General features: G+C 45.8%; 1 protein-coding gene across 1 annotated transcript; it reads right to left on the reverse strand.

Moving 5' to 3' along the window:
• Positions 1-6,724: 6,724 nt before the first annotated feature.
• LOC122932817 (cell surface glycoprotein CD200 receptor 1-A-like) lies at positions 6,725-102,918 on the reverse strand. Its single transcript, XM_044287445.1, has 6 exons — positions 102,795-102,918; positions 88,438-88,734; positions 61,816-62,070; positions 59,770-59,863; positions 32,896-32,956; positions 6,725-7,113 (listed from the first exon to the last, which is right to left on the reverse strand). Exons 1-6 carry the CDS (start codon positions 102,844-102,846, stop codon positions 7,012-7,014), a joined length of 861 nt encoding a protein of 286 aa, XP_044143380.1. The 5' UTR covers positions 102,847-102,918; the 3' UTR covers positions 6,725-7,011.
• Between the last annotated feature and the right edge of the window lie 41,261 nt (positions 102,919-144,179).

Genomic DNA, 144,179 nt, shown 5'->3' on the forward strand with positions numbered 1-144,179 from the left:
TCAGCTTTAGCCTAGGGCTACACAACGACTTGTGTCGCGCAACAATAAGTCGCACGACACATAGGGCACAACTACATGTGTCGGGCGACATTGATGTCGCATTAATGTTGCGCTGCAATTTTTATAATGATAGTCTATGGTGTTGCACTGCGACATGTGACATGCTGCGACTGCGACGCAAAAGTCACAGAAAAACCTATCTGGATGGATTTTTGCAACTGTCGTGTCTCAGTCGCAGCATGTCACATGTCGCAGTGCCACACCATAGCCTATCATTATAAAAATTGTTGAGACAAAGTGTTGCGCGATACATATCATCGTGTAGACCTAGCATTGAAGGGGCAAGGCGCTGTGGAGGTCATTGTTAAAGGGGCAGGCACTGTGGAGGTCACTGTTAAAGAGGCGTTCAATGTGGATGGTACTGTTAAGGGGGCAGACTGCTGTGGAGGTCACTGTTAAAGGGGAGGACACTGTGGAGGTCACTGTTTTTTTTTCAATTAATGGTTTTTATTTTCATAAAAAACACACATGTATAAAAAACACGTGACATGTAACATGTAACAGTACAGGTACATATATCTCATTGTACAAAATATTTTTAAAGAGAACACAGTGAAGTAAGGACGTTATTATCAGCATATTACACCAGAAGTGCTGTTAGACCAGATATTGAGGATACATCTCAATATATATGAATCAGGTAACTTAGTAGTCAAGAGGGGGGGGGAGAGGGAAAAAGGGAAGGGGAGGGAGGGAAGGTAAGGAAAGTAGACAAGGGGTCGGGGGTATGTAATTCCCTGTCATGATGTACATATGTTCAAATGGAAGACATCATGAGAAATGCCTGAATTCTTTCCACGGGTTCCAGATTTTTAGAAAAACTGATCTTGTTCTCAGTTCCCAGTGGGAGATTTCCTCCATTCTATATATTTGGTCTATCTTACTATACCAGCACTCGAGGCTGGGGGTATCTCGAGTAAGCCATAGCTTCGGGAGAAGTAGTCTAGCTGCGCTTAGCATAAGTAAGAAGAGAGAAGCAGTGTGTTTAGGGATTTTCTGAACTCCTAGGGAGAGAAGGGTTATTTCCGGGGTACAGGAGATATTAGTCTGGCATATTTTGTTGATGGTCTTCAGTATCTCCTCCCACCACCCCCTGATCACACTACAAGTCCACTATACGTGAAAATAAGAACCCTTCTCTGTTTGACATCTCCAACAGAGATCTGAAGCGTCTCTGCTGTACAGGCAGGTTTTGTCTGGGGTTTTATACCAGCGGGATAGGATCTTATAACTATTTTCTTGCACTCGGGTGCATCTAGAGATTTTATGTGGGGAGATCAGTATAGAAGAAATCTCAGCCTCTGATAGGGAGCGTTGTAGATCTCTTTCCCATAAGCCCACCATAGCCGGTTTGGGGTCAGAAACTGAGCTTTTTAGGTTCCTATATGTTGTGGAGATAGTCTTGGAGGGGTATAGCTTAGCGTTTAAGAGCTTTTCAAACCAGGAGAGTTCAGTATGAGTCGGGGTGCTTTTGAGTAAAGAAAGGGCTTCTTTTTTCAGAAAGCTTAATGTGATAGGGTTATCAGGTTTGATTTTAAAAAGGTCACATAGCTTTTGGTCGGGTAGCAAGGTCCCCTCTGTGTCAACCAGTGTCTCTACAGGGGAGTCAGAGGTGTGCAGGGCGGGGGGAAAGCTATCTCTAAGCTTTTTCGGAGCCAGGGAGATTATATCCTTAATTAGTAGCAGAGGGGAGGGGAGGGATATGGAGCCTTTATTAGCTACAAACCAGTTCCAAGTCTTTAAAGTATTCCTAATCACTGTATTAGGAATAGAGCGTAGACTAGGGAGAGGTTTTCCTGATAACAAAAGGGCCCTTAGAGGAGCGTTTAAAAATGAATTTTCCAATACAACCCATGGTTTGGAGGGGGGGGGGGGGGGGAATCTAATCCAATCTATAATCCTAGATAGGAGAATAGATCTCATGTATATTTCAGGGTCAGGTAATCCTATCCCTCCAGTTTTTTTTGGTTTAGAAAGAGTGGAGAAGGAGATACGAGGGGCCTTGCCTTGCCATATAAATTTACGTATATGTTTGTTCAAGAGAATAAAGAAAGTCTTGGGTAATTCTATGGGGAGAGTCTGCATTAAATATGTAAGCCTAGGCATAACAAGGGACATAAGGAGGTTTTTTCTCCCAAATCAGGATAGGAATGGAAAGTCAATTGAGTCTAGTTGGGCAATAATGAATGATAATAAGGGTTTAAAGTTTAAAGCATAAAGGTCATTTAAAGAGGGGGTAAGTTTGACACCTAAGTATGTTAATTGCTGGGTATCCCAGTTAAAAGGGGTGGAGGCTCTGAGGGAGGAGAGAGTCGCTCGGGACAAACCCATGTGTATCACCTGGGATTTAGTGGGGTTGACTTTAAAGTTGGATATAGACCCAAATCTGCTCAGAAGTGAGAGAATTATGGGCATGGACTTCAGGGGGTTAGTTGTAATAATCAGGAGGTCGTCTGCAAAGGCAGCTAACTTAAATTCCAGTCCCCCTACATGAAGGCCTCGGATGTCTCTCTCCTGCCTCAAAGCCTGTAAAAGTGTCTCCATAATAAGGACAAAGATAAGAGGGGAAAGAGGGCATCCCTGTCTAGTCCCGTTACTAATTGGGAAGTTAGATGAAAGGATTCCGTTGACGGACACAGACGCCGAGGAGTGAGTGTACATCGAGAAGACTGAATTGATAAAAGAGTCTGGTAGTTGAAATTTTTGCAGTGTGAGACGGATATAAGACCAGTCTACCCTATCAAAAGCCTTCTCGGCGTCTGTGCCGATCAAGATTAAGGGTGAGGATTTGTAAGAGGCATAAAAAAGGGAGTTCAAGACTTTGGCAGTGTTATCCTTTCCTTCTCGGCCCTTAACAAAACCCACCTGGTCCGGGTGGATCAGTAAAGGAAGGAACTTATTCAGCCGAAGGGCGAGCATTTTGGCCATGAGCTTTAAATCTACATTGAGTAGAGAAATGGGACGGTAGTTGGAACAGGCGGAGGGATCCTTCCCACCTTTAGGGATTATAGTAATGGTGGCCCTAGTCATGTCGGGAGAAAATGGCTTTCCCTCCAAAGAGGGAGGAGGTCAGTGTTGGGAGAGTGAGGGATTCCAGAAAGAGATTGATACAGGGTATTTTCTCTTCAGGGGAGTATTTTAGCTCTTGGGAGGGAAGATTATATAGGGACTCATAGAAGAGTCTAAATTGGGCAGCGATTTCCTCAGATTTAAACAAGGACGAGCCCTGGGGGGTTTTAATGCATTGGACAAATCGGGACTCCCTTCTCTGTTTAATTCTCCTCATCATGTATTTAGAAGCTTTGTCGCCGTGAGCGTAAAACTTCTGTTGAGAAGATAAAAAGTACTTAGCAGAGCGCTCATTCAGGAGGTTCTTAAGTTCAGTCCTTAGAGAAAGGAGTTCCGACAGGTGCAAGGCTAGGTGAGATTGTTTGTGTTTCTTCTCTATTGCGTGAATCTGTGACAAAAGAAGATTCCGTTTTTTCTCTGCTTCCTTTTTGAGGAATGAGCAGAGACTTATAAGCTTGCCCCGGATATAGGGCTTGTGGTCATCCCATAACGTTTGGGGGGATATATCTGGGGTATTATTAATAGAGAAATACTCCTCAAGGTGAGAGGTTATCTGTTTTTGTGGGCAGTGTTATTTAGTAGTGATTCATTGAATCGCCAGTTTGGGGTTCTAGGGGGGGAGGATAAAAGGTGCAGTTCGCAGGAGATTGGGTGTGATCTGATAGTGTAATATCGCCAATCTTAGCTAATTTGCATAATTGTATTTTTTCTTTAGGTAAGAAAATATAATCAATCCTGGTATATGTGTCATTTGCTGCAGAGTAAAAGGAGAAATCTAACTCGTCTGGGTGTAAACACCTCCAAACGTCTACCAGGCCCAAATTAAATAATTTAACTTGGAGGGATCTGAGGTTTTTATGAGAGATTGAGGACTTTTTTGAGGAGGAGTCCAGAAGCGGATTTAGGGTGAGATTAAAGTCCCCTCCTAGGATTAGGGAGCCTTCCACGTGGGCCTCTATTAAGTTAAGGAGGGAAAGGAGCCAATCCACTTGACCTGAGTTTGGGCCGTAGACATTCACTAGAGTGAAGGTTTGCTGGCCAATTGTGCCCTTCAGAATAAGGTATCTGCCTTCTGGGTCTAAGGTTTGTGAAAGGAGGGTGAAAGGGAAGTTTTTGCTGAATCCTATGCTCACACCCCTTGAGGCGGCACCGCTGGTCCCACAGTGGAACCAAGTGGGATATTTGGCGTAAGAGAGATTGGGATAATGGCCATGTTTAAAATGGGTCTCTTGGAGGAAAACTATAGAGCCCTTAGCTTTTTTCAATAGAGAGAATATTCTACACCTCTTAGCGGGAGATCTTAGCCCCTTAACATTATAGGAAATCAGGTGGACGTCAGTCATCATCTTACATATGGTATGGTAGGGGAGAGATTAGATGACGCCGACCTGATCTCCCCCAATGCTTGTGCTGTCTGCCAGGGCGAGAGATAAAGGACAAGCAAGTAAAACAAAAAGACCTGTTTGTGAAGGGAAGGAGACCGTGAGCATGTAAAAGTAACCTGGCATCTTGCATCTATAGAGCAGCACTGGGTTATCTTGTAGTTGAAGAAGGAGTACCTGTCACAAGAAAAAACAATAAGAACAAATAACAAAAAACGAAACAAGAGCTTGAGACCAAGCTCAAACCCGAGATTACTGTTAGAGCATGATGGAGCAATATACAGTAATTTTAACAATGACATTGACGTCAGGGGGGGAATTAGACTGAACGTCTTGTAATATTGTAGATAATACCCTTAAAGGGCCAATACTACTGGAGAGCCAGATAATAGGGAAAAAGCAGGTAATCATTTATCTGGGAGAGAGAGTCTTTTAGGGGTAGAGGCGAGGTAACCTTTCTTGGCCTTCTGCGATCTAGGGGTGCGCAGGGTCTCCCAGGATGATATCGCAGGTAGGGATGTTAATGGTGGAAGGCTCTGGACCATCTCCCAGTTTTCTATGTCCAGAGGAGGAATTTTCAAGTGGGTGTAGACTTTTTCTAAGTCCCCATAGGAGGAGATGTTGACACGCCGTCCTTCATATGTAAAAGACAGACTGAACGGGAAAGTCCATCTGTACATGATGTTATGCTGACGGAGCCATTCCGTTAGTGGCTTCAGGGATCAACGTTTCTTCAGGGTGGTCTGCGATAGGTCCTGAAAAACTGCTATAGGGTTGTTCTCCCATCTCAGGGGATCTGTTTGCCTGGCACCAGACAAGATAGCTTCCTTGACAGGAAAGTGCAAAAATTTGCATATAACGTCCCGAGGAGGCTCTGAGGCTTGTGGCTTAGGACGCAGGGCTCTGTGAGCTCTTTCTATTATTACTTCATGGACCGAGTCCGGTCCCAGGATTTGCAGGCAAATTTGAATGACAGCGTGAGGAACATCCACTGGGGACACGGACTCGGGTATTCCACGGAAACGCAGGTTGTTCCTCCTCCCTCTGTTCTCCTGCTCTTCAACAGCCGCATACAAGGAGTTAAGGTGATTTTGGCACATCATGAGGCTATTAGCTGCCTCCGATTGATGGCTGATGATGATCACTTGATTATCTTCTAGGCCCTCCACTCTCCTGCCTATGTGGCGGACATCTTCCTTGATGGAGGCTAAATCTAGGCTGATGGGGCCCAGGGCGTCTAATAAAGCTTCTTTAAGGTAGGAGCGGGATATGGGGAGGGTATCAGGGTCAGGAGAAACATCTCTTACCCCTTCTGATTCGTCCGCTTCTCTAGCTGATCTGCTAGTGCCGCTCCTAGGAGTGCCGGGCGCCATCTTGGGATCTTTGTTCACAGCAGCAGCCGCTGCCTTTCTGATGAATCGATCCATATCGCCGGGCTGGCTGGCTGAACGGGCTTGACCTGCTTGGTCAGAAGGCTTCTGGCCACCTATCTTCACCATTTTGGCAACCAGTGGAGCAGTAAATCCAGGCTTTTAAGGGTGTATCTGCAGGAGAGCAGCGCTTCACATGTCCGCTCTGTCTCGGCGCTAGCTCCGCCCCCGTGGAGGTCACTGTTAAGGGGCAGGGGCCACTATTAAAGGGGAAACTGCTGTGGATGTCACTGTTAAAGGGGCGGACACTGTGGAGGTCACTGTTAAGGGGCAGGGGCCACTATTAAAGGGGAAACTGCTGTGGAGGTCACTGTTAAGGCAGCAGGGTACTGTGATATCACTGTTAAGGGAGCGGGGTACTGTTGAGGTCACAGTTAAGGGGGAAGGGTCACTGTCAGGGGAGTGAGGTGCTGTGAAGGTCAAATTTAAGGGGACAGGCTGCTGTGGAGATCCTATTTTAAAGTTGCGGGGCACTGTGGGGGGTCAGTGTTAAGAGGTGGGGGACTGTGGAGTTCACTGTTAAAGGGGCGGGGTGCTGTAGAGGTCACTGTTATGGTGGATACTGTCGACATCTTTTAACAACACACACAAACATTAAGCAAAATAGATGAAATACACCCGTGCTAGTCATTAATAAAATGAGTAGTATTAAAAATTTGCACCAAAAATGAAAAAAGTTGATTTTTTTTAAATACATAATTTTTATTAATAAAATATATAAACAGTAAAAAAATGCATATATATATATACACACAATAAAACAAAGTAAAAAAAATGGGAGAATTGCTTTACTATCATTCACTATGCTGTAAAAATCATATATTTTTTTAAATGTATCCCAAAACAATGTAAAAATATGTATGTTGCCTGAACTCATGAGGCCAAAATTCTCTGCTCTTAGAGGTTTAATAAACATTTTATATGAAGAAACAAACAAACAGCGCTGAAATCTGTAGACATGGTCAAATATACCTTTTTTTTTTACAAAATTCAAATGTGGGAAACTATGAAAACCTAAAAAAAGTCATATTTTAATGTCTGGCCTTGTAATTATATCTCTCGTCAGGTTCTTAGCCTACAGCTTGATCAATGTCAATGAATTTTGTTGCTACACAATAAATAACGTTGTCCTGCTGGGTGTAGGTAGCATAAGGTTCAAGTTCTTGCTTGTCCTGTGAAAGGAAAAAATGGGGCAATATTAGCATACTTATCGATAAAATCATCATAATTCATTAGCTGGCTATAGATGTATTAGGTAAAGTCAGAAATGTTGTGTGTAACTTGCAGATTTTACATCTTTTTTTCGTTCTGTATTATGGTTTGCGAAAATATGTGACTCCTCCTTACATGCTCCAGGAGTGGTCATGCTCTTCCAGTGCTTACCAGATCCATGCTGGTGTCCACCTCCCACAAGAAAAGCTTGGAGATTCCTACTCAGTCAATCACTGCCTAAGGGCTCGTTCACACGACCGTGACGTTTTTGCGATCCGCAAAACACGGAGGCCAATTATAGAGATGCCTATTGTTGTCCGCAAAACGGACAAGAATAGGACATGTCTCATCATTTTTACGGGGTCACGGAACGGAGCAATGGATGCTGACAGCACATGAAGCGCTGTCCGCATCTTTTGCAGATCCATTGAAATGAATGGTTCCGTATACGGACCGTATACTGAGTGTAAAAAACAGCCCGTATAGGGAACGCAAAAAAGGTTTGTGTGAATGAGCCCTAAGGCAGGTCACTGCTGCAGCCGGTGATAGGCTGAGCCGGTGATAGGTTGAGCAGGCATTTCCTGATATTCCCTGTTATATTCAACTTGAATGGGTCCGTGATCCGTCCGCAACGTAAAAAAAATAGAACAAGTTATATTTTTTCGTGCTGCGGAGGCACAGACAGAAATGAGTGGGGAGAACACGGCTGGTGCTCACATATTGCAGACCTGCTGTTTGCATGAGGCCTTATATATAAGATTTCATTCCCCCTAGGGAACCTGTCACCGGGATTTTGTGTATAGAGCTGAAGACATGGGCTGCTAGATGGCCGCTAGCACATCCGCAATACCCAGTCCCCATAGCTCTGTGCGCTTTTATTGTGTCAAAAAAACGATTTGATACATATGCAAATTAACCTGACATGAGTCCTGTCCCTGATTCATCTCACATACAGGACTCATCTCAGGTTAAATTGCATATGTATCAAATCGTTTTTTGACACAATAAAAGCGCACAGAGCTATGGGGACTGGGTATTGCGGATGTGCTAGCGGCCATCTAGCAGCCCATGTCCTCAGCTCTATGCACAAAATCCCGGTGACAGGTTTCCTTTAACACCAAAGTAAATTCGACCAAAATCGAAAGTGTTCAGATTGCCCTGAAAAGTCACGTATGACTCTCTGGGGTAGGAGGACTATATGCAAGCTCACCATTTCCAAGACAGCATTTGTAATCTTAAAGTGACAGGACCATATATACACTGTAGCTGTGGGTAAATGTATGGTTGGCAGTGATAACAAACAGCTGGTTTAACCCTTAGAGGACCCTGCAATTTTCCATTTTTGCGTTTTTGTTTTTCACTCCCTGCCTTCCGATAGTACATACTTTTTTATTTTTATGTTCACATAGCCTTATCAGTGCTTATTTTTTGCGGGACAAGTTGTACTTTCTAATGGCGCCATTTACAGTTGCATACCATGTAGTGGGAAGTGGAAAAAAATTCTAAATGATGTAGAATTGTGAAAAAACGCTAAACGCAAAAGGTTTTCATTTTTTTTTTTTTTTACACTGTACACTGTGTGGTAAAATTTACCTGTTCATTCTCCAGGTCAGTACGGTTACAATAATACCACACTGGTATAATTTTTCTAGCGTTTTAATACTGAAATAAAAGAAAACCTTTGAGAAAAAAAAGTTATCACCATATTCTGACCCCTATAAATTTTTGGTAGTTATGTGTACGAGGCTGTGTGAGGGCTCATTTTTTGCAGGGCGATCTGTACTTTTCAGTGATACCAATTTGAAGTGTGTGCAACTTTATGATCACTTTTTATAAAAAAAAATATTGAAGTGAGAAAAAATGGTGAATTGGCTGTTTTTATTTTTTTCCCGTTACGCCATTTGCCATTAATATTGCTATATTTTAATTGTATGGGCATTTTCGCATGTGGCGATGCCCATGATGTTTATTTTTTTATTAAATATTTTTATTTTAAGGAAAGGGGGGTGATTTGAACTTTAGCTTGAGGCTTCGGTCTATTAGCATACGGTAACAGGTTCCCCGATCTCAGCCAGAGAATGCTGTTACCGAAGCGGAAGCGTGCGGCTTCCGCTTCCGGACGCCCTGACACCGTGGTCACATTTCACCATGGCATCTGAAGGGGAAAATGTATGCAATCCGCCTTATAGCTGATCGCATACGTGTGCTGCGGGTCTCTGCTATTTTAAATAGCAGAAACCCGGTGGCTATGGCACCTGCTGCACGTGCGGGTGGGCGCCATGTTTTAATACCCAAAGGGATTAATAAAGCACTGCATTATTTGATTTGTTATGCCCCAACTCCATCCTCAGAAGCATCAACCTCCACCACAAAAGGCCGCTTTTGGTCAGGTTGAACTAATACTGGGGCATTAACGAAACACCTCTTGAGTGTTTCAAAAGCTTTTATGGCCTTGGCTAACCACGTCACTAGATCAGATCCCTTCTTTGTTAGATCCGTGAGAAGCTTGGTAATAATAGAAAAGTTCTTAATAAATTTTCGATAACAATTTGCGAAACCCAAGAAGCGTTGTAACGCTTTAAGAGAGGAAGGTCTCACCCACTTCAAAATGGCCTGTACCTTTCCTGGATCCACCTTGAAAGAGTGGGGTGTAAGACTATATCCTAAAAACAAAGTTTCCTGTACTCAAAAAATACACTTCTCAACCTTCACGAACAGTCAGTTCTCCCGAAGAACCTCCAGTACCTGTCTAGTGTGAATAACGTGAGAATCCTATTCAGGCGAATAAATCGGGGTGTCATCTAAATAAACAATTACGAATTTTCCACTAAATTGTCTAAAAATGTAATTGACAAAATTTGGGAAAACCGCCAGAGCATTACTTAACCCAAACGGCATCACTATACCCCTCCTTAATTTGGATAAGATTATAGGCCCCCCTGAGATCAAGTTTAGTGAGCCAGTGAGCTCCAAGAATTAGATTAAACAGGTCTGGAATCAATGGCAATGGGTACAGATTTTTAACAGTGATCTTATTCAACTCTCTATAATAAATACACATTCTCAATCCACAGTCCTTCATAGCAACAAAGAAAAATCCCGCCCCCATAGGAGACACTGAGGGTCTAATATGTCCTTTTGTAGATTCTCCCTCAAGTAGTCCCTCAGAATTCTGTTCCGGACCTGACAAATTATAAATAATAGGACCCCTAGGCTACTTAGATCCCGGAACAAGGGCTATGGCACAGTCATAAGGTCTATGAGGGGGAAGAAAATCAGCCTTGGACATAGAAAAAACATCAGAAAAGTCACTAATGTATGTGGGAAGAGAGTTTGACTCCACAGAGACTGCAGCCTGAATAACAGGTAGACAAGATGAATCACATTTCAAACCCCATTTCTCTAATTCACCCGTGGACCAGTTGATGACTGGATTATGAACCTGGAGCCAAGGTATACCCAGAACTACCTCCACAGGTAAATTTTTTAGAATCAAAAAAGAAGTACACTCCGTATGACAGACCTCCACAGTCAAGGTTACTTCCGGAGTATAATATTCTACTGTCCCGCCCACCAACATCGTGGGATCAATACCAATGATATGAATAGGGTTAGTAAGTGACAACATGGGCACACCAAGGGAAAGAGCAAAGTTATGGTCAACAAATGCCCTCCCAGAGCCCTTACTGGTGCCAAAAGAAACAACCACCTTTCTTTTTAACCACCTTGGGAAGTACCTTATCCTTCTTGGCGTCAGGATGTGGAGATCTCCCGGAAAGAGGAACTTTAGGACATTGCCGTACCCAGTGATCCGGTTCTCTGCAGTAGAAGCAGAAACTCTTTTGATGTCTCAGATCCCTCCTGGTCATTCCGAGCTGCATGAGCTCTTCTGGAGGATTCTCCAATTGAACTCTTGAGAGTGAGGGATCGGATGTAAGCACCAGCAGTGGAGACGTCCGTTTTTCTCTTTGTCTTTCCCTAATTTGTCAGTCCAGTCTAACAGCTAGAGTCATAGTCTGTTCTAGTGTCAGGGAGGGGGTAACTGACCAACATATCTTTCAAGTCTTCTGAGAGCCCCAACCGAAACTGACATCTAAGCGCTGGATCATTCCAACCAGAGGAAATGCACCATTTCCGGAATTTGGTGGAATATTCCTCCACGGGTCTGTCTCCCTGACTAAGAGATCTTAATTGACTTATCAGGTTCATCGTACAATACACTTAAAGGGAACCTGTCACTGGGATTTTGTGTATAGAGCTTAGGACATGGGTTGCTAGATGGCCGCTAGCACATCCACAATACCCAGTCCCCATAGCTCTGTGTGCTTTTATTGTGTAAAAAAACCGATTTGATACATATGCAAATTAACCTGAGATGAGTCCTGTCCCTGACTCATCTCACGTACAGGACTCATCTCAGGTTAATTTGCATATGTATCAAATCGTTTTTTTTACACAATAAAAGCACACAGAGCTATGGGGACTGGGTATTGCGGATGTGCTAGCGGCCATCTAGCAGCCCATGTTCTCAGCTCTATACACAAAATCCCAGTGACAGGTTCCCTTTAAGGCCTGAAAAAACGATTCAACATTAGCTAGACAAGGGGAATCCGTCGGGAGAGAGTAAGCCCATTCTTGCGGGTCTCCCTGCAACAAATAGATAACAATGATTCAAGGGAAATGTCGCACCAAGATGAGAAGGGGATCCAATGAGAGGTGCACCCACTAACAGACAGCACCCAGTCTGATAGAGATAAGTAGATACAAAAGTAGAAGTGGGGCACTCACTAAAAGTATAGGGATCTTGTGTTTATTAAGGTAATAACAATAACAATAGCGCAATAAAATATCATATGTCGGTATTACATTGAAGTATCAGAATAATCATAAAAGTGGAGCAAATAAAATATGGTACTATCGACAATAAGTAATAAAATGTAACTGTAATAAAATGCAGTGGAAAAAGGGTTAAATACAGTACTAAAATATATAAATTAGTATGGATCCCGATAAATATGGTTAAAGGTTGTGAGTTCATATGTCAGCCATAGGGACATTCACTGATTAAATCCTGAGGAATAGTTCCATGTAAGGTGATCCGTTCCAACAACCAGTCTTTCAAGGGTGCTCTCAAGCAAGTAAGGTCAGAGTCCCAAGCGTATGCAGCTAAAGAGGTTTTACTGTATGTCAGTTTGGCTGCTATACGCACAGCGGCGTCCCGCTGTAAATGCGATCGCTTGTAAGTGGGGTATACAAGTGCTTACCCGAGGCTTCTGGATAACGATTCCTCGACACGGTGCGTTGGTGTACGGCTCCGGTCTCAAGGATAGATGTCCTGTTTCAGAATTGGCGCCAGTTGAGATGTTTGTTGCACGCGGTATGGGTAACCTGCGTAGTACAACACCGATGGTTCCGGTAATGGCTCTGGCGCACAGGTGATGACTTCCAGGCTTCTCGGACTTGTAGACCCACTTGTCCTGGTGGGGGGGGGATACCAGACGCGTTTCGGGGATTTACAAGGCAGACCCCTTCTTCAGTGGTTCGGAGTCTACAAGTTCGGGGTCTACAACCCCTTCTTCAGTGGTTCGGGGTGAAGAAGGGGTCTGTCTTGTAAATCCCCGAAACGCGTCTGGTATCCCCCCCCCACCAGGACAAGTGGGTCTACAAGTCCGAGAAGCCTGGAAGTCATCACCTGTGCGCCAGAGCCATTACCGGAACCATCGGTGTTGTACTACGCAGGTTACCCATACCGCGTGCAACAAACATCTCAACTGGCGCCAATTCTGAAACAGGACATCTATCCTTGAGACCGGAGCCGTACACCAACGCACCGTGTCGAGGAATCGTTATCCAGAAGCCTCGGGTAAGCACTTGTATACCCCACTTACAAGCGATCGCATTTACAGCGGGACGCCGCTGTGCGTATTAGCAGCCAAACTGACATACAGTAAAACCTCTTTAGCTGCATACGCTTGGGACTCTGACCTTACTTGCTTGAGAGCACCCTTGAAAGACTGGTTGTTGGAACGGATCACCTTACATGGAACTATTCCTCAGGATTTAATCAGTGAATGTCCCTATGGCTGACATATGAACTCACAACCTTTAACCATATTTATCAGGATCCATACTAATTCATATACTTTAGTACTGTATTTAACCCTTTTTCCACTGCATTTTATTACAGTTACATTTTATTACTTATTGTCGATAGTACCATATTTTATTTGCTCCACTTTTATGATTACTCGGATACTTTCAATGTAATACCGACATATGATATTTTATTGCGCTATTGTTATTGTTATTACCTTAATAAACACAAGATCCCTATACTTTTAGTGAGTGCCCCACTTCTACTTTTGTATCTAAATAGATAACAATGCCTACCCTTTGTTGTTCAGAGCCCAAAGAATGTGGATGTAAATTAAAATAAAGCTTGCAGTTTCTTTAAATGTCAGGAAATTCTTCTTATCCCCTGAAAAATGGTCAGGCAGTTTTACATGAGGTTCAAGATTTTGAGCGGAAGAGGCCGCTACAGGAGGGGTTTGATGCACTTCTTGCTGCTGTAGCCTCACTGCCAAATCCTGCACCATTTGAACAAGACTACGTACCTGATCCATAAAGACTCGCATAGGGTCCTTGGTTTTAGGTAAGGCCTGTGATTCTGTCACGTAGGGTTGGGCAGGGCCGGTGCTACCATAAGGCAGACCAAGCGGTCGCCTTAGGGCGCACCCTGGGGGAGGGCGGAAAAATGTGACATGGAGGGGGAGAAATGTGACATGGGGGTCTGATGGCTGACATTGGGGGCTGATGGCTGGGGGATGATGTCTGACATGGGGTTCTGATCTGAAGTCTGATTAACATTGGGGGTCTGATTGCTGGTCTGACCTGAGGTGTAATGGAAAATATTTTTTTCTTATTATCCTCCTCTAAAACCTAGGTGTGTCTTAGAGGGCAAAAAATATGGTCCTTAAACCAGCCATTGTCTGAAGCAGAGAGAAGATACCAGGACCAAAGAGAGGTGAAGCGTGGGGGGGGGGGGGGGGGGGGGCGCCAAAATGTAGCTTCGCTTGAGTTGGCAAAAATCCTTGCACCGGCCCTGGGGTTGGGAAGAGTGCAGCCCTGATCTCCACCTGCACCTCTGTCCCTACCTACTTGCACGGCCCGTCCTAACTGACGCCGTACAACTTGGCAGCGGTCCCTAGAATAGATACGTGCAGGGGCCTAAAGAGTACTAGAGTAACACGTAACAGAGTCAGGGAAGCAAAGGTCAAAGCCAGGAGGTCACACAGGTACACAAGGGAAAACACAATAGCAAGGTCAACAAAAAGAGAAGTCAGAAGCCGGGGGGTCACATCAATTCCAAGGAGGTAACAAGGTCAAGGTCAGAAACAAAGCTGAGGTCCAAACACAATAGCAAGATAACAATAGGAACGCTGGTGAAAGTAGAAAGACCAATCACAGGTAACCTGTGGCCAGCAGGCTGCCTGTTCAAATAGCCCAGACTGGTGAGTCACATGACATGACCAGCGTCACATGACTCGCATAACACAGCCCAACATAGCCGAGCGCTGATCATCATTATTGGCGCTCAGCTCTCCTGCTGCTTGTTGTTTAGGGGACAGAGGACGCCGGCCACACAGAGGAGGCATGCGCGGCTGGATCCTCCCTGCCCCCTGGTCCCCATGGAGATGAGGACGCCGCCCACGTCCTCCATCCGTTATGCGTGTGGATTGCTGGCGGCGCTGTGAAGAGAGAGTGCGCCACCGGCTCCCTGTGACAGCAGGAGATGTGTGGCTGTGTAGGGGTAGTAATAGTGGCAATAGTAGCAGCAGCAGCTGCAGCACAGTGTGGGACCTAATTATATCAATTTGTCTTTATTAAAAAGTTTCAGCAGTTTTTGAGATGCAGGACTAAAAATCGGACTACTTGCAGACTATCACTTCTGAGTCCTGTCAGCTGATGGCTCATGTGAAGCCTTATCTCTGATCTTTTGACTTCATGAGTACTGATTTAAGGTTTCATTCACATATCCGGCATGCCGGCAGGCAGTTCCAGCATAAATGCCAGCTGTCAACAAGCAGCGGTATTTGACTGGCTGATACCCATTCATACCAGAAAATTATCTGGGTCACAGCCTGATCCCATTATAGTCAATAGGTGTCCGGTGGTTGTGTCTATGGTGAGCACCGGTAGGATCTTCTCTCGGATCAGGATACTGTATTCCCAATGCTACTGTGAACATAACCCAAGCGGTAATCTTATTATTTTGATAAGAGTTCAGCTATAATGAGTGTTTGTGAGGTCAGGTGATAAGAGATAAGGCTTCACAAGAGACTTTAGTTCACGGGACCCAGGCGTGGTATCTGCAAACAGGCTGATTTCTTATCCCTGTATCTCAAAAACTGCTGACAATTATTACTACAAAATTTTTGTAGCCCAAAATGAGTAAATTGCAAAAAAGGTGTCCATAGCCTTTAACATTGATTAATAAATAAGAATGAATAAGTAGTCCTGTTCCCTTTGCAGGAATCTGCAACCTGTGCCGGCTGCAGGGCCTCTTCCTGTCTCCCACAGGGTGCATGCGAAGTTCCCAGCTCTTAAAGGGCCAGCACACAATCACTCCAATCTCTGCTAGTCAGTGGCTAGACCTGTGCCTCCATCAAGGGAGAGGTGACTAACCTTTAGGTATTTAAGTTTGCTAGTCCTAATGGAGGTGGGCTTTTCTGTCTGCCTGTTTACTGACTCTGACCCTCCGCTGCCTGCTATAACTCCTGCCTGTTTGCCGTATTCACCCTCAGCTGCTCCTGTACTTGGACTTATTTTACAGAAACACATGAACTCTGACTACGAGTATTGCCTGTTCCCATGGTGCCATGCACACTGGAACTATTCCAATTGGTAGCGGCTTGGTGGCTCCCCTAAAGTGAAGACCAGATACCTGTATAGGGGTGAAATGGTGAACACCAGGGTACCTTAGATAGTTCACCCTCTCCTGTGCTAACCATTGTGATATGTAGTTTGGTGGAGGCAATTTTGAGCAATTCGCCCAATTCGAATCACAAAAACTTTGGCTTTGTTTTGGAAGTAGAATTTTTGGAAAATTCTAAAATATTTCTATTAGTTTACTATTAATTTGCTAGCCATCCCATTTATTTAAACAAAGCTTTCAGAAAATGCCATTCAGATAAAAGAAACCGACTATCAGGCATAAAACTTTCTGCATCAAATCTGCCAAGTGTTAAAACTTCCCTTGCGTTTTAGATTCTCTTGTCCTTAAAGCGGTTATCCGACACCTATAATGGTTCCCAAAATGCTCGGGCACCTCATACAGGTTATACTTACCCCGCTCGCCGGCACCTGCGTCGCTCCTGAGGCCCACACATCAGGTGCGGGTTGGGGGGTGGGTATGGTTCTTGCAGCCAATAGCAGGCCGCAATGGGGACAAGCCTCCCTAGCGTCACCAGTGATTCTAGGGAGGCTCGTCCCTATCGCAGCCTGCTATTGGCTGACACCCAACCCCGCCCCCTGTCGCCAGGTTACCCCTTTAAAGGATTTGTTCCAGGATAGAGTAGCATCACTATCCCTCTCCATTGCAGTAATTTGGATGTTTGGAAACAGCAAATTAAGTGGGTTTAGTTATTACCAGCATCCCAAATCACCATTATGGAGAGGGATATACTATGCTTGTCTTGCTTCCTGGCCAAACAATATGACGTAGGACCTTTTGTTCCTGAAACTCCTGCAATATATATACATGTATAGAGATGGCCTTGCACCATAATCTTTTTCATTGCGCCGAACTTTGACAGGACAGACAATTGAGATGTTTCCGCACATGGACACACCCCCACCCTATAACAGAACCCCGATCTGGCAGCCATTTTATATTTTGTGTTTTGCCAGTGTAGGGAGAGGTTGTTTTGTGGAGCATGGACAGACTGTTAGGGACACCAAACGCTAGCTAGTAGGGCCACAAAAGTACTTTTAAAGGACTGGTATAGGTGTGCTATCGATAGGTGTGATATACTGAGGGGTGTGATATACTTATGATATACTTTGTAACATGGAAAGTATATTATAGTGCATTTGTATTGTGCAGCAGTTGTTTGCGGTTCTGTTGCGATACCGCAGCTATTTAGAGGGACAAACGCTATTGGAATAACTAATTGCAACTGGTGTGATATACGGTACCTGTTGCCCCCCAAAAAACTGATTAAGGGGTGCGATATACCTATAATATACTTTCTAACATAGAAAGTATATAGTGTATTTGTATTGTGCAGCAGTTGTGTGTGTCTCTGCTGCGATACTGCAGGTATATAGAGGGACAAGCGCTATTGGAACAACTATTTGCAACTGTTGTGATATACCTGCTGCCTCAAAAAAAAAAATGATTGAGGGGTGCAATATACCTGCTTACACAAAATACTAATTGAGGGGTTTGATATACCTGCTTTCACAAAATACTGATTGAGGGGTGCGATATACCTGCTTCCACAAAATACTGATTATGGGGTGCGATATACCTGCTTCCACCAAATATTGATTATGGGGTGCGATATACCTGCTTCCACAAAATACTGATTAGGTTTTTTTTATATACCTGCTTCCACTAAATACTGATTGAGGGGTGCAATATACCTGCTTCCACAAAATATTGATTAAGGAGTTCTATATACCCGTTTCCACAAAATACTCATTGAGGGCTGCGATATACCAGCTTCAACAAAATACTGATTAAGTGGTTTGATATACCTGCTTCCACAAAATACAGATTGAGGGGTGAGATATACCTGCTTCCACCAAATATTGATTAAGGGGTTCTATATACCCGCTTCCACAAAATACTGATTGAAGGGTGCGATATATCTGCTTCCACAAAATACTGATTAAGGGGTTTGATATACCTGCTTCCACAAAATACTGATTAAGGGGTTTGATATACCTGCTTCCGCAAAATACAGATTGAGGGTTGCGATATACCTGCTTCCACTAAAAATTAAGGGGTTCTATATACCTGCTTCCACAAAATACTGATTAAGGGGATTGATATACCTGCTTTCACCAAATATTTATTGAGGCCTGTGATACACCTGCTTTCACAAAATACTGATTGAGGGGTGCGATATACCTGCTTCCACAAAATACTGATTAAGGGGTTTTTATATACCTGCTTCCACAAAATACTGATTGAGGGGTGGAATATACCTACTTCCACAAAATATTGATGAAGGGGTTCCATATACCTGTACATGTTTCCACAAAATACTGTTTGAGGGGTGCAATATACCTGCTTCCACAAAATATTGATTAAGGAGTTCTATATACCTGCTTCCACAAAATACTGATTGAGGGGTGCGATATACCTGCTCCCACAAAATACTGATTATGGGGTTTTATATACCTGCTTCCACAAAATACTGATTGAGGGGTGCGATATACCTACTTCCACAAAATATTGATTAAGGGGTTCCATATACCTGTTTCCACAAAATACTGATTGAGGGGTGTGATATACCTGCTCCCACAAAATACTGATTAAGGGTTTTTTATATACCTGCTTCCACAAAATACTGATTGAGGGGTGCGATATACCTGCTTCCACCAAATATTGATTGAGGCCTGTGATACACCTGCTTCCACAAAATACTGATTGAGGGGTGCGATATACCTGCTTCCACTAAATATTGATTGAGGCCTGCGATACACCTGCTTCCTCAAAATACTGTTGATGGGAATTTTATATACCTGCTGTCACGGCCATGGTCATGGTCGTGACTCCTGAACCGCACGCTGTTGCCTGCGGTTTGGTATTGGGTGTTCAACCACAGGTGAGGGCCGCTAGTGTGCTGCCTCACTTGTGGTTGCCGTGGGCAACAAGTTGTTTTGTATTGTCGCAGTATAGCAGCCTGAGCTGGAGCTAGGCAGCTTGCTGCAATGTGCATGCGGTTGCACTTGGCAACCTCTCTGTTAGGTGTGTGTGTATGTTATGCACTTTGTATGTCTGGTGTGCGCTAGGTGTTATGTTAGGTGTGCACTGTGACACTTCCCTTCACTGTGGCTGCCCGTGGCAATGTTTGGTATAGTGTACATGTGGTGGCAGTGTCTCGGTCTTCTGGCTGACTCTCAGGACATGGTTGCCACCCATGTCGTTGCCTGCGGTAACAGCTACAGTGTGATCTTTATTTGGACACTTCCCCTTTAAGTGGTTTCACTCCCTGTTTAGTGTTGGAAGGGTTAATTCCCTCTCCTGTGTGTGTCTGTGTGGGTGTGGCCACTTTGCTTTGCTGGAGACACCCTCCTGGTAATTCCATCTGCCGGTGGGGGCCACCCTTGTGGTCATAAACAAATTGTTATATATTGTTATACACGATGTTATGAGGATGTGTTTGTGTGTCATGTCTATTTATTGCAGTATATGGTTTCCTGGTGTCCTGTGTGGTGTGTGTGCTCTGTCTATTGTGTTTGTGGACAGCAGCACTGATACTTGGGTCCCAGGCTCTGTGTCTGTGGCAGGTGGGTGTTAGTACTAGTTGCACTTACCTGCCATTGCCATATGACTGGTCCTGTTCCCCTTTCTTTATAGTTTGGCCATCTTTAGACTCCTATTTCTCCATGTCCAGGAGGAACAGGTAGTCTACCCAGCTCCTAGCTTAGGGACCTGCGGAGGGCTAGTAGGGACCCGAGGTTCCAGAGCACCTTCAAGGTCGGCTCATGTCGCTAGGAGTTAGGGTCAGATTAGGGAAGCAATAGGAGGTGACCTGCTCCCTAATTCTGTCTTCCAGGCCGAGTCGTGACTACCATCCTCTGTTATCGCACGGCTGAGGGTGTTCCCCATCCTCAGCCGTGACACCTGCTTCCACAAAATACTGATTGAGGGGTGCGATATACCTGCTTCCACCAAATATTGATTGTGGCCTGCGATATACAGTCATGTGAAAAAATTAGGACACCCTTTGAAAGCATGTGGTTTTTTGTAACATTTTTAATAAAAGGTTATTTCATCTCCGTTTCAACAATACAGAGAGATTAAAGTAATCCGACTAAACAAAGAAAACTGAAGAAAAGTCTTTTCAAGATCTTCTGTAAATGTCATTCTACAAAAATGCCTATTCTAACTGAGGAAAAAGATAGGACACCCTTGCCCCTAATAGCGAGTGTTACCTCCTTTGGCTGAAATAACTGCAGTGAGACGGTTCTTGTAGCCATCTACCAGTCTTCGACATCGGTCTGAGGAAATTTTACCCCACTCCTCAATGCAGAACTTTTTCAGCTGTGAGATGTTTGAGGGGTTTCTTGCACGTACAGCCCTTTTCAAGTCACCCCACAGCATCTCAATGGGATTCAAATCTGGACTTTGACTTGGCCATTCCAGGACTCTCCATTTCTTCTTTTTCAGCCAATCTTTGGTTGATTTACTAGTATGTTTTGGGTCATTGTCATGTTGCATGGTCCAGTTCCGCTTCAGCTTTAATTTTCTAACTGATGGTCTCACATGTTCTTCAAGCACCTTCTGATACACAGTAGAATTCATCGTGGATTCTATGATGGTGAGCTGACCAGGTCCTGCTGCAGCAAAGCAGCCCCAAACCATGACACTTCCACCTCCATGCTTCACAGTTGGTATGAGGTTCTTTTCTTGGAATGCTGTGTTTGGTTTACGCCAAACATGTCCTCTGCTGTTGTGTCCAAATAATTCAATTTTGGACTCATCTGTCCAAAGAACATTATTCCAGAAGTCCTGGTCTTTGTCAACTTTATGTCTGGCAAATGTCAGACTGGCCTCGATGTTTCTCTTGGAAAGCAAAGGTTTCCTCCTTGCACACCTCCCATGCAAGTTAAACTTGTACAGTCTCTTTCTGATTGTAGAGGCATGTACTTCTACATCAACAGTAGCCAGAGCCTGCTGTAGTTCTCGAGATGACACTTTAGGGTTTTTGGAGACCTCTTTTAGCATCTTGCGGTCTGCTCTTGGGGTGAACTTGCTGGGGCGACCAGTCCTGGGCATGTTGGCAGTTGTTTTGAAAGCCCTCCACTTGTAGACTATCTTCCGGACAGTGGAATGGCTGATTTCAAAATCTTTTGAGATCTTTTTAAATCCCTTCCCAGACTCATAGGCTGCTACAATCTTTTTTCTGAAGTCCTCTGACAGCTCTTTTGCTCTCACCATGGTGCTCACTCTCACTTCAACAGTCAGGAGCACACCAAACTAAATGTCTGAGGTTTAAATAGGGCAAGCCTCATTCAACATGCAGAGTAACGATCTACTAATTATGTGCACCTGGTGTGATATACCTGTGTGAGATCTGAGCCAATTTAAGAGGGAATACATGTGAGGGTGTCCTATCTTTTTCCTCAGTTAGAATAGGCATTTTTGTAGAATGACATTTACAGAAGATCTTGAAAAGACTTTTCTTCAGTTTTCTTTGTTTAGTTGGATTACTTTAATCTCTCTGTATTGTTGAAACGGAGATGAAATAACCTTTTATTAAAAATGTTACAAAAAACCACATGCTTTCAAAGGGTGTCCTAATTTTTTCACATGACTGTACCTGCTTCTATAAATACTGATCTTCTCTAGGGACTTTGGCACAGGGTCATATTTAAAATGACAGGCAGAGTAAGAGGCAGGCTGATCCACAGGGGTGGTAGGGGTCAGGCAGGTGCACTAGGCTGGAGCCTAAGTGGAAAGTTGGAGACGGTGCGTGGGATTAGGTCAAAGGACGCCCCAGAGTTGGTTGAGTGGCTCACTCAGCCTTCTGCTTCTGCACCCTCCTTACCAATGCGCAGCCATTCTTGGCATCGGATGAGGAAGAGGAGGTAGCAACTGCCGCCACCCAGCCGTCTGACGACAGTATCCAGATCAGCCCAAGGAGGGTGGTCCCCGCTGTTGCTGCCTACTCCGAGATCTCTCATGTCAGTGGTGGTGAAGGTGACGATGATGACATGTCAATGGATTTCACGTGGGTGCCTACAAGAGAGGAAGAGGAGGAGAGTTCAGAGGGAGAGACGGAGCAGCAGATAGGGAGGAAAAGGAGGAGAAGCAGGCAGAACTCGCAGTGCACAGGAGGCAAAAAGCAGACTGCAAATGTATGTCCCCGGAAGGAAATATTTCTCCCAGAACAGCATCCCAGAGCTATATGACCACGTTCAGCGGCAAGTGAATATATCTCTGTCACACAGTGTCGGTGCCAAGATACATATGACCACAGACATGTGGTCTAGAAAACACAGGCAGGGAAGATACATAACTTTTACTGCCCACTGGGTGAACCTTCTGACGGCTGTCAAGCATGTACCCCGTGGCACCCGTGTGGATTTGGTGTTACCGCCATGGATTGCATGCAGGCCTGCCTCTTCTTCTCCTCCTTCTACTCCATCCTTCGTCTCCTCCTCGGCTGACTCCTCCTTTTCCACTGTAACCGCCTCTTCCGCTGCACCCCCAAGCTCCATAGAACCTATTTGGCGTGCCAGGTGAGATGTTGCCATGCTGTGCTGCGGCTGTTGTGACTGGAAGCCAAGAGCCACACCGGTCCTGTACTGCTTTCAGCTCTGCAGTCACAGGCCGATCAGTGGCTAACCCCGCTCAATTTGACAGTTGGTAAAGTGGTGTGTGACAACGGTGCCAATCTGCTGAGTGCGCTGAAACAGGGCAGAATGACACACGTGCATGGCACACGTCCTGAACTTAGTCGTGCAACGATTCGTTGCCAAATACCCCGGGTTCCAGGACGTCTTGTGGCAGGTCAGGAAAATTTCTGGCCATTTTAGAAGATCTTACACAGCCATGGCTTGCCTTGCTGATGTTCAGCAGCGACACCACTTGCCCGTCAGACGTCTGATTTGTGACTGCCTGACGTGCTCGAACTCCACCTTGTATATGCTTGATAGGCTGCTCCACCAGGAACATGCAGTTAACAACTACCTGTACGAACTCTGCAGCAGGACAGGTTCTGGGGAGCTTGATTTATTTTCACCGCGCCAGTAGCTGCTCATGCGCGACGCGATCACCAAACTGGTCAGTCGCAGCCAGGGCGCCATCAGTGACATTGTACCTTACACCTTCTTTCTGGAGCGTGCATTGCGTTGTGTCATTGATCAAGCTGTCGAGGAACAGGAACTGGAAGATGAGAAAGTCGCAATGCTGAATGAATTCCCAGGGGGAGCTACTTCATCTGAGACAAGTCATCAGGAGTCTGAAGATGAGTCAGAGGATGATAGTGGCTGGGGGAGGAGGAGGAAGAAGAGCAGGCTTTGAGGGGGATTTAAAACTTTTCGGGGATCCCTGGTGTTGCCGTGGCTGGGGGAAGGAGACCGAGGACGACATTCTCCTGGGTGATGAGCAGGAGCCAGGGAGCTCCACCGCTTCCAATTTAGTGTAAATGGGGGCAATTATGCTCCAGTGTTTGAAGAGGGACCCCCGTATAAAAAGCATAAAAGGCAAGGACCAATACTGGGTGGCAACGTACTTAGACCCTCGGTACAAACACAAAATGGCGGACATGTTAACAGTGTCACAGAGGGTTGTCAGAATGCAGCATTCCCAGGCCTTGCTGTAAGAGATGCTGAATTCTGCTGTTGCGAGCACTGGCAGAGGAATTTCCACCCGCAGCAAAACAGGTGCGGGTACCAATCCTAACGCGCCTGCAAGAAGAGTGCGGTTTGAAGATGTGTTGGTCACTTCGGATATGAGATCATTCTTGCAGCCAACGCATCTACAGCCGCCGTTCGGATCCAGCCTCAGGGAACGCCTAGACCGACAGGTGTCCGACTACATCGGGTTAACGGCCGATGTGGACACTCTGGGAAGCGAGAAACCCCTGGACTACTGGGTGTGCAGGCTTGTCTGTGGCCAGAGCTGGCACAATTTGCCATGGAACTCTTGGTTTGCCCCTCGTCAATTGTCATGTCCAAAAGGACGTTCATCGCAGCAGGAGGGATTGTGACCGATAAGCACACTTGCCTTATGTACCCTCAGCCACATAATCACTTGTTCTTTTTTGTCAGGAGAATGCCTAATTTTGGGCGCCTGTACTCCCGTGGTCTAAAATAAAAACTTTATAGGCTCCAGCAGGGCACATTTTTGACAGTTTCCCTTTAAGACGCATAAAAATGGCCCCTGATTCAAATCCATATTTTTTGTGGGAATTTTTGCCATTGATCCCCCTCTGGTATGTCATTGTCCATATTGTGGGATGGCTTGTGCACTTCTAGTAAGTATTTGGTGGCTGCAAATATGACCTGAAGATTTTTCAGGTTCGCCTGCCATTAAAGTGAATGGGGCCTGCCGCGAACTTGCGAAAATTTGGCCGATGTCTCGGCCGATGTTCATCCATCACTATACATGTGAGGTTAACTATTTACTTTCTATGATTGAAAGCACTGCCACCTAGAGCCGAACCGCCCAACAATCCTAGGCCCAATGGGACAGACCCTGGAACGGCTGCCACATGTCCCGAAGCGCATACAGATGAAAAAAATTGTGGGAGCCACCAGATGCCTGCTCCACCATTCACCTGCTGATAGTGGACCGGTACAGGTGGGATGCAGTGATGTCATCCAATCATAGACAGCTCAGACCAGAGATCACTACGGTCCCACACTGCTTCATTTGGCGTGGGGAGGTGGCATAGTTGAGTACACAAATTGGAGGTTATAAAGGGACATCACTTTGTATAGGGGCATAGGGACACTAATGAAGGCATCATATTGTATGTGAGGCACTTAAGGGGCATTAATCTGTATTAGGGCACTTAATGGGGCCTTATTCTTACAAAGACATCATACTGTATGGGGGCCCTTATGGGAGCATTCTACTGTAAGTGAGGCACTTAGGGGACATTCTATTGTGTTGGGCCACTTAAGGACATCATGCTTCATGGGAAGGCAGTAAGGGGGCATCATACTGTGCAGGGACATTAAAAGTGCACCATTACTGTCTGAGGGGCTGTAAATGGGCATTCTTACTATGTGTGGGCCGGGGAATTATTACTGCGTGGGGGCACAGACAAGACTGGGTTAGGCATGTATAAAGAGGCGTTGGCATGGTCACAGGCATGGCTTAGTAATAAAAAAAAAATGCTATGTATGCCAGTGATGTTGTTCCTCTGCGGGTTTTTCATAATTTGGGATGTATACCTAGAGAAGTGAGAATGTTTAGTACAAAAATCCTTAGGGAAAAATTATTCAAATATTTTCTTTTTATTTGCACATAACTCCTTGTCTAAGTGTATTTACTATATTTATGCTTAGTCCATAATCGTTTGCATCATTTTGATGGCAGATGTGTCTCTGTGCTGGTGTTATATGTTCGCTGGTGCTCTAGTGTTTGAATGCAGCGCCACCTGCTGTGAGGTTACATATTTGCATTGTATTTGACGTCATTTGTCATTTTGGTCCTGTATTGGTATTTACTAGAGATGAGCGAATTGAAGTTGACGAAGTGGAATTCGTTCAGAATTTTAGGTGGTAATGAATCATGTTTATTTCCTAAAATGGCTGCTGCACGTGTTAGGACATGGAGAAAGGAACTCTGGGAACGAGGGATCACCCACAATGCCATGCATGCAGCCAATCAGTAGCCAGCCAGCCCTGTTATGTCACATCCCTATATATAGCCTCACCCATCTTGGATCAGCCATTTTCCAGTGTAATTAGTGCAGGGGTAGACGTTAGCAGGCGCTAGGGACAGTGCTAGGAAAGACTTGAAAAATGATATTTTGCTCAATAGAAGTTCAGGGAAAGAGCATTAGAAGTGTAGGGAAAGGATAGGGAGGAATTATTACACAGTATTGATGTAGAACAGGGTTCAGTAGGGGAGGTTACAGCCTGGGTAATAGGAACAATCCTATTACACCTTGCTGCACTGACTGCGGATCCAAATTGCCATTATACAGCTCTGTAATTCCAGCAAACCGTTCTTGTTATTGGGGTGAAAGTGCTGTGTGATACAGACATTAACAGGGTTTATTACAAGGAAATATTTATCCTCTTATTTGCTCTTGTGCGGTGCAGTTATATGTTCTAAAGCATTTTGTTGAGTATATAAGTGGAAAAAAGTAAGGGCCTATTTGCCATTCAGCGGTGCAGTTATATGTTCTAAAGCCCTTTTAGGCGTGTATTAGTGGCAAAACAATATATATTTGCTGTTCAGCGGTGCAGTTATATGTTATAAAGCCCTTTATTGCGTGTATTAGTGGCCCAAAAAAAGTATTTGCCGCTAAGTGGTGAAGTGAGAAAATGACAGCCCTTTTTGGCGTGTATTAGTGGCAAAAAAAAGTGTAATAATTGCCATTCAACGGTGAAGCTATATGTTCTAAAGCTTTTTAGGCGTTTATTAGTGGCAAAAAAAAAAGTATTATTTGCCGTTCTGTTGGGAAGTGACAACATTAGCCTTTTCTGGGGTGTGTTAATTTCCTTTTTATTTACTTATTTTATCTAACAGTACAGTATGTCAGACAGAGAAGTGCCAGGCCCTGCACAGGGGAGTGGCAGAGGCCTAAATGTTTCTGGTGCAGGCACAGGTTGCAGCAGAGTAAGCCCTCTTTCACACGCTGTTGCGGAAAAATGTGCGGGTGCGTTGCGGGAACACGCGCGCGCGAGTGCAAAACATTGTAATGCGTTTTGCATGCGCGTGAGAAAAATCGCACATGTTTGGTACCCAAACCCGAACCTCTTCACAGAAGTTCGGGCTTGGGATTGATGTTCTGAAGATTGTATTATTTTTCCTTATAACATGGTTATAAGGAAAAATAATAGCATTCTGAATACAGAATGCATAGTACAATTGCGCTGGAGGGGTTAAAAAAATTAATAAATAATTTAACTCACCTTAATCCACTTGCTCGCGTAGCCGGCATCTCCTTCTGTCTTGATCTTAGCTGTCTGCAGCAGCAAGTGGATTAAGGTGAGTTTAATTATTTATTAATTTTTTTAACCCCTCCAGTGCTATGTTACTATGCATTCTGTATTCAGAATGCTATTATTTTCCCTTAACACCATGCTATAAGGGAAAATAATAATGATAGGGTCTCCATCCCGATCGTCTCCTAGCAACCGTGCGTGAAAATCGCCCCAGCATCCACACTCACTTGCGGATGCTTGCGATTTTCACGCAACCCTATTCATTTCTATGGGGCCTGCATTACATAAAAAAAAGCTGAATATAGAGCATGCTGCGATTTTCACGCAACGCATAAGTGATGCGTGAAAATCACCGCTCATGTGAACAACCCCATAGAAATGAATGGGTCGGGATTCAGTGCGGGTGCAATGCGTTCAAGTCACGCATCGCACCCGCACTCGCCTGTGTAAAAGGAGCCAAAGGGGGTGTGGCAACAGGGGTCACTTACAGAGGCCTGATCTCCCAGTGTCAGCTAGCGGTCGTGTCTTGACCAGCAACCCAGCAGTTCTTGAATGGTTGACTCAGTCATCCACTTCGTCCCAAGTGACATCAGACACCCCCAGCCAAGAGTCGGTGGGTTTGTCAGACACAACCCTTAGTTGGCATGGCCCGGGTTCATGCCCTTTGCCCTCATCTGTCCTCAACCTGCCTCTGTCCTTTTCTGTTCTCTCAGCCAGAGAAATATTATATCCTGTGGGCTCAGCCCCACTATACAGCGAGGACGAGCTACTAAAGAAGAGTCAGCAGCTACTGCTCAGCCAAAATCTGGAGGAGACATCCACTGCTTCCTCCGGTAGATCGTCAAGAATTGATGAGGAGAGTGGCGTGGGAGCTGGTGTTGCGAGCTGTCTGGCTCTTGGCTCAGAGAACGTTTAAGAGGACATCATTGACATGCAGACAGTACTCGATCATAATGTAGCCAGCAAGTTGGTAGCGGTGTAGGGAGTCAACAGGATGGCAGCAGTGGGAAGTCGGGAGCCAAACGTGTCCGGGATAGACCACCCGCTTCGCAGGAGCCTACCTGCCTGGAAAGTAGTGGTGCAAGGGTTCACGGAGGCAGTGGTGGAAGCAGTCAGTCAGTGAAGAGTGTTGGGGTAAAATCACCTACTCGTCGTTGTGGCAGTTTTTTGTTAAGCCGCCAGAGGAGGTAAACATGGCCATTTGCTGAATCTGTGGGCAGAAGGTGAAGCATGGCCAAGGTGCCAATGTTGGTACCACGGCCCTGCGTCAACATATGCAGCGTCACCATAAAGTGGCCTGGGAGAACTGTGGCTCCAATGTGGTGGTCCAGCCTGCTGCATCACCCAGTTGCACATACCCGATTTCAGGCAGTCAAGGCTCCACGACCTCAGCCGAAGGGAGCAGTCTCTTGTTCCCATCATCTAATGCTCCTGCTCCTCGCCCTCCTAATCCTCATCAGTCATTCCGTCAGCAATCGATGACTGAAGCAATTTCCAAGAGACAACAGTATGCGTGCACTCATCCAACGGTGCAGAAGCTGAATGTGCTCCTGGCCAAGTTGCTGGTGCTGCAGTCCCTCCCTTTCCAAGTGGTGGACTCTGCACCTTTCAGAGAACTGATGGCTTGTGCCGAGCCGAGGTGGAGAGTCCCAAGCCGTCATTTCTTTGCGAAAAAGGCAGTACCAGCCCTGCACAACTATGTAGAACAGAAGGTGGGCCAGTCCTTGAGCCTGTCGGTGTCTCCCAATGTGCACGGCAGCACCGACGTGTGTAGCTTTAACTACGGTCAAGGACAATACATGTCCTTTACGGCCCACTGGGTAAATGTGGTTCCTGCCCGGCCAAACCAGCAAATTGGCGGAGTGATGCAGCTTCCTTCCCAAATTCTCATGCCGTTGGAAACTTTGCATGCACTTCAGCCACTCGTACTCAGCAAAGCACACCCTTATAGAGCTGCATCGGCAGAATGGGGTCCCCAACATAGGCTGATATGCAACGTTTCCACCCATTGGAATTCCGCCCTTCATATGTTGGACCGACTATATGAACAGAGAAAGGCCATAAACCATTTCTTGATGATCCAAGCAGACAAAAGCACTCCCCTATGTAACTTTAATGTCATCCAGTGGCAGCTCATGCGTGACACCTGCTGTTTGCTCAGGCCCTTTGAGGATGCCACATTATTTGTCAGTTGCCAGGACTATAAATAAAAAAATGTCATTCCACTGCTTCATATCCTGGAACAGATGCTGGTACAGCTCACTGGTCAAGGGACTGGAGACGTGGCACCTTCATCTGATGCCCACATGAGCCCTGTTTGGACTGAACTGGAGGAGGGGGAGGACATTGGAGCACAAGCAATGTGGAGCAGGAGCAGCCGGAGGGAGATGAGGAAGATGAGGCAGATGACCCAGGCACACTGTGGCAGTATGCAGTGGAGATGGAGACAGGGAGTCCCTCCGAGTCACTTGTGCAAATGGCCTGCTGCATGCTCACTTGCTTGGGTAGTGACAGCCGAATTTTCACCATTTGGCAGAGGGGTGACTTCTGGCTCTCCACCTTGTTGGACCCTCTCTACCAATAAAAAATGGGCCTTTTTTACACCCACTGAGAGGGAGGACAAACTGAACTACTATAGAGACATCCTATGTAGTCAGTCATCCTATCTGCGCCATCGTCCATCCTCTCTCGCAGGTTTGACCGGGGGGGACCTCTGCGCTCATGTTCCTCTCTGCCATGGCTGCTGTGGCAGGATGGGGGTGGGGGGTAGGAGCAGTTTCAGCTCCATCAGCAGCAACTCGAGTCTAGAGTTGCTGATGAGCAGCTTTCTTCACCCGCCTGCAGCAGGACCTGAACCAGGTGGTGGCATACTTGGACAACACCCTGCCACCCTACATTGAAGATCCGCTGGACTACTGGGCAGCCAAACTATATTTGTGGCCGCAACTGTCAGAGTTTGCCCAGGAAAAGCTGTCCTGCCTGGCCAGTAGTATGGCATCAGAGCGGGCGTTTAGTGCGGCAAGGGCCATAGTTACCCCAAGAATTACTCGTCTGTCCAACCAAAATGTGGAGAGACTGAACTTTGTCAAGATGAATCAGGCATGGATCAGCCAGGATTTCCATCCACCAATGCCTGATGCATCAGACTAGATCATCCATGGTGCCACATCAACACTTTGACTAAAGAGACCAGTTTCTTCTGTCTACCTGCCTCATCTACTATTCTGATGCTGCCACCCACCTGATGACACACATCTGATGCCAAGTGCTCCTTCTTACACCCACCATCATCATTAGATACTGTTATTGCCACCCACCTCCCCACTCTGTCACTGGGTCACTCTGTGGTCTCATGACGCTGCTGCCACTTCGCCACTCAGGTCTCCTCATGTTGCTCCTGCCACTTCCCCACTATGTCACCTTGCCACTCTGTGGTCTCCTCATGCTGCTGCTAAATCAACACTATTTCACTGGGCCACTCTGTGGCCTCCTCATGCTGCTGCTGCCACCTCCACACTATGTCACCTTGCCACTCTGTGGTCTCCTCATGCTGCTGATGCCACCTCCACACTATGTTACGTTGCCACTCTGGTCTCCTTATGCTGATGCTAAATCAGCGCTATGTATCTGGGTCACTCTGTGGCCTCCTCATGCTGCTGCTTCTGCCACCTCCACACTATGTCATCTTGCCACTCTGTGGTCTCCTCATGCTACTGCCAATTCACAACTCTGTTTCTGGGCCACTCTGTGGCCTCCTCATGCTGCTGCTGCCACCTCCACACTATGTCACCTTGCCACTCTGTGGTCTCCTCATGCTGCTGATGCCACCTCCACACTATGTTACGTTGCCACTCTGGTCTCCTTATGCTGATGCTAAATCAGCGCTATGTATCTGGGTCACTCTGTGGCCTCCTCATGCTGCTGCTTCTGCCACCTCCACACTATGTCATCTTGCCACTCTGTGGTCTCCTCATGCTACTGCCAATTCACAACTCTGTTTCTGGGCCACTCTGTGGCCTCCTCATGATGCTGCTGCTGCCACATCCACACTATGTCACCTTGACACTCTGTGGTCTACTCATGCTGCTGCCAAATCAACACTATGTCACTGGATGACTCTGTGGCCTCCTCATGCTGCTGCTGCCTCCTCCACACTATGTCACCTTGCCAATCTATGGTCTCCTCATGCTGCTGCTAAATCAACACTATGTCACTGGGTCACTCTGTGGCCTTCTCATGCTGCTGCCACATCCACACTATGTTACCTTGCCACTCTGTGGCCTCCTCATGCTGCTGCCAAATCAACACTATGTCACTGGGCCACTCTGTGGCTTCATCATGCTGCTGCCACCTCAACACTATGTAAATGGACCACTCTGTGGTCTCCTTATGCTGCTGCTGCCACCTCCCCAGTATGCCATTGGGAACTCTGTGGACTTCTCAAGCTCCCACCCTCCTCACTTCATGAATAGGCCACTATTTTGCCTCTTTGGCCTGGTTGACTCCATCATTTATTTAACCCTTCTTCTGATCTGTCAGAAGGAAGGAAAAATGAGACGCACAATGGATCCTGTCTGTGTAGCAGATGTAAGGCCTGTATGGTCCCATCAGAATTGGCTTATGATTTGGTAGCCAAAAACAGGAGTGGGTACAAAACACAGAAGACATGCAAATATTCCTTTCACGTATCATCTCTGTTTTGGATCCACTCCTGTTTTTTGGGGGCTTTAGCAATACTGATGGATTACTGATGAAATGCTGACCGAGGATAGGCGGATGCTCAACAGACATGATCCGTTTTTTGGGGGGTTATTGTTCTGACGGATCAGAGGAAGGGCAAAATAATCAGTGACGTCAACACAAGTTTACTGCTGACACCCTCTCCACTCTGGCTCTACTTGTATAAGCGTTTAATAGAACAGGTTCTGTAGACATCTATGTGGAATCAGCTGATGACGGTGTAAAAGGAGTACACTCTTTCACTCCACAGTAGGATCTTGGGCCTCTGCATGGTTCTATATACCTGGCGTTAACATTGACCTGTAAGGCTGAGCTCACACAAGTTATTTGGTCAGTTTTGTCCCTGTCACTGCCCAAATAAGTGAAGTGTGCAGTTATTCTAAGAGCGACGCCTGTCATCTGCATATCATACTGACTCACAGTATTGTTTCACTACCACAGCAGACTCCCTATGCGTGTTACTACAAGGCACAGTGTTCTACATCATTATACAGGCTCTCTGCAGCCAAGAAATAGCTGTCGCGCGATTCGCCGCAAATACATTCGTAACAAATCAAATCTTTTCGGATAATTCAGCGAACCGGCCGAATCGAATTTTAGCAAAATTCGCTCATCTCTAGTATTCACATTGAAATACATGGAATTAGAGATATAGATAAGCATTCATACCATAAAATGTAAACATAACATTTTTGTCATTTTTGGTAACCCTATAATCAGAACAACCCACACAATAAAGTGTATTTGTTATTTACAGTGCTTGTTAAATAAATTACTTTTTTTTTTCTATTCCACCAAATATAAATGAATATAAATGAATTGCTGGTTTATACTGTATGTACAGTACTCCGAGAAGGTGACAAAAATGCACCTGAATAAATATTATTTTTTATAAAGTTACAAAAAATGTAATAAATAAAAATTAAAGAACAAAGTCATGCTGAGAACGTGATGAGGCGAAAAGTTAAACATTTCTAAAATTTTAAAGGGATTTTATGAAAATGTATCGCTTATTGTTACCACAGGGCAATCAAGGTCTGACCAGTGTGGTCCAACTATAGGGACCTCCTGGGCTCATCAAAGCAGTATCTATATATTTTACATATCTATAAATATCACATAAACTACTGGACCTCTTCATAATGACTGTGTGTCTTCGGGGCTTCCCTGTTCACCACTTGTTTGAAGCAGGTCCTGCAATATAGAAATAGACAAAAATATTTTTTAAGAAGCCAGAAATGTTTGCAAATCCATTAATTAGAGAAAACAACAAGGGAGCTGTTCATATGTTTCCTTATGCAAGTTCCATATGCAATCTATATATATTTGGAGAATATAATACCTCAATCCCATTAGATAGAATGGAGTCATTTTCTCTTCTGGTTTCTTTATACATTTTTCCCTTCACGTTTGCTTATTGGAGTCAGCCCTGTAATGCCTGCTCTGAGCCAATCAGATGTCCCCCCTACTAACCTTCCTCCGAGATAGATATATTAGTTACTTAAGTGGTTTTTGGATATTTACAAAGAGTATATATATATATTTGTGTGAGGCACTTACGGTAGTACAGTGAAGAACCTAGGAAATCAGGGAATAAGCGTAGTCGGTTGTGGTGTGCCGAAACCGAGGATGAGGTAGGCCTGAGAAAGAAGAGGGCCCACCCAAGGAAAGAGATGTGGAAGAAATGAGTTATAAATGAGTGGAGTGGTGGGAGGGTCAAGTTCAGACCTCGGACGGTGCAGGAGCCAGGTAGAGGGGTGCCCTAAATAGGCTGGAGGCGGACCTCAGCCCCTCCCACAAATCCAGGCCAAAGCCTTCACACTTGTGTGAGGCACTTACGGTAGTACAATGAAGAACCTAGGAAATCAGGGAATAAGCGTAGTCGGTTGTGGTGTGCCGAAACCGAGGATGAGGTAGGCCTGAGAAAGAAGAGGGCAAAAATGAAATAAGCAGTTTATTGTATTCGATATACATGAAAGCTCAACCCGACATGTTTTGGAAAGCGTTTCTTAACTCCCGTGTTGGATTGGGGATGTAACGTGCGAAAGCGGATGACTTCCAGCGCCCCAATTTCTTAATGACATGAGCCGGGATGTTGGCACTGGAGGCCGTGGACGCGGCCCCGATCCGAAAGGAGTGCCCAGAGTAGTTGGATGCGTTGAGGCCTAGTTGAGTGAGGGATGACCTGACATAGGTCATAAAGGTGGTGGTGGTGAGTACAGACCCACGCAGTTGAAGTAGTGGCTGAAAGGGTAGGAACTTGTGATGCTGCTTGTATGCGTCCAGAACCCCGACTGGGCACCATCTGTTCTGCGTAGGGTAGTATGGAATGTTCACGGGTGAGAGCTGACTGCTTTTGGAGTGAGGTAAGGTTAGGATATAATGATCCCCGTGTTTCGTCAAGTGGGAGGCTAGCAGACAATGTGTGGTTTGGGTCGCCGAGGTCGTGGTGAATTCCCCGGGCCTCAGGAATCCGTAGAAGGCCAGGTACATCGCTGTTTTGATGATGGAGTTGGTATCAGCTTCAAAAGGTCTGGTGTCTAATAAGTCGGATAATGCCTTAAAAATGTGACTGTCAATGGGCAGTCTCTGTGTCGGCCGTGCGGGTTCTGTCTTCTGAATGCCTTTGAGTATGGTTTTGATCTGGTGCGAGGCCATGAAACTGATGTTGTTAGGGTGTATGATCAGCATGTGATGTTGAATGCCGGTGAGATAGAGTTTGATGGTGTTGTATGACAGTTTGAGCTTGAGGTGGCAAAAGGAAGCAAACCCCAGCAGGGAAGTCATGACAAATGGGTGCGTGATGTTGTGTTCCAACAGGAACTTGTTAAACAGTGCGAATGCTCTGTTGTATGATCTGCGTGTGTTGTCTGATAGTGCAGAATGGGATAATGACTGGCTATGGCGCATGATGACATCTAATCCAGAATGAGCTGGTGAAATGACGGGGTGATGGAGGCCGTGGGTGACGCTGACGGGAGAGCCTGATGAAACGCCTGAAATTGGAAACGAGACAGATTGTCAGCTGCCGTATTGCACCTTCCCGGGACGTGGAAGCAGTGTATGAAGAAATTGTTGCAAGGGGGCGGAGCTAGCACCGGACTGAGATGGCAGCTTAGTTCCCTGCTCTGTGAATGTGACCGTCCCTAGCACTAGCAATCACTAGCCCATTTGAGCGAAAATGGTAAAAATCGGGAATCCCAAGTCTGCTGAATACACTGGGACCCTCAAAAGCCAAACTCCGAGTGGCGACATGGACAAGTTCCTGAAAAAGGCAGCCGCTACAGTCGCGGCCCGGGAACCTAAGATGGCGCCGACCGCATCACCCAAGACTATGAAGCGCACCTCCATGCGACCTAAAGGAGACAGCGACTCAGACGACGATCAGCCCTGCTCTGACCTTCCGCTAACCAGAAGATACCTGGATCAAGAGTTGAGTAGAGTTATGGAGCCTGTCCTTTCCGAGATTGCGGCCTGCAGACAGGAGGTGAGACAAATCGGCGATCGAGTGGAATCACTTGAATCGCACCAGGCCGCTTCCCTTGATCACCACACCGCGGTTGCCACCTCCCTCCACCGCTGCGCAAAATACTTAAATGAGCTGCACGATTCCCTGGAAGACCAGGAAAATAGGGGACGCCGCAACAATTTGAGATTTCGGGGCCTACCAGAATCGATTTTGCCGTGCGACATCCCATCCACCATAGTCTCGATCTGCAGCTCTCTGCTGGGCCCGGACAACCTGCAGGAAATAACTATCGAACGTGCGCATAGGGCATTACGCCCCAAGCCCAAACCGACCGAACCTCCACGTGACGTCATATGCAGGTTCCTTAACTTTCCAGTTAAAGCGGCCATACTGGATGCCGCACGAAATAGGCCTGATTTATCATATGAAGATGCCAAGCTGGAAGTTTACCAAGACCTCGCTCCTTCCACCTTTAAGAAGCGGAGAGCCTTGAAGCACCTGACGGATTGGTTGAGGTCTCACAAGGTGCTTTATCGCTGGTCCTTCCCGTTTGGACTTTAGTTTTCAATATCTGGCAAGCGATACAACATCACCTCATTTGCAGACATCGCGCCCATCCTGGAGAAGCTGGACATTCCTGCCCTGCGAGTCGAAAATTGGGATCTCTATCAAGACCTTGGAGATCTACCTGATCTCCCCAAGATCGTGCCGTTTGAACCCCAGCGCACTCCAAAATCTTCCAGATCCAAGAAAAGAGGACACCATCTCACGCCCAGGAGCCTTTCCCGTGACACATGATGGGCCTAACGTATCTGCTCTTTATATTTTTCCATTTTCCTTTGTTTTTTGTCTCTCCTCAATATGCTCTCAATTATCCCTTCTTTCCTGTGCTATTTCTCTCTCTCTCTCCCCTTTTTACCCTGCATTTAGTTTGAGATAACTGCACTGTACCTTTGCTCATTACCCCCTAGCTTTATTTATGGTGCTATACGGTCACCATACAGGTCGCATGACCTACTACCCCCTCATGCAAATAGTGTACTCATGTATGCTTGTTTTACACCCTTTTGTTCTTTTAAAAGTTAATGGTTTTGTTACCCTTTCCCCCCCACTTTCAAGGTACTCGTCACGCCTGTCAAACTGCCACAAGCTCACTGCTTTTCTACCTCGCATCCGGATCCTGCCTGCTGTTTTTCTTTTGGAATGGGCCGCGTTCTCCTGGAGGAATCATCATTGCTCAAGAGGTACCCCAAACCACATAGCACAATATGGCTGACCTTTACATTGCCTCATATAATGTCAAAGGCTTTCAATCGCCCTCAAAACGCAGCCAAAATTTTCTCTATACTCAGGAAAGCCGGGGCTACTGTGGTGTTCCTCCAGGAGACGCACTTCCGTTTTAACTGCTACCCCAACTTACAATATTCCCACTACTCCCAGTGGTACCACTGCGGGGGAGGCTCCTCGGCATCCTGTGGAGTTAGCATTGGTTTCCAAAGAAAGACCCCCTTCTCATACACTTGTCACCTACAGGATCCGGATGGGAGATACATCCTAGTGAAGGGCACCATTGGCCAGCACACTTATACTTTCGTAAACCTATATGCCCCTAACCTCAATCAGTTTAGCTGGTTTTCAAACATTCTCCCCATAATTGACTCCTTCAAAGAGGGAATAGTGGTCCTGGGGGAGACCTGAATGTAGCCAGCATTAGACACTTCTGCTAAGAAGTCCCAACACTCCCCTAGTTCCCTTAAAAATCTCCGAGATAGTCTCTGGAACCTCCACCTAGTTGATGCTTGGAGACTATTCCATCCTAACACCCTAGATTATTCTTTCTTTTCCCCGGTGCATGGTTCTTATCACCGCCTGGATTATCTCTTTATATCAAAGGAACATATTCAGTTATGCAGTCAGGCGTCCATAGGTTCCATGCACCTCTCTGACCATGCCCCAATTTTTCTTTCTATCCTAGCCCCTAATAGTACACCCTTATGTTTCAATTGGAGGTTGAATGAATCCTTACTGGGTCATCAGCCCACGATTGATCTGGTCTCCAATCATATAAAGGAATACTTTTCAATAAACAAGAGTCCCGACCTTTCTGCTAATTCGCTCTGGGACGCCCATAAACCCTATATCAGGGGCCACTTCATTAGCATTGGCTCTCACCAAAAAAAGATGAGGGAAAAAGCCATAGACCACGCCTTAAAAAATATCCACAAGCTTGAAGCCCATCATAAAAGCAACCCCACTGATGCCCTTCTCCAGGAACTTTCAAAAACAAGAGCTGAGCTCAAGACCCTCCTCCAGGCTAAATCGGCCAAATACTATTTGAACTCACAACATAAATTTTTCGCCCATGGCGACAAGGCCACAAAATTTTTAATGTCCAGGATTAAAAACAGGAGAGCTGCAAATTATATCCACCAACTTAACTCCCCGGAGGGCAAGCCCACTTTCTCGGCTACCCAGATTGCCGACCAATTTCGAACTTTTTATGAGAACCTCTATAATCTTCCTTCTAAGGCTACCCCTGAAACTCAAACCACCCTTATATCTTCCTTCCTTAATTCCTCCAAGGTTCCCACCATAACGCTGGAACAAAAAATGCTCCTAGAAGCCCCGTTTACTCTAGTAGAACTCAATAAAGCTCTAAATCAAATGCCAAAAGGTAAGAGCCCTGGTCCAGACGGCCTGCCTGTACAGTACTATAAGACCTTTAGAGAGACCCTCTTACCATACCTTTTGAGGTTTGTAACCTTGCCCTTAAAGGGGTCCCATTGTCTAGAGACATGACAACTGCTCACATTTCGCTTATACCTAAAGAGGGAAAAGACCCCAAACAGTGCTCTAACTACAGGCCTATCTCCCTCCTGAACATAGACCTCAAACTCCTGGCCAAAATGCTGGCCAACAGACTAGCCGCTCTTCTTCCCTCTATTGTTCATGGGGATCAGGTGGGCTTTATCTGCAACAGGGAGGGTAAGGATAACACTGCCAGAGTGATCAATGCTCTTTGCCATGCCAACCGCTATTCTTCTCCCCTGCTTCTTCTCAGCACAGATGCCGAGAAGGCATTTGACAGGGTTAACTGGTTATATTTAAGACATGCCTTGACCAGATTTGGCCTCCCTGATCCCTTTGTTCAAGCTACCTTCGCCATGTATGATCAAGCATCTGCTCGAGTCATGGTCAATGGGAATCTCTCCCCCTCCTTTGCCATAAAGAACGGGACAAGGCAGGGTTGCCCTCTGTCTCCACTCTTGTTCATATTGGCCCTGGAGCCGCTATTGTCTACCATCAGGCTGGACAGGAGAATTGAGGGTCTGTGTTTGGGAGGCAGAGAACAAAAACTTGCTGCATTTGCAGATGATGTGTTGATGATGACGGTTAACCCCTCAGTCGCCCTCCCTTGTATTCAATCACATCTCAACCTTTATAGCGAGGTCTCTGACTTCAAGATCAATGCCATCAAGTCCCTAGTTCTTTGCTCAGGTATCAGCTCTGCTACTAAACGGCGCCTCGAGGAAAACTCGCCCTTTAATTGGTCCTCTCCCACCATCTCCTATTTAGGGGTGACACTCAGTTCCAATATAAAAGATTTATTCTCTCTCAATTATGTTCCTCTTAGAGCCTCAATCTTCAAATCCATTGATAGTCTAGCTCAATCCAACCCTACTTTGTCCTGGTTCGGCCGAAAAAATTTGCTTTCTTCCTTATTCCTCCCACGCTTAACTTACCTACAACAGGTCCTCCCAATCCCTGTACCGAAACAATATTATACAGCTTTTCATAAAAAGTTTAGAGCCTTTATCTGGAACGGGAGGAAGGCCAGACTTGCTTTCTCCCTTCTCACTAGGTCCAAGAAGATGGGGGTATTGGCTTGCCTAACCCGGAACTATATGGCAAAGCCATCCTTTTGGCTCGTGCAGTAGCATGGCTACATCCAAATGCGCACTCCTCAGTGGTAGAAATGGAGTTGGAGATTCTGGGGAAACCTCCTAGAGCCCTCCTGTTAGGACACCAAAACGTAATAGTTGATCCGCTTTCCCACTACCCTATTGTCAAGGCCACCCTTGAGGCTTGGAAGTGGCTCTCTACATCTCATTGCTCTATCCCCTTCCCCTCACCACTTCTCACAGTTAGGGATATTCTTGGAACAGCCTCCCCAGCTCTGAGATCAACTACCTCTGGCAGGCTGTCATCCTCAAACATAGCCATCTCATCTTTACTGGACTCCGCTGGCAAACCCCTTAGCATGGAAGACATGAAAAGCCTCCTTATCCCTAGCCCTTGTGACATGTTTTCATTACTTTATCTCAGAGCTTACCTAAACCAACACATTCACTTAGGTACCCTCCAACGTCCTATTGTTTGGCTTGAGTCTGTGATCTCCCTTTCCTTTTTCCCCAAGAAACCAGTATCGCAAATTTACAGCAGGCTACGTTCAGCGCCTATGTTGGCTAAACCGGCCTTTGTGAAACAATGGGAAACAGATCTTAACATTACTATCCCTTTCACATCCCTACCCAAACTTCTTGAATCTCCACATAAGACTTCCTGTTGTGTTCGTATCCAAGAAAATGGATACAAGATTCTCACAAGATGGTACCGTACTCCCGATAAAACAGCTCTTTATTCCCCCACCGCCACAAACATTTGTTGGAGGTGCCTACAGGTAAAGGGAGACTTCATCCATGTTTGGTGGTCATGCCCCTCAATATCCAAATGGTGGTCAGAAATATTCTCGGTGGCAAACAACATATGCAACACCTCTATCCAACCCTCTCCCCAACTGGCCTTACTATCAATATATTCGGGAACGAACCCTCCACGACTTCCTTTTGTTTTCTCCCAACTGCTACTGGCCGCTCGCCTTGTTCTTCCATGCTACTGGCTGCAAACCCAGATTCCTTCCATAGATAGGCTGGTTCTTAAAGTAGATCAACTACACAGGTTTGAAGAAATGTCATCATGGGAAGCCCGCACACATACTATATTTCTCAAAAGGTGGCTCCCATGGTCGATTTATAGATCTCCCAATAGGGTCATCCCCTCAAGTCCATCACCTCCGACCTTTGGACAAGTCTCTTCTGGCCATTAAACTACATCCGTACTGACTCTCCTACAGAAACTACTACACCACCATTTTGCTGCCTCTTCCAACTGTAATTTGGACGGTAATTTGGTCCTCTTATTTATACCCCTCCACACTACTTGTTCACTTCATAGTGATTAGTGACTTTCAGTCTAACGTGGGCCATATACCCATCACCCCCTTTTTTCTTAACATATCTTTTACCCATAGGCCGCTACTCTTACCCTCGAAATCCCGGTCTATCTGGCTATCACCACTATTCATGCCTAATAATGCCATGTACTTGTATGCACTTGTACTCTTTCTATGTACTTGCTTGGCCTGCGTGCCTGTACCTGTAACCTTGTTACTCCTTGTTCTTTATTGAAAACTAATAAAAAGTTTAAATAAAAAAAAAAAAAAGAAATTGTTGCAAGCTGCCAACCAAGTAAGCCTGCGCAGGAACCTCATGATTGTGAGGGATTTGGACCGACCCTTGTTAATGATCTGGCAGGTTGCCTGGTTGTCTGAGTAGCATCGGACCGACCTGTTTGCCCATGAATGACCCCACGCCACGGCGGCCGCCACGATGGGGTAGATCTCGAACAGAGCCGAGGTAGTGGAGAATCCTTCCAAACCCTGGACCGCAGGAGGCCAGCTACCCCACAGCCAATCGTTCCCAAAAATGGCCGCGAAACCTGTGGTGGATGCCGCATCTGACCAGATAGATGGGGAAGAGTCCGATAGCTGAGGGAGGAACATGCTCCTGCCGTTCCAGGCGGACAGAAATCTTCTCCACATACCCAGATCTGCAGTGGCGTGGGCATCCAGGGGCAGCCTGTGAGAGTCGTGAAGAAAAAGGGGGAAAAGGCGCAGAAGCCGTGAAATGAACGAGCGACCCTGGGGGATGATGCGCATGGCAAAGTTCAGGGAACCCAATAGGGACTGTAACTCCTTGCGATTGCAGTTGCCGAGTTGAAGGTAATTGTCTATGTGGTTGAGAATAATCTGGATCTTCCCGAGTGGCAAACTGGCTTGCATAGAGGCAGAATCCAACTGAATGCCCAAGAAGGTGATGACTGTGTCCGGCCCCTCTGTTTTCTTGGTGGAGATGGGTACCCCAAGTTCCCCGAACAGCTTGATGGTGGCCCTGAGGCTGGCGGGAGGGGAGAGGTTTTCCTCCACGAGTAGAAAGTCATCGAGGTAATGCAAGACCATCGGGCATCTTGCTACGTTCAAGAGCAACCAGCATAGTGCCTCGGCGAATGTGTCAAAAATGGCCGGGCTACTCTTGGATCCGAAGGTCAACCGGGAGAAAAAATAATAGTTTCCGGACCACTTGATGCCATGAAGGTGCCACAGCGACGGGTGAATTGGTAGCAATTTGAACGCATTGGCGATGTCGGTTTTGCTGAGCCATGCTCCGACCCCTGCTTGCCTGATGGCGGTGATGGTGTGATCTATGGTGGTGTATTGGAGTGAGAATTCTTCCGACGGAATGAGGGAGTTGAGACTGGGGTCGGCTGAACCGTGTGGTGCCGATAAATCGATGATTAGCCTCTGTTTCTGGGAAGATTTCCCGGTGACGATGCCAATGGGATTGGTGCGCCATGTGGTGAATGGGGGTGTCTTGAATGGTCCTAGCACGAAGCCCTCTGCGACTTCCTGGGCTATGAGGGCGTCAATTGCGGTGGGGTTGCCTTGGGCGGATAGGAGATTTGGACATTCCAGGGTACCTGTCGGCATGTGCAGGATGCCCGTGTGGAAGCCTTCTGTCAGCCCCGCCACGAGGAAATCCGTGAGATGTCTGGATGGGTGCTGAGACATAAATGCTGTAAAAACCGGCATATTTATGGTCGACAGATACGGTTTAGAAAACATTTTATTTGGACACATTGATTTGGCATGTGCCCGGAAACAATTGGTACAAATGTGCAACAACCTACACCCGCTATAATTGCAGGATCCCACATTAAAATTGTTGCAAATCTGGGACTTGCCCAGAAACTTGATTGGCCGCCCCAGCTTGTCCCGGCTTGATTTCTCCGTGACCCCGGAGGGGCCGGCCGCTTGAGAGGGGGCTTGTCTGTCCGCCGCGTTCGGGCAGAAATTGGTGGTGTGGGCCGTGGAGGAGCAGTGCACACAGGCTGGCGTCCTCAGGCCTGCGAAGTGTCGGCAAAAAATGACAGTGTCGATTCTTGCCCAGTTGGAGCGGACTCCGTACTGGGAGAAAGCCCCTGCCACCTTTGCCGAAAAAGATCTATGGTAGTCATAGAATGCCGACCCCCCATATTTGTTGCCCAGGTCCACCAGTTTGTGCATGTAGAGGTCGAACTCCTCCCTTCTGTTAGGGTAGACCGTGCAGATGACCTCCCTGTAGATGCCGAAAGCCAACACAAATTCTGGAATAGACAGTTTTCTATTGAGGCGGGCATCCCTAGATTTGACCACAACTGAGACATCGTCGTAGGCATAAGTTTTGTTCTCGACAATATCTTGAGAGGCAATCAGGAGGGAGGCCAGGTTCACATCCTTACCTTCCAGAATGTCCCTTTTCAAGTGCTCCGGTATCATGTGCGCCGGGCTGACTTCTTGGTCATCTGGGTTGATGGATGGCACGCCCACTGGCAAACCGGATGGTGCCGGTGACGCTGCCGGTGGTGGCCCTGCCAAGGAGAGGGATGTGGTGACCGACTCCAGCCTCTCTAACCTGTCGTTGACCCTGGACATGGACGTCATCAAAGAGGCCAGCATGGCGTGTATATCCCCCGTGCTGGACTGGCTGGGTCCTTCCCCTGCCTCCGCGTTACTGGTCGACGTGCGTAGTAGTCGGAAAAGCTCCGCTTTCCTTGCCGTGGCGGGGAAGGGAATCTGCCGTCTCCTCAATTCCGTCGTGATACGCGGAATTGTCCAGGATCTGATGGACGCTGGGCTGGCAAGATCGTCTCCCTGAGCTAAGGTGATGGATCTAGCCGGAGTGCCAGGAAGGGAAAAGTTCTCAATTCCTTCCAGAGACATGCTAAAACAGAATATTTTGTTAGTGTGGGGAAACACAGGATCGTGCTGGCAAGCTAGCTATGCCGGATGGCGAAATAATTAAGCCTAGGATGGTGACAGATGAGGCCCTGCTAATTGCCGAGCGGCTTGAGAGGCTCTATCTATGAGTTGGCGCGAGGGGTTGATGAGGCCACTGACGTGGTGGCAGGAGTGTGAGGCCTCTCGGTGACTTGTAAGACAGGACTAGAGAAAGGGAGTGACAGGTGAGGCCCTCTCTATGCAACAGCGAGGCGGCTTACTAACGAGTGGCGCGATGGGCGGCTGCCTCCGAGCGTGTGAGGCGGGGTGTTGGCCTCGCGGACCACTGACTGATGGCGAAGCCAAGAGGGGGTTAATCTAGTGGGATTCCGAAGCCCCTAATGCCAGCACGCTGACCCTAACGGGATGGACTGAAATGTAGGAAAAAATAACCGATTGAGCAGGTGTACGTACCTGGTAGCACGAAAAAAGTCACTGGATACGTGCAGCGTAAATAAGTCTAAGTTTGACCGCCTAAAAGAGGGGTAGACAGAAAGTGTTATGACGAGAGATTGACTGTGGTCTGAACGTGAGCATGACCTGAGAGGATTGCGCCGTGAGTTGCAACGGTGACCCGGTATGGTGGATGGTATGTGAAATGAGGCCCCGTGCCGTGGCGGAAGGTGTGAACGCGGACCCCCCTTTTTTTTTTTTTTCATATGGCGGGTTTCTTTGGTGATTGTGTGATGCGTTTTGACTGGTGTGGATTTTACTGTGGTGGATTTGTTTAAACATTGATGTTGGCATGGCGGGTGTGTTCCCTGATGCAAGCTCTTGTGATGATGACTTGCGCCCCCCCTGAATGCGCTGCCTGATGGAGGGGAGCGGTAGCTGGATCTGTGGTGCTGGTGCAGGGGTGTGCATGCGGCACCCCTTGGCCCCCCCCACCCCCACACACACACACACAGCGCACGCGCGCGGCACCTGCGGCCGGCCGCCAGGCTACCGCGCGTGCGCCGCCGCGGCCGCGCACGCGCAGCGCCCCCGCCGCGCATGCGCAAACCATCGGCAGCGCGGCAGGAGGACGGAGGCGCGGGCCGGCGCGGCGGTGGGGAGGAGGGGGACCGCGGCACTGGTGTTGGCCTGTGGAGGGGGAGCGTGTGGAGCGGCCGGGATGCGGCGAGCATCTGGTGGAAGTGAGGGGGCGGGCGTGCCGCTGAGCTGGGCGAGGGGTGCGAGGGGAAGGAATGAGTGTGGGATGATTGGTGAGGAGGGGAACGGCGTTGGTGGCTGCCATGGGAACCTGGTACACGTGTTGGCAGCGCTAGGAGTGGGGATGCGGTGTGGTACGCATGCACGCATGACCGGAAAATGGTGGCAAACATGAAAAAACGTGACTTAGTGAAACTGTGACATGGTTGAAAATGGAAATGGTGAAATGAAACGAGCTGGTACAGGGGCAGCCGTGAGGCCCTGTGCTGTACCGTATGAAAGACTCACAGTTTAACGGGCAAACGTGACCCGCAAGGAACCAGGTGAAGCCGGACGGATGGAACCGGAATGCTCCAAATCCTGGACCCGAAAGCAACGAACTTCAGAAAAATACAGCAACTTGTAAGTAACTTCTCAAGCTAACTCCACAAGCGACTCTCTCTCTCTCAAGTTCAGACCTCGGACGGTGCAGGAGCCAGGTAGAGGGGTGCCCTAAATAGGCTGGAGGCGGACCTCAGCCCCTCCCACAAATCCAGGCCAAAGCCTTCACACATATATATTTATATATATATATATGTATATATAAATATTAAATAAAGATGAGTGTGTGTGTGTGTATGTATGTCACCTAAAGGAATCCACACTGTACATCAGTTGTCCGGGAAGGTTTTAGACCGGGGCTCAGCTCTCTAGGAAGTACCGTTCCCGAGATATTCGCTCTCTAGGACGTACCGTTCCTGAGATATTACCAAAACATGCATTAGCCAATAGAAGCCTGATCACATGATCCTTATCAGCCAATAGAAGCTCCCTTAGTCTCCACATACACTCAGGCCACCCTCAAAAGATGGACTTAAAAACACAGCCCCTAGGTCCTATTAAGCCACGCCCCTATCCAATTAGACCACACCCCTCCAACTCCACAGCAAATGGGGATTGAAAAAATGAAGGTAAAAATTGCAGGGGTGGGAGGGAGGGTGAAGCTCATGATCACACAGTACAGTGCTGCTGTCTGAGAGTGAGCTATTCAAAAGAACATCCCTGTGTCTGTCCAGACCCTGCGCTGGACGGAGGAGTCTGAAAGCCGGACTGTCCCCTCTGGCCACCCTAGGGGCAGGCTGCTGTGGAGGTCACAGCTAAGGGGACGGTCTGCTATGGAGGTCACTGTTAAGGGGCAGATTGCTGTAGAGGCCACTGTTAAGGGGACGGGGTGTTGTGGAAATCACTGTTAAGGAGACAGGGTACTGTGGAGGTCACTAATAAAGGGGCGGCTGCTGTGGAGGTCACTGTTAAATGGGTGTGCTGCTGTGGAGGGCACTGTTAAGGGGACGGGATGCTGTCAATGTTATGGTTAAAGGGACGGGCTCTGTGGAAGTCACTGATAAGAGGGCGGGATGCTGTGGAGGTCACTGATAAAGGGGCAGGCGCTGTGGAGATCTCTGTTACGGGGACAGGAAACTGTGGAGGTCACAGTTTAAGGGATGGTCCGTTGTGGAAGTCAGTGTTAAGGGGCGGGTGCTGTAGAGGTCACTGTTAAGGGGGCGGAGTGTTGTGGAGGTCACATTTTAAGGGAACAGAGCTCTGTAGAGTCCACTGTTAAGGGGGCAGGATGTTGTGGAAATCGCTGTTAACAAGACAGGTTACTGTTAAAGGTCACTAATAAAGGGTCAGTGGGGTACACTGAGTTCACTGTTAAGTGAGCGGCGTACTGTGGCAGTCACTGTTAAAGGTGCATTCGCTTTGGAGGTCTCTGTTAAGGGGGCCGGGAATGGTGGAGGTCAGTTAAGGGGACGGTCCGCTATGGAGGTCAGTGTTAAGGGGCAGATTGCTGTAGAGGCCACTGTTAAGGGGGCGGTGTGTTGTGTAATCACTGTTAAGGAGATGGGGTACTGTGGAGGTCACTAATAAAGTGGCGGCCGCTGTGGAGGTCACTGTTAAGGGGGGCGGGGACTATGGAGGCCACTATTAAAGGGGCAGTGGGGTACTGTGAGGTCACTGTTAAGTGAGGGGGGTACTGTGGCAGTCAATGTTAAAGGGGCATTCACTGTGGAGGTCTCTGTTAAAGGGGCTGGGAATGATGGAGATCAGTTAAGGGAACTGTAACCTATGGTCAGTGTTAAGGGGTGGGTGCTGTAGAGGTCACTGTCAAGGGGGTGGGGTGCTGTGGAACTCACTGTTATAAGGGCAGGCTGCTGTAAAAGTCAAAGTTAAGGGGGCATCTGTGGAGGTCGGGGCACTGTGGGGATGGTCAGTGTTAAGGGGTGGGGGCTGTGGAGGTCACTGTTATAGTGGATACTGTCTATATCTTTTAACAACACACACAAAAATTAAATGAAATAGATTAAATATACCCGTGTGAAGCCGGGTCCTTCTGCTAGTATATTATATACAGTATATATATATATATATATGTATGTATGTATGTATGGCTTGAGAAAAGTCCCAGCAAGCGGACCGAAACGTCGCCTGGGTGAATAAAGGTCCCCACTTTCTTTTTCACCATCGGATGTGCTGCGGGGTCTTTATTCATTTTGCAGTATATATATATATTGGCTGAAGGACCCGGCTTCGCTTGGGTATAGTTTGTGTGTGTCGTTAATAGATATCAACACTATCCACTATAACAGTGACATCTACACCACCCCGCCCCCAAAACAGTGACCTTCACAGCCCTCCACCACATAACACTGACCCCCCCCCCCCCACAGTGCCCTGTCCCTTTAAAATTGGACCTCCACAGCAGCCCACCCCCTTAACTTTGACAATTACAGCAGCCTTCCCCTTTAACAGTGACTTTCACAGCATACCACCACATTAACAGCGACCTCCACAGGGGCCCACCCCCTTTACTGGATCAGGGGCGTGTCCTTTTGAAAAGCTGACTCTAAGACAGCAGCACTGTGATGTCTTAGTGTAAGCTGCAGGGAGAAAGTCACCCTCCATCCCACCCCTGCAGCTGACAGAAATTAAATTTTACCTTCATTTTTTCAATCCCCATTGGCTCAGGAGTGGGAGAGGGCGTGGCCTAACAATATCAGGGCGTGGCTTAGCGGGCCTGGGGGCAGGGTTTTAAGTCTTTTGAGGGTGGACACATTGTGGCAGGGGGCATGTCTGGGCTCCTTCTTGCAAGAGTGACACCCCTCTGGGCAACTTACTGGCTCATTTCCATACCAAATAAACTGTATTTTCAGAGGATAAAAACCATCTATTGCTGGAACAAAGGCACATCTGGAAATAAGGTTCTAAATGCTATTAGGCCAGGGCTTTACTGCAATAGCGATTATCCTGGTGACAGATTTCCTTTAAAGCTCTTCTACAGCAGTGAAGAAAAATGGCTGGGTTGTTATGGAAACCTGGAGTAAAACTGTGTATGTAGGGGTTGGAGGACCGGCGAGCTTCTATTGGCTGATAAGGGTCATGTGACCAAGCTTCTATTGGCTAATGCATTTTTTGGTAATATCTCAGGAATGGTATGTCCTAGAGAGCTGAGACCTGGTCTAAAACCTTCCTGGACACCTGATGTACCTGTGTGCCAAATTTCGTGATTTTAAATGCAACGGTGCGGATCCCTTTAGCGAACATACACACACACACACACACACACACACACACACACACATATACACTCAGCTTTATATATTAGAAGATATACTAGATTTATGAACATTTGCATAAGTAGTTTCTTAGGAACTACTAAGCAAGTAGCCAAGAACTCAAGATTAGTAGATAAGGTATGATTTGAAATCGTCAGGTGTATGACCATTAAAAATAATATATTGCTTGTACACTTGCCTAACGCCTTCTTGTTCTTCTCCTATAAGAACCCACCTCACACCCTAAATAAATAGGACATTCCTTTAGTAACATAGTAACATAGTTTATAAGGCCTAAAAAAGACATCTGTCCATCCAGTTCGGCCTGTCATCCTGCAAGTTGATCCAGAGGAAGGCAAAAAAAAAAAAAAACTGTGAGGTAGAAGCCAATTTTCCTCACTTTAGGGGAGTACACAAACCTTGTGTCTCTTGTGTTTTTCCTCCAAGCTGCTCAATTAGGAGCCCTGCTAGATTGCCTGAATAACCCATTTCGCTAACACCCTTGTCTGAACACACATGCACTAATATTAGACATACACATGCATTTTTTATGGGCATCAGGCACTCATTATTTCTTTTCATCCACGTTCCTGTGTACATCTTGTTTCAGGAGGGTTGACATTGTTACTGAATTAACCCCTTGTCTTCTGTATTGGTGTCTACTGGCATAGACTCTGGCTTGTTCTACTCTCCTGCTACTCTTTGGATTCTGATAGGTTTGCTGTGAGCTTGCACCTGCTCTTTACTCCACAGATTTAACCTGGGTTCCTAGCAGCCAAGTCTAACCGTTCTTGTGGCATGCTGTGGTGAACACCTAGGGGTAGCCTTTGATATTCTAACAAGAGTGCTGAAAGAAGGAAGATACAGATGTAGCAAGCACCAAAATCAGAGGGTTAGCGCACCATCCTGACACTTTAACTCAGTATCAATGTTAAGCTTTAGAAGCTTAACATTGATAAGCTAGCGTGATACCATACCGGGTATAGCTTTAATGCTGGCTACATCTGTAGCAGATTTAGAGTTTGCTGGAGGTAGTCCTGAATGGTGACCTTGTATTTCTTTGCCACCACTGTATTCTTACTTCTTCCAAGAAAAATAAACCTGTCTCAGCAGTTCCACCTATTAGAGTTAGCTACGCTATAGTCAAACTACAACCATTTGATAGGCCTTGCCAGGGGCGTCGTTAGGTCAAAACATTCGGGGCTTGAGCCCCGGATGTTTTGTCCAGTGCCCCGAATGTTATGCTGGCCCCACCCCCCTTGTACTTGTTCCGCTACTTGAGGGCTGCGCGGGCATGAGTTCAGTCACTTCAGTGCGCAATCCCGTCCTGCAGCGCGTGATCCCGCAAGACCCGCCGCTGTAGGTCACGGGTCTCGCGGGATTGCGCGCAGCAGGACAGGATTGCGCACCGAAGTGACTAAACTCATGCCCATGTAGCCAGAGGATCAGCGGAACAAGTACAAGGGGGATGAGAGGATGATCTGTGGGGTCGCCCAGACGGCTAGGCCCTTCACAGTAGTTATTAACCCCTTTCAGCAGTCCTCCATTCACTGAAGGGGGGACTGCTGAAAGGGGTTAATAACTACTGTGAAGGGCCTCCCCCCCCCCCCCCAGCGATGGGGGCGTGGCTTCATGGTGTGGGGGTGTGGCGTGATACAGTGGGCTTGTGCCCCGGATGTTTTCAGACCCTAGCAATGCCCCTGGGCCTTGCAACATGACAAAAATAGTAACCAAACCAAGAGACTTTTCCAAAAGCAGTCCCATCTGCAGACAGCTGTTTCAGGAATTTAGGCCCTCATCAGTGCAGATCAGGGTGCTTGGTTGGCAGGGTGGTAGGTAAGAGGCGTTTGATGTAGGACTCAGGTTGTATTGTTTCTCTTTGTTAATACCACCAGAACTGGTGTTTTAAAGCCAGGCAATGCACTCTGGGAAAATGGCTATACAGATTAGCTTTCTTCCAACAGAACGACACTCACCTTGTCGATCCCCTGTTATAAGGTCCTCACTGGTCTCTGCTTCCTGGTCCTGGTTTGACACAGGATATGTCTGGAAATACTTGCTCATCCAATCAATGAGTAGTATTGTACTGGACTTGCCACCATCTCTCTTTTGAGGACAGATGTGTGGGAGGCACCAAATGGGTTAGATCAATGTCTGATGCGGGTAAACACTGAGGCCAGTGACTGGCTGAGAGCTCAGTCCAAGTTATTTCCTGAGTGTTGAGTCTGGGACCCAGAAATGGCAGAAGTGAGGACCAAAGCAACATGGAATCGACGAGGTGAGTGATGATTGTTATTTGTAACCCATTATAACACCATTTTTTAAAAACTATTCCATGGAAGAAATTATTTAATTGTTTCACCTATTACTGCTATAACCACCTTTGCTCCCCTGGAAAAGATTTCTCCATGAATTTTCAAGCCTAAATCACCGTGGATTAGTTGAGTTGAAATTCAATTTGATCATATAGGTCTAAGTTCAGGCTGGTCAAGTTCTTCCATGAAATTGATCATGCATTGTCATGATTAAAGGTTCTTTATACATCCCAACCCCACCCATCAAGTACTTAAAGGGGACACTTATCCCTTATCCACAGGATAAGTGTCTAAACAGCAGGCATCCAATTCCTGGGACTCCCACCAATTACAAGAACAGGAGGCCCATGTTTTCCTGTTTAAGTGTCACTGTCTATGGAACTGCCGAATATACTGTAGCTGAGTACACAACTCGATTAAAGTTACATGAGTGACCTCCACTCCATTTAAATTAGTGAAAACAGGACCTCATTATTGTGACTATTGGGGTTCCCAGTGGTCAGATCTTTCCCTAAATAATCCATATGTTGTACGTGGGAAAATCCCTATAATAATATATTATACTTAGAGATTAGTGAATCGAAGTTGACGAAGTGGAAATCGATCCAAATTTCAGGAAAAATTAGATTCACACCAAATCCGAATTTACTCAAGCTTCGTGGTAACAAATCACATTGTTTCCTAAAATAGCTGCTGCACATGTTAAGACATGGAGCAAGTAACTCTGGGAACAAGGGATCACCCACAAAGCCATGTATGCAGCCAATCGGTAGCCAGCCTGTGATGTCACATCCCTATAAATAGCCTCAGCTATCTTGGATTTAGCCATTTTCCAGTGTACTTAGTGCAGGGAGAGACGTCAGCAGGCGCTAGAGACAGTGCTAGGAAAGACTTTAAAACTGATATTTTGCTCAATAGAAGTTTAGGGAAAGAGCATTAGAAGTGTAGGGAAAGGATAGGGAGGAATTATTGCACAGTATTGAAGCAGAAAAGGGTTCAGTGTAGGAGTTAACAGCCTGGGTAATAGGAACAATCCTATTACACCTTGCTGCACTGACTGGGGATCCAAATTGCCATTATACAGCTCTGTAATTCCAGCAAACCGTTCTTGTGATTGGGGTGCAAGTGCTGTTTGATACAGCCATTAATAGGGTTTATTACAAGGAAATATTTCTACCTCTTATTTGTCCTTGTGCGATGCAGTTATATGTTCTAAAGACTTTTGTTGAGTATATTAGTGGAAAAAAGTAAGGGCCTATTTGCCATTCAGCGGTGCAGTTATGTGTTCTAAAGCCCTTTATTGCGTGTATTAGTGGCACAAAAAAAGTATTTGCTGTAAAGTGGTGATGTGAGAAAATTACAGCCCTTTTTGGCGGGTATTAGTGGCAAAAAAATATATATTTGCCGTTCAGCGGTGCAGTTATATGTTCTGAAGCCTTTTGTGGCAAGTGGAAATAAATAAGGACCTATTTGCAATTAAGTGGTGCAGTTATATGTTCTAAAGCCCTTTTTGGCGTGTATTAGTTAAAAAAAATATTTTTTTTTGCCGTTCAGCGGTGCAGTTATATGTTCTAAAGACCCTTTTTGGCATCTATTAGTGGCACAAAAAAAGTATTTTCCGTTGTGTGGTGAAGTGAGAAAATTACAGCCCTTTTTTGCATCTATTAGTGGCAAAAAAATATATATTTGCCCTTCAGCGGTGCACTTACAGTATATGTTCTAAAGCCCTTTTTGGTGTGTATTGGTGGCAAAAAAATATAGATTATTTGACGTTCAGTGGTGCAGTTATATGTTTTAAAGCCCTTTTTGTCGTGTATTAGTGGTAAAAAAAGGCTTATTAGCTGTTGTGTGCTGAAGTGAGAAAATTACAGACTTTTTTGGGGTGTTTTATTTCCTTTTTATTTATTTATTTGATCAAACAGTATGTCAGACAGACAACTGCCAGGCCCTGCACAGGGGAGTAGCAGAGGCCTAACTGTTTCTGGCGCAGGCACAGGTCGCAGCAGAGTAAGGGGGCGTGAGCTCCTGGGGTCATTGACGGTCGTGTCTTGACCAGCACCCCAGAGGTTCTTGAATGGCTGACTCGGTCATGCACTCCATCCCAAGTGACATCAGACACCCCCAGCCAAGAGTCGGTGGGTTAGTCAGACACAAGCCTTATTTGGCATGGCCCGGGAGCAGGCCCTGTGCCCTCACCTGTCCTCAACCTGCCTCTGTCCTTTTCTGTTCCCTTAGCCAGAGAAGTATTATATGCTGTGGGCTCAGCTCCACTATACAGCGAGGACGGGCTACTAGAGGACAGTCAGCAGCTACTGGCCAACCAAGATGTGGTGGAGACAATCGCCGCTTCCTCTGGTAGACGGGAAAGTAGTAATGAGGAGAGTGGCGTGGTAGCTGGTGTTGCGAGCCGTGAGGCTCCTGACCCAGAGACCGTTGAGGAGGACATCAGTGACGTGCAGACAGTACTCAATGATAATGATGTAGCTGATCGCACTTGAGAGCCAGGTGACAAAGCGGCTTCATCATCGGGAAAAGAGGGTGGCAGCTTGCCCGTGAGGCAGCGGCGGAGCCAGCAAGTCAATAGTGTCGCCGGGAGTCACCGGGTTGACAGCAGTGGGATGTTGGGAGCCAAATGTGCCCGGAGTAGACCACCCGCTTTGCAGGAGCCTACCTGTCCGGAAAGTAGTGGTGCAGGGGTTCACGTAAGCAGGGGCAGTAGTAGTCAGTCAATGCGTAGTTTTGGGGGTAAAATCACCTACTTGGCGGTGTGGCAGTTTTTTGTTAGGCCGCCGGAGGAGGTAAACATGGCCATATGTTGAATTTGTGAGCAGAAGGTGAAGCGTGGCCAGGGTGCCAATGTTGGCACCACGGCCCTGCATCAACATATGCAGCGTCACCATAAAGTGGCCTTGGAGAACCGTGGTGGTCCAGCCTGCTGCAGCAACCGCTACATCACCCAGTGGCATGCACCTGGTTTCAGGCAGTTAAGGCTCCACCACCTCAGCCGAAGGGAGCTGTCTGTCCTTCCCATCATCTGCTGGTCATGATGCTCTTGCTCCTCCTCTTACTCCTCGTCTGTCATTCCATCACCAATCGATCACCAAATCAATTGCCAAGAGACAACAGTATGCGTGAACTCATCCAACGGTGCTGAAGCTGAAAGTGCAGAGCCGAGGTGGAGAGTCCCAAGCCGTCATTTTTTTTTGCCAAAAAGGCAGTACCAGCCATGCACACACATGTAGAACAGATAGTGGGCCAGTCCTTGAGCCTTTTGCTGTCTGCCAAAGTCCACGGCAGTGCCGACGTGTGGAGCTATAACTACGGTCAGGGACAATACATGTCCTTTATGGCCCACTGAGTGAATGTGGATCCTGCACAGCCACACCAGCAACTTGGCCAGTTGACGCCGCTATGGCCTTAACGTTCTCACGCTGTTGGTTCTGCAAAAATGTCAGCCTCTGCCTCCTCATCCTCCACCGTGTCCTCAGCCTCCACTGCAGGGACAATTCACAGTGCCCCTTCAGCATACCACTTGTGCAGGGCACTGTGGTGTCAGGCTGTTCTGCACTTCATTTGCTTGGGCGAACAAGGTGAGAAAGTTGGCAGCAGCATGAGGAGACCACAGAGTGGCAAGGGGACATAGTGTGGAGGTGACAGCAGCATGAGGAGACCACAGAGTGGCAAGGTGACATAGTGTGGAGGTGGCAGCAGCATAAGGAGACCATAGAGTGGCAAGGTGACATAGTGTGGAGGTGGAAGCACCATCAGGAGACCACAGAGTGGCAAGGTGACATAGTGTGGAGGTGGCAGCAGCATGAGGAGAACACAGAGTGGCACAATGACTGGAGGTGGTGGCAGCATCAGGAAGCCACCGAGTAGCACAATGACAGTATGGAGGTGGCAGCAGCATCAAAAGACTATAGTGTGGCAAGGTGACATAGTGTGAAGGTGGCAGCAGCATGAGGAGAGCACAGAGTGGCAATGTGACATAGTGTGGAGGTGGCAGCAGCATGAGGAGACCACAGAGTGGCAAGGTGATATAGTGTGGAGGTGGCAGCAGCATTAGGAGACCACTGAGTGGCAAGGTGACATAGTGGGGAGGTGGCAGTAGCATCAGGAGACCACAGAGTGGCAAGGTGACATAGTGTGGAGGTGGGTGGAAATATCAGTACCCGATGAAGATGGTGGGTGAAAGAAGGAGCACTTGGCATCAGATGTGTGGCATCAGGCAGGTGACAGCATCAGAATAGTAGCTGAGGCAGGTAGCCATAAAAAAAAACAGTCTCTTTTGTCAAAGTATTGGTGTGGCAACATGGATGATCTAGTCTGATGCATCAGGCATTGGTGTGTGAAAATCCTGGCTAATCCACGCCTGATTCATCTTGACAAAGGTCAGTCTCTCCACATTTTGGGTGGACAGGCGAGTTCTTCTTGGGGTAACTATGGCCCTGGCCGCACTAAACGCCCGCTCTGATGCCACACTACTGGCCAGGCAGGACAGCTTTTCCAGGGCAAACTCTGCCAGTTGCGGCCACAAATCCAGTTTGGCTGCCCAGTAGTCCAGTGGATCTTCAATGTGGGGTGGCAGGGTGTTGTCCAAGTATGCCACCACCTGCTGGTTCAGGTCCTGCTGCAGGTCTAGCTGCTGCTGCTAGTAGTAGTTTCTTCACTAGGCGAAGCAAGCTGCTCATCAGCGACTCTAGACTCAAGTTGCTGCTGATGGAGCTGGTACTGCTCCTGCCACCCCACCCCTCCCCAGCAGCCATGGCAGAGGAACGTGAGCGGTCAGGATGGACGATGGCGCAGATAGGCAGCGACCAACTGACTACATAGGATGTCTCTGTAGTAGTTCAGTTTGTCCTCCCTCTCAGCGGGTGTAAAAAAGGCCCCCATTTTGGACCGGTAGCGGGGGTCCAACAAGGTAGAGAGACAGAAGTCATCCCTTTGCCAAATGGTGAAAATTCGGCTGTCACTACGCAAGCAAGTGAGCATTAGTGATGAGCGGCAGGGGCAATATTTGATATTGCGAATATTCGCCAAATATTCGTGATTTCGTAATATTTTCGATTGTACTATTATGCGCGGACGCACATATGCACCATTAGCTACATAAGTGATGAAAATGGTTGACAGCAACTTTTGTGATCGTGAGGAAGAACTCCTGATCACGGTAAGTAATTGTACATTACAGCACTGTTTTAGATTAAAATTCCATGCATGTCATAACAATAGCTTTATATGCAGATAGAGTTTTTCAAAGTATTCGAGATCGTACAAATCGCCACTATTGATTTGAATATTTTAACGCAATACATACAACTTCACCTTTATTCAGGTCTGACAACATAATACTGATTGTTGAACTTAGTATTGTTGGGACATCACAGCACTATTTATGTAGCATGTATGTAAGGACAGCAGAGAAATGTCTCTCACGTGCACATTGCACATTTATTTTCCTGCCACACACTATAACCTATACTATCTAACACTAACGCTAAGGATTATATATTTCAGCTAACTATCTCTATAACCTACACAACACCCTGCACTGGACCTGCTTTTCAGCTACACAATTCCCTGATTCTATCTAACACTAACTATCAGGATTATTTATATGCAATTTGGAATGTAATTTGAAAAAGCACAGCACAGTATTCAAGCTCCGCTCTCTCTCACATGAAACTCCACAAAATGGCTGCTGGGGAGTGTCTTAATTTATATAGTGAAGGGGTAGGCAACTATTCTATTGGTTCCTAGGGATGTTGCTAAGCTGTGAGAAAGCCTTCTCATTGGCCCACAAGCTAGAAGAAGGGAGGGATGATCACCTGATGTGTACGGTGTTAAAAAAAAGAAAAAGAAAGAATATTCATCATTACGAATATATAACACTATATTCTAAATATTCGCAAATTCTCGAAGTGCCGATATTCACGATAAAAATTTGTAATACGAATATTCGCACTCAACACTAGTGAGCATGCAGCAGGCCATTTGTGCAAGTGACTCGGGGGGGGGGACTCCCTGCCTCCATCTCCACTGCATACTGCCACGGTGTGTCTGCGTCCTCTGCCTCATCTTCCTCATCGCCCTGTACTCCTCTGGCTGCTCCTGCTCCTCAAGTTCTGTCACCTGTGTAGAAAAAACACCCATTTCGCTACACATTGCTTGTGCTCCAATGTCCCCCTCCTCCAGTTTAGCCCCCACAGGGCTCATGTGGCCATGAGATCTAGGCGCCACATCTCCAGTCCCCTTACCAGCCAGATTTACTAGCATCTGTTCCAGGACATGAAGCAGTGGAATAACGTTGTTCATCCCGTATTCCTGGCGACTGACAAATAACGTGGCCTCCTCAAATGGCCTGAGCAAAAGGCAGGTGTCACGCATGAACTGCCACTGGCTGACATCGAAGTTACACAGGGGAGTACTCCTGTCCGCTTGGATCATCAAGAAATTGTTGATGGCCTTTCTCTGTTCGTATAGTTGGTCCAACATATGGAGGGTGGAATTCCAACGGGTGGAAACGTTGCATATAAGCCTATGTTGGAGGATGCAGTTCTGCTGCCGCAGCTCAAAGAGGCTGTGCTTTGCGGTGTACGAGTGGCTAAAGTACATGCAAAGTTTCCTGGCCATTATTAGGATGTCTTGCAGATAGGAGGAAGACTTCAAGAACCGCTTGACAACCAGATTGAACATGTGTGCCATGCAGGGCGCATGGCTCAGCCCTCCTTGATGCAGCGCCGATACCATGTTCTTACCGTGGTTGGTCACCCTGGTTCCGATTTTGAGTTGTCACGGAAAAAGACAGGATTCGATTTCATGCTTAAGGACACAGAACAGTTCCTCCCCTGGTGCTGAACAGCGTGACAACGATAAGAGGGGTCGCACATGGATTGCATACACTACATGCCTCCAACTTAATTCTTGGATCTCTACATCAAAATAATGCATTTGCTGTAAATCGCGAGAGGGGTATAGTTGGAGACATTAACTTCACAAGAGATACAGAGCAGCGGAGTTCAGCCATCTCTATTTGCTTCCCGCTGTTTACTGCTCCTGAATTAAAATTGGGGCAACTAGCTTCAGCTTCCTCTGATGTGTATGCCTACAAAGTCCTATTGTTATGGCTTTGCACAGGGAGCAAGAATGTTACGCACAATTCTGATAGAACTCCTGATCTTAAGAAACTGGACTTGGACTTCAAAGCAGAGGCTCTCCTGTCATGTCTTGTGTGCTGTGGAGATTGAATGCAGCGGAGCAGATAAAAACACATGAATATTTTCAACTTACTGAAGCTGCTTGATTTAATTGTGAATAGATAGTAAAGGCAAATTCTACTGGTGTGTTGTCATCAGCGTCTTCATAATGTTTACTGCAGGACCCACAACAATGTAATTCGGTCTACAATCACCCATCATTTTGAAAAAAAAGAGACCTGTTTCTTCTGGCTACCTTCCTCAGCTACTATTCTGATGCTGCCACCCGCCTGATGCCACACATCTGATGCCAAGTGCTCCTTCTTTCACCCACCATCTTCAGGTGGTACTGGTATTGCCACCCACCTCCACACTCTGTCACAGGGTCACTCTGTGGCCTTCTGATGCTGCTGCCACCTCCAAACTATGTCACCTTTCCACTCTGTGGTCTCCTCATGTTACTGCCACCTCCACACTATGTCACCTTGCTACTCTATGGCCTCCTGATGCTGCTGCCACCTCTACACTATGTCACCTTGCCACTCTGTGGTCTCCTGATGCTGTTGCCACCTCTACACTATGTCTCCTTGCCACTTTGTGGTCTCCTGATGCTGCTGCCACCTCAACACTGTCATTGTACCTCTCCGTGGCCTCCTGATGCTGCTGCCACATCAACACTGCTATTGTGCCACTCTATGGGCTCCTGATGCTGCTGCCACCTCCAGACTCTGTCATTCGGCTACTCTGTGGACTCCTCATGCTGCTGCCACCTCCACTCTATATCACCTTGCCACTCTGTGACCTTCTCATGCTGCTGCCACCTCCACACTATCACCTTGCCACTCTGTGGCCTCCTGATGTTGCTTCCACCTCCACACTATGTCACCTTGCCACTCTGTGGTCTCCTCATGCTGCTGCCACCTCCACACTATGTCACCTTGCCACTCTGTGGTCTCCTCATACTGCTGTCATCTCCACACAATGTCACCTTGCCACTCTGTGGTCTCCTCATGCTGCTGCCACCTCCACACTATGTCATCTTGCCGTTCTGTGGCCTTCTCATGCTGCTGCCACCTCCACCCTATGTCACCTTTCTACTCTGTGGCCTCCTGATGCTGCCGCCTCCTTCACACTCTGTCATTGGGCCACTCTGTGGTCTCCTCATGCTGCTTTCACCTCACCACTATGTCATAGGGCCACTCTGTGGACTTCTCATGCTGTTCCCACCCTCCCCACTTCATGACTGGGCCACTATTTTGCCTTTCGGCCTGGCTGACATTATCATTTATTTGACCCTTCTTCTGATCTGTCAGAAGGAAAGAAAAATGAGACTCACAACGGATCCTGCCTGTGTAGCAGCTGTTAGGCCTGTATGGTCCCATCAGAATTGGCTTTTGATTTGGTAGCCAAAAGCAGGAGTGGGTACAAAACACAGAAGGCATGCAAATATTCCATTCACGTAGAAACTCTGTTTTGGATCCACTCCTGCTTTTTTGGCTTTAGCAATACTGATGGATTACTGACCGAATGCTGACCGAGCGAAGGCGGATGCTCCACAGACAGGATCCTTTTTTTGGGGGTTATTGTTCTGACGGATCAGAGGAAGGGCAAAATAATCAGTGACGTCAACACAAACTTACTGCTGATACCCTCTCCACTCTGTCAGGGGGCTCTACTTGTATAAGCTTTTAATAGAACAGGTTCTGTAGACATCTATGTGGAATCAGCTGCCGACGGTGTAAAAGGAGTGCGCTTCTTCTTGATGCTAACATTGACCTGTAAGACTGAGTTCACACTTGGGTTATTTGGTCAGTTTTGACCCCAAAACTGCCCAAATAAGTGAAGTGTGCAGTGATTCTGAGAGTGACGCCTGTCTTCTGCATGTCATACTGACACACAGTATTGTTTCACTACCAAAGCAGACTCCCTATGTGTGTTACTGAAAGGCACAGTGTTCTACACCACTATAAAGGCTCTCTGCAGCCCGGAAATAGCCGTTTTTAATTTAATTTGCCGCAAATAAATTCAGATCTAACCAAATTTAGTTAAAAAAAATTGGTAAACCGGCCCAATTTTTTTTTTAAATTTGCTTATTTCTAATTATATTATTTGATATCAGGACATTACCTGAGATAAAGTCGTTTCCAGATTATGAGACTTGTTAAGACTAAAAGAAAACTGATGACAGATCCCAGTACCAGGTACATGATCCAATTACTGCCTGTATGAAAAGATATTAAATGTTTAGAAATCAAGATGGACATTTCCAAATATAAAACCCTTATAAGAGAAATTATAGGATTTAACCATTTTAACCCCTTAAGGACCACAAAAAAAATGTAAATTCCCAGAATTTGCTGTCCTGTTCTTCACACCAAAGTGCCAGAAGTGGGAGACAAGTAGTGTCCGTACTCCCAGAGCAGTGGTGCTACTAAGACCGGCCGAGGGGCAACATGTTCTAACCTAACAGTACAGTGACTCTCTCCAAGGAATGGGTTTAAGCTGTCTGTCCATGCGTATAGCCAGCAAGGTGCTGCTCAACGTTCACTAGGCACATTTTGGCACATAGGAAGAACATTGTTGGATGCACGCATGGACAGGCATCTTGCCCCCCCATCTCATTGGAGACAATCAGACGTATATAAGTGTGCATAACATGATGTACAGTTGTGTTCAAAATAATAGCAGTGTGTTTAAAAAAATGAACAAAGCTCAAAATCCTTCTAATAGCTTTTATTTCAATACACACAAATGCATTGGGAACATTACACATTCTATTCCAAATAGTGTTTGTATTCTTCTTTACAAACTCAAACATTCACTATATAAACTGAAAAATGTTTGCAGATTTTGCTTTCCTTTGAATCCCTTCACTAATATTCAGTTGTATAACCGCTGTTTCTGAGAACTGCTGTACATCTGTGTTGCTCGGAGTCACCACCTTCGGGCCCCTGTGAACAGGTATTCCAGCCCAGGATGATTGGACTACATTCCACAGTTCTTCTCTATTTCTTGGTTTTGCCTCAGAAACTGCATTTTTTATGTCACCTCACAAGTTTTCTATTGGATTAAGACTCGGGGATTGGGCCGGCCGCTCCATAATGCCAATCTTGTTGGCCTGGAACCAAGATGTTGCCTGTTTACTGGTGTGTTTGGGGTCGTTGTCTTGTTGGAGCACTCATTTCAAGGGCATTTCCTCTTCAGCATAAGGCAGCATGACCTCTTCAAGTATTCTGATGTCCTCAAACTGATCCATGATCCCTGGTATGCGATAAATAGGCCCAACACTGTAGTATGAGACACATCCCCATATCATGATGCTTGGCCACCATGCTTTACTGTCTTCACAGTGTACTGTGGTGTGAATTCAGTGTTTGGGGGTCGTCTGACAAACTGTCTCCGGCCACTAGACCCAAAAAGAACAATCTTACTTTCATCAGTCCACAAAATGGCTCTTTGGGCCGTCCATGTGCTCTTTGGCAAATTGTAACCTCTTCAGCAGATGTGGGACTTTGCGGGGGCTTCTTGCAGATAGCTCGGCTTCACATAGGCGTCTTCTAATTGTAACAGTACTCACAGGTAACTTTAGACCTTCTTTGATCTTCCTGGAGCTGATTGTTGGCTGAGTCCTTTTCTTCTATCCATTCGAATTGTAGTTTTTCGCTTTCTTCCACGTCTTTCAGGTTTTGGTTGCCATTTTAAAGCATTTGCAATAATTTTAGCTGAGCAGCCTATCATTTTCTGCACTTATTTATATGTTTCCCCCTCTTCAATCAACTTTTTAATCAAGGTACGCTGTTCTTCTAAACAATGTCTGGAACGGCCCGTTTTCCTCAGAATTTCAGAGAGAAATGCACTGTAACCAGCAAGTTCAACATTTGCTGCCTTCCTTCCTTAAATAAGGGCAATAATTGCCACCTGTTTTTCAAAGAATGAATGACCTTACTCATTGAACTCCATACTGCTATTATTTTGAACATGCCACTTTCAATTAGTGATTCAATTACACAGAATCAGCAGCATGCTTGTAATGACTGTTGGGTTTCTATTACTCTACTACACCTGCTAGTAAATTATTTGCCATGTAGAAATATAATTTCTACCAAAAACAGTGATTGATCAGGTTAATGATGTCTGATTGCTATTATTTTGAACACAACGGTAAGTACCTACCATTCAGTGATATGATTCCTGTCCATGGAGTCAGAAACGTTGGATGAGATACGACACATGTACCTGATGTCTCATTCAGGCTTTCTGTACGGAGGGTACTGATCACTGTCCTCGTCTGGTCCATCTCTTCCAGTATTGCAGTGATTATATTATTTGAATGTGGGATCCAGGAGATTTCTGCAGGTGGATTCCCACCAACGGCTCCGCACTCTGAAGATCCATCACTGTTTAATTTTAAGTATGTAGACGGCTGAGCTGTGGAGGAGAATTGAGCTGGTTATTCCGATGAGAAGGATTTGTATGCTCTTCATCAGTCTTTTTCCAATAGTCACACACCAGACATGCTTCATTAAATTTTACAGAAACTATAAATACAGTTGACATCTGAAGAACTATCTAAAGAGAACATCTGCCCAGGCTCTTGTACAAGTTAATGGTGGTCATTGACTGATGGTGGGCTCCAGGATGAACAGGCAGACCTCCGGGACGTCATGCAAACAGGACACAGGCAGCAACAGACCAGGGACCAACAGGGCAATTATTACACATGTAAATAAAGAACATGACAGTACAATAAATGCAGGTTAGGCAATAGTGGTAGACCTACCACAAAACCAAGTGCACCAGCAGATCAGAGGCAAAACCCAGAGGGCGGAGAGCCAGTGAGCCCCTGGTGGTGGGGATGAACTGGGCCGAAGGCTCACTGGTTGCACCTCCAGGAAGGTCCTGGTACACTTGGCCCCTACCTGCAAAGAACCATGCTGGTGCAAGCACCAGCAGAACAGACAACAGAACTGGAACCCAAGCAAACCCAGGACATGGATAAGACAACAAGACAAACGGGAACCAGCACAGAAGCAGATGCCTGGACCCCAAGCGGAACGGAAGCATGACGTTTACAGGCAGAGCTGCACACAGACAAGAGATCCTCCCTCCGGAGAACCCAGGGACCCTCTCACGAAGGCAGGACAAACACATGAACAGAAGAAGTAAGGCACTGCAGGACAGACAAGTAACAGACTAGATCAGAAGCAGTTTAGCACTGCCAGGCTATCATACGCAGTTGGAGACAGAGTGGATACAGAAGAACAGGCAAGGCTTGGACAAGGATAACAACCTGAACATCATTCAGGACAGGTACAGAAGATCAGACAAGGACATAACTTTAACAACACCACATACCAGGCGACACCACAAAAAGGGCAGATGGCAAAACCCCCTGGGTCAGCAGGAAGGGGCTACACCCAGCAAGACATAACATAGAACTGACCTACTGGGTGAACAGCAAGGTGCTACACCCAACAAGACATAAGAGACTGACCATAAGCCCCACAGCTCACAGATGCATATAGCTGCATAACCAGGGCACCTGATAAGCCACACCCAGGAACAGACCAGAGAAAGTTAACCCCATCATAACCAGGAGTACCAGGAAGCAAAGAACATACAATCACAAGTGAATCCAAACTTAGTCCCTGTTCACACTCAAGGTCGCAGTCAGCATTAGAGTTGAGCGAACACCTGGATGTTCGGGTTCGAGAAGTTCGGCCGAACATCCCGGAAATGTTCGGGTTCGGGATCCGAACCCGATCCGAACTTCGTCCCGAACCCGAACCCCATTGAAGTCAATGGGGACCCGAACTTTTCGGCACTAAAAAGGCTGTAAAACAGCCCAGGAAAGAGCTAGAGGGCTGCAAAAGGCAGCAACATGTAGGTAAATCCCCTGCAAACAAATGTGGATAGGGAAATGAATTAAAATAAAAATTAAATAAATAAAAATTAACCAAAATCAATTGGAGAGAGGTTCCATAGCAGAGAATCTGGCTTCCCGTCACCCACCACTGGAACAGTCCATTCTCAGATATTTAGGCCCCGGCACCCAGGCAGAGGAGAGAGGTCCCGTAACAGAGGATCTGGCTTCATGTCAGCAGAGAATCAGTCTGCATGTCATAGCAGAGAATCAGGCTTCACGTCAGCCACCACTGCAACAGTCCATTGGCATATATTTAGGCCTAGCACACAGGCAGAGCAGAGAGGTCCCGTAACAGACAATCTGGCTTCATGTCAGCAGAGAATCAGTCTGCATGTCATAGCAGAGAATGAGGCTTCACGTCACCCACCACTGCAACAGTCCATTGGCATATATTTAGGCCTAGCACACAGGCAGAGCAGAGAGGTCCCGTAACAGACAATCTGGCTTCATGACAGCAGAGAATCAGTCTGCATGTCATAGCAGAGAATGAGGCTTCACGTCACCCACCACTGCAACAGTCCATTGGCATATATTTAGGCCTAGCACACAGGCAGAGCAGAGAGGTCCCGTAACAGACAATCTGGCTTCATGTCAGCAGAGAATCAGTCTGCATGTCATAGCAGAGAATGAGGCTTCACGTCACCCACCACTGCAACAGTCCATTGGCATATATTTAGGCCTAGCACACAGGCAGAGCAGAGAGGTCCCGTAACAGACAATCTGGCTTCATGACAGCAGAGAATCAGTCTGCATGTCATAGCAGAGAATGAGGCTTCACGTCACCCACCACTGCAACAGTCCATTGGCATATATTTAGGCCTAGCACACAGGCAGAGCAGAGAGGTCCCGTAACAGACAATCTGGCTTCATGTCAGCAGAGAATCAGTCTGCATGTCATAGCAGAGAATGAGGCTTCACGTCACCCACCACTGCAACAGTCCATTGGCATATATTTAGGCCTAGCACACAGGCAGAGCAGAGAGGTCCCGTAACAGAGGATCTGGCTTCATGTCAGCAGAGAATTAGTCTGCATGTCATAGCAGAGAATCAGGCTTCACGTCAGCCACCACTGCAACAGTCCATTGTCATAAATTTAGGCCCAGCACCCAGGCAGAGGAGAGAGGTCCCGTAACAGACAATCTGGCTTCATGTCAGCAGAGAATTAGTCTGCATGTCATAGCAGAGAATCAGGCTTCATGTCAGCCACCACTGCAACAGTCCATTGGCATATATTTAGGCCTAGCACACAGGCAGAGGAGAGGTTCATTCAACTTTGGGTAGCCTCGCAATATAATGGTAAAATGAAAATAAAAATAGGATTGAATGAGGAAGTGCCCTGGAGTCCAATAATATATGGTTATGGGGAGGTAGTTAATGTCTAATCTGGACAAGGGACGGACAGGTCCTGTGGGATCCATGCCTGGTTCATTTTTATGAACGTCAGCTTGTCCACATTGGCTGTAGACAGGCGGCTGCGTTTGTCTGTAATGACGCCCCCTGCCGTGCTGAATACACGTTCAGACAAAACGCTGGCTGCCGGGCAGGCCAGCACCTCCAAGGCATAAAAGGCTAGCTCTGGCCACGTGGACAATTTAGAGACCCAGAAGTTGAATGGGGCCGAACCATCAGTCAGTACGTGGAGGGGTGTGCACACGTACTGTTCCACCATGTTAGTGAAATGTTGCCTCCTGCTAACACGTTGCGTATCAGGCGGTGGTGCAGTTAGCTGTGGCGTGTTGACAAAAGTTTTCCACATCTCTGCCATGCTAACCCTGCCCTCAGAGGAGCTGGCCGTGACACAGCTGCCTTGGCGACCTCTTGCTCCTCCTCTGCCTTGGCCTTGGGCTTCCACTTGTTCCCCTGTGACATTTGGGAATGCTCTCAGTAGCGCGTCTACCAACGTGCGCTTGTACTCGCGCATCTTCCTATCACGCTCCAGTGCAGGAAGTAAGGTGGGCACATTGTCTTTGTAGCGTGGATCCAGCAGGGTGGCAACCCAGTAGTCCGCACAGGTTAAAATGTGGGCAACTCTGCTGTCGTTGCGCAGGCACTGCAGCATGTAGTCGCTCATGTGTGCCAGGCTGCCCAGGGATAAGGACAAGCTGTCCTCTGTGGGAGGCGTATCGTCATCGTCCTGCCTTTCCCCCCAGCCACGCACCAGTGATGGACCCGAGCTGCGTTGGGTGCCACCCCGCTGTGACCATGCTTCATCCTCATCCTCCTCCACCTCCTCCTCATCCTCGTCCTCCTCGTCCTCCAGTAGTGGGCCCTGGCTGGCCACATTTGTACCTGGCCTCTGCTGTTGCCAAAAACCTCCCTCTGAGTCACTTCGAAGAGACTGGCCTGAAAGTGCTAAAAATGACCCCTCTTCCTCCTCCTCCTCCTCCTCCTCCTGGGCCACCTCCTCTTCCATCATCGCCCTAAGTGTTTTCTCAAGGAGACATAGAAGTGGTATTGTAACGCTGATAACGGTGTCATCGCCACTGGCCATGTTGGTGGAGTACTCGAAACAGCGCAACAGGGCACACAGGTCTCGCATGGAGGCCCAGTCATTGGTGGTGAAGTGGTGCTGTTCTGTAGTGCGACTGACCCGTGCGTGCTGCAGCTGAAACTCCACTATGGCCTGCTGCTGCTCGCACAGTCTGTCCAGCATGTGCAAGGTGGAGTTCCACCTGGTGGGCACGTCGCATATGAGGCGGTGAGCGGGAAGGCCGAAGTTACGCTGTAGCGCAGACAGGCGAGCAGCAGCAGGATGTGAACGCCGGAAGCGCGAACAGACGGCCCGCACTTTATGCAGCAGCTCTGACATGTCGGGGTAGTTGTGAATGAACTTCTGCACCACCAAATTCAGCACATGCGCCAAGCAAGGGATGTGCGTCAAATTGGCTAGTCCCAGAGCTGCAACGAGATTTCGCCCATTATCACACACCACCAGGCCGGGCTTGAGGCTCACCGGCAGCAACCACTCGTCGGTCTGTTGTTCAATACCCCGCCACAACTCCTGTGCGGTGTGGGGCCTGTCCCCCAAACATATGAGTTTCAGAATGGCCTGCTGACGTTTACCCCGGGCTGTGCTGAAGTTGGTGGTGAAGGTGTGTGGCTGACTGGATGAGCAGGTGGAAGAAGAGGAGGAGGAAGCCGAGAAGGAGGAGGTGGCAACAGGAGGCAAAGAATGTTGCCCTGCGATCCTTGGCGGCGGAAGGACGTGCGCCAAACAGCTCTCCGCCTGGGGCCCAGCTGCCACTACATTTACCCAGTGTGCAGTTAGGGAGATATAGCGTCCCTGGCCGTGCTTACTGGTCCACGTATCTGTGGTTAGGTGGACCTTGCTACAGATGGCGTTGCGCAGTGCACACTTGATTTTATGGGATACTTGGTTGTGCAGGGAAGGCACGGCTCTCTTGGAGAAGTAGTGCCGGCTGGGAACAACATACTGTGGGACAGCAAGCGACATGAGCTGTTTGAAGCTGTCTGTGTCCACCAGCCTAAATGACAGCATTTCATAGGCCAGTAGTTTAGAAATGCTGGCATTCAGGGCCAGGGATCGAGGGTGGCTAGGTGGGAATTTACGCTTTCTATCAAATGTTTGTGAGATGGAGAGCTGAACGCTGGCGTGTGACATGGTTGAGACGCTTGGTGACGGAGGTGGTGGTGGTGGTGTTGGTGGTACATCCCCTGTTTGCTGGGCGGCAGGTGCCAACGTTCCTCCAGAGGCGGAGGAAGAGGCCGAGGCGGCAGCAGCAGAATAGGCCGAGGCGGCAGCAGCAGAAGAGGTAGCAGGGGGAGCCTGAGTGACTTCCTTGGTTTTAAGGTGTTTACTCCACTGCAGTTCATGCTTTGCATGCAGGTGCCTGGTCATGCAGGTTGTGCTCAGGTTCAGAACGTTAATGCCTCGCTTCAGGCTCTGATGGCACAGCGTGCAAACCACTCGGGTCTTGTCGTCAGCACATTGTTTGAAGAAGTGCCATGCCAGGGAACTCCTTGAAGCTGCCTTTGGGGTGCTCGGTCCCAGATGGCGGCGGTCAGTAGCAGGCGGAGTCTCTTGGCGGCGGGTGTTCTGCTTTTGCCCACTGCTCCCTCTTTTGCTACGCTGTTGGCTCGGTCTCACCACTGCCTCTTCCTCCGAACTGTGAAAGTCAGTGGCACGACCTTCATTCCATGTGGGGTCTAGGACCTCATCGTCCCCTGCATCGTCTTCCACCCAGTCTTGATCCCTGACCTCCTGTTCAGTCTGCACACTGCAGAAAGACGCAGCAGTTGGCACCTGTGTTTCGTCATCATCAGAGACATGCTGAGGTGGTATTCCCATGTCCTCATCATCAGGAAACATAAGTGGTTGTGCGTCAGTGCATTCTATGTCTTTCACCGCTGGGGAAGGGCTAGGTGGATGCCCTTGGGAAACCCTGCCAGCGGAGTCTTCAAACAGCATAAGAGACTGCTGCATAACTTGAGGCTGAGACAGTTTCCCTGGTATGCATGGGGGTGATGTGACAGACTGATGGGGTTGGTTTTCAGGCGCCATCTGTGCGCTTTCTGCAGAAGACTGGGTGGGAGATAATGTGAACGTGCTGGATCCACTGTCGGCCACCCAATTGACTAATGCCTGTACCTGCTCAGGCCTTACCATCCTTGGAACGGCATTGGGCCCCACCATATATCGCTGTAAATTCTGGCGGCTACTGGGACCTGAGGTAGTTGGTACACTAGGACGTGTGGATGTGGCAGAACGGCCACGTCCTCTCCCAGCACCAGAGGGTCCACTAACACCACCACGACCATGTCCACGTCCGCGTCCCTTACTAGATGTTTTTCTCATTGTTATGGTTCACCACAACAACAAATATATTATTTGGCCCAATGTATTGTATTCAAATTCAGCGGGATATAAATTTGAGGCCTAGTATTTAGGCGCTGGGTGACCGGTATGGATTTAGTGACAGAATTAGACTTGGAAATGCACAGAAGCGTGTGTGTGAAGTTATTCTGAATGACCCTATGTGCACCTTCAATATTATATACCCTTTTAGGGATAGATTTCAAATAGCTCTGATATAGCAGAAACCACTAAATTATGAAATTGCTAAATTGGGAATTGTACTTCAACCCAGAACAAAAAATGTGCTTTGACGGACACTAAATATCTTGCCCAGCAACAACAGTACAGCGGTGGGTAACGAGAGATTTAGAGGGATTAAATTTGAGGCCTAGTATTTAGGCGCTGGGTCACCGGTATGGATTTAGTGACAGAATTAGACTTGGAAATGCACAGAAGCGGTGTGTGTGAAGTTATTCTGAATGACCCTATGTGCACCTTCAATATTATATACCCTTTTAGGGATAGATTTCAAATAGCTCTGATATAGCAGAAACCACTAAATTATGAAATTGCTAAATTGGGAATTGTACTTCAACCCAGAACAAAAAATGTGCTTTGACGGACACTAAATATCTTGCCCAGCAACAACAGTACAGCGGTGGGTAACGAGAGATTTAGAGGGATTTAAATTTGAGGCCTAGTATTTAGGCGCTGGGTCACCGGTATGGATTTAGTGACAGAATTAGACTTGGAAATGCACAGAAGCGTGTGTGTGAAGTTATTCTGAATGACCCTATGTGCACCTTCAATATTATATACCCTTTTAGGGATAGATTTCAAATAGCTCTGATATAGCAGAAACCACTAAATTATGAAATTGCTAAATTGGGAATTGTACTTCAACCCAGAACAAAAAATGTGCTTTGACGGACACTAAATATCTTGCCCAGCAACAACAGTACAGCGGTGGGTAACGAGAGATTTAGAGGGATTTAAATTTGAGGCCTAGTATTTAGGCGCTGGGTCACCGGTATGGATTTAGTGACAGAATTAGACTTGGAAATGCACAGAAGCGTGTGTGTGAAGTTATTCTGAATGACCCTATGTGCACCTTCAATATTATATACCCTTTTAGGGATAGATTTCAAATAGCTCTGATATAGCAGAAACCACTAAATTATGAAATTGCTAAATTGGGAATTGTACTTCAACCCAGAACAAAAAATGTGCTTTGACGGACACTAAATATCTTGCCCAGCAACAACAGTACAGCGGGTAACGAGAGATTTAGAGGGATTTAAATTTGAGGCCTAGTATTTAGGCGCTGGGTGACAGGTATGGGTTTAGTGACAGAATTAGACTTGGAAATACACAGTAGCGGGTGTGTGTGAAGTTATTCTGAATGACCCAATGTGCACCTTCAATATTATATACCCTTTTAGGGATAGATTCCAAATAGCTCTGATATAGCAGGAACCACTAAATTATGAAATTGCTAAATTGGGAATTGTACTTCAACCCAGAACAAAAAATGTGCTTTGACGGACACTAAATATCTTGCCCAGCAACAACAGTACAGCGGTAACGAGAGATTTAGAGGGATTTAAATTTGAGGCCTAGTATTTAGGCGCTGGGTGACAGGTATGGGTTTAGTGACAGAATTAGACTTGGAAATACACAGTAGCGGGTGTGTGTGAAGTTATTCTGAATGACCCAATGTGCACCTTCAATATTATATACCCTTTTAGGGATAGATTCCAAATAGCTCTGATATAGCAGGAACCACTAAATTATGAAATTGCTAAATTGGGAATTGTACTTCAACCCAGAACAAAAAATGTGCTTTGACGGACACTAAATATCTTGCCCAGCAACAACAGTACAGCGGTAACGAGAGATTTAGAGGGATTTAAATTTGAGGCCTAGTATTTAGGCGCTGGGTGACAGGTATGGGTTTAGTGACAGAATTAGACTTGGAAATACACAGTAGCGGGTGTGTGTGAAGTTATTCTGAATGACCCAATGTGCACCTTCAATATTATATACCCTTTTTGGGATAGATTTCAAATAGCTCTGATATAGCAGAAACCACTAAATTATGAAATTGCTAAATTGGGAATTGTATTTCAACCCAGAACAAGAAATGTGCTTGAACGGACACTAAATAACTCGCCCAGCTACAGCACTAGGGACAGATTTAGCTGGATATAAATTTGAGGCCTAGTATTTAGGCGCTGGGTGACCGGTATGGATTTAGTGACAGAATTAGACTGGGATATGGCCAAAAAATAAACAGACTATTGCTGGTTAAATGCACTTGGTGTGACAGCTTCACCCTGATGTAGGCTTTAGCCAAAAAACAACCACACCATTGAGGGTTAAATGCACTTGGTGACAGGCGCAGCTTGCCCCTGATTTTGTATATGGCCAAAAAATGAACAGACTATTGCTGGTTAAATGCACTTGGTGTGACAGCTTCACCCTGATGTAGGCTTTAGCCAAAAAACAACCACACCATTGAGGGTTAAATGCACTTGGTGACAGGCGCAGCTTGCCCCTGATTTTGTATATGGCCAAAAAATGAACAGACTATTGCTGGTTAAATGCACTTGGTGTCACAGCTTCACCCTGATGTAGGCTTTAGCCAAAAAACAACCACACCATTGAGGGTTAAATGCACTTGGTGACAGGCGCAGCTTGCCCCTGATTTTGTATATGGCCAAAAAATGAACAGACTATTGCTGGTTAAATGCACTTGGTGTGACAGCTTCACCCTGATGTAGGCTTTAGCCAAAAAACAACCACACCATTGAGGGTTAAATGCACTTGGTCGCAGCTTGTGCTGGCGCACCACAAGACACAAAATGGCCGCCGATCACCCCAGAAAAATGAGACTGACAAACGGTCTGTGCAGCCTAAAAACAGTGAGCAATTGAGGATCAGCAGCTCAATGATCCACAGCTGCAGATCGATCAGTTAATCAAGTCCTTTGGAGGAGTTAATCTGCCTAATCTCGCCCTACTGTCGCAGCCGCAACCTCTCCCTACGCTAATCAGAGCAGAGTGACGGGCGGCGCTATGTGACTCCAGCTTAAATAGAGGCTGGGTCACATGGTGCTCTGGCCAATCACAGCCATGCCAATAGTAGGCATGGCTGTGATGGCCTCTTGGGGCAAGTAGTATGACGCTTGTTGATTGGCTGCTTTGCAGCCTTTCAAAAAGCGCCAAGAAAGCGTCACAAAAGCGCGAAGAAAGCGACGAACACCGAACCCGAACCCGGACTTTTACGAAAATGTCCGGGTTCGGGTCCGTGTCACGGACACCCCAAAATTCGGTACGAACCCGAACTATACAGTTCGAGTTCGCTCATCCCTAGTCAGCATGCATCGCAGAACCAGCATGCATGGGAACACCCACAGCCAGTACACAAAGCACATGCAGCCAGCCTGCACGGCATCGGAGACAGGAGCCACAGAGATGCAGAAGCCACAAACACAGGCCACAGTTCATACACAACACTGCAGCCAGCACGCAGTCCTAAGCAACCAGCATACACAGGTGTCAGCCTGCAGCCAGTACGCGAGGGAACCTGCAGCCAGCCTAAACGGCAACAGTGGCAAGAACTGCACAGAGATGCAGATGCAGAGAGTACACACATTCATGGGTATAATTCACAGAAGACACCGCCGCCAGCACTCAGCTCCAAGCAACCAGCCTGCACAGGAGGCAGCCTGCATCCAGTACGCTAGAGGACATGCAGCCAGCCTACACAGCCACAACTGTCACAGTGAACCGCACCGTGACACAGTTTAGTCTTCATGCTGTTGGTTCCTTTGACCCTCAGGTCCTAGTTTAGTTGTAAGGCCTACATTTCCCCTGCATAGCTGATCCCTGGATGGTTCCTTTTGAGTTAAAGGGGTTGTCTCACTCCAGTAAATAGCATTTGTTATGTAGAGGAAATGAATACAAGTCACTTACTAATGTATTGTGATTGTCCATATTACTTCCTTTGCTGGCTGGATTCATTTTTCCATCACATTATACACTGCTCGTTTCCATAGTTATGACCACCCTGTAATCCAGAGGTGGCAATAGTTGCACACTATAGGAAAAAGTGCTGTTTCTCTGGTGGCCATGACCGTGGAAGCACACAAAGGCTAGTGGTTTTTCCTACAGTATGCAAGCATGACCACCGCTGCGGGATTACATTGTGGTCGTAACCATGGAAACTTGCAATGTATAACATGATGAAAAAATGAATCCAGCCAACAAAGGAGGCAATCACAATACATTAGTAAGTGCATTGTATTAACTTCCTCTACATGATAAATGCTATTTGGGGAAGTGAGACAACCCCTTTAAGGTTGTCCAGTTGCCTGACATAAAGAAGCCCTGATTGGGTAGAGGGGCTGTCAGTCATTGGCTCCACTATATACTATAGCTTACTATTGTTGTGTAGGGCTCTGTGAAGTTGTTCTGCTGGATGCAGTTGATCAGAGTACTCATCATGAGGAGGAGATGAGCCATTGTTTGCCCCAGATCTCAGAATGTTCTATTGTGTCCTTAAACACTAAGGAGCAGATTTACCAATCCTATTGAATCTGTCCAATTAGGGGGTATTGTATCAAGTGTGCTGTGCCAGAAAAGTGGGGTCATATTACCAAGCTAAGGTTTTGTGCCAAGCTGGGCAGTTTTGTGGGCGCAGCTACATTTTTAGCCAGATGTACCATTGCGACCTTTTGAAAAAAGTGTCAAAAAAGTTGCAAATGTGCTCCAGTACCCTGGTAGAGTAAAAACTGATGGAGCCTTTATGATAAAGAAGATCAGACTTTAGATAGAAATCAACATGTATTATATGCAACAAATTTAACAAACGGCATATTATTAGAGATGAGCGAATCAATTCTTAAAAATCTAAATTTGTTGCAAAAATAGCTTTGAACCAAGCAGACTCTCAAAATAAAAAATAAAGAGTCCATAAAAGTCGCACTTTACCCTCTTAGACAGCCCTAGATCACAAGTGCTTATAATAGATGATTTGGTGCAGGGATAGACACTTTTGTCTAACTCTATTCCAAATTGGTTTTAAAAATGAGAGAACCTTTTGAGATTCAAATGTATTTGCTTATCTCTAGAATGTACCATATTTTTCGCCCCATAAGACGCAGTCCCCCCCCCCCCAAAGTGGGGGGGAAATTTTCCTGCATGTTATGGGGTGAATACTATTGAGCGCTTCTATTATGGAGGACTAGGAAGCGGTGAAGGCTCTGTTCTCACCGCTTCCTGGTCCTCGGCGGTCGGCTGTGCTGTGGCTGCGCACAGCGTGAGGGCGCTCTGTGACCTCACGCTGTGCGTGTCAGGTCACAGCACAGCCGCAGCAGAAAGAAGACAGAGAGCACTGGAGGTGAGGAGCGTCGGAGTCCAGAGCAGGAGAGGTAAGTGTTTATTTTATTTGATCTGTGGCATGGGGGCTCATAAATGGCATGGGGGCTCTTAATGGAGTCTTATAAGTGACACGGGGGCTCATAAATGGCACTGGGGCTTATAGATGACATGGGGGCTCTTAATGGGGGCTGATAAATGGCATGGGGGATCATAATGGGGACTAATAAATGGCATGGGGGCTGATCTGAGGCATGGGGGGCTGATCTGAGGCATGGGAGGCTGATCTGAGGTCTTATTGGGGTCTTATTAACATTGGGGGCCTGATCTGAGGTCTGATTGAGGGTTTTATTAACATTGGGGGTCTGATTGGGGCTGTCAGATGAGATCTTATTAGCATTAGGTGTCTGATTGCTGGCTGATCTGAGGTCCTACACAACCCTAATCCGGGCCCTAACTACATATCAATATGAATATTCATTTATGATGTTCTCAATCTACTGTAGTGTATTCCCATGCACATTTTCCACCACAAGAAAAGAGTATATGGTTGAATCTTGTTTTCTCCTCCTCCTCATCCAGATTGTATATATTCCCTCCATTCTATTTTTTTTTTTTAATAGGGTCAGCTCAACTGCAGGCCCTCAACTCAAATTGTATATAATATAATGTTTTAGAGCGTCAGCTCTACAGCATGCACTCACATATAATGTTTTAGAGCGTCAGTTCACCTGAAGGCAGTCGCAAATAATGTTTTAGAGCGTCAGCTGAACAACATGCACTTGAAAATAATGTTTTAGAGCATCAGCTGTACAGCATGCACTCGCATATAATGTTTTAGAGCGTCATTTGAACAGCATGCACTTGCATATAATGTTTTAGAGCGTCAGCTCATCTGCATAATGTTTTACAGCAGGCATCCTCAAACTGTGACCCTCCAGCTGTTGTAAAATTACAACTCCCAGCATGCCTGTACAGCCTACAGCTATCAGTCTACAGCAGGGCACTGTGGGAGTTGTAGTTTTACAACAGCTGGAGGGCCGCAGTTTGAGGGTGCCTGTTTTACAGCGTCAGCTCATCAGCAGGCACTCGCATATAATGTTTTAGAGCGTCAGCTCACCAGCAGGCCCTCACCCCTAATGTTTTAGATGGTCAGTGTAACGGATCACCTGGCACCCCGACTGAGTTCCTCCGTTGCTGGATGCTCCTAGCGTTTTCCTGAGGTTTCCAAGCACTCTGGCAGACACCACAATCACCGAACCGAAACAGCATATAAATCCTCTTCAAGCATATGAATGCTGTAGACAGTTGAATAGGAAACCATACCAATAGGTTTACACTCCTAGCAGTCAAACTGGGACAGCATGCAATAAATCCTCCCCCAAGAATGAGACGACACTTCACCTTGAGGGTTAAAACAGGAACTGATTTTATTTAGACATAGCACACCTACTTTAAACCCCCCCCCCCCCCCCCCCAACAGCCTCATTTACATACAATAGGGCACATGGAGGTCTATGGTACAAGAAAGGGTGGGGCCCGACAATAGCAAGGGCTGATGGGAGATCGAGGAAGGACAGAGCAGCTGGTTTAAACTGGTTTCCCTGAGACAACACCTTGCTGGGGAAACAATAGGACAGGAAAAGGGGGAGGAGAAGAGGCACAGAACAGCAATGCCTTTAATATCACAGCTAGAACAAGATACACACAGCCCACAATACATCGCTATACAATCCAACCGAACACATAACAACATACACAATATTCAAGACAGCCCGAATGCAATCTGCTACACAGTCTCAAAGGCCATTGTTCCCAAAAGTCACAACATGTCCACGGATGGTCCCCAAAGGGCCAGCAGCAGCAACACAATACACCACATGCCCAAATTGCATTCAAACGTACAAATTCACCAGGGGCCATAGTCAGCAGGTAGGAGGCGGGTAGCCAGTCCTCTCCAATGCCCAGTGGCGAGGCGGGCTCCGCCACAGTCAGATTAGCAGCAGGCCCTCACATATAATGTTTTTCAGGGTCAGCTAAACTGCAGGCACTCGCATATAATGTTTTACAGGGTCAGCTCACCTGCAGACCCTCACATATAATGTTTTACAGGGTCAGCTCACCTGCAGGACCTCGCATATAATGTTTTACAGGGTCAACTCAACTGCAGGCCCTCGCATATAATGTTTTACAGGGTCAGCGCACCTGCAGGCCCTCGCCCCTAATGTTTTAGAGGGTCAGTTCAACTGCAGGCCCTCGCATATAATGTTTTACAGGGTCAGCTCCCCAGCAGGCCCTCGCCCCTAATGTTTTAGAGAGTGAGCTCAGCAGCAGGTCCTCGCATATAATGTTTTACATGGTCAGCTCAACTGCAGGCCCTCGCATATAATGTTTTACAGGGTCAGGTCACCTGCAGGCCCTCACCTAAAATCTTTTACAGGGTCAGATCAACTGCAGGCCCTCACCTACAAACTTTTACAGGGTCAGTTCACCTTCTGATGATGACAGTGAAGTCTTGCCTGTTGGTACTCTGGCACACATGGCTGACTTCATGTTAGACTGCCTTTCCCACGACCCACGCGTTATACGCATTTTAGACAACACGGATTACTGGTTGTTCATACTTCTCGACCCCCGCTACAAAGAGAACTTCTCATCTCTCATTCCTCTGGTGGAGAGGACAAGCAAAACGGTGCTATACCAGAAGGTCCTTGTTGGAAAATTGCTCCAAAGTTGATAGGGAAGAAATCCAAATGGATTGTTACCGTCACGGGGACGTGTGATCGCCTAGAAGTTATCTAGAGTCAACAAAGTGACAGCAGGCCCTCACCTGCAAGTCCAGTCTCAGTAGCCAAGAGTCTGGTCAACACAATCCTCACCATGATGGCACACTGGGTGAACGTTGTGGAGGCTGGGAGCAAGTTGGCTGCTGGCACCAGACTTGCCCTCTAATAGATCCTCGTTAACAGTAGGTGTACTCATTCCAATAACAGGGCCACTTAGGAGTGCTGTATTGTTATTTATCATCACTACCTCCCCGAGTCGGGAGTGGGTAATTGCTGCGCGCCTGCTGCCTTCATTGAAATATTGTGCTTTAATAACTTGATCCACCCTCTCTGGGTGGTTCACAATTAGGAAAAAAAAGTGGCAAAGCAACAACAGCCAATCAGATTTCAGCCATTGACTTCCCTTGGATGTGGTATCCCTTTCTCAGGCTCCCTCTTCGGCATCGAACCCTGATTCCCTGTTACCCGTGATACTTTGGTGCTCGATCATCACTTGTAATCACTTGATGTTTTCTGTTGACCGTCTAATATACCTCCAGCTACATACAGTAATCACTTGAAGTTTTCTGTCCGGTGAATGCCTAATGTTTGGGGCCTGTACCTCACTGGCCTGCAGTAAAATTGATATCCAATGACCGTCTAATATACCTCCAGCCACATAATCACTTGATGTTTTCTGTCCGGTGAATGCCTAATGTTTGGGGCCTGTACTCCAGTGGGCTACATTAAAATTTTTAGCCATTGACCGCATAATGTACCTCAAGCCACATAATCACAATTTCTTTTATAAGGTGAATGGGGCCCGCTGCGAACTTGCGGTTCGCGAACATTTGATTGCTTTTGCGCGATTGCGTTCGCAAATCGTCCCGGTCCATCACTACTAAGGATCCGTCTCACTCTGCCAGATACACACTGCCATCTGCTGGATGTAGTGTCCCACTGGGTAAATGTGGGCACTACACAAGGGTCAATTGGGCCACATTGTTCTCCAACTCCTGTGGAACAGTGGCATTGTATTTTACATTACGTTTTAATGTGTAATGCTATATTTTTATGTTTATTTTCCCTGTTATCTGTGTATCTGGCCTGTTAGGGTGTAGTTCCTCCTCCTAGACAGTAGAGGGCATTAAGGAACCCCTAATATATATAGTCAGGTCCTGTCCAGGGAAAGTAGTCTGTGTGTAGAGTCAGAAGTGAGTGTGGACTTTAGCTAGGCAGCAGCTGAAGTGAGCTTCTGACATGCAGCTAGACAGCCCAGGCTTTTAGTTGTCACCAGGGGAAGAGGCTACCTCCTGAGAAACCTGCAGTTCCTACAAAGTACAGTGCAGAGCAGAAGGTTTTCCAGCTGAACCAGAGAGCTGAAGGGCAGAAGGGTCTACTTAATGCAAGGCTATATATACCTGAGGAAGTTTCTCTAACCAAGGATAAAGCCATCAATAGGGCATACGGGCTTTGGAATAAAGACAGACAGGATTCTGAGGAAAAGTGCAGCCTGGTCTGTAAGGGTTTAACCCTCTGAGTATCTTGCAAGAACATTGTGTCTGCCATTTGTACAAGCCTGCTTGTGACTGCTGCTGTTATGTGGAACTTTGACAAAAGACTGTAAGTAGTTGATTGTTCCAGTAAAAGGAAGTTTTGGTTCACCTTATTACCACTATCAATCGGTGTGCCACCGTTACCGGCACTGGCGTCACAAATCTTAAAGGGATCTTGGCACCGGCACATTAATCCTGCAACACCCAGGGCATCTCACCTATACACCGAAAATGCCCCAGAGGACCCCTGTGCCAGCCTCTCCATCACTGCTGTACGCCTGCCCAGGACCTTCCTATGAACTGTGAGTACCCAGTGCAACCCTCGTTCTGCCTAATAACCGTGACCTACCACTCACCTAACCCTGCAGGGCTGCGTACTGCATGGACAACCAGGCACATTATACGAAATAATCGTTTCAGAGAAATATTATTAATGCACAATGACAAAGGACCCGGAATAAGTACACAGATAACATTGTGGTTAGCAGTTAAAAACAGTAGCAGGGTGAAGAAATGGTAATACCACTCTGGGGTATTAGACATGTGCCTCCTGCTATACACTTTCGGGGACAATTTTTTTATGATTGCATTTTACTCATTTGGGGCTAAAAATCACTTTTTTAAATTGGTCTGTATCAAAATTATCGAGCTGTTCTGTCACAAATGGTTACCATATGTTTCGCCCTATAAGACATACCGGCCCATAAGATGCACCTAGGTTTTAGAGGAGAACAATAAGAAAAAAATATTTTTCATTAGACCTCAGGTCAGACCAGCAGTCAGACCCCCAATGTTAATTAGACCTCAGCTCACAGCCACAATCAGACCACCAATGTTAATAAGACCACAACCATACCTTAGATCAGACCCCAATGTGAATGACCCTCAATAAGACCTCAGATAAGAGCCCCATATGCCTCTCATCAGCCCCCATATGCCTCTCATCAGACCCCATTGCCTCATATCAGACCCCATATGCCTCTTATCAGTCCCCATTGCATCTCATCAGCCCCCATATGAGTCCCCATGCCTCTTACTAGCCCATATGAGCCCCCATGCCTCTTATCAGCCCCCTTATGAGCCCCCATGCCTCTTACTAGCCACATATGAGCCCCCATGCCTCTTATCAGGCCCCATGCCACAGAGAACTTTAAAAAAAAAAAAAAACACCTCTCCTGCTCTGGACGCCGCTTCGCATCTACAGCGCGATCCTCCTAATCCTGCTGCCGGCTGTCCTGTGAACCTGCACGCACAGGGCACTGTCACTCTGTGCGCAGCCACTGCACAGCAGACAGCCGAGGACCAGGAAGTGGTGAGTACAGAGCCTTCACCACCTCCCGGTCCTCCGGTACTAATGAGTAGAGATGGCCTTGTGGTTCGCCCGGTGGATGTTTTGCGGCGAACTTTGCTCATTCACTGTTTACCGAACAAACTGATTGAAGCAGGGGTGCTATATACCAATAATATACTTTCTATACAGTGCATTTAGGTAGCGCAGCATTTGTGAAAAACACTATTTAAAGAAATTATTTCTACCGGTGTGATTAACCAGTTGCCCCCCAAAAAAACTGATTGAGGCAGGGGTGTGATATACCTTCTTCCACAAATACTGCTCTTCTATAGAGACTTTTGTCACAGGGTCATTTTGAAAATGACAGGCAGAGGAAGAGCAGGCCATTCCGTAGGGGTGGTAGAGGTCGGGCAGGTGCACCGGGCTGCAGCCTAAGTGGGAAGTTGCAGAGGGTGCGTGCGATTACGTCAAAGGACGCACCAGACTTGGTTGAGTGGCTCACTCAGCCTTCCGCTTCTGCACCCTCCTCATCCTCTCTATCTGCATCCTCTTCACTCTCTGCTGTGTGAACCCCCAAAGAGACCACCACCACCACTTTATCCCCTCTGACGACAGTACCCAGATCAGCCAAGGAGGGTGGTCCCCGCTGTTGCTGCCTACTCCGAGATCTCTAATGTCAGTGGTGGTGAAGGGGACGAATCCAATGATGACGTGTCAATGGACGTCACGTGGGTGCCCACAAGAGAGGAAGAGGAGGGGAGTTCAGAGGGAGAGACGGAGCAGCAGATAGGGAGGAGAAGCAGGCAGAACTTACAGTGCACAGGAGGCAAAAAGCAGACTGCTAATGTATCTGTAACGAGCCATCCACCATGCACAGTTACATCTGGCGCTCCCAGGACGTCGGCACATGGCTCCGCAGTGTGGGCTTTTTTTAACGCGTCCGCTGATGACAATAGTGTTGCCATCTGCAGCCTGTGCTGTCAACGCATAAGTCGTGGTCGTCACGTTCATGTGGCAAAAGGCAGGCCTCCTTACCCCAAATGTTAGAGCGAAAAAAGATGATGACGCCGGATAACCCTCTTGCCCAACGGCTGACCGCTAGCTTGTCAGAACTGCTAGCCCGCCAACTACTGCCATATAAACAGTGGACTTGGAAGCCTTTTCCAAGTCCACCGATTTTTCCAAGCCTAAATTTGTGGCCATAGGATCACTGCAATGGAAGGTCCCCGGAAGGAAATATTTCTCCCAGAAGGGCATCCCAGAGCTATATGGCCACGTTCAGCGGCAAGTGAATGTATCTCTGGCACACAGTGTCGGTGCCAAGATACATCTGACGACAGACACGTGGTCTAGCAAAAATGGGCAGGGGAGGTACATAACTTTTACTGCCCACGGGGCGAACCTTCTGACGGCCGTCAAGCATGTAACCCGTCGCACCCGTGTAGATTTGGTGTTACCGCCACAGATTGCATGCAGGCCTGCCTCTTCTTCTCCTCCTCCTATTCCATCCTTCGTCTCCTCCTCGGCTGACTCCTCCTTTTCCGCTGCTACCGTCTCTTTTGTAGTGATGAGCGGCAGGGGCAATATTCGAATTCGCGATATTTCGCGAATATTTGGGCGAATATTCGCCATATATTCGAGAATTCACGAATTCATGATCTCCAGGTATTATTTTCTTGATTGCGAAAATTTGCATCAAATTCGCATACAAATTTTCGCATAAAAATTCGCATGAACTGGTATTTTCACAAAAATCGGATATTCGCAATTACGAATATATTTTGTGAAATTCGAAATATTCGCGAATTCTCGAAGTGCCGATATTCGCAATTAAAATTCGCAATTCGAATATTCGTGATCAACACTACTCTTTTGCTGCGCCCCCCAAGCTCCCCAGAACCTATTCGACGTGCCAGGTGAGACGTTGCCATGCTGTGCTGCGGCTGTTGTGCCTGGAAGCCAAAAGCCACACTGGTCCTGCACTCCTTTCAGCTTTGCGGTCACAGGTCGATCAGTGGCTAACCCCGCATAATTTGACAGTTGGTAAAGTGGTGTGCGACAACGGTGCCAATCTGCTGAGCACGTTAAAACAGGGCAAAATGACACATGTGCCATGCATGGCACACGTCCTGAACTTAGTCGTGCAGCGATTCATTGCCAAATACCCCGGGGTCCAGGACATCTTGCGGCAGGCCAAGAAAATCTCTGGCCATTTTAGAAGATCTTACACAGCCATGGCTTGCCTTGCTGACATTCAGCGGCGACACCACCTGCCCATCAGACGTCTGATTTGTGACTGCCCGACTCGATGGAACTCCACCTTGTATATGCTTGATAGGCTGCTCCAGCAGAAACGTGCAGTTAACGACTACCTGTACGAACTCTGCGGCAGGACAGGTTCTGGGGAGATTTTTTCACTGCGCTAGTGGCTGCTCATGCGCGACGCATGCAGACTTCTGCGGCCATTTGATGAGATCACTAAACTGGTCAGTCGCAGCCAGGGCGCCATCAGTGACATCGTACCTTACGCCTTCTTTCTGAAGCGCACATTGCGTCGTGTCATTGATCAAGCCGTCGAGGATCAGGAGCAGGAAGATGAGGAAGTTGCAATGCTGAATGAAATCCCAGGGGGGCTACTCCATCTGAGACAAGTCGACAGGAGTCTGAAGAGGAGTCAGAGGAGGGTAGTGCCGGGGCGGAGGAGGCGCAAGAAGAGCATGCTTTAAACGCATGAGTGTTTGAAGAGGGACCCCTGTATAAAAAGTATAAAGGGCAAGGACCAGTACTGGGTGGCAACGTACTTAGACCCACGGTACAAACACAAAATGGCGGAAATGTTACCACCATCACAGAGGGCTGAATGCAGCACTTCCAGGCCTTGCTTCGGGAAATGCTGCATTCTGCTTTTGAGGGCGCTGGCATAGGAATTTCCACTCACAGAGAAACAGTTGCGGGTACCAATCCAACAGCGCATGCAAGAAGAGGGCGTTTTGAAGATGTGTTGGTGACTTTGCATATGAGATAATTCTTGCAGCAAACCCATCGACAGCTGTCCTACAGATCCAGCCTTAGGGAACGCCTAGACCGACAGGTGTCTGACTATATCGGGTTAACGGCCGATGTGGACGCGCTGAGAAGCGAGGAACCCCTGGACTACTGGGTGTGCAGGATTTGCCTGTGGCCAGAGCTGGCACAATTTGCCATGGAACTGTTGGCTGGCCCCTCGTCCAGTGTCCTGTCCGAAAGGACGTTTAGCGCAGCAGGGGAATCGTGACCGATAAGCACACTCGCGTTGCTCAAGACAGTGTGGACTATCTCACATTTCTAAAAATGAATGAGGCATGGATCTAGGAGGAATTCAACACATGTGACGAGTTGACCATCATGGTCCCTGTACTAGGTAAATACAGCGGCATAAAAGGCCTTTTATGTCCATTGAATGCCACATTTTTGGGGCCTGTACTGGCCGAGAGTTATATATTTATCCTGTGACCGCCTAATGCACCTCCAGCCACAGAATCCAAAATTCTTTGCTGTCAGGTGAATGCCTATTGCCTGATTTTTGGGGCCTTCACCGGCCAACAGTTACATATTTATCCTGTGACCGCCTAAGAGGATAAGAGAATGAATAATAATATTCATTCTCTTATCCTCTTATCTCCAGCTGAATTTTCAACTTTTAACTCTGTTCCATTCTGTCCTAAAAGAAATAGAGATAAAAGGTCCAATGTCGAAATTTATATTGTTCAACACATATGAATTCATAGTTACTAAATTCTTCAATGCATATTTAGTGTTATAATTTTTCAATTTCGACATATGATCACAACTTTCTAATTATGTTCACTGTTTTACTTGTGCTTATTTGTGGTTATTTTCACCTTATATCTATGATCATGTAAAACCCAGTGAGGTTATAGAGATGCGCAATTTTATATTGTAAAACACATGAACTGGGCCTCCTCTGGAAAATAGGGGGTTAATGTGTTTCCCTCCCCCTACATTCTCCGCCCTCCAGGTGGAAGGAGATCTAATGCTTTTTCAAATGATATAAAATCACCAAGGGAGTCACAGTTCATTGTTAAGAATAAGAACTTTTGTTCGAAACGCGTCAAGTTTGCTACACTTGTGGGTGGATGTCCTGTACATTTTGTCTACTGCCTGAATAAAAGACGAAGTTTTAGCTACCAAAATCGTAAGTGCTGGAATTCCTTGTTTTCAAGTATCAACATTATTTTTTTCAATCTGTACAGTTGTTCGCATACTCCTCCCCGAAAAGCATCCCCGTCACCATGGGAACACCTGTGGGTTATAAAATCCCATCGGATCTGAGTGAAAACTCAGATCCAATGGTATATTCTAACCCACAGGCGTTCCCATGGTGACGGGGGACACTTGTCGGGGAGGAGTATGCCAAAGTGAAATAACAGTACAGATTTAAAAAAAAAAAGACGAATATTCTAAATAATAAATATATTCGCCATATTGCTATAACTTAGTTTTTTAGAATATTCGTCATATTCGTCATATTCTAAAACACTAAGTTATAGCAATATAGCAAATATTCGTGAAATACACATATAGACTGCAATTTAGCTAATATAGTGCTACAGTATTTTTTTTTTTTAATAATGTACATTTTTTCCAAATCGGAACTTAGAAGAGACTAAAAAAATTTGACTATAAAAAAAAAGATTATAGCACTATATTAGCTAAATTGCAGTCTATATGTGTATTTTATAAATATTCGCTATATTGCTATAACTTTGTTTTTTAGAATATTCGTAATATTCTAAAACAATAATATATAGCAATATACAGATTGAAAAAAAATAAGAATATTCTAAATAACGAATATATTCCCTATATTGCTATATATTATATATTTTTTAGAATATTTGTCATTTATTTTCCATATGAAAACATGATTCCTTCCTGCTTAAGTTGCTTGTGGGCCAATGACTCATTGACCCACAAGAAAGAAGCAGGGAGGAATCATGTTAAAGACCTTCTAATATCACAGGGTCATGTGACTGTGCCCCCCACCCTGTACTGTGCCCTCTCATACCCTGCACTGTGCCCTCTTACCACACCCTGTGCAGTGCCCCTAGTCATTCCCTGCACTGTGCCCTCTTATACTCTTTTATCCGGTCACGGTATGGCGGTGTCATCCGGTCACTGTACAGAGGTGTTATCCGGTCACTGTACAGAGGTGTTATCCGGTCAATGTATGGCGGTGTATCCAATAACTGGATGGCCATAACTGTATCCCTTTCCCTGCCCACGCCATCCTTTTTTAGACCTGGTTTGATTGCGGTGCTAAGGACCTTTGCGTCACAATCTGTGTCAGAAATACGCCTAACATAGACGTATTTCTATATAATAAATGATCAACTAATTGTACTATTATTCGGGGGTAGGGATAATATCTTTATAGTATATAGATTCTAGTGTATTATACTGTGCCCTGTATTTCCCAGTAGAAAATGGTCCTTGGGAAACACAGTCCTCATCCCTGACCACCAGGACCAGGCAGCGCTCTGTCAGTACATGGCGGCCTCCCCTCTCCGCCACGCTGCTCCGCTGTGTACTGGGGCTTATTCTGACACTAGGGCTGGGTTCACATCTTATTTTTGCCATCCATTTAATGCATACCAAAAATGTATGCGCTAACAGATGCCTCAGACTGATGCCGTACAGTGGCGTCCGCTCACCATACAGTTCCAGGGTAGAAAGAAAAATTACGTTAACGTATGCATTTTGTTAATGGACTCTGCAGGATACAAAAACGTGGAGTACTGCACATTTGTATACATCAAACCGATAGGAAATAAAAAATTTCTAGGCTCCAGCAGGGCACATTTTTAAAAATTTCCCTTTAAGATGCATAAAAATGGCACCTGATTAAAATACATATTTTTTGTGGGAATTTTTGCCAATGATCCCCCTGATGTTATGGGACTATTTGTGTACTTTTTCAGGTATCCTGCCATTAAAGTGAATGTGAATGTTTACATGGTGTGTTCAATAAAAACATGGTAACATTTAATTCTTTGTGTGTTATTAGTTTAAGCAGACTGTGATTGTCTATTGTTGTGATCACATTTTATGACCAATTTGTGCAGAAATCCATATCATTCCAAAGGGTTCACAATACCTTTTCTTGCAACTGTATATATACATATATATATATATATATATATATATATACAGTACAGACAAAAATTTGGACACACCTTCTCATTCAAAGAGTTTTCTTTATTTTCATAACTATGAAAATTGTAGATTCACACTGAAGGCATCAAAACTATGAATTAACACATGTGGAATTATATACATAACAAAAAATGTGAAACAACTGAAAATATGTCATATTCTAGGTTCTTCAAAGTAGCCACCTTTTGCTTTGATTACTGCTTTGCACACTCTTGGCATTCTCTTGATGAGCTTCAAGAGGTAGTCACCTGAAATGGTCTACCAACAGTCTTGAAGGAGTTCCCAGAGATGCTTAGCACTTGTTGGCCCTTTTGCCTTCACTCTGCGGTCCAGCTCACCCCAAACCATCTCGATTGGGTTCAGGTCCGGTGACTGTGGAGGCCAGGTCATTTGGCGCAGCACCCCATCACTCTCCTTCATGGTCAAATAGCCCTTACACAGCCTGGAGGTGTGTTTGGGGTCATTGTCCTGTTGAAAAATAAATGATGGTCCAACTAAACGCAAACCGGATGGAATAGCATGCCGCTGCAAGATGCTGTGGTAGCCATGCTGGTTCAGTATGCCTTCAATTTTGAATAAATCCCCAACAGTGTCACCAGCAAAGCACCCCCACACCATCACACCTCCTCCTCCATGCTTCACGGTGGGAACCAGGCATGTAGAGTCCATCCGTTCACCTTTTCTGCGCCGCACAAAGACACGGTGGTTGGAATCAAAGATCTCAAATTTGGACTCATCAGACCAAAGCACAGATTTCCACTGGTCTAATGTCCATTCCTTGTGTTCTTTAGCCCAAACAAGTCTCTTCTGTTTGTTGCCTGTCCTTAGCAGTGGTTTCCTAGCAGATATTCTACCATGAAGGCCTGATTCACACAGTCTCCTCTTAACAGTTGTTCTAGAGATGTGTCTGCTGCTAGAACTCTGTGTGGCATTGACCTGGTCTCTAATCTGAGCTGCTGTTAACCTGCGATTTCTGAGGCTGGTGACTTGGATAAACTTATCCTCCGCAGCAGAGGTGACTCTTGGTCTTCCTTTCTTGGGGCGGTCCGCATGTGAGCCAGTTTCTTTGTAGCGCTTGATGGTTTTTGTGACTGCACTTGGGGACACTTTCAAAGTTTTCCCAATTTTTCGGACTGACTGACCTTCATTTCTTAAAGTAATGATGGCCACTCGTTTTTCTTTATTTAGCTGCTTTTTTCTTGCCATAATACAAATTCTAACAGTCTATTCAGTAGGACTATTAGCTGTGTATCCACCTGACTTCTCCACAACGCAACTGATGGTCCCAACCCCATTTATAAGGCAAGAAATCCCACTTATTAAACCTGACAGGGCACACCTGTGAAGTGAAAACCATTTCAGGTGACTACCTCTTGAAGCTCATCAAGAGAATGCCAAGAGTGTGCAAAGCAGTAATCAAAGCAAAAGGTGGCTACTTTGAAGAACCTAGAATATGACATATTTTCAGTTGTTTTACACTTTTTTGTTATGTATATAATTCCACATGTGTTAATTCATAGTTTTGATGCCTTCAGTGTGGATCTACAATTTTCATAGTCATGAAAATAAAGAAAACTCTTTGAATGAGAAGGTGGGTCCAAACTTTTGGTCTGTACTTTATATATATATATATATATATATATATATATTTATATATATATATATATATATATATATATATTTATTTTTTTATTTTTTTAGGAATTACACATTTATTTTGTGCCATACATTTTTTACAATTTATATAAAAATATAAAATATCATCTCTATTTCTGAAATGTTTTTTGCCAGGATTCAAACTCCCATCCTTGTACATTAGAGGTAAGGATGTTAACCACTACACTATAGAGCTACATGTTAACCTGTGTTTTTCTGACACAGTTTAGCATTCACCTTTATAGCATTCAGCTTTATTGCCTCTAATGTACAATGTTGGGATTTCCCGGCAGAAACATTTCAGAAATTAGATTTAAATACACTGGGGTGTCCCCAAGCACTGACTCCATATATGGATATAGCTATATTTGGAGTCAGAGCAGGGACTACTAAGCCGAACTAGAGTCCCGACACCCTCCCCTCTTCAGAGCAGGGGGTGCCTGGGGTTGTCCCATTGACTTCCATTGTGCTCGGGTGCTCGGTAGAACACCCGAGCATCGCAAAGTGTTCTACTCGAGCACACGAGCAGTTTGGTGCTAGATCAACACTACTAATAACCCTTATCTCTAAATTACTAAGAGGACATAAACACTTATTTAAGCCACATTCTTATCAGTAAGATAAGAACTGAGCTATGATGAGTGTTTATAAGGTCAGAGTGCAGACATAAGGAGCCCCTCAGATTAGCTGGCTGACGAGCAGAGAGAAAATTCAGATCCTGCTAGTAGGGCATCTCAGCTCTGTACAGAGAAAAGGGCATCATATTTTTAATAAAGACCAATTAAAAAATGTTGATTTTTAGCTCCAAATGAGTAAAATGCACTAATAAAAAAACATTGCCCCCAAAGGTGTACATAGCGTTTAGCTCCTCTGCAGACACATATCACTGGTAGCTTTACTACTTCTCACACTAACTGCTCGCTCCCTGTAGTCTCTGGCTTTATGATCCATGTTAGTGACCCAGCTGATTTAGGGAGTAATAAAAGCCACATGCAAGTTCCACCAAAATAGACTGCGCCCAGAATGAAAGAATGGTGCGGTCCTTTCACTAGTCCTTCCACCAGCGATCACCATTTAGCTACTTCTTCTGATGCTGCTCGACACACCTAACTCAGGATGGTACCGGCTATGTTTTTAACAGACATACAACATAATGAGGTCCTATAAATGATAAACCTTACAACTCACCTAATACTTGTAGTAATTTGTATGTGAATAAAGTGTCATTGGAATTTACAACCTCACAAGTATAATTCCCTTCATCAGATACTTCAGCGTTACTGATACTCAGGGATAATCGGTCACTTCTCATCCTTGTACTGCAGGAGCTGTATGATGTCTTTGTATTGTCTTTCTCTATTTTATATGATATTACACAGGAGGAATTATATAGATGAAGTTTCCAGATAACTGATAGCAATGTGTCTCCAGGATCAGCCTCACACTGAAGGACAACCGGCCGACCTCTTCTCACCCGCACCACATCTGAAAGTCAAAGAAAAAGGTGATTAATAGTAAATTTAGAAACCCATAACACTACTCATTTTATAGTGACTTGGTGGCCAATTTGACCCACAATGTATACATTGATGTGAGACATAGCACGAGGGATTTATTCAAAAGCATCAGATTTTTTCGTTTTTCCTTTGCTGTACCATATCTGTTTGTGTGTTATTAGTTTAGTTGTGTAGCGAGCCCCTGAGGAGCCGGAGCAGAGGATGGGAGTGGTAGTCTGATGATGATGTGTCAAGATGTACTTTTTTAGGCCATCACTCCATGGGTTTGTCGCAGTGAAGGAAGGGCACCCTGATTTGTCTCTAGGCACTTCCTGTAGCTGTGGGTCTAAAAAACCTTTCTCTTCTAACCTGTGGAAGCTAGATTGCTTCAGCAGTACTTACCTCTTTGTTGTGCCACCAATTCGACCATCTCCACTGCACTCATGTGACTGTGCAGCTGAACAGGAAAACTCAGGAGTCCATGCAATCTAGACCCCATCAGAAGATCCCACAGCCAGTCCATGGTCATGTGAGCACAGTGGAATCGGCAGTACAACGGAAGGGTAAGTGCTGCTGAAATGATCTAGAGAGGCCGGACTAGAACGCAAGGTAAGGGGAGGCCGTCATGATAGGTTTCGGTAGGAAGGGCCTGGGAAGGAATTAGTTAACAGTGTTGGGGAGGAGTGGTTAGGGAGATAAGGGGGCGGGGTTCAGGTTTTAAATAGTGGTGACCGGGAGAGAGCCGGCTCCATTTTGTGGGGAAAGAACTCCCTCCCTCCCTAAGGTTTGTATGGTGCAATATAGGTGTATGTTTTTAAGGAGATATGGGGGTGTTTTGCGTGGGGAATGGTGGCGGCCACGGATATCAGAGTTAGGTGGTCTATGGGCAAAAGGTTGCTGGCAGTCGTGGCGGTGGGAGATCATAGAAGCTGGTGGTATATGACGGTATTTGGAAATGGTAGGGCCTCAATGGTGGGGCTGGACACTCATAGTTTCAGGCACTTGGAGAGGCGTCCATCAGTTGGTGTCTCCGAGCTGGTGTTTATGGCTCGAGGCAAGATGGAATTGCCAGGTTGGCTTCTTGTGGATGGTAACAGTTTGGGGCTTCTACGATCTCCCTCGTCGGGGGTTAATGTTATTTTTAATGTTATTGTTATTTATGGATGTATTTATATTATTAATAAAACGGCTTCTGTGGCCGATTTTATCCAAGCAAAGTGTGTGGTGTCTTATTGGGTAGGCATTTTGGTGGGGGGGTAATAAGGGAAAAGTGGGTGGAGGCCCTGAGTAAATAACCAATAACCTATTCATGCTAAAAGCCTGGAGAACCTGATTATTTCAATGCCATTTTAGAAATCTACACACCTAACCTGGATTATGTAAAAACAGCCGAAGGTTCATCCACCAGGGAGACATCAGCATAGAAAATTGTGATAACTAAAACTCCCCGAACTGCGTGGGTTCACTCATACCCACACATGAACTGTTCATAGTCATGAGATGAACTGGCAAATGTTTTGATGCACAGTCATCTAGAGACCAGAGAAAGCCTTTTTGATATCTAGGCTGTCTAGTTCACAACCACCTTCCACCTTCAAGCAGAACCTACAGTTTACAAGAATCACACTTTTTAGTAGCACAGGATGGGTTGTGGTGCATATATGTCAGATTCCCTCCACCGACGCTGTGCATTTAATTCCTATGTGACTGCATTAATAATGTGAATATCGAGTTTTCCATATGACAAAACCGTGATATCGGCGGCAGCATTATCATTTTCATTTACTGTAATTTTGTAATGTGATGAACCTCGGCAAATAAAGGGCGACATTTATCCACTTTAGTTTTATAATTGGATTACAGTAACAGCTTTAGCTTATCTTAAAGGGGTGAGACTGGAAGCACACTGGGGGGCGCTGTATGTCAGGGATGTATTGTAGCATTGGTTATAAGAAGAACTGTCTGGATCTATATGGAAATCTCCACCACCTTGTCCTCGCTATATATTGAACACTCTAAACTTCTTTTTCCAGGATCAGAATTATCTTCAGGATAGGCTATCTGTAGCATAACGGTGGGTAGTCTTAGTCTTGGCATCCCACCGTTCAGCTGTTTGAAGGAGTGCGGAGCTCGTGCAGGTTATTGAAGCTTAATCCTGTTTACTTGAATGGACTGCCACAGCCCTTTCAAAAAGCTGATTGGCAGGGGTGCCAAAGGTGGAAAAACCACCAATCTGATATTGATATGTTAGGGTCCATTCACACATCCGTGGTGTGTTGCGGACCCCCTATAGAAATGCCTATAGAAATGCCTAAAGAATAGGACATGTTCTACCTTTTGCGGAGCTGCGGACTGGAAGTTCGGGGCCGCACTCCGCAGAGGCATAGTGTGGCATAGTGTGCTCTCTGCTTCACATCTGGGCCCATAGAGAATGAATGGGTCCGTACCCGTTCCGCAAAATTGCGGAACAGGTGCAGACCCTTTTGCGGACGTGTGAATGGACCCCTATAAAGGGGATTAGCTACCAATATTCTGAACCTGATAAAAAACCCTTTAACTGCTTATAGTTAACCTCATGACATTACTCTAGACTCCTTTATCAAGACCAATCCTAAACATGCATGACTCCATGCTCCTTCTACTGGACCTGTTCTGTGCCTTCTACTTTATCCTATGCTCCTCCTTCTAGACCTATTGTGTGCCTTCAACATTACTTTTTGCTCCTCTTTCTAGACTGGTGTTCTGCCATCTACATAATTATGTACTTCTTCCTCTTGCCTCTGCCTTCTATAATACTCCATACTAGTGATGGATGAACATCTGCCGGGACGGTTCGCGTTCGCGCAAACGTGATCAAATGTTCGCGAACCGCAAGTTTGCGGCGGGTCCCATTAATTTTAATGGCAGGAGAACCTGAAAAAACTTCAGCTCATATTTGCAGCCAAGAAATTATTACTAGAAGTGCAAAAATAGTCCCACAACATGGACAGTGCCATACCAGATGTGTTATTCGAATTTGCGATCTCCATTCATAATTTTTTCAATGCAAAATATCGGCAATGTAATTTTCACGTACACGCATGCGCAAATGCACTATAAAGAAAGTATATTAGTATATAACACCCCGCTTCAATCAGTTTTTTGGGGGGCGAATGGTATATCACACCAGTAGAAATTATTTGTTTCAATAGCGCTTGTCCCTCTATATACCTGCGGTATCGCAGCAGAACCGCGCACAACTGCCGCACAATACAAATGCACTATAATATACTGTCTAACATAGAAAGGATATTATAACATTGTACAACGAAGGCAATCCATTAGAATATACATGAAGATAAAACGTAACCTTTAATAATGTTACTATGAGGGTCCATTCACACGTCCGTAAGTGTTTTGCGAATCCGCAAAACACGGACACCGGCAATGTGCATTCCGCAATTTGCGGACCGCACATAGCCAGCACTATAATAGAACATGCCTAATCTTGTCTGCAATTGCGGATGCGGATCCGCAAATGCGGTTGCGGACAGCACATTCCGGCCCCATTGAAAATGAATGGGGCTGCACCCATTCCGCAAAATTGCGGAACGGATGCGGACCCATTTTGCGGATGTGTGAATGGAAAAGATATCCCTCAAAATAAAAATAAATTAAATTATTAAAGTTAAGCAAAAAGCATAGATGTGGTCGGCAATAACAAGTGCTCAGCGGCACCAAATCAGAAATCAGAAACCATGTGTCCTACCACAATCCGGGGGGTTCCAGTGCACATCCATGAATCCCGGAGGGAAAGCAAAAAACATCCATCCCTGGGCTAGATGATGATGTAGTATTGAAGGACAGGGTGGGCAAAGAACTGTCCCTGATATTGCCCTACAGGGGGTGCTATTCTGGCCCTGATAGCCTAACCACAGACCACCCGCCCTGATAATAGCAACCATGTCCGGAAGCCCCTAGCCCCTAGGCCCCTGAGTTCCAGGTGATCACTATATAGATCTATGTGTTTTTGACTCATTATAAAAGTATATTATAAGTATATCGCACCCCTCTGTGTATCACACATATCGATAGCACACCTATACTAGTGCTTAAAATGACTTTTGTGGCCCTATTAGCTATCGTTTGGTGGCCCTAACAGCCTGTCCCTGCTTCACACAGCAACCTCTTTCTACACTCGCAAAACACAGAATGTAAAATGGCGGCCAGATCAGGTTTATTTATAAGGTAGGGGGTGTCCATGTGCTGGAACGTCTCAATTGGCTGTCCTGTCCCACCTGATGGATGTGTCATGGGTCAAAGTTCTTCACAATGTAAAAGAATATGGCGGGCGCGAATATCTCTATATGTTGGCACGTTTGGCGAATCAAGAACGTGCAAAGTTCGCCGAGAAATAACCGCCGGGCGAACCACAAGGCCATCTCTACTCCATACACCTCCTTCTAGACTTGTGCTCCTCCTGTAAAGGCGAAAACTGTTAAAGACATAATTGGAAAACATTACATACAGATTTACAAAACATACAGGGTATTACATCCAGTGATGTGTGCTCTGATGTAGATGTTTTCTTTTTTTATCTTCTCCATTCAGACCAGACCGCCATGATGATTTCTTTCAGCCATCTCTTGTTTCTGCACAGTTTGACAACTACTTTTCCATCATCCTGCCCACCTTCTGAACACCCCATGCTGCCACCTCTAATATTGTGCCCACTGTGTTTCCCAATACTATACTGCAGAAACAGATATACTCCCTGAAAATACTATCATCACACAGATAGTTCCCCTTCAATAATTGTTGGCACACAGTGCCCTAAAAATAACTGTGCCCAGCAAATAGTGTCCCTGAAACTTATAGTTCCATAAACTTAGTGTGCTCCAAAAATAATTGTGCTAAGCTGATACTCTGCCAAAGTCCCACCAATAGTAATACTTCTCTGCCAGAGTGCACTATGTGGTAACAGTGCACCCAATAGTAATAATATCCCTCATTTTGCCCCCAGAAGTAATAAAGCCCCTATAGTGCCCCAGTAGTAATACTTCCCCCTATAATTTGTGTCTGTACAAAAATACTCCCTTATATTGTGTGCCAGTAAAATTATTTCCCCTTGCAATGTGTGCCAGTACAAAAATTCTCTGTATAATATTTGGCACTACAAAAATACCCTTTTATGTATGTCAATATATGATGTGTGCCAGTGCAAAAAAAATCTTTTAGTCGTCCCTGTAGAATAAATGTCCCCATAGTGGCTACCTTAGAATGTGTGCCAGTACAAAAATGATCCCTTAAAATGTGCGTTAAGCACAAAAACTCTTCCTCTCAATCATAGCAGGATTACACGGAGGCGACATGGAGACTGACACCGTTTTCTGGAGCCAGTGTTTACAGCATTCCTCCTGCTCCTCCTCCTTGCAGCCCCATAGAAGCCTTTCAGTGCCGTCTTGCATCACTGCCCCCTCCTAGTTGGGTGCCTTCTTGTTTTCCTAAGAAGAGGCAATGAATCCCCACCACACACAATGAAAGATAGCCAAGATAGTTGGTGAGTTGTGTGAGAACAGGCAGCATTTGGACTTCCATGAAGAGGGGTATCTGGGAAAGGTGGTGGACCCCATGTGCAGTAGCAAAGACTTAGTGGTATCTGCAGAGTTTGGGTTTGGGATGTAATGTTTGTACTGTATGTATTTTTTGGCATGCTATGCTTTGATACACCAGTAGATAGTGTATGGGTGGAACTGGGAATGGAGCTAACCACTCCACCCCCCACCTTGATAGGAGTGGGCTGGTCTGACTTGGGGGAGAGTTAGCTTGGCAAGCCTAGATGAGGGAACACATCCATCTGCTCTAGCTCCAAGGGCATTAGAGACAAGAGATCTGGCTCATCTGTGAGTACTATGACTCCAGGGAGACTGCAGGATCTCAGGCCACATAACTTCTGCAAGCTACAGTAATCAGAGTGATCAGCACTACAGCTATACAGACTCCACTTCAGGTGAGGGGAAACATGTTAAGACACCCACCACCTCAGTTCAGAACAAGCACACTCATAAGCCTGGTTTTCACATGTTGACTTATTGCTGATAAAATACATTTTTGTAGGCTATTATATCTCAGAGTGCCATTGTCAGCCACAAATAAGAAGAAAATTCTCCAGATTTCAATGAAAAAAAATATTTTGCATAAAATCATCTGTTTATTGAAAACCCATTAAAATACATGACACATCCCTGGTCAATCTACTCAAATGTTTCGAACCAAGCTGCAATGGTTCTTACTCATAGCCTATTACAAATGCACACAGCTGTCTACTAGCTAGTGTGACTCACATGATCATAGAAGGTGGATCTCTCAGTTAACTATATGAATGCTGTATATATGTACCATAATAAAAAGGATCACTACAAATAATTTAAATCATTTCTATAATTAAGTCCTAATGGAAACCTGGTATTGAGAGACAGTATCCAGAAAGCCTCTCTGTTTCTCAGTTTTGCTTCCCAGTCTCCCCCATGAGGGGGGTTTGGAGACTTTCCCAATAATTATGGCTTTAAAGGTGCCAGTAGACCCATTGTGTGTATGTAGAAAATGTTTCCCTGTACCAGAGAGACTTCTATTAGGTGGATTGATAATACCATATGACCTGAGGGAGTACACTGTGACACAACATCTCATGAGGGCCACTACCACTTCCATCCTCTGTATCGGCTCCCCAGGGACTCGCTGCACATGTATAGCTGTGTTAGTGGTGGTAGTAGCAGCAGCCATAGACACAGTGGTAGCAGTTGTCATTATGATCAGGTGCTTCATCTCCTACTCAGAGTCATCCTCCACCTTATCCTTATCTCTATTGTGAGACATCCTTAACAAAATGTGCGGCCATGAGAATGCAGCGGACCGGACCGCAGGGGCAACATGTGAGGCACAGTGGGCCGATGGGGGTAGTAGTTTATTTACTCCCGATTAGCAGAGCCTCCCTGGGTCAGTGTGCAGTGATGAGGAAGACAGCACTAAATCCTCTGGGGCACTCTCTATTGCAGGGAACACCAGCCAGATGGAAGTTGAGGTGCACTTGATGGTAATGGGTTCCCCTACGGGTGCTTTGGTGGCTGGGCCCCTGTGTTCTTGACGCCAGCACCGTTAGATGTAATTAAGAGATGAAGTGGAATGATGAGAGAGGCAGTAGTTGAACCAAACAGGAACTTTACTTGTAAATTGCAATTAAGCAATATTCAGCGCTTCATTGATTCAGCAACCTAAGGGCGGTCTCCCTCATAGCAGGCAAACTCTCTACTCCATTCTTTGAAAAGGTTGCACAAGATACAACAATTATTCTCTTAATCCCCAGAAGGGATCCCTGGAAGGGGTACTACAGTAAAGGATCAATACGTCCTAGTCTTGAACTACAAAGGTTGCAGTAGTATGATCTTCTGGGCTAGGGCTAGGCCTAGGAGAACAGAGCCAAGTCTGTCTCCTCTCCTCCTAACTCCTCACTCCTAATCTCACACTAACTTCCTGTGGCTGACCTATATAAATGATGTTACAGTGACCTCTAGTGTTGGATGTATGTAATGCATTCACCAGCCTGAAATAGGAATTTAGCAGCTGTGACAAAGGAAATGCATAGAATGGCATGTAATGATATATAACAATTTGGAGTGTTATCATCCACCTGGAGTGGAACACTACAAGAAGATCATAAAATAGCTTCTGTGCAAGCTGAACTCCCACCTGGCCAACTTGCAGCGGTTGTGGTAAATTTGGTGCAGTTTTGTGCCTTCATCAAAATTGAATTCTTCAGCAAAATTGAATATTTAGTCACATTTTTTTTGTAATCCCATCACTGAGACTTCTGGTCAGACATCGTAGTCGTACAGCTTCACCAAAATTGAATTCAGTTGTATGATATATGTACTTCTGCCCAGGTGTCTAATTTTTTTTCTAAAAAAAGTTCTTGTTTTCTAAATGACTGTGACCTTTCCCTGGCACATACTCTGTTCCCTGACCCCATGGAGTTCTGGGGAGGCATATTGGAACTGGCCTAATTTGGTCACTCTGCTCTCTCTTGCCCAGCTTCCAGTGTATTATCGGAGTGGATTTGCAGCACAGCAGGTGGCATTGTGACACCTAAATATGCAAAGATGTCTTCCACCAGTGTACAAAACATCACATTTGTCTAAATGAACAATGCATGGATCTGTGAGGATTTTGACAGTCCTCTGGATGGGGCTGGTAAATAGATCTGCCTTTACTGGTGCCCCATCATGCCACTGCTGCTGTCTGCCAGCCTACCATGATGTTCTGTACCATATGACTGCTGTTGCTGCCACCATAATGCCACTGCCGCTGTCTGCCTTCCTACCATCATGTTCTGTAACGTATGGCTGCTGCAGCTACCACCATTATGTCACTGCTTCTGTCGGCCTGCCTACCATCATGTTCTGTACCGTATGGCTGCTGCTGCAGTCACCACCACAGCTGCTATTCCCTGTTGCTAATCACTTACTGCCACTTCCATTACCGCTACACAGTTGCCACTACTACTACTACTACTACAACTACTATTACTGCACATCTGCATACATCTACTACTACTCTCTCCTATCTACTGCCTTGTATGTTCCATGCTTTGCTGCTACCGCTGCTATTAGGCTACATGCCACTATTACCCTACTATTTGCACATCCACACTGCACTGCTGCTGCTCCCAATTAGAAAGGATACCTTTTCCAGGCTTGTTCAGGATAAGCCAATCTTTCATTTTACAATTATCACTTCTGCATTTTTGTAAATTTGCGTGTATAAATACAGACAGGCATTCATATACCAAAAGGAGAAAAACAGAACTGGATCGCACATCCACATGCTATGCTTTGATCTATAACTGCCTCTAAGCAAAATTAAACTTACTTCTCAGAATACTATTAAGTGTACGGCCCCCTATACTGCATGCTAAACAAGAGGCATTAATGTACATTTTGATCAAAAGGCATGAGCCCACTCACCGCGTTAAGGTTGCCTTTTTGAGTGGGACCTACTCTAAACTCGCGGCACTGCCCCAGCAGGCGGCGGGACCCAGGAGTCAAACAGCAACACTGCTATATGACAATGCCACCCCCAGCACTGAGTCCCACCAGCTCACCAGCACAGCGCCACAAAAACAAAGGCCACCACGCAGTACCGCGCCATCTGAACAGTTATCTAACACAACATGTCCTATGCTAGGGATGCTAAACCTGTGGCCCTCCACCTGTTGCAAAACTACAATAGACTTACTATACCAAAAGGAGAAAACCAGAACTGGATCGCACATCCACATGCTATGCTTTGATCTATAACTGCTTCTCAGCTAAATTAAACTCGCTTCTCAGCGCAATAATTCGTGTACAGCCCCCTATACTGCATGCTATACAGGAGGCATTGGTGTACATTTGATCAAAAGGCATAAGCCCACTCACTCCGTCAAGGTTGCCTCTGATGGCGCAGTACTGCGTGGTGGCCTTTGTTTGTGGCGCTGTGCTGGTGAGCTGGTGGGACCCAGTGCTGGGAGTGGCATTGTCAGAGAGCAGGGTTGCTGTTTGACTCCTGGGTCCCGCCGCCTACTAGGGCAGTGCCGCGTTGTCACGCGTTGTTAGAGTAGGTCCCACTCAAAGAGGCAACCTTGAAACGGTGAGTGGGCTTATGCCTTTTGATCAAAATGTACACTAATGCCTCTGGTACAGCATGCAGTATGGGGGGCTGTACACTTAATAAGCAAGTTTAATTTTGCTGAGAACCAGTTATAGATCAAAGCAAAGCTTGTGGATGTGCGATCCAGTTCTGTTTTTCTCCTTTTGTATAGACAGGCATTCAGCTCCCATTACGACATAATTTTTGGACATTAGTGCAGAAGGAAACATTCTTTCTTCTAAAATTAGCATTTGTGCTTGTCCCCCTCCCATGCATAATTTGTGGACGCTTGGTCCTAACAGGTCACTGTCTTTTTAACACTGTGTGTGTTTAAAAACTATCTGCCCTCAATAAGAAACAATTTTTGGAAATTTTGTAATATGAAAGAGACTAACACATGTGACTGTTTGTTAACACTGTTCATCAAGCACCAAAGTGCTCAGGTAGAACACTACAGAGCACCCAAGCACAATGGAAGAAACCGAGCATTAAACCAGGCACCCCCTGCTCTGAAGAGGAAGGGGTACTAGGTCCCACTATTTCTAAACATTTTCTGCTGGGCTTTGAACTCACAAACTTCTACAGTAGAGGCAAGGACTTTAACCACTTAGCTATAAAGCTGAATGGTAAACTATGTCAGAAAAACCTCATAGTAGTTTGTCATGTAGTAAGTATTCCTATACAGCAGAAGTATCATTTCATATTAGGTACAGGTTAACATGTAGCTGTATAGCATAGTGGTTAAAGTTCTTGGTTCTAATGTAAAAGGTTGTGAGTTCAAATCCTAGCAGAAACTTTTCAGAAATAGAGGTTAAGTTTAAATATTTTATATTTTTTAAGTAATTGTAAAAAATATATGCCACAAAATAAATGTGTAATTACAATTTTTTTTTATATATATATATATATATATATATATATATATATATAAATGTTTAAATAAAATTTTGCCTCTATTAATGAAAAGTTTCTGCAAGGATTTGAACTCACAACCTTCTACATTAGAGCCAGGAACCTTAACCACTACGCTATACAGCTACATGCAGTGAAATAAGAAATGATACTTCTGCTGTATAGGAATACTTACTACATGAGAAACCACTATAATGTTTTTCTGACACAGTTTATAGCTGAGTGGTTAAAGTCCTTACTTCTAATGTAGAAGGTTGTAAGTTCAAATCCCAATAGAAACTTTTCAGAAATAGAGGCTAAATTGGAATCAAATACGCTGACTCGAGAATCACACACGAGGTATTCTGGCATGCTCGCTGAACACTATTAATCATGTGTTTACCCATAGCTATATATGTCAGTGTCACTCTGACATGATCTATTGCTGTCATTGCGTTCAAGAGCTTAGTGAGGAAAGAGAAAACATTGGTAAAAAATTACAAAAGATAACATTTTTAAAGGAGTCTAGAAGGCGTTATATACACATTTTCAGGGCAATAAGAACAACTTCGCTTTGTGACTAATTATTCGGGTACAAATTGAATTTATTTTTTAAATTTGCCAAATCGGATACAAAAATATTTTAATTAAAAAATGTCCTCACCCTTAAGCCCTATCTCTCAGATTATACCATCCAGGCCCTTAACACCTCCTGCCACTTCATCGTCTCTATGATGATAATTAGTCCAAACACTGCTGCTATTCTGAGAACCTACTTATAGAGGAAGCTGCCAACAGGGCAGGTCAGTCTCTGAAAGTAAAACTGGGAACTAGGAGTGTGCGAATCACGCTTCAGATCCAAGATCCAAAGTCAATTAGTCTGTCAACTTCGTTTTAATGCTGTACGGAGACCTTGGTACCGAAGCCAACTTCGGCTTACGGTTTTAAATTTTTTGTAAAATTGTAGAATCAAAGGGCAAAGTTCTTCACCGAAGAATGAAGTTGGGGAACGATTCGACTTTGGATCTTGGATCCAAAGCGCAATTCACTCACCTCTACTGGGAACATTTTGGCAAATGCTGTAGTTTGTGGACCCATAAGTTGTTGGCTTTGATCTTCCCTGCTTTGGGAACAGTCCACGTATTATTACCAATTACAGATTATTAACTGCAGACTAGGATTTTGCAGAAAACTCAATACAAATGAGCGCTCCCATTGCCCTACTTGTCCTTTTCATCTGCTCTGATGTGACTACACACAATGGGACATTGGCTCCATTTTTTTAATTCTGGAAAGCAATTTTTAGTCCTTTATAAACCACAAACAGCAGTCTGCAACAGAAGTATGATTCACGACGAAGAGGCCAACGCTGCCCAGCTACAATGCTGTATGTATGTGCATTATAGTATAAACCCAGAACAATATAAAACCTAAAATTATTCCGTATTTTCTCTCTGTATATTTTTTATAAATGAAATGTGATTAATTCAGCATTCTGAGGCCTCAGTGATTCTGTTTCTGTACAGAATTGTACAATCAATTTTATTTTGCCTAAACATAGCAAGAAACACCCTGCAGTGAAGGGAGCAGAAGTCCCTGCACCTCTCTCCCACACATTATCTGCTCTGTCTGCATAGCCAAAAGGAATGCACTAAAAACCCCAGCATACCCTTACAGCACTGTACTACAAATCCCAGGATATCCTCACAGAACATGTATATAATGTTACTGAACTCCATCCTTTTACATAAACGCAACGTGCACAACAATTCCTAAAAGCGTATCTATCACTGTAAAATGCTGCGCTACTTTTACTTAAAATGAATCTGTCACCTGGCTAATCGCTATTAAACCAAAAGTATGTCCTTACAGCACTTCATACTTTCTTTCCGTATGCGTTTTGTTTTTCCCCTTGGGGCACGCTTTATATCTTCAGAAAATCCTCTTTGATCAATATGTTAATGAGGCATTGAGGTGCCCAGAGGGGTGTTATTTTCATTCAAAGGCGCCCAGGAATGCCCCCATAGAGTGCCCAGGCCCGCCCTTCTGCAGATCCCAAGCAGACATCTCCTCTGCTCATAAACTACGCCCCCAGCAATGCCGTTGGCCCCCCCCCATTATGTCACTAGCATCTAATAACTAGTGATGAGCGGCAGGGGCAATATTCGAATTTGTGATATTTCGGCAATATTTGGGCGAATATTCGCCATATATTCGAGAATTCGCGAATTCGTGATCTCCAGGCATTATTTTCTTGATTGTGAAAATTTGCATAAAAAGTCACATAAACTGATATTTAAAAAAAAAAATGAATATTTGCGATTACAAATATATTTTGCGATATTCTAAATATTCGCAAATTCTCGAAATGCCAAAATTCGCAATTAAATATCGTGATCAACACTACTAATAACTCCGTCCACTCTTTCCCTTCAGCATCACCGATAAATCTTGTGCAGGCAGTGCCGAACACGTATGGGGAGCCCTGCTGTCACAGCCATCTCCACTGACATGCACAATTAGTGTGCAGCTGCAATGACGAACATTTGAATTGCGCTTTTCTCACAGGGACTCAAAGTGTAGGCATAGTTTTGTAACTGGAGCGACTCCCTGGCTGCTATATAAACGTTCGAACCCAATACACGCTAAGGGCAATTTCGGAAGAAGCAAATATTTGAAAATTTTTAGAGTGTGGGAGGAAACCTATACCAACACAAGGAGAACATACAAACTCCCATGCAGATGTTGTCCATGGTTGGATTTAAACCAACCACTGCTAACCACTGAGCCACCGTGCTGCAGAGATGAGTTCCATCTGCCTGTACCTATATATTCAACAGGCATTCTGTAAACAGTTAAAGGGGTTGCTCGGGATTTTTTTTTAAGGGTTAAAAATAAAACAAAAAATGAATTACCTCATCAATCCGCTACTGCCCCCGCTCTATTCCAATAGTGCTCCATTACCGGCTACTTCATACTTCCTAGTGCTGTCCCTCCAAATGGGAAAGGGCTGGAGATACCCTCTCAGCAAACCAGTAGCTGAGGCTAGGATCAGCACTGTGGCCAGTGATTGGCTGGAGTCAGGAAGTATAGAGCAGACGGAATCAGATAAATAACAATCTTTTACTTTTAACTCAGCCTGGCCATTATTTTTCCAAAGAAAAAAGTTATCTCCCCAGACAACCCCTTTAATGTGTCTGCATCGGGCTCCGATGCTCCATGTGTACAGTACCGGGATCTGGAGAAGCAAGGAAAAGGAATCCAAAATATTCCATGCCCGTCGCCTCCTCCCTCATAGTTGCATTGAGGGACGAAGAAGCCCGTCTGAAACATATCCAACTGCTTCTCAGTTTCAAGAAAATCAAGATTGAAATAAAAAAATCACCCATAAAACAGAAACAACGTTTAGGGTTATGTTTAGTCATATTTGTTAGCACACCAATATTCTATATTCTGCATTCACCTCTACGATGCTTTACAAGATAATTGTCTTACCTGCTCTGGAGACTCCGAGAAGAGAGAAGATTAGAAGGAGCGACACGTTCATGGTGTCAGGGTCAGCGCCGCCAACATCTCTCAACCTTCAAGAAGTGAACGTCTTGTAGAGAAGTCCTCGCTCGAGTCACGGTTCCTATTTTAACACTGCAGCCTTTCGCTTCCTGTTTGTAGATGCAGGCTGTCATAATTCAGCTCTGTGATGTTGTGTCTATTACAGTGCAGTTTTGTGTCCACGCTCTCATGTACTTTAACGTTATATCTGTCTCAATATAAACATCTTCTTCTGTATAGTTCTGAACGCTTAAAGTTTGCTGCAAAAATCCAGAGTTAAAAATCTCCCACCGTTTTGTGCGTGCAGCTGCCATGCATATCTATGTGTCTCCATGGGCACAGCTACAGACAGAACCTACAGTCCTGGGTTACCCTTCCCCCTCTTGCCCTTTTTTCATTGTCTGTAGGTTATCAAGAGGAGGGCTGGATGGAGGCAATTAACGGGGTATTCCCATCTGAGACAATGGGGGCATATCACTAGGGACCTGCACCTCTGGGACCTGCATCTACACCAAGAATGGAGTGGGGAAGGCCACCACCAAGCGCTCTCCCCGTAGTAGTGAATGGGAGCGCACCGTGCTTGTGTGGCCACCAAAATGGTTCGGGAACAGCATGCGAAGGATGTCTGGATTCATCTTGGACTCCCAGGTTGCTGCTGGGAACGATGTTGTCCGATTAGTACGCCACTTTTACAGACTGACAATAATACGCACCAAACCGAAGATAAAATTGATTTTAGAGGAATTTTTTTTAGGAAACACTCTTTCCTGTATATTTACTTGTATATAAAGTGCTGGGGCCATGATGAAGAGGTGAAATTCGTCGCTAGAGGTGAAAGACGAACCACAGTAAAAGCATTTGTCAAGATGTTTTCATTAATCAACAACGAAAGTCGGAGGTTCGAAGACAATCAAACAGGCGTTATACCAATGACCCACCGAGCAGCTTCCGGGAAACCAAAGTCTTGGAGTATGGTTGCAAAGCTGAAACTTAAACTAATTGACGGAAGGGCACCACCAGGAGTGGAGCCTGCGGCTTAATTTGACTCAACACGGCAAACCTCACCCGGCCCGGACATGGAAAGGATTATCAGATTGATATATCTTTCTCGATTCTGTGGGTGGTGGTGCATGGCCATTCTGAGTTGGTGGAGCGATTTCTCTGGATAATTCCGATAACGAACGAGACTCCTTCGTGATAATTAGTTATGTGACCCCCGGTGGTGAGGATTGTGTTGACCAGACTCTTATGGGAGAGTGCCTGCTGCTTAGAAGGCAATTGAAAAAATTATGGTTGAGGGCCTGCAGGTGAGCTGACCATCGCAAACATTTATGGGCAAGGGCCTGCTGCCACTTTGTTGACTCTAGATAACTTCTGCCTGATCGCACGTCTCTGTGATGTCGATGATCTATTTGGATGTCTGCCTATCAACTTTAAATGTCCTTTTTGGCGACTACCATGGTGACCACAGGTAACGGGGAATCAGTGTTCGATTCCGGAGAGGGAGCCTGAGAAACAGCTACCACATCCAAGGAAGGCAAGCAGAGGGTGCGCAAATTACCCACTCCCGACTCGGGGAGGTAGTTTTTTGGACGAAGTGTTGAGGCATATCTTCAGGATTTTTGGCCAAAGTCAGAAGTGGATTTTAAAGGAATTAGAAATATACATGAAGGATTTATACTTCTCCTTCCTTGTGGATATACTTCTGGCTTTGGGTGAATGTCCTGTAGAAAGATCTGCCTCAAAACCCTCAAACAGGTACCCTATGCCTCTGCTGAGTGTAACCCCAAAGAGCCTTCAAAGAACCTTGTAAAGAGAAAAACAGGTGAGGAGCAATCCCCTCTTAGACAACTGCAGATGTGGGGTTATTCCACAAATTTCCAACTCTTTTAAACTCACATGTTTGCTTATCTGGAGGACTATCTTCCTTTTCTGTGAGAGGGCAGCAACTCACAAGAGACAATTAGGCACCTGAATCTCCCAGGATGCATTGCGATTAGTTCTTCTTCACCCCTTCCTCTTCTGCATACACAGTAGTCCCTCACATATAGCCCCAGAGATATATATGGTACGTAACACCCCTCCACTACTTAGAGAGAGATACAGCTATGTTCTTCTACAAATTTAGAAGTATGGATGAATGACGGATGTCGGGGTTAGTTCTCTATAAGATCACCACACCAGCACTGAGAGGAGGGGGAGAAGTTACTGAACATGGTAATCCACCACTGGATAATGGAGAAGGTGGATCAGAAGGAGAAACAGCAAGGGGCATCACCAGAGAGAAAATGTACATAAAAAGAACAAAATATTTTTACTGCAATAAGGCCTGTTTCACACTGTTGTTAATGGTTCCGACACGGGAACAGACCATCTGGCCCCCTTCACTTTAATAGTGATGAGCGGCAGGGGTCATATTCGAATTCGCGATATTTCGCGAATATTTTTAGAATATTCGTTGAATATTCGAAAATTCGAAATAATCGCGAATTTTCGAAGTACCTATATTCGCGATAAAAATTCGAAATTCGAATATTCGTGATCAACACTACACTTTAATTGGGACCGACGGAGATCCAACAGCAGCATGACAAATATGCCGAGAGGCGGCAGGACAAATACTACTGCATGCAGAGGTTTTTGTCCAGACGCCTCTCGGCATATTTGCCATGCTGCAGCTGGATCTCCACCGATCCCCATTATAGTGAATAGGTGTGGACGAACATCCGGCAGCGCATGGCTGCACACGGTAGTCCTGAAGGCTATTCACTTGCTGTAACCATTAATGCTAGTGTGAAACAGGCCTAATGCTTCACCATCCACTGTACAATATTATCTTTCATGGGATAACTTTCAAGCCACAACTAAACTCCATAATTTGGGTCTTTGTTAATTTTTGCTCTCACCCTGGTGTGGAGCTGGAGAGCTGCACCGTGTGCACTAACCTCTCACAGCAGAGGTACAGCTCCAACATCCCCCTCCTCCCCCTTCCACCTCTCCTCTTTTTTGGTGACAGAAGAAGTCTGAATATTTGTAGAGTTTGCAGGCCGAGTATGAGGAACTTTGAGCTTTTTTTTCTTATACTGTATATTACAAAGATTAATGTGTTCGCATAGAGGCTTCCGAGCTTTGTTTCTGTATGACATGAAGAAAAAGAAAGACATGTTACAGTCATCTCAGAATTGTAAAGATGATGTGGAAGAAGAACAATACCATGTCTTTAGATGTCTTCAAATGGGTTGTCTCACTTCCACAAATGGCATTTATTATGGAGAGAAAGTTGATATTAGGGACTTACTAATGTATTGTGATTGTACATATTGCCTCCTTTGCTGGCTTCATTCATTTTTCCATCTCATTATACACTGCTCGTTTCCATGGTTATGACCAACCTGAAATTCATCAGGGTGGTCGTAACCACTGGAGATGAGCCGTGTATAATGAGATGGGAAAATGAATCAAGACAGCAAAGTAGGCAATATGGACAATCACAATACATTGGTAAATAGTAGTGTTGATTGAGCACCATAGTGCTCGGGTGCTCTGGCCCGAGTATAATGGAAGTCAATGGGAGATCCCGAGCATTAAACCAGGCACCCCCTGCACTGAAGAGGGGATGGTGTCTGGTTCACAGGAAAATGTCATAAATTTATGGAAACACCACCAAAATGGTTCGGGAACAGCATGCGGAGGATGTCTGGATGCATCTTGGACTCCCAGGTTGCTGCTGGGAACGATGTTGTCCGAGGAGTATGCCATTTTACAGACTGATAATAATACGCACCAAACCGAAGATAAAATTGATTTTAGAGGAAAAATTGTTAGGAAACACTCTTTCCTGTATATTTACTTGTATATAAAGTGCTGGGGCCATGATGAAGAGGGACAGCCGGTAGCATCCGTATTGCGCCGCTAGAGGTGAAATTTGTAGATCAGCGCAAGACAAACCAGAGTAAAAGCATTTGTCAAGAATGTTTTCATTAATCAACAACTAAAAGTCGGAGGTTCGTATCCTTCGTGATAATTAGTTACGTGACCCCCGGCGGTGAGGATTGTGTTGACCAGACTCTTATGGGAGAGGGCCTGCTGCTTAGATGGGCAATGAAAAAATTATGGTTTAGGGCCTGCAGGTGAGCTGACCATCGCAAACATTATGGGCAAGGGCCTGCTGCCGCTTTGTTGACTCTAGATAACTTCTGCCTGATCGCACGTCCCCGTGATGTCGATGATCTATTATGATGTCTGCCTATCAACTTTCAATGTTCTTTTTTGCGCCTACCATGGTGACCATGGGTAACGGGGAATCAGTGTTCGATTCCAGAGGGAGCCTGAGAAACAGCTACCACATCCAAGGAAGGCAAGCAGAGGGTGAGCAAATTACCCACTCCTGACTCGGGGAGGTAGTAACGATAAATAACAATATAGGACTCTTAAGAGGCCCTGTTATTGGCATGAGTAATAAAAATTACAGGGAATGTCACTGGAATTTAGGATGAGGAAACATTATACAGGAGAGGAACCACAGATAATGTCACTGTTCACAGCGTCTACGCAAAAAATACACTGTATGTCACAGATTTGCGAGAGCCTGCAGGTGAGCTGCCCAGCAAAAACATTAATGGTGAGGGCCTGCTGCCGCTTTGCTGACTCTAGATAACTTCTGCCTGATCGCATGTTCCCGTGATGTCAATGATCCATGTGGATGTCTGCCCTATCAACTTTCGATGTTCTTTTATGCGCCTAACATGGTGACCATGGGTAACGGGGAATCAGTGTTCGATTCCGGAGAGGGAGCCTGAGAAATGGCTACCACATTCAAGGAAGGCAAGCGGGGGGCGTGCAAATCACACACTCCCGACTGTCACAAGAGGACACTGTCTATTGAAAAATGTAATTTTATGTCACACAAAAATTTCAGGTCCAGGTCCCTGAAATAACTCCTCCTGTCTCCCGAAAGTTCTTAAGACCATACAGAACCAGATGGGGAAGGATTAAAGGGACTGGTGGATGGAAAAGGGGGAACTACAAATAAGAAGGGCCAAAAACAGTTCTAAGGGAAACTTTGCCTTCCCAGGTCCCTCTACTCCACGATGCCACAGGCAACCCATGGAGTGATGCACCAGACAAAAACTGCTATGTGTGATTTAGTACGTAGCATATGGTATGCCCCAGGGTTCAGCACTGTAACAGTCAGACATACTCAAGGATAAATGATTTGTGCCCAGAACAACGTGGGCAAGGTGGTTAAGGTACCCAAGAAACACGTCTTGCTTTTTGTATCTGTTTCAACGTTTGCAGACTACCTTCAACTACCCAAGGTGGGCATGTATGAGTATGTATTGATATGGGATGACTTGTTTTCAGGATGGCCAAAACCGTACCCAAAGAAGTAAAGAAGATTATGGCCGAAGTTGTGTGCAGGTATGGGGTACCTTAGATCATTGAAAGTGACACAGGTGTTCACTTCACAGGTGAAGTGATGCAGGAGATGATGAAGGTTTTGGGTGTAGGACAGGCATTACATGCTTCGTACCATCCACAAAGCAGCAGTAGAGTAGGGAAAAGGAACTATACGGGACACTAAAGTTAAAGATTCAAAAGCCTTAATAGAGTGACTGCTGGTAGCCCTCTTTTAGTAAGGTATACGCCTAACCGTGAGACAGGCCTTTGTCCTTATAAGGTCCTTTTTGGGTCAGCCCCTAGAATAGGATTTTATTTCCCACAGCAGCTTCAGATGCAACATGGTTGTCTGACAGATTATGTGATCAGTTTTGTACAAGCATTTGACTATAGTACATTTTCAAGTTTTTGCTTCACTTCCAGGTACTTTTGATAAAGTACCAGGAACCCACCCACTTGTGTCTGGAGATTTGGTGGTAGTAAAAGACACGTTAGAAAAGTCCTAAAACCCTGGTTTGATGGTCCATTCCGAGTGTTGTTGACCACAAGCACAGTGAAGCTCAAAGAAAAGCATAATTGGATTGATTTCAAGGAAGTGTTGAGACTGGTTTTCCCTTGTGTGACTGTTGATCAAAGAATATGGAAAAATTGTATGAAAACTTCGATCCAGAAAATCAGGAGCACTGATGACCTCCAGCCCCCCCATATAATGTCAACGCCAGTTAGGGAAAGATCATCTGACTTCCCCTTGCTCAAATCCAGTGTCACAGGAGGCTGTTTGCTAGGAATGGCTTGTCGTGGAAGCTGGTGAAGAGGAGGCGGAGCATTGGGACAGATGTTTAGGTTTAGGGAGAGAATTAAAATTCAAGGGGGGACTGTTAAAGATGTGTGAATTTTATTCTATATTTTGTATCTCTCGGACTGTAATGAGTTAACTTTTTCTTCTTCAAGTGTCTCCCACCCCCCCACCTTTGTTTCAAGACTGGAGAAGAGAGGGGGGGCAAAGAGCTGTGCTGTGAGAAGTGTCTGTTTTCTCATCTTTGTATAGGTGTATAGATTGTGGAGGAATGCATAAGCCAATCATATTACTTGATGATATATATACACTGCCTATAGAGACAGGGGCGTAGCTAGAAATGACTGGGCCCCATAGCAACATTTTTTTATGGGCCCCCCTCTCCCGGATCTCCCACCACCACATACCTCTCAGACCCCCACCCCTTCCAGAGCGCCCACCCAAACACCCTTCCAGGACCTCCCACCCCAACATCCCCACACCCCTCCTAGACCTCCCACCCTAAATCTTCCACCGCCAGTCCCCAGATATAATGGTCCAGACATCAAGTGTCCTGCTCCCCCCTCCTGCCTAAATAATGGTCCAGACCTCCAGGTTCATGCTTCCCCCTACTCCCCATATATAATGGTCCAGACCTACAGGATCCTGCTTCCCCCTACTCCCCATATATAATGGTCTAGACCCCCAGGATCCTGCTTCCCCCTCCTCCCTAAATATAATGGTCCAGACCTCCAGGGTCCTGCTCCCCCTTCTCTTTAAATATAATGGTCCAGACCTCCAGGGTCCTGCTCCACCCTTCTTAAATATAATGGTCCAGACCTCCAGGGTCCTGATTCCCCCCCCCCCTTTCTCCTTAAATATAATGGTCCAGACCTCCAGGATCCTGCTTCCCCCTACTCCCAATATATAATGGTCCAGACCTCCAGGGTCCTGCTCCCCCCCCTAAATAGAATGGTCCAGACCTCCAGTGTCCTGTTCCCCCCTATATAATGGTCCAGACCTCCAAGATCCTGCTCCCCCCTCCTCCCCAGATATAATGGTCCAGACCTCCAGTGTCCTTTCCCCCCCTATATAATGGTCCAGACCTCCAGGGTCCTGCTCCCCCCTTCTCCTTAAATGTACTGGTCCAGACCTCCAGGGTCCTGCTCCCCCCTTCTCATTAAATGTACTGGTCCAGACCTCCAGGGTCCTTCTCCCCCCTCCTCCCAAGATATAATGGTCCAGGACTTCAGAGTAAGTTTTACCAGTCCCAGAGTCAGCCAGCCCTCACCACACAGCCACTTGAACGTCTGCGTGCCCACACTCCAGCAGAGCTGCCAGGCCCAGCAGCACGCAGCTTCGCTGTACCCTCTGCCTCCTCCACTTCCGGCCGGTAGGACTTTCGCCCAGACTGGGAGCGGGACCACTCCATCTCCTCATTGCAGGTATGCCTCTCTGCCTCTGGCTGTGCCCTATCGCACCGCCCACAGCCTACAGGCCCTGCAGATAGCGCTTTCTCTGTCTGTCCTGGAGGGGCCTGCAACCCCTGTAGCTACGCCACATGAATAAAAAATAATAATAATCCTTAGCCATGGCCCGGGCCCCCAGTGGCATTGGGCCCCATAGCCATTGCTATGGCTGCTATGGTGATCCCTACGCCCAGGTATAGATAAGCACCTCCTTGAAGTGTCACATATGACGTATGCAGTATTAGTGTTAGGATAAACGCCATTACAAAATGGCGATGATAACCAGATGTTTACATTAGTTCACATTCCAAAGTAGTGTCCAGTGCGCAGATGCCAGGGTGTTATCTCCTTTCTCTTATCTCTTCTTCCTTTTGAGCCAATGAAATAATGCCTGGGCCTCAGAATGTACTGCCCTTTTCTGAAAATACATATACCACTTATTTTCTGTAATAAATTAGAGATTGCTTTGACCAACTTCTGTGTCAGTGTCCAGTCTCTCAACCACGAGTGGATATTAACCCCTTGGGGGTACATTGATTTGGAGCACCAGAGTGCATCTCAAATGCTCTAATTTAAGGCTACTTTAATACAACATCCCTAGCAACCAATATAAGAAGCTCCCCAGCAGCCATTTTAAGCAGTTTTTTTGCAATTCTGAGAGAGAGAGAGCAGTGACATTGCTGTGCTCTGTGCTTTCACCTGGATCCTATTCCTTATCCAATTCCAATTACATAGTTAGTTAGCTCATATATATAAATGATAGTTAGTGGGAGATAGTCAGTGTAGGTTATATCCTGATATAGTGTAGCTGATAGGTTCCAGTGCAGGGTAATGTGATAGGAATTACTGTTTCTCTGCTGTCCATACATACATGCTACAGACATAGTGCTGTGATGTCACAACAATACTTAGTGCACCAATCAGTAATATCTGCTCAGACCTGATAAAATGTGAAGCTGCATGCATTGCACCAAAAATATGCGCATCCTTAGTGTCGATATATTGGAGCACAGTGCTGTAATGCTAAATTATTTACAGTGATCAGGAGTCATGAAAGTTGCTGCCAACCATTTACTCCAGTCTCAGTAAACTTATAGCAGCTTGAAAAATGTGGCAAAAGTGAGCCACGCCTGTATTGCGCGCGCAATATGTGCGTATAACATTGCCGATTTTCGCAATCAAGAATATAATTACTGTAGATCACCAAAATTTTAGAAATATTGTGAATTCGAATATTGCCCCTGCTGCTCATCACTACTTCTCACGAAGACAACCCCTGTCCATATGTTCTTCTACATATTGGGGGTTCCAGAATGAAGAACAGCTCTATGAAAATCGCTTCTGTCCTGTCAGACTCAACCCATAATCATACCACATGACTGAACATTCATCTTCAGTAACTCTAAGATTTTTGTAATTTTCTGCCTCAACTTTTGCAAGGTTCATGGTGGTAAGTCGGCAGTTGGTATCTGAAGCGGGAAATTTAGATGATGACTGGGGGCTGATACTAGTGACTTACATTCTATGTAGAGCTCTATAGGATGATGCTACAGGAAGAACATATAGAAGTCCATGACCTACAGGACAGGTTGGAACAAAGCACACTTGCCACCTTGTATATTATGTGTATTGTTTTGACCTGTATCAATCCAGTTCCTACAGACATGTCCTTCCTCAATTGTCCTCTTAACTTGAAATATCTCCAGATGAGCAAAATCTATCTGTGTACATATTTTTACCTGATTTTGTACTAATAATGATGGAAACCATAATTGATATCCAAAGGAACCACCATAGTGTTCAATGGAGTCCATTAGGCACCATTGGTGTCTAGCATATTCCTAATCAGGAGATTCCTTTTTTTACAGTTTTTCTCTTTCTGTACCAGATCAGAAAAATTGCTGTAAACCTAGCCTTAGACCTAAGTGTTTCATTTTATTATAATTTCTGGTATAGCTTTATGTCATTACAGCTTTTTTCTTCTGCACTGTGCCCTTTGGATTGACCTTTCACATAAGACAAATCTGCAAGGAACCTTAGTAGCCTAGACAATACAATATCAGATAGAGCAGGACTACATATGGTCACCGACATGTCACCAGTAGGGTCCCCATTAGCAGATTTTGGACCAGAGTTTCCAAAATGCTCAAGATAAACCAAAGGTCTACTGCCAAAAATCGTAAGAGGATGCAAAAGATTGATATTTATGTGGTAAGAAGATTTTTTAAATCTATCAAGTACAACTTGACATTTTAAAAATTGTAAAAAATGTTGGCGTGGTTAAATTTTTTCATTTATTGTTTCTCGTTACACTTTATGAAAGTGTGAAGAATGTAACAGATGCCCTGGTTTATCTGAGAGCTCTGACCAGAAATATTAGATTGATAACCACAGGGCCACTTCCAACCCAGTTCGCCTACACATACAGTATGTGTTACTTATCTCCACAGGAAACAGGAAGCAAGTTGGGTTAAGGGGGGGTACAGTCACGTAAGAGACTTCACAACCTAGCTTACAATGGACATAATATTAGTACAAGTAGTAGACATAATGATGATAGGGTAGTAAAAAACTATAATGATAGTAATGAGTAATAGACACAGTAATTGTATAATAGGAGTAATGATATTATGAGCAGTATTGAGGATGATGATAAAATTATAATAGTAATGATCAGCAATAGTAATTATACAGTAGTAAGACTATTAATAAATTTAGTGCAATGTAGTGGCTATGGACCCACTGTGCCCACTGAATGGACTTGACTTGGGTCTACTCCTTAGGGCGTTGTCAAGGTGGTTCCCTGGTTTTCACCACCATATGGTTATCTGGACTTTGCTGCAGAGGCCACCAGGCCACCACCTTTAGGAGTAGTCTCCATTCAGAGGCTGCTGATCCAAGTGGGTTAAAAGAAAGTGTGTTGCACCAAGTCCACTGGCAGCTGCGTGGTCACTCAGAGGGCAAGCCAAGGTCAGGACAGGCAGAATTTGTTCAATACTGTAAAAAAGGAAATAGGTCAGGGCAGGCGGCATTGGGTCAATACAATGATCCGGCAGATGCCAAGCAAGGTTGTACAGGGTCAATGCCGTAAACAGGCAGAGGTCAGGAATGGTTGAACAAGGTCAATACAGTGATCAGGCAGAGGCAAGGACAAGCAGATATTTTGGCAAAAAAATGGTAATAGGTTAGGGCAGAAGACACAAGGTCAATACACTGATCAGGCAAAGTGAAGGACAGGCAGCACAGGGAAAATATGGTCATAAAGCCAGGGTGGATAAAAATCTATGATTTTAAAAAACAAAACAAAAAAATCTGATATTTTTTATTTAAAATGCTTTTTGAGGAAAATATATTACCATCAAAAGATTATTCCATCATGAAATAAAGATTAGTTTTTTAATTATGTAGAATAAGGCTGTATATGTTTAATTTTTTTGGGGGAAAAACTAAAGACTTGCCTGAATGCTGGATCCGGCATTTTTCAGCCTAGGAATGTATTATTGCCGGATCCAGCATTCATAATACCGGAATGCCGGATCCGTCCTTCCGGCCTGCGCATGCGCAGAGCGGTAAAAATTTGAAAAAAGGTACAAGACGGATCCGCTCTTGCAATGCATTTGTAAGACGGATCCGCATCCGGATGCGTCTCACAAATGCTTTCAGTCACATGCAGATCGGCGGATCTGGCGGGCAGTTCTGAAGACGGAACTGCCCGCCGGATCACACTGCCGCAAGTGTGAAAGGAGCCTAAGATTATTGGGCAGTTTCTCTGCCTACAAGATCACAGATGCTTGGTTTACTTTTGCAGTTCTCAAAACTGAATTTGACTCAGCAGAGATCACAGGCCTCTTCTTCACAGCAAAAATGTTATAACATGAGCAGAGTTGAGAAAACAACCTTAATCCTAACTTCTACAAACCTATGAATGCAGAATCAACCTAATCAAACTAATATGAAAAGTTGTCATTCTAAAAATCTACTTGCATATTATAAGTTATACCAGCAAGAATTAGTCTTTATGTAGAAAACTATGATTTAAATCAAGCCTTACTGACTAGTGATTTAAATTGTGATTTAAATCGTGATTTAAATCAGTTTGATTTAAATTAAATCCACCCTGAATCAAGCAGATGTCAGGAAATCCGGCACATGGTCAATACGGTTATCCAGCAGAGGTCAAGCACAGAAGGTCAAAACACACAACTGTGGCACACCTATGCAGGACGTTATTGTTCAGGCATACCTCTATAGGGGAATGTGCCATATACCAAATCTACCTCTCTGGTCCAGACATCACCACTAGGGTTGAGCGAACCCGAACTGTAAAGTTCGGGTTCGTACCGAACTTTAGAATTTTTGGACCCTGGACCCGAACCCGAACATTTCAGTAAAAGTTCGGGTTCGGTGTTCGGCGATTTCTTGGTGCTTTTTGAAAGCTGCAGAGCAGCCAATCAACAAGCGTTTAACTGTGTGACCTTAGAAGCCATCACAGCCATGCCTACTAATGGCATGACTGTGATTGGCCAGTGCAGCATGTGACCCAGCCTCTATATAAGCTGGAGTAACGTAGCGCTGCACGTCACTCTGCTGTGCTTAGTGTAGGGATAGGACGCTGCTGCTGTGAGGGAGAGAATAGGAGAGAATCCGTTATCAGAACTCCAATTGAACTCAGCGATCTACATACAGTTAGTTGTGTGGGTGCAGTGCACAATCTCTTTACCCTGCCAGTGACAGATTTTATCCATCTGTTAGTTAGGTGGGCGGCGGCGGCGGCCATTTTATGCAAGCTCAGTGCACCAGCACTGCTTCTGAGCTTTTGGCACATTTAAATCCAAGCTTGAAATACTGCACTAATAATCTGGTTTTAAAAAAACACCCTTTTTTGGCAATATCCAACATCTGGTGCATTTGCAGGCTTAGTCAGTGTGCAATTTAAGCTAGAAATACAGCACAAATTTTCTGGGTTTTTACAAACAACCCCTTATTTGCAAAATCCACTATTTTACAGATCTGCACGTGTGACATTCAAGCGTAATATATACAGCTTTCATATTCTGTTACAAAAAAAAACACTTTTTTGGCAATATCCAACATCTAGATTATAAATAAAGATGGCGTGGGCAGCACCACTATCACGCAGTCGGAGTGCCAGCGGCTGTGGGGGCGATCCACCTCCAAAATATAAAAATAAAGAATTCCGCAGCACATCCAATTTGTAGAAAAGTAGAAAAAGGCTTTATTCACCAGACATGCGACGTTTCAATCCTCTCAATGGGATTTTTCTCAAGCAGTGACACAGTGGGCAGTGCAGTGTACATATTTAAGCAACTTCACATCATTACACAATCATCAAATAAAGTACATTCATTAGAGACAATATCTTAAAAAATATTAATACAAACAGTATTCTTAGTGTGCTGATACAATCACAACCTGTTCCAGATCTCAATAAAGCGATGTGATGTCAATCCTTCTCATGACAGTTTCAGCATAATCATGTATAATACAAAATAATCTAATTGTGACAATTATTAACACAGGTGTGGGTCTTCTTCAAACCCTAAGTGTACACCCTTTACATACTGTGGTTATATTCTTCTATTAATAAAACACCCTTTTTGGGAAAAAAATAAATAAAATTCTGCCCTTGCTGCATCAGCACGTGTGAAATTCAAGGGTTATATACTGCTGTCATATTCAGTTATTAAACAAACACCCATTTTGAACAAAAAATATATATTTTTCAGCCTTTACTGCATATATCACTTTGAGATACACACTTTAGATACTGTGGTTCTATACAGATATTTGAAAAACAACCATTTTGTGCACAAAACTTTAATTGCGGCCTAGTCTGTATCAGGACGTGTGAGATACACCCTTTAGATACTGTGGTTCTATTCAGTTATTTGAAATACAGCCATTTTGGGCAAACAAATTTAATTGTGGCAAAGTCTGGATCAGTCTGTGTGAGATGCACCCTTTACATACTGTGGTTCTATTCAGTTATTAAACAAACACCCATTTTGGGCAGAAAACATCATTTTGCAGCCTTTGCTGCATATGTCATTGTGATATACACCCTTTAGATACTGTGGTTCTATACAGATATTTGCAAAACAGCCATTTTGGTCAAAAATCTTAACCACTTGCCATCTGGGCCATTTGCCCCCTTCCTGACCAGGCCTAATTTAGCAAAACTGACATATCTCATTTTATGTGGTAATAACTTTGGAATGCCTTTACTTATCCAAGTCATTCAGAGATTGTTTTCTCGTGACACATTGTACTTCATGATAGTCATAAATTTGAGTCAATATATTTCACCTTTATTTATGAAAAAATCCCAAATTTACCAAACATTTTGAAAAATTCACAATTTTCTAAATTTCAATTTCTCTGCTTTTAAAACAGAAAGTGATACCTCATAAAATATTTATTACTTAACATATCCCATATATCTACTTTATGTTGGCATCATTTTGGAAATGTCATTTTATTTTTTTAGGACATTAGAAGGCTTAGAAGTTTAGAAGCAATTCTTAAAATTTTTACGAAAATTGCAAAAACCCACTTTTTAAGGTCTGAAGTCACTTTGTGTTACTTAAAACCGATTTTACAAACTTTGTTAACCCTTTAGGCGTTCCATAAGAATTAAAGGAAAATGGAGATCAAATTTTTTTATTTCACTTTTTTGGCAGATTTTCCATTTTAATCCAATTTTTTCTTTAACACATCGATGGTTAACAGCCAAACAAAACTCAATATTTATTACCCAGATTCTGCAGTTTACAGAAACACCCCACATGTGGTCATAAACTGCTGTATGGGCACACGGCAGGGCGCAGAAGAAAAGGAACTCCACATGGTTTTCAGATGCCATGTCCCATTTGAAGCCCCCTGATGCACCCTTACAGTAGAAACTCCCAAAAAGTGATCCCATTTTGGAAACTAGGGGATAAGGTGCCAGTTTAATTGCTACTATTTTTGGGTACATATGATTTTTTGATCATTCATTATAACACTTTATGGGGCAAGGTGACCAAAAAATTGGTTGTTTTAGCACAGTTTCTATTTATTTATTTTTACAGCGTTCACCTGAGGGGTTCAGTCAAGTGACATTTTTATAGAGCAGATTGTTACGGACGTGGCGATACCTAATATGTATACTTTTTCTTATTTATTAAAGTTTTACACAATAATGTGTCCATGTTCCGAGAGCTATATTTTTTTATTTTTTGAGAGATTTTCTTATGTAGGGGCTCATTTTTTGCATGATGAGGTGACGGTTTTATTGGTACCATTTAGGTGGACATACGCATTTTTGATCACTTGGTGTTGCACTTTTTGTGATGTAAGGTGACAAAAATTGCTTGTTTTGACACATTATTATTTTTTTTTTTTTACGGTGTTCACCCGAGGGGTTAGGTCATGTGATATTTTTATAGAGCTGGTTTTTACCGGCAATACCAAATATTTCTATTTTATTTTTTCTATTTTTAACATTTTTTTTTATTCCTTACTTGGGGAATTTATTTTTTTACATGTGAAACCTTTTTTTTATTTTATTTTTTCAACACTTAATTTTTTTATTTTACACTTTTCGTACCCCCATAAGGTCATACAAGACCTCTGGGGGACATTTACTTCACTTTTTCTTTTTTTTTCACAGTTGATTTCTCCTGTAACTGGGGCTGACATAGTAGCCCCAGTTACAGGAGAAATGCACCCCCCCTCCCCCAGAGAGGCTGTACAGCGTAATACAGCGCTGTACAGCCTCAGTGCAGGGCTGATCAAGGTCTGTGAAAGACCTCACACGGCTCCTGCACTCTCCGGTCCCGGCGGTCACATGACCGCTGGGCCGGAACAGGAGCGCTGTGTATGCAGCGATCCAGAAGGCAGGGACACCTGGGCACTGTCCCTGCTTTCTCTATGGGTTGCCCTGCTGTCACTGACAGCGGGCAACCCGATCAGCAGCTGCACGATTAGCGTGCAGCTGCAGTTTCTGAACGGACGTTTTAAAACGTCCGTTCAGAAATAGAGATCCACCCATAGGACGTTTATATCCTATGGGCGGACGGGAGGAGGTTAAATTGCGGCCTAGTCTGGATTGGGGCGTGTGAGATACACCCTTTACATACAGTGGTTGCATTCAGTTATTTGAAAAACACCCATTTTGGTTCAAAATCTTTAATGCGGCCTAGTCTGGATCAGGGCGTGTAAGATACACCCTTTACATACAGTGGTTACATTCAGTTATTTGAACACCCTTTTTGGGTAAAATGCAATTTTTTTTCTGCCCTTGCTGCATAAGCACATGTGAAATTCAAGGGTTATATACTGCTGTCATATTCAGTTATTAAACAAACACCCATTTTGGGCAAAAAATATATATTTTTCAGCCTTTGCTGCATATGTCATTGTGAGATACACCCTTTAGATACTGTGGTTCTATTCAGTTATTTGAAATACAGCCATTTTGGGCAAATAAATTTAATTGCAGCCAAGTCTGGATCAGTCGGTGTGAGATACACCCTTTACATACTGTGGTTATATTCTATTAATAAAACACCCTTTTTGGGCAAAATACATAATTTTTTCTGCTCTTGCAGCATCAGTACGTGTGTAATGCAAGGCTTATATACTGCTGTCATATTCAGCTATTAAACAAACAACCAGTTTGGGCCCAAAACTTCATTTTGCAGCCTTTTCTGCATATGTCATTGTGAGATACACCCTTTAGATACTGTGGTTCTATACAGATATTTGCAAAACAGCCATTTTGGTAAAAAATCTTTAATTGCGGCCTAGTCTGGATCGGGGCGTGTGAGATACACCCTTTACATACAGTGGTTACAATTAGTTATTTGAAAAACACCCATTTTGGTCAAAAACCTTTAATTGCGGCCTAGTCTGGATCATTGCGTGTGAGATACACCCTTTTCATATAGTGGTTACATTTAGTTATTTGAAAAACACCCATTTTGGTGAAAAATCTTTCATTGCGGCCTAGTCTGGATCAGGGCGTGTGAGATACACCCTTTACATACAGTGGTTGGATTCAGTTATTTGAAAAACACCTATTTTGGTCAAAAATCTTTAATTGCGGCCTAGTCTGGATCAAGGCATGTAAGATACACCCTTTACATACCGTGGTTACATTCAGTTATTTGAAAAACACCCATTTTGGGCAAAAAAAATTAATTGGGGCCTAGTCTGCATCTGTACGTGTGAGATACACCCTTTACATACTGTCGTTCTATTATGCTTTTAATTAAATACCCATTTAGGGCAAGATCCTAAATTTGAGAAATATGAGGAGAGCGTCAAATAAGGGATGTGGCCCAGGTCGTGGTGCTGCTGGTGGAGCTCCTGTTGCAGGGAGAGGATTTGGTCCATCTGTGCCAGCTACACGCACAAGTGAAATCCCTTCCTCAGGTGCGAGTAGGCGACAAAACCTACAGCGGTATTTGATCAGGCCTAATGCGGCTCTACGAATGGTGAGTCCAGAACAAGTACAGGCGATAGTAGATTGGGTTGCTGACAGTGCCTCAAGTTTCATTACATTGTCTCCCACCCAGTCTTCTGCTGAAAGATCAGAGCTGGCACCTGCAGCCGATGTCCATCAGTCTTTCACCTCACCCCCTTACAAATCAGCCAAGCAGTCTGAGCCCCAAGTCATGCAGCAGTCTCTTCTGCTTTTTGATAACTCTGTAAGCAGGGTTTCCCAGGGTCATCCACCTATCCCTGCCCCAGAAGTGGAAGAGATTGAGTGCACCGATGCCCAACCGTTTATGTTTCAAGATGGGTACATGAGAGGACCATCGCAGCACGTCTCGGATGATGACGAAACACAGGTGCCAACTGCTGGGGCTTTCGAAAGTGTGCAGACTGACAAGGAGGGCAGGGGTGAAGAGTGGGTGGAAGATGATGTAGAGGACGATGAGGTCCTCGACCTCACATGAAATCAAGGTCATGCGAGTGACCTATGTAGTTCGGAGGAAGAGGCGGTGGTCGCACAGAGCCACCAGCACAGCAGAGGAGGGAGCAGGGTGCAAAAGCAGAGCGGCCATCCTCTAGACAGTATGCCTGCTACTGCCCACCGCAGCAAGGGACTGCGCACACCAAACCCAGCTCCAAGGAGTTCCCTGGCGTGGCAGTTCTTCAGACAGTGTGCGGACGAGAAGATACGAGTCGTTTGCACGCTGTGCAATCAGAGCCTGAAGCGAGGCCTAAACGTTCTCAGCCTGAGCACAACCTGCATGACCAGGCATTTAAGTGCAAAGCATGAGCTGCAGTGGAGTAGACACCTCAAAAACCAAGGAAAGGTCTTTGGCTACTCCTGCTTCCTCCTCTGCTGCAGTCTCGGCCCTTTCATCCACCTCTGGAGTGACAGTGCCACCTGCCACCCCGCAAACAGAGGATCTGCCAGCAACATCACCATCTGGGTCACCAAGCATCTCCACAATGTCCCACGGAAGCATTCAGCTCTCCATCTCCCAAACACTGGAGCAGAAGAGGAAGTACCCCCCTACCCACCCGCGATCCCTGGCCCTGAATGTCAGCATTTCTACATTTCTGGCCTTTGAAATACTGTCATTCCGTCTGGTGGAGACGGAGAGTTTTAGAGGCCTTATAGCGGTGGCTGTCCCACAGTAGGTCGTGCCCAGCTGCCACTACTTTTCCAGGCATGCCATCCCTTCCCTTCACAACCAAGTGGGGGACAAAATAAGGTGTGCACTGCGCAACGCCATCTGTGGCAGGGTGCACCTCACTGCGGATACGTGAACCAGTAAGCACGGTCAGGGACGTTATATCTCCATAACAGCACACTGGGTAAATGCAGTGGCGGCTGGGCCTGAGGCGGATAGCAGTTTGGCTCATGTCCTTCCACCACCGAGGATTGCAGGGCGCTTCAGTTTGCCTCCTGTTGCTTCCTCCACCTACTCGTAACACCTTCACCACCAACTTCAGCACAGCCAGGGGTAAACGACAGCAGGCAATTTTGAAACTTATTTGTTTGGGGGACAAACCCCACACCGAGCAGGAGCTGTGGACGGGCCTTGAACAACAGACCGATAAGTGGTTGGTGCCAGTGAGCCTCAAGCCCGGCCTGTTGGTGTGCGATAATGGGCGTAATCTCGTAGCAGCTCTGGGACTAGCCGGTTTGACGCACATCCCTTGCCTGGTGTATGTGCTGAATTTGGTGGTGCAGAGACTCCTTAAAAATTACCCCGATATGTTAGAGCTGCTGCATAAAGTGTGGGCCGTCTGTGTGCGCTTTCGGCGTTCTCACCCTGCTGCTGCCCACCTGTTAGCGCTGCAGCATAACTTCGGCCTTCCTGCTCCACGCCTCATATGCAACGTGCCCCCAAGGTGGAACTCCACCTTGCACATGCTGGCCAGACTGTGCGAGCAGCAGCAGGCCATAGTGGAGTTTCAACTGCAGCACGCACGGGTGAGTCGCTCTGCGGAACAGCACCACTTCACCACCATTGACTGGGCCTCCATGCGAGACCTGTGTTCCTTGTTGCGCTGTTTCGAGTACTCCACCAACATGGCCAGTGCCGATAACGCCGTTCTCAGCGTTCCTATCCCACTTCTATGCCTCCTTGAAAAACCGCTGCTGGCGATGATGGACGAGGATGTGGCACAGGAGGAGCAGGAAGAGGGATCATCACTGGTGCGTGGCTGGGGGATACAGAGGACACAGACGATACACCTCCCACTGGGCAACCTGGCGCACATGAGCGATTACATGCTGCAGTGTCTCCGCAACGACCGCCGAGTTGCCCACAATCTAACTTGTGCTGATTACTGGGTGGCCACGCTGCTAGATCCTGCTACAAGGACAATGTACCGTCCTTAATTCCGTCACTGGAGCGTGATCGTAAGATGCGCAAGTACAAGGTAGACGTGCTGCTATTGGCATTCCCACCTGACAGCAGGGGGGGCACAGTGGAAGCACAAGGCACAGGCAGAGGAAGAGGTCGCCAACACAGCTGGGGCACCGTCAGCACCTCAGAAGGCAGGGTTAGCATGGCCAAAATGTGGAAAAGCTTTGTCAGGACGCCACAACAACGAGCACCACCAGCTGATATGGAACATCTTAGCATCTTGGAGGTGCTGGCCTGGTGCTGGCCTGGCCTGCAGCCAGTGTATTTTCTGAACGTATGTTTAGCACGGCAGGGGGCGTCATCACAGACAAGCACAGCCATCTGTCCACAGCCAATGTGGACAAGCTCACGTTCATTAAAATGAACCAGGCATGGATCCCGCAGGACTTTTCTGTACCTTATGCAGAATAGACATGTATACCTGCCTTAACCAGCCATTGTTATACTACAGCGAAATTGCTCATTCTTGTATTTAGGATATTTCACACTCTTTTGAAGTGTACCCTAATAAAAAAAAAAAAAAGAATTAAAACCAAAAACCTGTGTTGGCTACCTCATCCTCCTCCACCGCCGCTTCCACCTACACCACTACGTCCACCGCCTCCTCAAACTCCTACTCCATATGGAACTCGACCTCATAAATCTTTTTTATTTGTACGTATTTTATTTTATGTCATTTCACTACTTTGTGTGTTAAGTTTTCGGGTGAAATTCACCAATTTTGGGTGTGATGTACCACTACTATACCTAGTAGACAGGTAAAAAAATAAAATAATTTGTCTGTTACATTTTCAGGTGAAATTTACCAATTTTTGGGTGTAATATACCCCTCCTCTAGCTTAATAAATTTCAATAATTTTTCTTTTACATTTTCGGGTGACAATAAAAAAAAAAATTCTGTCCTAGACCCCTGCTCTACCAAGTAGACAGGTTAATAAATTTCAGTAATTTTTCTGTTACATTCTTGGGTTGACATTTTACAATTTTGGATAAACCCCTGCTCTGCATAGTTGACAGGGAATAACATTTCTGAAATTCTTCTTTAATTGATGCGCACCACCTCCTTTCATTCAATGATTAAACTTTAACAAATTGTACCACATTTACGCTTTAATAATTTTTCCCACATTTGAACTTCAATAATTTTTACCACATTTGCGCTTTAATAATTTGTCGAACATTTGCACTTCAGTAATTTGTCCCACATTTGAGCCTCAATAACTTTTCACATATTTCCGCTTGATCGCCCAAAAAAAAAATTAATTTTTCTCCCTAGGATGTGGGCTCTCTTTCTCACACTCCCTCTCTGGCGTAGAACCCTGATTCGCCGATAACCGTGATCAACATGGTAGGCGCCGAAAAGAACATCGAAAGTTGATAGAGCAGATATCCAATTGGATCGTGAACATCATGGGGATGTGCGACATGGTGGGACAGTATATGAGCACACACCTACACCAACTGACTGATGGTTCTGCCCCCTGCAACTTCTGGGTCTCCAAATTGGGCACATGGCCTGAGCTTGCCCTTTACCCCTTGGAGGTGCTGGCCTGCCCTGCAGCCAGTGTATTGTCTGAACGTGTGTTTAGCACGACTGGAGGGAGTTATCACAAGTTATATTTCCCAATGTTTTGGGGTGTACCCTAACTTAAAAAAAAAAAATTTGATTTAAAACCAAAAAACTGTGAAGGCTACCTCCTCCTCCACCGCCACATCCACCGCCTCCTCAACCTCCTACTCCATATGGACCTCGTCCTCCTAGATTTTTATGTATTTTATGTTATTTAAAGTCATTTCCCTATCCACTTTTGTTTGCAGAGCACTTGCCATTCTCTTAACAAAATTTAGATGACATTTGTAGCCCTCTAGCCCTGACATTTTTAAGTTTGGGTCCCCATCGTCTTCAATGGGGTTCGGGTTCGGGGTCAAGTTCGGGTTCCGAACTCGAACTTTTTTGTGAAGTTCGGCCGAACCCGTCGAACCCGAACATCCAGGTGTCTGCTCAACTCTAATCACCACCTTACTATCAAGAATCCCACAATGTCTATCTTATATATCATCCATTTTTGCCTTTTGCTTTCTAAAACTTAACATGTAAAAAACTGAATTCATCATTAGGGATGAGCGAACTCGAACTGTATAGTTCGGGTTCGTACCGAATTTTGGGGTGTCCGTGACACGGACCCGAACCCGGACATTTTCGTAAAAGTCCGGGTTCGGGTTCGGTGTTCGTCGCTTTCTTCGCGCTTTTGTGACGCTTTCTTGGCGCTTTTTGAAAGGCTGCAAAGCAGCCAATCAACAAGCGTCATACTACTTGCCCCAAGAGGCCATCACAGCCATGCCTACTATTGGCATGGCTGTGATTGGCCAGAGCACCATGTGACCCAGCCTCTATTTAAGCTGGAGTCACATAGCGCCGCCCGTCACTCTGCTCTGATTAGCGTAGGGAGAGGTTGCGGCTGCGACAGTAGGGCGAGATTAGGCAGATTAACTCCTCCAAAGGACTTGATTAACTGATCGATCTGCAGCTGTGAATCATTGAGCTGCTGATCCTCAATTGCTCACTGTTTTTAGGCTGCCCAGACCGTTTGTCAGTCACATTTTTCTGGGGTGATCGGCGGCCATTTTGTGTCTTGTGGTGCGCCAGCACAAGCTGCGACCAAGTGCATTTAACCCTCAATGGTGTGGTTGTTTTTTGGCTAAAGCCTACATCAGGGTGAAGCTGTCACACCAAGTGCATTTAACCAGCAATAGTCTGTTCATTTTTTGGCCATATACAAAATCAGGGGCAAGCTGCGCCTGTCACCAAGTGCATTTAACCCTCAATGGTGTGGTTGTTTTTTGGCTAAAGCCTACATCAGGGTGAAGCTGTCACACCAAGTGCATTTAACCAGCAATAGTCTGTTCATTTTTTGGCCATATACTAAATCAGGGGCAAGCTGCGCCTGTCACCAAGTGCATTTAACCCTCAATGGTGTGGTTGTTTTTTGGCTAAAGCCTACATCAGGGTGAAGCTGTCACACCAAGTGCATTTAACCAGCAATAGTCTGTTTATTTTTTGGCCATATCCCAGTCTAATTCTGTCACTAAATCCATACCGGTCACCCAGCGCCTAAATACTAGGCCTCAAATTTATATCCCGCTAAATCTGTCCTTAGTGCTGTAGCTGGGCGAGTTATTTAGTGTCCATTCAAGCACATTTCTTGTTCTGGGTTGAAATACAATTCCCAATTTAGCAATTTCATAATTTAGTGGTTTCTGCTATATCAGAGCTATTTGAAATCTATCCCTAAAAGGGTATATAATATTCAAGGTGCACATTGGGTCATTCAGAATAACTTCACACACACCCGCTACTGTGTATTTCCAAGTCTAATTCTGGCACTAAACCCATACCTGTCACCCAGCGCCTAAATACTAGGCCTCAAATTTATATCCAGCTAAATCTGTCCCTAGTGCTGTAGCTGGGCGAGTTATTTAGTGTCCGTTCAAGCACATTTCTTGTTCTGGGTTGAAATACAATTCCCAATTTAGCAATTTCATAATTTAGTGGTTTCTGCTATATCAGAGCTATTTGAAATCTATCCCTAAAAGGGTATATAATATTCAAGGTGCACATTGGGTCATTCAGAATAACTTCACACACACCCGCTACTGTGTATTTCCAAGTCTAATTCTGGCACTAAACCCATACCTGTCACCCAGCGCCTAAATACTAGGCCTCAAATTTATATCCCGCTAAATCTGTCCTTAGTGCTGTAGCTGGGCGAGTTATTTAGTGTCCGTTCAAGCACATTTCTTGTTCTGGGTTGAAATACAATTCCCAATTTAGCAATTTCATAATTTAGTGGTTTCTGCTATATCAGAGCTATTTGAAATCTATCCCTAAAAGGGTATATAATATTCAAGGTGCACATTGGGTCATTCAGAATAACTTCACACACACCCGCTACTGTGTATTTCCAAGTCTAATTCTGGCACTAAACCCATACCTGTCACCCAGCGCCTAAATACTAGGCCTCAAATTTATATCCAGCTAAATCTGTCCCTAGTGCTGTAGCTGGGCGAGTTATTTAGTGTCCGTTCAAGCACATTTCTTGTTCTGGGTTGAAATACAATTCCCAATTTAGCAATTTCATAATTTAGTGGTTTCTGCTATATCAGAGCTATTTGAAATCTATCCCTAAAAGGGTATATAATATTCAAGGTGCACATTGGGTCATTCAGAATAACTTCACACACACCCGCTACTGTGTATTTCCAAGTCTAATTCTGGCACTAAACCCATACCTGTCACCCAGCGCCTAAATACTAGGCCTCAAATTTATATCCCGCTAAATCTGTCCTTAGTGCTGTAGCTGGGCGAGTTATTTAGTGTCCGTTCAAGCACATTTCTTGTTCTGGGTTGAAATACAATTCCCAATTTAGCAATTTCATAATTTAGTGGTTCCTGCTATATCAGAGCTATTTGAAATCTATCCCTAAAAGGGTATATAATATTCAAGGTGCACATTGGGTCATTCAGAATAACTTCACACACACCCGCTACTGTGTATTTCCAAGTCTAATTCTGGCACTAAACACATACCTGTCACCCAGCGCCTAAATACTAGGCCTCAAATTTATATCCCGCTAAATCTCTCGTTACCGCTGTCCTGTTGTGGCTGGGAAAGTTATTTAGTGTCCGTCAAAGCACATTTTTTGTTCTGGGTTGAAATACAATTCCCAATTTAGCAATTTCATAATTTAGTCGTTTCTGCTATATCAGAGCTATTTGAAATCTATCCCTAAAAGGGTAGATCATATTGAAGGTGCACATAGGGTCATTCAGAATAACTTCACACACCCGCTACTGTGCATTTCCAAATCTAATTCTGTCACTAAACCCATACCTGTCACCCAGCGCCTAAATACTAGGCCTCAAATTTATATCCCGCTAAATCTCTCGTTACCGCTGTCCTGTTGTGGCTGGGAAAGTTATTTAGTGTCCGTCAAAGCACATTTTTTGTTCTGGGTTGAAGTACAATTCCCAATTTAGCAATTTCATAATTTAGTGGTTTCTGCTATATCAGAGCTATTTGAAATCTATCCCTAAAAGGGTAGATCATATTGAAGGTGCACATAGGGTCATTCAGAATAACTTCACACACACGCTTCTGTGCATTTCCAAGTCTAATTCTGTCACTAAATCCATACCGGTCACCCAGCGCCTAAATACTAGGCCTCAAATTTATATCCCGCTGAATTTGAATACAATACATTGGGCCAAATAATATATTTGTTGTTGTGGTGAACCATAACAATGAGAAAAACATCTAGTAAGGGACGCGGACGTGGACATGGTCGTGGTGGTGTTAGTGGACCCTCTGGTGCTGGGAGAGGACGTGGCCGTTCTGCCACATCCACACGTCCTAGTGTACCAACTACCTCAGGTCCCAGTAGCCGCCAGAATTTACAGCGATATATGGTGGGGCCCAATGCCGTTCTAAGGATGGTAAGGCCTGAGCAGGTACAGGCATTAGTCAATTGGGTGGCCGACAGTGGATCCAGCACGTTCACATTATCTCCCACCCAGTCTTCTGCAGAAAGCGCACAGATGGCGCCTGAAAACCAACCCCATCAGTCTGTCACATCACCCCCATGCATACCAGGGAAACTGTCTCAGCCTCAAGTTATGCAGCAGTCTCTTATGCTGTTTGAAGACTCCGCTGGCAGGGTTTCCCAAGGGCATCCACCTAGCCCTTCCCCAGCGGTGAAAGACATAGAATGCACTGACGCACAACCACTTATGTTTCCTGATGATGAGGACATGGGAATACCACCTCAGCATGTCTCTGATGATGACGAAACACAGGTGCCAACTGCTGCGTCTTTCTGCAGTGTGCAGACTGAACAGGAGGTCAGGGATCAAGACTGGGTGGAAGACGATGCAGGGGACGATGAGGTCCTAGACCCCACATGGAATGAAGGTCGTGCCACTGACTTTCACAGTTCGGAGGAAGAGGCAGTGGTGAGACCGAGCCAACAGCGTAGCAAAAGAGGGAGCAGTGGGCAAAAGCAGAACACCCGCCGCCAAGAGACTCCGCCTGCTACTGACCGCCGCCATCTGGGACCGAGCACCCAAAGGCAGCTTCAAGGAGTTCCCTGGCATGGCACTTCTTCAAACAATGTGCTGACGACAAGACCCGAGTGGTTTGCACGCTGTGCCATCAGAGCCTGAAGCGAGGCATTAACGTTCTGAACCTGAGCACAACCTGCATGACCAGGCACCTGCATGCAAAGCATGAACTGCAGTGGAGTAAACACCTTAAAACCAAGGAAGTCACTCAGGCTCCCCCTGCTACCTCTTCTGCTGCTGCCGCCTCGGCCTATTCTGCTGCTGCCGCCTCGGCCTCTTCCTCCGCCTCTGGAGGAACGTTGGCACCTGCCGCCCAGCAAACAGGGGATGTACCACCAACACCACCACCACCACCTCCGTCACCAAGCGTCTCAACCATGTCACACGCCAGCGTTCAGCTCTCCATCTCACAAACATTTGATAGAAAGCGTAAATTCCCACCTAGCCACCCTCGATCCCTGGCCCTGAATGCCAGCATTTCTAAACTACTGGCCTATGAAATGCTGTCATTTAGGCTGGTGGACACAGACAGCTTCAAACAGCTCATGTCGCTTGCTGTCCCACAGTATGTTGTTCCCAGCCGGCACTACTTCTCCAAGAGAGCCGTGCCTTCCCTGCACAACCAAGTATCCGATAAAATCAAGTGTGCACTGCGCAACGCCATCTGTGGCAAGGTCCACCTAACCACAGATACGTGGACCAGTAAGCACGGCCAGGGACGCTATATCTCCCTAACTGCACACTGGGTAAATGTAGTGGCAGCTGGGCCCCAGGCGGAGAGCTGTTTGGCGCACGTCCTTCCGCCGCCAAGGATCGCAGGGCAACATTCTTTGCCTCCTGTTGCCACCTCCTCCTTCTCGGCTTCCTCCTCCTCTTCTTCCACCTGCTCATCCAGTCAGCCACACACCTTCACCACCAACTTCAGCACAGCCCGGGGTAAACGTCAGCAGGCCATTCTGAAACTCATATGTTTGGGGGACAGGCCCCACACCGCACAGGAGTTGTGGCGGGGTATAGAACAACAGACCGACGAGTGGTTGCTGCCGGTGAGCCTCAAGCCCGGCCTGGTGGTGTGTGATAATGGGCGAAATCTCGTTGCAGCTCTGGGACTAGCCAATTTGACGCACATCCCTTGCTTGGCGCATGTGCTGAATTTGGTGGTGCAGAAGTTCATTCACAACTACCCCGACATGTCAGAGCTGCTGCATAAAGTGCGGGCCGTCTGTTCGCGCTTCCGGCGTTCACATCCTGCTGCTGCTCGCCTGTCTGCGCTACAGCGTAACTTCGGCCTTCCCGCTCACCGCCTCATATGCGACGTGCCCACCAGGTGGAACTCCACCTTGCACATGCTGGACAGACTGTGCGAGCAGCAGCAGGCCATAGTGGAGTTTCAGCTGCAGCACGCACGGGTCAGTCGCACTACAGAACAGCACCACTTCACCACCAATGACTGGGCCTCCATGCGAGACCTGTGTGCCCTGTTGCGCTGTTTCGAGTACTCCACCAACATGGCCAGTGGCGATGACACCGTTATCAGCGTTACAATACCACTTCTATGTCTCCTTGAGAAAACACTTAGGGCGATGATGGAAGAGGAGGTGGCCCAGGAGGAGGAGGAGGAGGAGGAGGAAGAGGGGTCATTTTTAGCACTTTCAGGCCAGTCTCTTCGAAGTGACTCAGAGGGAGGTTTTTGGCAACAGCAGAGGCCAGGTACAAATGTGGCCAGACAGGGCCCACTACTGGAGGACGAGGAGGACGAGGATGAGGAGGAGGTGGAGGAGGATGAGGATGAAGCATGGTCACAGCGGGGTGGCACCCAACGCAGCTCGGGTCCATCACTGGTGCGTGGCTGGGGGGAAAGGCAGGACGATGACGATACGCCTCCCACAGAGGACAGCTTGTCCTTATCCCTGGGCAGCCTGGCACACATGAGCGACTACATGCTGCAGTGCCTGCGCAACGACAGCAGAGTTGCCCACATTTTAACCTGTGCGGACTACTGGGTTGCCACCCTGCTGGATCCACGCTACAAAGACAATGTGCCCACCTTACTTCCTGCACTGGAGCGTGATAGGAAGATGCGCGAGTACAAGCGCACGTTGGTAGACGCGCTACTGAGAGCATTCCCAAATGTCACAGGGGAACAAGTGGAAGCCCAAGGCCAAGGCAGAGGAGGAGCAAGAGGTCGCCAAGGCAGCTGTGTCACGGCCAGCTCCTCTGAGGGCAGGGTTAGCATGGCAGAGATGTGGAAAACTTTTGTCAACACGCCACAGCTAACTGCACCACCACCTGATACGCAACGTGTTAGCAGGAGGCAACATTTCACTAACATGGTGGAACAGTACGTGTGCACACCCCTCCACGTACTGACTGATGGTTCGGCCCCATTCAACTTCTGGGTCTCTAAATTGTCCACGTGGCCAGAGCTAGCCTTTTATGCCTTGGAGGTGCTGGCCTGCCCGGCAGCCAGCGTTTTGTCTGAACGTGTATTCAGCACGGCAGGGGGCGTCATTACAGACAAACGCAGCCGCCTGTCTACAGCCAATGTGGACAAGCTGACGTTCATAAAAATGAACCAGGCATGGATCCCACAGGACCTGTCCGTCCCTTGTCCAGATTAGACATTAACTACCTCCCCATAACCATATATTATTGGACTCCAGGGCACTTCCTCATTCAATCCTATTTTTATTTTCATTTTACCATTATATTGCGAGGCTACCCAAAGTTGAATGAACCTCTCCTCTGCCTGTGTGCTAGGCCTAAATATATGCCAATGGACTGTTGCAGTGGTGGCTGACATGAAGCCTGATTCTCTGCTATGACATGCAGACTAATTCTCTGCTGACATGAAGCCAGATTGTCTGTTACGGGACCTCTCTCCTCTGCCTGGGTGCTGGGCCTAAATTTATGACAATGGACTGTTGCAGTGGTGGCTGACGTGAAGCCTGATTCTCTGCTATGACATGCAGACTGATTCTCTGCTGACATGAAGCCAGATTGTCTGTTACGGGACCTCTCTGCTCTGCCTGTGTGCTAGGCCTAAATATATGCCAATGGACTGTTGCAGTGGTGGCTGACGTGAAGCCTCATTCTCTGCTATGACATGCAGACTGATTCTCTGCTGTCATGAAGCCAGATTGTCTGTTACGGGACCTCTCTCCTCTGCCTGTGTGCTAGGCCTAAATATATGCCAATGGACTGTTGCAGTGGTGGCTGACGTGAAGCCTGATTCTCTGCTATGACATGCAGACTGATTCTCTGCTGACATGAAGCCAGATTGTCTGTTACGGGACCTCTCTGCTCTGCCTGTGTGCTAGGCCTAAATATATGCCAATGGACTGTTGCAGTGGTGGGTGACGTGAAGCCTCATTCTCTGCTATGACATGCAGACTGATTCTCTGCTGTCATGAAGCCAGATTGTCTGTTACGGGACCTCTCTGCTCTGCCTGTGTGCTAGGCCTAAATATATGCCAATGGACTGTTGCAGTGGTGGGTGACGTGAAGCCTGATTCTCTGCTATGATATGAAGACTGATTCTCTGCTGACATGAAGCCAGATTGTCTGTTACGGGACCTTTCTCCTCTGCCTGGGTTCTGGGCCTAAATTTATGAAAATTGACTCTTACAGTGGTGGGTGACGTGAAGCCTGATTCTCTGCTATGATATGAAGACTGATTCTCTGCTGACATGAAGCCAGATTCTCTGTTACGGGACCTCTCTCCTCTGCCTGGGTGCTGGGCCTAAATTTATGACAATGGACTGTTGCAGTGGTGGGTGACGTGAAGCCTGATTCTCTGCTATGACATGCAGACTGATTCTCTGCTGACATGAAGCCAGATCCTCTGTTACGGGACCTCTCTCCTCTGCCTGTGTGTGTGCTGGGCCTAAATATATGCCAATGGACTGTTGCAGTGGTGGCTGACGTGAAGCCTCATTCTCTGCTATGACATGCAGACTGATTCTCTGCTGACATGAAGCCAGATCCTCTGTTACGGGACCTCTCTCCTCTGCCTGTGTGTGTGCTGGGCCTAAATATATGCCAATGGACTGTTGCAGTGGTGGCTGACGTGAAGCCTCATTCTCTGCTATGACATGCAGACTGATTCTCTGCTGACATGAAGCCAGATTCTCTGTTACGGGACCTCTCTCCTCTGCCTGTGTGTGTGCTGGGCCTAAATATATGCCAATGGACTGTTGCAGTGGTGGCTGACGTGAAGCCTCATTCTCTGCTATGACATGCAGACTAATTCTCTGCTGACATGAAGACAGATTCTCTGTTACGGGACCTCCCTCCTCTGCCTGGGTGCTGGGCCTAAATATATGCCAATGGACTGTTGCAGTGGTGGCTGACGTGAAGCCTCATTCTCTGCTATGACATGCAGACTAATTCTCTGCTGACATGAAGACAGATTCTCTGTTACGGGACCTCCCTCCTCTGCCTGGGTGCTGGGCCTAAATATATGCCAATGGACTGTTGCAGTGGTGGGTGACGTGAAGCCTCATTCTCTGCTATGACATGCAGACTGATTCTCTGCTGACATGAAGCCAGATTGTCTGTTACGGGACCTCCCTCCTCTGCCTGGGTGCTGGGCCTAAATATATGCCAATGGACTGTTGCAGTGGTGGCTGACGTGAAGCCTCATTCTCTGCTATGACATGCAGACTGATTCTCTGCTGACATGAAGCCAGATCGTCTGTTACGGGACCTCTCTGCTCTGCCTGTGTGCTAGGCCTAAATATATGCCAATGGACTGTTGCAGTGGTGGGTGACGTGAAGCCTCATTCTCTGCTATGACATGCAGACTGATTCTCTGCTGTCATGAAGCCAGATTGTCTGTTACGGGACCTCTCTGCTCTGCCTGTGTGCTAGGCCTAAATATATGCCAATGGACTGTTGCAGTGGTGGGTGACGTGAAGCCTCATTCTCTGCTATGACATGCAGACTGATTCTCTGCTGACATGAAGCCAGATTGTCTGTTACGGGACCTCTCTCCTCTGCCTGTGTGCTAGGCCTAAATATATGCCAATGGACTGTTGCAGTGGTGGCTGACGTGAAGCCTCATTCTCTGCTATGACATGCAGACTAATTCTCTGCTGACATGAAGCCAGATTGTCTGTTACGGGACCTCTCTCCTCTGCCTGGGTGCTGGGCCTAAATTTATGACAATGGACTGTTGCAGTGGTGGCTGACGTGAAGCCTGATTCTCTGCTATGACATGCAGACTGATTCTCTGCTGACATGAAGCCAGATCCTCTGTTACGGGACCTCTCTCCTCTGCCTGTGTGTGTGCTGGGCCTAAATATATGCCAATGGACTGTTGCAGTGGTGGCTGACGTGAAGCCTCATTCTCTGCTATGACATGCAGACTGATTCTCTGCTGACATGAAGCCAGATTCTCTGTTACGGGACCTCTCTCCTCTGCCTGTGTGTGTGCTGGGCCTAAATATATGCCAATGGACTGTTGCAGTGGTGGCTGACGTGAAGCCTCATTCTCTGCTATGACATGCAGACTAATTCTCTGCTGACATGAAGACAGATTCTCTGTTACGGGACCTCCCTCCTCTGCCTGGGTGCTGGGCCTAAATATATGCCAATGGACTGTTGCAGTGGTGGCTGACGTGAAGCCTCATTCTCTGCTATGACATGCAGACTAATTCTCTGCTGACATGAAGACAGATTCTCTGTTACGGGACCTCTCTCCTCTGCCTGGGTGCCGGGGCCTAAATATCTGAGAATGGACTGTTCCAGTGGTGGGTGACGGGAAGCCAGATTCTCTGCTATGGAACCTCTCTCCAATTGATTTTGGTTAATTTTTATTTATTTAATTTTTATTTTAATTCATTTCCCTATCCACATTTGTTTGCAGGGGATTTACCTACATGTTGCTGCCTTTTGCAGCCCTCTAGCTCTTTCCTGGGCTGTTTTACAGCCTTTTTAGTGCCGAAAAGTTCGGGTCCCCATTGACTTCAATGGGGTTCGGGTTCGGGACGAAGTTCGGATCGGGTTCGGATCCCGAACCCGAACATTTCCGGGATGTTCGGCCGAACTTCTCGAACCCGAACATCCAGGTGTTCGCTCAACTCTATTCATCATCTTTCCCCATCTTGCTCAACCCCCCCAACAGACCTATCTATCATGATCAATGGCTGCACACTCTCCCGGGTCAACCAAGTCCGCTGCCTTGGAGTGACCTTGGATTCTGCCCTTTCCTTCCGACCGCACATCCAAGCCCTTTCCACCACCTGCCGCCTCCAAATTAAAAAACATCTCCCGCATCCGCGCTTTCCTTAACTTTGAATCTGCAAAAATGCTTGTACATGCCCTCATCATCTCCAGCCTAGTCTACTGCAACACTCTCCTCTGTGGCCTTCCATCTAGCACTCTCGCACCCCTCCAATCTATCCTCAACTCTGCTGCCAGACTAATCCACCTCTCACCCTATTACTCCTCTGCCTCTCCCCTCTGCCAATCCCTTCACTGGCTCCCCATTGCCCAGCGAATTCACTTCAAAGTACTAACAAATACATACAAGGCCGTCCATAACCTGTCCCCTCCCTACATCTTTGAGCTACTTTCCTGATACATCCCCACACGCAATCTCCGATCCTCACAATACCTCCTTCTCTCCTCTCTTCTTATGACCTCTTCCCACAATCGACTCCAAGATTTCTCCCGTGCATCCCCCATACTCTGGAACTCGCTACCCCAACATATCAGACTCTCACTTACAGTAGAATCCTTCAAAATAAACCTGCAAACCCACCTCTTCAGACAAGCCGTCAACCAGTGACCCTGCTGCCTCTATACCGCCATGACCAACTTCACCCGCACATACTGTGTCCTTCTCCCATACCATGTAGATTGTAAGCCCTCACGGGCAGGGCCCTCTCTCCTTCTGTACCAGTTTGTAACTCGCCTTTTTTATGATAAGTGCAATTGTCTGTATTATTTACTGTATGTATACCCCTTCTCATATGTACAGCGCTATGGAATGAATGGCGCTTTAATAATAAATAATAATAATAATATACACTGGTGTAGCTATAAGGGTTGCAGTTGTGACCGGGCCCTAAGCCAGTGGTGCTGTATATTTCCCTTTATAAAATGCAGTGCATCGTATAAATGGAATGCTATTGAGTGCTTCCATTATGGAAGCACTCACTAGTATGCAGGAGGTGGGGGAGTGAAGCACTATGAACCCTGTACTTACCCTCTTCCCTGCTTGCTATTCCCAGGGGTCCACATGCTGTGTCCTGGCTGCCTACAGCATCAAGATGTACAGGGCCCGCTGTGACCTGACATTGCAGGCAGTCAGGTGACTGTGCAGCACGGGCCCTGAGAAGAGAAGTAAGCAGGAAGATCGCCAGACCAGGAGAGTGGCTACAGAGCAGTAGAAGTAAGTTCATTTATTTATTTTACAGTTTGATCTGAGGTCTGATATGGGGGATCTGAGAGGTTTAATGGGGGTCTGAAGGTCTGGTCTGAGGTCTGATATGGGGGTCTGATTGGGGCTCTGAAAAACTAATGGGGTATGGAGGTCTAATGGGGGTCTGGAAGTCTAATGAGGGCCTGATATGGGGGTCTAGAAGTCTAATGGGGGTCTGGAGGCTCTGGTCTGATATGGGGGTCTGGAGGTCTAATGTTTGTCTGATATGGGGGTCTGGTTTGAGGTCTGATATGGGAGTCTGCAGGTCTAATGGGGGTCTTAACTGAAGTCTGATATTGGGGGGGTCTGACATGGAGGTCTATTGGGGGTCTGATCTGAGGTCTGATATTGGGGGTCTGACATGGAGGCCTAATGGGGGTCTGATCTGAGGTCTGATACATGGGGGTGTCTGAGAGGTCTAATGGGGGTCTAGTCTGAGGTCTGAGGTGGAGGTTTCTGACATGGAGGTCTAATGGGAGTCTGATCTGAGGTCTGATATGGGGTCTGAAGTAGAGGTCTAAAGAAGATCTGGTCTGAGATGGGGGAGTCTCATCTGAAGATTGATATGGGCGTCTGATCTGAGAGGTAAAGGGGTATTTTTGTACTGGCGCATTATCTGCATAGTACCAGTATTTTCAGTGGAACTGTTTCTGCAGTATAGTATTGGGGGGCACAGTGAACACAGTATTAGAGGTGGCAGGATGGGGTGTTGAGAAAGTGGGGAGGATGATGGAAAAGTAGGAAACTTATATGTCTGTCAAACTCTGCAGGGAGAAAAGATGGCTGAAAGAAGTCACCTTGGCGGTCTGGTCTGAGAGGAGAAGATGAGGAAAGAGAATGTCTACATCAAAGGAGACATCACTGGATGTAAGTGGTATGTGGGGCTGTATTACCCTGTATGTTCTGTAACGCTGGATATAATGTTTTCCAAATATGTCTTTAACCACTTAAGGACCACAGGTTTATACCCCCCTAGTGAGACCAGGCCCAGGCCCAGGCCTAGACCAGGCCCTTTTTTACAAATCGGCACTCCACAACTTTAACGGTTTATTGCTCGGTCATGCAACTTACCACCCAAATGAATTTTACCTCCTTTTTTTCCTCACTAATAGAGCTTTCATTTGCTGGTATTTCATTGCTGCTGACATTTTAACTTTTGTTGTTATTAATCGAAATTTACCGAAATTTTTGCAAAAAAATGACATTTTTCACTTTCAGTTGTAAATTTTTTCCAAAAAAACTACATTTCTAAATAATTTTTTCTCTAAATTTATTGTTCTACATGTCTTTAATAAAAAAAAATGTTTGGGTAAAAAATAAATGGTTTGGGTAAAAGTTATATCGTTTACAAACTATGGTACAAAAATGTGATTTTCCGCTTTTTGAAGCAGCTCTGACTTTCTGAGCACCTGTCATGTTTCCTGAGGTTCTACAATGCCCAGACAGTAGAAAACCCCCACAAATGACCCCATTTCGGAAAGTAGACACCCTAAGGTATTAGCTGATGGGCATAGTGAGTTCATAGAACTTTAAATTTTTTGTCACAAGTTAGTGGAAAATGAAGATTTTTTTTTCTCCTTACAAAGTCTCATATTCCACTAACTTGTGACAAAAAATAAAAACTTCCATGAACTCACTATGCCCATTACAAAATACCTTGGGGCGTCTTCTTTCCAAAATGGGGTCACTTGTGGGGTAGTTATACTGCCCTGGCATTTTAGGGGCCCTAATGCGTGAGAAGTAGTTTGAAATCAAAATGTGTAAAAAATGCCCTGTGAAATCCTAAAGGTGTTCTTTGGAATGTGGGCCCCTTTGCCCACCTAGGCTGCAAAAAAGTGTCACACATGTGGTATCGCCGTACTCAGGAGAAGTCAGGCAATGTGTTTTGGGGTGTCTTTTTACACATGCCCATGCTGAGTGAGATAAATATCTCTGTCAAATGACAACTTTGTATAAAAAAATGGGAAAAGTTGTCTTTTAGAGAGATATTTCTCTCACCCAGCATGGGTATATGTAAAATGACACCCCAAAACACATTGCCCAACTTCTCCTGAGTACGGCGATACCACATGTGTGACACTTTTTTGCAGCCTAGGTGGGCAAAGGGGCCCACATTCCAAAGAGCACCTTTAGGATTTCACAGGGCATTTTTTACACATTTTGATTTCAAACTACTTATCACGCATTAGGGCCCCTAAAATGCCAGGGCAGTATAAATACCCCACAAGTGACCCCATTTTAGAAAGAAGACACCCCAAGGTATTTCGTGATGGGCATAGTGAGTTCATGGAAGTTTTTATTTTTTGTCACAAGTTAGTGGAATATGAGACTTTGTAAGAAAAAAATTATTTTCCTCTAACTTGTGACAAAAAATAAAAAAAATTAGGAACTCGCCATGCCCCTCACTGAATACCTTGGGGTGTCTTCTTTCCAAAATGAGTTCACTTGTGGGGTATTTATACTGCCCTGGCATTTTAGAAGCCCTAATGCGTGAGAAGTAGTTTAACCGCCTCCGGACCGCCTAACGCAGATGTGCGGTCCGGAGGCGGCAGCCCTGCGCTCAACGACGCATATACGCGTCATCTCGCGAGGGCCGGGATTTCCTGTGAACGCGCGCACACAGGCGCGCGCGCTCACAGGAACGGAAAGTAAGCGAGTGGATCTCCAGCCTGCCAGCGGCGATCGCTCGCTGGCAGGCTGGGGATCCAAATTTTTTAACCCCTAACAGGTATATTAGACGCTGTTTTGATAACAGCGTCTAATATACCTGCTACCTGTTCCTCTGGTGGTCCCTTTTGTTAGGATCGACCACCAGAGGACTCAGGTAGCTCAGTACAGTCGCACCAAACACCACACTACACTACACCCCCGTCACTTATTAACCCCTTATAAACCCCTGATCACCCATGATCACCCCATATAAACTCCCTGATCACCCCCCTGTCATTGATCACCCCCCTGTCATTGATCACCCCCCTGTCAGGCTCCGTTCAGACGTCCGTATGATTTTTACGGATCCACGGATACATGGATCGGATCCGCAAAACACATGCGGACGTCTGAATGGAGCCTTACAGGGGGGGTGATCAATGACAGGCGGGTGATCACCCATATACACTCCCTGATCACCCCCTGTCATTGATCACCCCCCTGTCATTGATCACCCCCCTGTAAGGCTCCATTCAGACGTCCGTATGATTTTTACGGATCCATGGATACATGGATCGGATCCGCAAAACACATGCGGACGTCTGAATGGAGCCTTACAGGGGGGTGATCAATGACAGGCGGGTGATCACCCATATACACTCCCTGATCACCCCCTGTCATTGATCACCCGCCTGTCATTGATCACCCCCCTGTAAGGCTCCATTCAGACGTCCGCATGTGTTTTGCGGATCCGATCCATGTATCCATGGATCCGTAAAAATCATACGGACGTCTGAATGGAGCCTTACGGGGGGGTGATCAGTGACAGGGGGGTTATCACCCTGATCACCCCCTGTCATTGATAACTCCCCTGTAAGACTCCATTCAGATGTCCGCATGTGTTTTGCGGATCCGATCCATGTATCCATGGATCCTTAAAAATCATACGGACGTCTGAATGGAGCCTTACAGGGGGGGTGATCAGTGACAGGGGGGTGATCACCCTGATCACCCCCTGTCATTGATAACCCCCCTGTAAGGCTCCATTCAGACGTCCGGATGTGTTTTGCGGATCCGATCCATGGATCCATGGATCCGTAAAAATCATACGGACGTCTGAATGGAGCCTTACAGGGGGGGTGATCAGTGACAGGGGGGTGATCACCCTGATCACCCCCTGTCATTGATAACCCCCCTGTAAGGCTCCATTCAGACGTCCGCATGTGTTTTGCGGATCCGATCCATGTATCCATGGATCCGTAAAAATCATACGGACGTCTGAATGGAGCCTTACAGGGGGGGTGATCAGTGACAGGGGGGTGATCACCCTGATCACCCCCTGTCATTGATAACCCCCCTGTAAGGCTCCATTCAGACGTCCGCATGTGTTTTGCGGATCCGATCCATGGATCCGTAAAAATCATACGGACGTCTGAATGGAGCCTTACAGGGGGGTGATCAATGACAGGGGGGTGATCCGGGAGTCTATATGGGTGATTACCCCCCTGTCATTGATCACCCCCCTGTCATTGATCACCCCCCTGTAAGGCTCCATTCAGACGTCCGCATGTGTTTTGCGGATCCGATCCATGGATCCGTAAAAATCATACGGACGTCTGAATGGAGCCTTACCAGGGGGGTGATCAATGACAGGGGGGTGATCCGGGAGTCTATATGGGTGATTACCCCCCTGTCATTGATCACCCCCCTGTCATTGATCACCCCCCTGTCATTGATCACCCCCCCCTGTAAGGCTCCATTCAGACATTTTTTTGGCCCAAGTTAGCGGAAATTTTTTGTTTGTTTTTGTTTTTGTTTTTTCTTACAAAGTCTCATATTCCACTAACTTGTGTCAAAAAATAAAATCTCACATGAACTCACCATACCCCTCACAGAATCCAAATGCGTAAACATTTTTAGACATTTATATTCCAGACTTCTTCTCACGCTTTAGGGCCCCTAAAAAGCCAGGGCAGTATAAATACCCCACATGTGACCCCATTTCGGAAAGAAGACACCCCAAGGTATTCCGTGAGGGGCATATTGAGTCCATGAAAGATTGAAATTTTTGTCCTAAGTTAGCGGAAAGTAAGACTTTGTGAGAAAAAAACAAAAAAAATCAATATCCGCTAACTTATGCAAAAAAAAAAAAATTTCTATGAACTCGCCAGGCCCCTCATTGAATACCTCGGGGCGTCTTCTTTCCAAAGTGGGGTCACATGTGGGGTATTTATACTGCCCTGGCTTTTTAGGGGCCCGAAAGTGTGAGAAGAAGTCTGGGATCCAAATGTCTAAAAATGCCCTCCTAAAAGGAATTTGGGCACCTTTGCGCATCTAGGCTGCAAAAAAGTGTCACACATCTGGTATCGCCGTACTCAGGAGAAGTTGGGCAATGTGTTTTGTGGTGTCATTTTACATATACCCATGCTGGGTGAGAAAAATATCTTGGTCAAATGCCAACTTTGTATAAAAAAATGGGAAAAGTTATCTTTTGCCAAGATATTTCTCTCACCCAGCATGATTATATGTAAAATGACACCCCAAAACACATTCCCCAACTTCTCCTGAGTACGGCGATACCAGATGTGTGACACTTTTTTGCAGCCAAGGTGGGCAAAGGAGCACATATTCCAAAGAGCACCTTTCGGATTTCACAGGCCATTTTTTACAGATTTTGATTGCAAGGTACTTCTCACACATTTGGGCCCCTAAATTGCCAGGGCAGTATAACGACGCCACAAGTGACCCTATTTTGGAAAGAAGACACCCCAAGGTATTCCGTGAGGGGCACGGCAAGTTCCTAGAATTTTTTATTTTTTGTCACAAGTTAGCGGAAAATGATGATTTTTCTTTTTTTTTCTTTTTTCCTTACAAAGTCTCATATTCCACTAACTTGCGACAAAAAATAAAAAATTCTAGGAACTCGCCGTGCCCCTCACGGAATACCTTGGGGTGTCTTCTTTCCAAAATGGGGTCACTTGTGGCGTAGTTATACTGCCCTGGCAATTTAGGGGCCCAAATGTGTGAGAAGTACCTTGCAATCAAAATGTGTAAAAAATGGCCTGCGAAATCCGAAAGGTGCACTTTGGAATATGTGCCCCTTTGCCCACCTTGGCTGCAAAAAGGTGTCACACATCTGGTATCGCCGTACTCAGGAGAAGTTGGGGAATGTGTTTTGGGGTGTCATTTTACATATAACCATGCTGGGTGAGAGAAATATCTTGGCAAAAGATAACTTTTCCCATTTTTTTATACAAAGTTGGCATTTGACCAAGATATTTCTCTCACCCAGCATGGGTATATGTAAAATGACACCCCAAAACACATTCCCCAACTTCTCCTGAGTACGGCGATACCAGATGTGTGACACTTTTTTGCAGCCAAGGTGGGCAAAGGGGCACATATTCCAAAGTGCACCTTTCGGATTTCACCGGTCATTTTTTACACATTTTGATTGCAAAGTTCTTCTCACACATTTGGGCCCCTAAATTGCCAGGGCAGTATAACTACGCCACAAGTGACCCCATTTTGGAAAGAAGACACCCCAAGGTATTCCGTGAGGGGCATGGCGAGTTCCTAGAATTTTGTATTTTTTGTCGCAAGTTAGTGGAATATGAGACTTTGTAAGAAAAAAATTAAAATAAAAAATCATCATCATTTTCCGCTAACTTGTGACAAAAAATAAAAAGTTCTATGAACTCACTATGCCCATCAGCGAATACCTTAGGGTGTCTACTTTCCGAAATGGGGTCATTTGTGGGGTTTTTCTACTGTTTGGGCATTGTAGAACCTCAGGAAACATGACAGGTGCTCAGAAAGTCAGAGCTGCTTCAAAAAGCGGAAATTCAAATTTTTGTACCATAGTTTGTAAACGCTATAACTTTTACCTAAACCATTTTTTTTTTGCCCAAACATTTTTTTTTTATCAAAGACATGTAGAACTATAAATTTAGCGAAAAAATGTATATATGGATGTCGTTTTTTTTGCAAAATTTTACAGCTGAAAGTGAAAAATGTCATTTTTTTGCAAATAAATCGTTACATTTCGATTAATAACAAAAAAAGTAAAAATGTCAGCAGCAATAAAATACCACCAAATGAAAGCTCTATTAGTGAGAAGAAAAGGAGGTAAAATTCATTTGGGTGGTAAGTTGCATGACCGAGCAATAAACGGTGAAAGTAGTGTAGTGCCGAAGTGTAAAAAGTGCTCTGGTCATGAAGGGGGTTTCAGCTAGCGGGGCTGAAGTGGTTAAAATCAAAATGTGTAAAAAATGCCCTGTGAAATCTTAAAGGTGCTTTTTAGAATATGGGCCCCTTTGCCCACCTAGGCTGCAAAAAAGTGTCACACATGTGGTATCGCCGTCCTCGGAAGAAGTAGGGCAATGTGTTTTGGGGTGTATTTTTACATATACCCATGCTGGGTGAGAGAAATATCTCTCTAAAAGTCTACTTTTCCCTTTTTTTTTTATACAAAGTTGTCATTATAGAGATATTTCTCTCAGCCTAGATGCGCAAAGGAGCCCAAATTCCTTTTAGGAGGGCATTTTTAGACATTTGGATCCTAGACTTCTTCTCACGCTTTAGGGCCCCTAAAATGTCAAGGCAGTATAAATACCCCACATGGGACCCCATTTTGGTAAGAAGACACCCCAAGGTATTCAATGAGGGGCATGGCGAGTTCATAGAAGATTTTTTATTTTTTTGCACAAGTTAGAGGAAATTGATTATTATTATTTTTTTCTCACAAAGTCTCCCTTTTCCGCTAACTTGGGACAAAAATTCCAATCTTTCATGGACTCAATATGCCCCTCAGCGAATACCTTGGGGTGTCTTCTTTCCAAAATGGGGTCATTTGTGGGGTCTATGTACTGCCCTGGCATTTGAGGGTCTCCACAATCATTACATGTATGGCCAGCATTAGGAGTTTCTGCTATTCTCCTTATATTGAGCATACAGGTAATGAGATTATTTTTTTCCATTCAGCCTCTGGGCTGAAAGAAAAAATTAACGGCACAGATTTCTTTATTTGCATCGATCAATGTGGATGAAAAAACTCCCCCCCCCCAAAAAAAGGAGGGGAAAGGCGTCTGCCAGGACATAGGAGCTCCGCCCAACATCCATACCCACTTAGCTCGTATGCCCTGGCAAACACGATTTATCAATTGATGTGGATGAATAAATCATTGCCGGGATTTTTTTTTTCTTTATAAAAAATGTTTGCCAAAGCATATGAACACCGCCTGCCCCCTCAGCTCATAAGCCTCGGCAAACGTATCTTTTTTACTGCAGAGGAGAAATCTCGTCTTGCAGCGCCGCATACACCGACTTTTGTGTAATCTGACAGCAGCGCAATGTTTCTGTCAGAATGCACATCAGTGCTGCAGCTGCTTGGTCCACCTAGAAGGTAAAAAAAAAAACAGGCTGCAACGCAATTAATTTATTAACATTAACTTTAGATAACATTTGAACTGAACATTAACTTTTATAAACTATTGAAACAGAACAATTACTTTTTTGCTTACCGGTGATTTTTTTTTTTTACCTTTTTTATAGGACAAACCTCTCCTTCCCCATGGAACAATGTGCAAAGCGCA

Source organism: Bufo gargarizans, chromosome 3 (genome assembly GCF_014858855.1).
Source record: "Bufo gargarizans isolate SCDJY-AF-19 chromosome 3, ASM1485885v1, whole genome shotgun sequence".
NCBI classification, from domain to species: domain Eukaryota; kingdom Metazoa; phylum Chordata; class Amphibia; order Anura; family Bufonidae; genus Bufo; species Bufo gargarizans.

Bases quoted from the DNA above. Each gene is read 5' to 3' on its own strand.
- LOC122932817 (XM_044287445.1), bottom strand. From the start codon at position 102,846: ATGAACGTGTCGCTCCTTCTAATCTTCTCTCTTCTCGGAGTCTCCAGA. The intron at 62,071-88,437 runs GTGAGTTGTAAG...TCTCCTCCACAG, and splicing joins CAAATTACTACAAGTATTAG to CTCAGCCGTCTACATACTTA. The intron at 59,864-61,815 runs GTAGGTACTTAC...CTTTTCATACAG, and splicing joins AGGAATCATATCACTGAATG to GCAGTAATTGGATCATGTAC.